At 41.1% G+C, this 144,179-nt stretch overlaps 3 protein-coding genes across 3 annotated transcripts; 1 reads left to right on the top strand and 2 right to left on the bottom strand.

The window, feature by feature from the left end:
- Nucleotides 1–5,352: 5,352 nt before the first annotated feature.
- LOC124268791 (GDH/6PGL endoplasmic bifunctional protein-like) lies at nt 5,353–10,763 on the top strand (the record flags this gene model as incomplete). Its single annotated transcript, XM_046703814.1, has 5 exons — nt 5,353–5,975; nt 8,079–8,167; nt 9,001–9,895; nt 10,060–10,211; nt 10,318–10,763. Coding segments are annotated over 5 exons (2,205 nt in total), but the record flags the coding sequence as incomplete, so codon positions are not given.
- Nucleotides 10,764–36,638: 25,875 nt separating this feature from the next.
- Nucleotides 36,639–44,564, bottom strand: LOC124268790 (neurogenic locus notch homolog protein 4-like). The gene is made up of 6 exons (XM_046703813.1): nt 44,444–44,564; nt 44,057–44,197; nt 43,191–43,313; nt 42,419–42,536; nt 37,133–37,272; nt 36,639–36,673 (listed from the first exon to the last, which is right to left on the bottom strand). Exons 1-6 carry the CDS (start codon nt 44,562–44,564, stop codon nt 36,639–36,641), a joined length of 678 nt encoding a protein of 225 aa, XP_046559769.1.
- Nucleotides 44,565–72,078: 27,514 nt separating this feature from the next.
- LOC124268789 lies at nt 72,079–137,183 on the bottom strand. The gene is given in 51 exon segments (XM_046703811.1): nt 72,079–74,000; nt 75,857–75,937; nt 76,152–76,386; nt 76,987–77,150; nt 77,625–77,735; nt 78,660–79,902; nt 80,838–80,977; nt 82,340–82,432; nt 82,757–83,006; nt 89,426–89,442; nt 89,593–89,754; nt 90,041–90,152; nt 90,799–90,861; nt 91,169–91,241; nt 92,321–92,375; nt 96,531–96,652; nt 97,754–98,455; nt 98,691–99,233; nt 101,692–101,753; nt 102,591–102,653; nt 102,961–103,033; nt 104,149–104,203; nt 105,690–105,791; nt 107,918–108,110; nt 108,573–108,686; nt 111,299–111,472; nt 111,704–111,763; nt 111,765–111,826; nt 114,786–114,872; nt 116,573–116,712; nt 117,406–117,496; nt 117,842–117,912; nt 118,308–118,438; nt 118,999–119,078; nt 119,953–119,998; nt 120,630–120,707; nt 121,647–121,800; nt 122,323–122,405; nt 123,033–123,115; nt 124,556–124,689; nt 126,666–128,652; nt 129,394–129,460; nt 130,911–131,011; nt 131,800–131,848; nt 132,232–132,361; nt 132,812–132,890; nt 134,436–134,537; nt 134,696–134,833; nt 135,833–135,946; nt 136,556–136,642; nt 137,019–137,183. Coding segments are annotated over 51 exon segments (9,552 nt in total). The 5' UTR covers nt 137,022–137,183; the 3' UTR covers nt 72,079–73,607.
- Nucleotides 137,184–144,179: the final 6,996 nt, after the last annotated feature.

Below are 144,179 nucleotides of genomic sequence, written 5' to 3'. Positions count from 1 at the left end.
CTGGAACTGGCCAATCTTCAACAACCTGACACTTTTCCTGATCACAACTTATCCCATCTTTAGAGACCATATGACCAAGAAAGGACACCTGAGTTTGGAAGAGCACACATTTCTTAGGCTTTAGCTTTAGGTTTGCCACTCGAAATTGTGCCAAGACCAACCTACGATTCTAAAAAGCACTTGCAAAATCTGACCCAAACACTATGACATCATCCAAGTAACAAAGACACCTCTTCCATTTCAAAGTCCCAAATATCGTATTCATTAACCTTTCAAAGGTCACCGTAGCATTTGTTAAACCAAAGGGCATCACGTTGAAGTGAAACAGACCTAGGTGAGTCGAGAAAGCAGTTTTACTTTTATCCCTAGGGTCCATCTTTACTTGCCAATAGCCACTAGCAAGATCCAGAGTACTGAACCATTTAGCTCCACCCACAGTCTCGAGCATATCATCCATCCGGGATATTGGGAACGCATCGCTCAGGGTAACCGAGTTAAGCTTTCTATAATCTATACAAAACCTAACAGACCCGTCCTTCTTAGTGACCAGACAGACTGGCGCAGACCAAGGACTGTCACTTGGCTCAATAATACCCCGATCTAACATCTTGTTGATCTCTTCCTCTACAACTGTCTTACGAGCTAAGGGTACCCTACGAGGTGGTAACTTTATCGGAGTGGCATCTCCCATATTGATCTTATGAGTAATTAGGCTAGTCTGACCAAAAGTACCATCCTTATCAACAAACACATCCTGATACTCAGCTACAAGATCTGATAAAGCCTGTTTCTCATCAACAGACAACTCCAGGGAACTATTGTCAACCAAGGGTACAAGATGGGGTGGAAGATCTAACTTGGCTTGAGAGTGACCTGACTCCCCAACCTCTACACACTTGTCTACAGACTCCACTGTACCCATGACCGATGATGGTCCCACACTGACGTCCCTATTGGTGATGTTAAGCACTGAAATAGCCACCTTATGCTGATCCATATCAACTAAACTTCTAGCAACAAGCAATCCCTGACCTTGCCAATGCTTGTTGGGCTCTATCACACTCAGACACTTGGGTACCAGACCCTCAGTCTCACAAAAAAATATCTGCTCTGATTGTGCAGGTATTCTAACCTTATCAACAATCCTTATCCTAGCACAGCTTTTGGTTGTCCTTTTGTACAACTTCACCCTACCCTTCTTTGTCTTGAGAGTACGTTTTGTTACGAGGACATCACACCCAAAGGTTTCAAAGAAATCCATGCCGAAAATTCCAGATAAACCATCAAGATCAGCTATGACGAAATTGTGTCCAAAACACAAACCATCAACCTTAAATTCGACCATAGACTGACCTTGTACCTCCAACTGTCTACCATCAACAGTAACTAGGTCGACATCCACCCGAGCCAGTTTCTCGGTGTCAAGACCTAACCTGGAAAATTCTTCAATAGACAACAATGAAATTGGTGACCTCGTATCAATAAGCATCTCACTCCGATGATCATCGACCTGGATATTTGTGAAGAGACAACTACTAACACCCTGGATATTACGTACACGATAGGTGACTTTGGCACAACTGGAAGTTCCTCCCTCCAAATGAGTACCCGAGTCATCTTCGCTATCCAAACTAGATTTACCTAGCTCTGGCCCTACAGGATGCTCCACCTGACAACTCAGTCACAGCCCGATCTAGTTTTCCGAGTCATTAGCATGATGTTTTGACAAGGAGAGTTCCTGCAACTCTGCTAGCTTTGGACACTCCCTAACCATATGTCCCTGTCCCTTGCAGAAGTAACAATTCAATCCTTCTATCATTACCCTTCCTTTGCCTAGTGAAAGACTGCTGAAACTGTTGCAACTTCCTATCAATCAACTGAGAGATTGATTCAAGAGTCAACGAACTGTCAACCTTCTCCGAGCCTACAACCTCAGTAACAGCAGCACAAACCTTGCTACTACCTTCACTGGGTTTACGACACCTACTCCCTTCGACAGCTTCGTACTCTATTGCAAAAGAAATAGCCTGTTCTAAAGTCTGGGGATGACTAAATGTAACCCTCTTTCTCATCTCAAAGTCACTCAAACCAGTAACATACTGATCAATGATCTGCATCTCTAGAGAGCTACAAGGAATGTCAGGGTATGCCAACAAAGCCAAACTTCTGAGCCGATAACCATAATCTGCAGCAGATTCGTCCTTGTTCTGACGTCTATTCCTGAACTCACAACGATGAGCTATACTCCATTCCCGTGGACTAAACCTCTGAGACAACACATTCCTCAATGCAGTATAACTGCTAAGCTGGCCATAAGTGAGGTTACTAAGCAAAGTCTGAGCTGTACCACGTAAGTTCATACTCAGCTGCTGAGCCTTCTCCAAATCATTCCAACCATTCCATGCTGCAACCTGTTCAAAATGAACTATGTAATCTTGCCAATTTGTAGATCTACCATCAAATGTATCAGGCTGAACCTCTCTACGAGACGACGTAACAGACCTATAACTTTGACCTACATCCCGAGGTATTGATGACCTTGGAGGAATGTCTAAACCAGAAAATTCCCTGCCGCCCCTCACTGGATAGGAAATATTGTGTCTACCAGAGAGATAATCCGGAAACTCCAAACGTGTAGTATTTGATAATGAAGGTTCAAACCTAACAGAACGATCTTGACTCTGACCTTGACCTGATCTAAGGTCATGTCGACCCACACGAGTTCGTGAAACACTTTCGGTTCTAACACTGGGGGAATTGATGTGTAAACCACCCACATACCCCTGACCTAACCCAAGGTCATGCCGACCCGCACCAGCTAATGGAACACTCTCAGTTCTAACACTGGGGGAATTGATGTGTAAACCACCCACATAACCCTGGCCTAACCCAAGGTCATGCCGACCCGCACCAGCTAATGGAACACTCTCAGTTCCAGCACTGGGGGAATTGATGTGTGAACAACCCACATACCCCTGGCCTAACCCAAGGTCATGCCGACCCACACCAGTTAATGGAACACTCCCAGTTCTAAAACTTGGGGAATTGATGTTTGAACGACCCACATTCTCCTGGCCCAACCTAAGGTCATGCCGACCCACACCAGCTGATGGAACACTCTCAGTTCCAGCACTGGGGAAAGTGGGATGAGAACGACTAACATTCTCCTGACCTACATCTACCCGAAGTAACCGGGAGGCGACACTATGTGGTGGAACGTACGGAGTTGACATACCATAATTCTCATCACCTGTAGGAGACGCACAAAAAGCCTCATTTTGAAAAATATATGGGGACAAACCAAACATCTCATAGTCCAAATCCATATTGAAATATGCCGATTACCTAAAGAAAGTTTTACCAATAAATTGAGAAACTCCAAAACAAACTAACTTTAAGCAAAGTATCCAACAATACAACAGCTACATAAAACCAAAATATAACTGTTAAACTTCAAATCTGCATCATTTCACAACAAGTATATGAATAATACAGAACTAGAAATGTCCATGATTAATCACAAATAAACTGCATCCTGGTCTCGGCACCAAAATGTAACAGGCGTGGTTTGCTCTGTCTTGTGGAAACTACATGTTCAATGTGTGATTATACTTTGCGTTGTGTTTTTCCCTTTCAACTGGCATGTTTACCACAAGAGGGTATGCTCCAGGTATAAATCCGTAAATCCGTGAGCAGAATTCTCCTCCACGCTGTTTCCCAGTTACGAGATGCAGCCTTGCGATTCAGGACATAAGACAAAATTTATATCACCATTTTATTTTCCCCAAAACACAAACTCCAAACATAACAAAATATAGTTCTGGGAAGTTTCAACAAAAATCTACATTAAATTAACAAACACGATCCCCACCTAATCCCGACCTAAGATAAATCTAGCATACTACAGCTGTCTTTAACAGCGGTAGTTAGTTTATAAAACCACCCGTCCTTCCCACTTCCTAACCATTACCCTGTATATCTATATAAATATATCCCTAAAAACTAAATACCTTTATTCCCCCCCACCCACCTATACCTATACCCACCTATACCTATGGCTACCCTCCTAAGTGCTTCGCCGTGAGAGGGGGGGTCAACTGTTTCGTCTCGAAACAAGGACTGGTCCGTCACGGAGCAAATTCTACTTTATCGCAAAGCAACTGGGAAGCTGTTTCGTCTCGAAACAAGGGCTCACCTATCCTCGGGTGTCTCCAACTCCAAACACCTGTCGCGCGCTCCTTATATACGCAATAGCGGGCCTGTCCCACTAAGCGAGGAGCACACCCCTACCCTTGGAATGGAACCTTCCAGTGCGTGCAACCAATCGCTGTGCCGAAACGGCAAGCTAAACCAAACAACCTGCGACAGCCGTAACCCGCATGTCCCCGCAAACACCGGTAAGAAAAATCCGTTTCATATCCCCAAAAATGTATGATTTATACCCCCAGCTAAATTACTAATGCCAGCCCAACCCTTCCTAATATCCATAGCAACTATTAAACTTATCCCCCGTTACAGGATATTGCTCCGTGACCACGACCGGCATCTCCAGCGTGTTGGCAGCGTTCAGCATTCTGTTTGCTACATTGATAATTTGTGGGAAGTACTGAATAGTAGGCCAGAACTTTTCCTGCATGTCACACAGAAATAATGCCGAGTTTTCTAAGGCAATCTTTCCCAGTCTTCTTGAGGCCATGGTTTCTTTTATTTTACGGTCAGCGGAGGTCAAGGACGAAAGATACCGCGAAAACGGAAAATGATCTTCGGAAGTGAAATAGTACAAAGTTATCCTTCTTCAATGCATGAATAAATATGAGTATTGTAACGGACATACTAATATCTATGCACACAAGATAGTTGGTATTTGTTTATTTCCTTCTGTTATAGACTTTAGAAGGATATAAGTACGTGTTTCGTTTTTGGATTTGAACACCGCTGTCTGTCATTCAATACAACTCATTCGCTTATTAAGTTATATAAATAAGTCTTATTTATTTTTCCACGGTTTAGAGAACAAACAAATCTTATTTTAATTAAGAGAGGCGGGTCATATTTAAGACACATAAATTTAACAGTAAAAATAAAATTTCTGAACTATTATTTCTCTTCTTTCTCCTATATAATACTAGCTGTCTTCTATATAGCGTTTCAACATAGCGTCCCCCATGTAACAAGAAAACTTGCACCTTACTCAAATTCATTCCATGGGTTCTTGGTTCCAAGCTCAAATTATCCGACTACTACGAAATTGAACAATACTGTTGCTATATTGCCTTGTATTTTCGAACTATTTTCATTAAAATGTCAAGTTGCGCGGTGCAAATCATCGTCTTTCTAATAGTGTGATTCGTGTGTCGGTTCAGTTTGGGCACTGAAGTGAAATACTCAAAACATAGACACACCGATATCGTCATCATTGGCGGTATGGGTGATTTGTCCAAGAGATATCTCATGCAAGGATTTTATAGTCTCGTAACAAAATATACAACTGAGCACAATTCATTCACCTTCTACCCGACTGGGCGAACAGACCCAGAAAGTACAGAACCAATATTATCCAAAGTACTCGATGAACGACTTACTTGTGAAAAGACTGATGGACCTGCGAGTAAAAAATCCAAAGAGGACTTCATCAATTCAGTCAAATATTCTCAACTGAAAACAGATGAACATTACAAAACCTTTTGTGATGGTATGAAAATAAAATGGGAAAATCTTATGAACGGAAAATTGAATGCTGACATAGAGGTTATATTTTACTTGTCAATTCCATCAAGTGGATACTTATCAGCTGCAAAATATATAAACAAATACTGCCGAACGAAAAAAGTTGTTTTGGAAAAGCCTTTTGGCCTTGATCGCCAGTCTGCTAAAGCAATGGGACTTGAGCTGTCTAATTCATTTAATGAAGAGGAGACTTACAGGGTTGACCATTACCTTGGAAAAACAGTTGTTAGAGAAATCCTAAATTTCAGGTATATCAATCACGTCAAGTATTTATTGCATGTGGATAAAAAGTTTGCAGTCTGCGCTGTTTTCCAGCTCTATTGTGGCATCTATTATGTAAATAATTAAATCTACAACAGACAATCTGTTGTTTGACATCGCAAGAATTAATCTATTGGGATACAATGACTTGCATTAAGCAAATCAACAAGCCTGAACATGTGATCCCATTAGTTGCCTCATAAGACAACCCAGCGTTACTGAAGGCCAATTATAACTAGCCTTATGGGTCCATTATATGAAGTAGTTAGTCCAAAGTCAGTATTGAAAGTATTGAAACTGAGTAAGACGAATGTGTCTAACTATTATACAAGCAGTATGAAAGTAAATATTGGTTTACTAAGGGCGGCAATGATTCCACTATGAGGCGAATATAATACACATCACAAATATTGAGCAACGAATATGTGGTGGCGTGTGGTCCTGTGCACAGAGCGCAGGTCACGAATCAGTGGAATGTTAAGCAATGTTGAACTCGGGTGACCGTGTTTGACAACTTGACTCCTGAGTGTCCTGCCCCACAACGAAGCACATGTGATACATGTGGTCTCCCCGATAGGCAAGTGAGTTTGTTCAAAACTGCCTCTGTCCACCCAGCAGAAAATGGGTACCCGGCTGGATAAAGTCATGTGACTATAACCTTCTAGCACCTAACAGGCAGCATGGGTTATCCGGGGTAATAATAATCAGGATGTTAGCCCTTTGAGCATGCTTTGTTGCGTGGAGATTAGCGCATTATAAGACTTCTCATTATAATTATTTATATTGGGTAACGAATACAAAAACAAATCAGCAGGTATTATATTCAATGAAGCAAAAACAAAATACATTCTTTGCTGTGTTTTGACCATGAGGACAGTGTCTATTCATCATGACAATAACCAGTGACCATTTACTGTCAAATTAAACATGTAAGACTGTTGACCACTATCCTGCCTGGATTGGATATGTTAGAGCGTTCGTTTGTGACGCCTAAGACCCAGGTTCGATTTCCCACATGGGTATAATATGAGAAGCCCATTCCCAGTGTCCGCCACCGTGATACTGCTGGAATATTGCTAAAAGCGGCGTAAAAGTAAACTTTGGTTTGTTTTCTTTTTTGCCATCTGATTATATTTTCTTAGGTTGGGAATGCTGTTTGATTTAAGACCTGTGTATAAGTTCACACAATATCATGTGGACATTCTTCCTACAAAAAGCTACAGGGCCATGACTATACTTTTTAAGGTCACCCTCGATCACTAAGTTTTAAAATTAGAAAATTTCCCCAGCAACCTACCAGTATGCTGTATGTAACTTTTAAGAGGCAACCCAATGTGATGAGGTTTGTCATTTCAACCCAATTGCATAGATAATAAATAATAATAATGATGTTATTCATTTGTATAGCGCTATTTATAATGTAGCACTGCTCAGAAGCGCTGAGTTATTACCCCAGATAATCCAAACTGCCTGTGAGATGCTAGAAGGTTAATAGTCACATGACTTATTCCACTGCGTACCCATTTTTTGCTGGGAGAACAAAGGCAATTTTGAAGAAACTCACTTGCCTAATGGGAGACCACATGTACCACGTGCTTCGTTGTGGGGCAGGACTGAAGTCCTAGAATCTGTCAAGATAGATAGATAGATGCTTGTGATGTCGATCACTGGATTGTGTTGTCTGGACTCAATCACTATTATCATAAAGTTGGTCATGCTTGGTGATTTGCTTGAGAACATGTTTTCGTACCCTGACTTCATGGACGGGGGCGGTGGGGTAGCTGAGGGGTTAGAGCATCTGCTCATCACGCCGAAGACCTGGGTTTGATTCCCCACTGGGGTACAATATGTGAAGCCTATTTCTGGTGTCCTGCATCGTAATATTGCTGGAATATTGCTGGAATATTGCTAAAAGCGGTGTAGAACCATAGTCACTCACTGCATGGGTCATTGGATTGTCTAATCCAAATTTCACTATGTACAGACCGCTGTCATACAGCCAGATCCTGTGATATGCAGAAAAAACAACACTAATTGTATTATTTTCTTGAATATATATATTTTATCTTTTTATGTATTTCTTTCCTTAGGAAACAAAACGACCACATGAAAGCTTTGCTAAACAAGGACCATGTTGAGCAGGTAGAAATATTTATGAAGGAAACGATTGGAGTTCAAGGTAATTGTCTGGACACTACAGAGGTCATGGATCCATTACGTCATTTATTGCTTCTATTTTTGTCTTACTGCTAGAGACCTATGAAGGTCTGTGTTAGAATATTGATCTTCAGTAACCCATGCTTGTCGTAAGAGGCGACTAACAGGATCGGGAGGGCAGGCTCGCTGACGTGGTTGACACATCATCGGTTCCCAATTGGCGCAGGTCGATGCTCATGCTGTTGATCACTGGATTGTCTGGTCCAGACTAGATTACTTACAGACCGCCACCATTTAGCTGAAATATTGCTGAATGCGGCATAAAACTACACTCACTCGCTCACTCACTTACTGCTAGATATTCATACAGGTGATGAGCTGTTTTCACAAGTGGGAGCTGAGACAAATATCATGTGAACTCATTTCTACTTCTAGTGTCCCCCCATCACGATATTGCTGGAACATTTCTAAAAGCGGCATAAAACTAAACTTACTCTATTTTGCAGAATGTTTGCAATTTATCGAAAAGATGCCAGAGCTCTCCTCATATGAGAGATATCTTTTAATATGTTTTGTTGATCACTTCAGGTTAACATATTTCATCATATTCCAATTGAGCAGATTGATGCTCATGCTGTTGATCAATAGATTGTCTGGTCCAGACTCGTTCATTTACAGACCGTCATATAGCTGCTAATATAATACTGCTGAGTGCGGCGTAAAACAACAAACCAACCAGCCGCTTCAGGTTATCTAAGTCAATGACACTTGTCTTGAGTCATATAAACTCACTCACTCACTCACTCACTTTCTGTCAGTCTTACCAGATTTTTATGATTCTTGTTACAATTCCAGGCAGGATTGACTTCTATGATCAGACTGGCGTCATGCGAGATGTCTTCCAGAACCACCTCACAGAACTTCTCACAATCCTTGCCATGGAGATTCCCCAAAATTCATCATCATCCGTCGACATCAAAGTCAACAAACTGAGACTTCTCAAACAGATAGAGCCAGCCAAAATGTCTTCCACTCTTCTTGGTCAGTTCTCCGATTATCTCAAAGATGCCGAAAAGGAACAGGCCGATCTTGAAAAGTCTAAATTTACACCCACATTTGCAGCGGTGATGTTAAAGGTACATTCACCGAGATGGGACGGTGTGCCATTTATTCTTGCTGGTGGAAAGAAGCTTGATGAACGATCTGGTTATGTCAGAGTTGTTTTCAAGAGAAATACTGTCTGTGTTAATAATTGCAGGGACAAGAATTTACAACAACTGATCTTTTACATAGGACATGGTGAGTTGAAGACACCTGCGATCTTACTGTCCAAGTCTATTGGTCAGCCTGTTTGGCCACAAGGGGTCTCTGACCAGTCCTCTGTAACAGTGCCGTCTGAATTATTTGGGCAGAAAAGTGAGGATTTGTTTATTGGAATCCCTCATAGAGACCCTGCTGCCTATACTGTTTTGATAGAAGATTTGTATCTTGGTATTAAGGACAGTTTTATTGGGACAAATCATTTGCTGTCGCTTTGGGATATTTGGACTGATGTGAGTTCATTGTCTTCTATACATCCCCCAAAGATTTACAATGCAGGTGACAAAGATGGAAAATTGTCCATTAGAGTGACAAATAACAAACTGGAATATACTGAAAATATTTCTGATTCGGCTACCATGGTAAATGGAGAAGCACCAATACAAAATGAAACGTTTGGACAGACTCCTTCGTCGTTTCTTGGTAACAAGTTAATCACTACTGATCGGCAGCGGCTTGCTTTCCTCTTAGCTGAAGACATAGCTCACTCGATCCAAAAAACACTAAAGATTTGAAACCCTGGGCCGATATTCCTTGGCGGTATGTACATATTGTTCTAAACTCTGTCAAAAAGAAACCATATTGCATTTTCAGGGGTAAAAGTCCAATTATTCTATTTGAAACCCTGGCACAACACTTTGCCGATATTCCTTGGCGGTATGTACATATTTGGCAAGTAGATGAAAGATGTGTTCCTGCCACGGATAAAGATTCCAATTTTGGTACAATTGAAGAATATCTTTTGAAATATATTGCCTCACCTTCTCCCGATTATTGACCAACAGACACAGATTTTTCAACCAGACAACGCCCGGCCTCATACTGCACGTGCAACAATGAACTTTTCTGCAGAATTCCTACCCTATTTCACTATTCATCCAATGCCAGTAGAAATAACAGGCAAGTTGTGCAGTGCCAATGATAATGGTTTACAGCTGTATCAAGACTTGATCAAAGATCAAATTAGTGATAAAAGATTTGACTACATTGTTTTAGGCCTCGGAGCTGATGGTCACACAGCGTCTCTTTTCCCAAATGACCTGAGCCTGAGTGCGATAAGGCAGTTTACGGCTTATGCATATGGGCCGGAAGATTCTTTTGAAACTCAGAGGATGACTCTAACATTACCAGTCATCAACAAGGCTAAACAGATATCGGTATTTGTGACTGGGAAAGGGAAGCGGCAAATTTTGAAACAGTTAGAGGATGCCGAAGGTTCCAAGGTTGAGTATCCCATCCTTGGAGTGAAACCAGATGTTACGTGGTTTATTGATTCAGAGGCACTGATCGATGGATAGAAATCAGTAGCTAAAGTACTGTCGGAAATAGAAAAAAAACTGTTTTTAGGCTGTTAAGCTATATCCCTAAAATTTACACAACTGCAAATAGCATATGTCGAAATAACCCACTTTGGCCTAACTTGGCATGCAGTGAGATGTGTAATAGGATATCCAGAAAAGCATTTTTACTCGTAAAATCGGGCAAAACTTAGAAAAAGTACGAATAGCTGTTGAAAACAATAGATCAGACTATAGATGGCAGTTAGGTTGCTCAGCCAGGTGTGACTAAGGACCGTCGACTCACCTGGCATGAAATGCATGTGCTGCATACAGGCACAAGGAGTCATCTCAAAGATATTTTATGCTTTTTCATGTGTGTTGACTATGCCTCATCTATTGATTAACATCTTACGTGTCTTTCTTTCATGAAGTTATATGTGAGATATGTAAAAGAGTATGAAACCTGATAACCATAGAAACGCATCGTATTAAATGTCTCAAAATATATAGGTGACATGACCACCCAATCGTGAAGATCGACAGGACTGGATATTATTTGTAAATTGTTATGACATACCGTGTACTTCCTCAGTATAATTGCCCTAAAGGATTATCTTTTCTTAGCTGGTATCTCTATCCCCCAGCCCGACCCCAACGATCATCTGCGACACCCGTCCAGGTTTTGCTTTTGAGACGAACCGTCCTATCTGTTTCTTTTCATAGTGACAGTGAGACTCCATGGTAGCTACATCCTTGACAGTTACAGCATGAAAGTTATTATATTTTATGCCAGCTATCGTTTATAATGCAGCTACGTCTAATTTCAAATTGGGCATTTAAAAAGTGTCATTTGTAATACAATATCGTCACACACTAATTTGCATAAAGCCATGGTCTGTTCCAAATAAATCGTTTTGGACATAGAAGAAAAATCCGCATTGCTCATTTCTGCACTAACCTATCCTCAGTAAAGTCCTTTTTCTACGTTTCCTATGTCCCTACCACTGACATTGTAGTTAGGCTGAACTTAGTTTAACAGATATTTCACACATGCACATATCAACTACATATATTGTAGAGGTAAATGAGAAAATACAGTTTTTTCGATTTCCGACAGTACTTTAGTATTAGAAGAATGCATTTGGGTTTCCCATAGAGTTGTCTCCCTTTGATTGTGTTTGCGAAATGGGTTGTGGCTTTGGGAAAAGCAACTTTGAGATGCTTTTCAATTTCAATTTTTCTCTGGTACCATCCTGCTGATAAATTATATGTTTTGCCTTTGATGTACACATGAAGTGAATCTTGTAGGCCTGTTATTGTTGGTTTCTTACTTTGTTATTAATCATCATGGGATTTTTCTAATTCCTTATGAGCTTGTTGATTTATATCTCTTGTGATTTGGTACATTTCATGTTTAATAGAAATGTATATATTTTCATTATGGTGACTTTATTGTATTCTTTACATGTCAACAAGGCAGTTTTGTCTTTGAAATCCAGGTTAATTGTTAAGCTCAAAAGGTAGAACTGGCTGTCGTTATTGATCATAGAGAGTAATAATTGTTCACTAAATATGGATCGATTATCAATAAACATCGGAGAAGTAACAAAAATGCCCCAAAAAGTCTGAAAGAAATTAATATATTTTACATCACTGGTAAGCAGAGCTCCAGATAAGGTTTAGCTTATGTGGGTACTGTACCCACTGTATTGTTTTGGAGTGGGTCTTATGAATGTTGAGTGGGTATTTCATTTTCCGTTACCCACTGCTTTCAAATGTGTGGGTATTTCAGTCATTTTACTCACCTAAGTATTATGTCATTGAGTAAGTTTACTAAGCAGGTATGTTCTGCCTTATGTCATACCTAATCAAAGCCAACTTAAATATAATGAAAATGATTTCATAAAAATCACTCATATTATACTGACAGTACAACACTTGTCCTATACTAACAGTACAACTTGATAGCAATCGATGTCTTTTTCATTACGCAAGCGATTTTTATAAATATATTCTGTACGCATTTGTTTTAAACATTTTGCGTATCTAACATTTTAAATGCATAATTGGTACGCAACAATTATTTTTTCAATGCGTAATTGGCAATTTTTTATGCGTATTTTACCCGGATACGCAGCTTATCTGGGCCTCTGGGTGAGTGGTGACATGTTTATGCATGGATTACTAACAAAACAGCATCCTGAACATAATCTAGAAGCAGCGCATGAATAAAGACCGAACTTTGTATTTTGTGCGACTAAATTAAAACTTTTTCCAGCACAAAAGTTACTGTATTATATTATCGATAACACAATTTTCATATTGATCATCATTAATGATTTTTCCTGTCGACGATATTTATGATTATCGATCATTTTAGCCTACTTTATCAAAGGCAGTTAAGTACTTGAGATACTATGGTATCTGTAGCCTCAAGTTCAAGGACTCCACTTTAAAGGTGTTGTTCATGAGAACTCAAAACCATTACATGTTTGTCTGTCAGTTTAGTTCTCTATGATCTAGTGGTCTAATAGAATAGACTGCTCATAGATGGTTGATTGTTCAAAACGAAGGCTGGAGACAAATGGGTTTTGGACATTTTCATGTTATGTCAGTTTTTGAAATGGCATTCCGTTATATCATCACTATATTTGGACCCTTGAAGATCCGGGTTAGAATTCCCAATTGCATAGATTTATGCACATGCTGTTGATCACTGGATTGTCTGGTCCAGACTTGATTATTTACAGACTGCCGCCATATAACTGGAATATTGCTGAGTGTGACGTAAAACTAAACTCACTCACTCGCACTCATTTGATATTTTGGATGTCAACCTATGTGTGACTATTGAAAATGCAGAAAAGCAACCAATCTGAAAACATTGCTTCGAACTTGCCTCCTGTATTAAACCGACATACTTAGACACAGAACCAACTGTTCAATGAGCTATCGTGACATTCATTGAGATCGTATTGTGTGATACAGATGCTGTCATACCTATGTGTTCAGTTGTATTCATTGTACTAGTACAATACCTGTGTTTCTGTGTATGTCCTGAGAGTGGTCACATCAAAAGACTTGATGACATTGGTCAGTGCTCATGTTTGCATAATTAAGATTCAGCATCTGGTATTACAGTGTTTAACCAAGAGTAATGTTTTTATAGGGTAAAAATGTGATATTCTTGAAATGTCCACAACAAAGATGCATAATAACTTCTTGTAAATTTCTTGGAACACAGTTTTAGGTTTACAATCACAAAGAGCAATACAATTTGTAAAGTGAATGGCAGCCGCTGTAAGTAACAGGCCCTGTAATATATGTCAGTGCACTCGCAAGTTTCCAGAATTTTGGCACTTTTGGATGTCAGATACTTTTGCTCTGGAATCAGAAGTGTTTGGAACTTTCAGGAGTCTGGTGTTTTCAAACAGGTATCCCATCAGTGCTACACAAGTAAATAAAATGTTGTAGGCGGTCTACTAAGTGGTACATGTGGAAACTTCTTGAATGATCAAATATTGGTATGGTTGTTTACAACAAAGGGAGGTAACCTAAGCGCAGTCTTCCAGTGCAGATGGATCATGACAAGTTTGATAAGTTACAAGTGGTTGAATTTTCTGCTGCCATTCCAATTACCAGGAATATATTTATCACTACATGACAATGCAAGTAGACCATTGCTGACATGTGCGTTAAACAGCATTAACACCTAATCTGTTTCATAGATGAAAAGATGTGGTATTGTCAAATTTGTTTGTGTAGCTCATGAATATTGGCATTAGAACTGATCTTCAGCAAAAGTCTTTGATTGTGATGTCGTTCACTGGATTGTCTAGTCCATATTTGATTATTTATGGACTGACATCACTGAGCTGGAAAATTGCTCATGATGGTTTTAAACAACAGACAAATATTGTTTTATTGTATTTTTCTTGAAAATGTTTAACGGTGTGATCTCATCATATTTGAGTGTCTAATAATCAGTGATTTGTGCATATCGATTGTGAGTTGATTGTGATTCATGTTTTAAGAGACCATATTAACTGTATATCTTTTGAAGTATTGACAATGATAACATCCCTGATTACCCGTGAAGGTCCGGGTTAGAATATTGATCTTCAGTAACCCATGCTTGTCATAAGAGGCGACTAACGGGATTGGGTGGTCAGGCTCGCTGACTTGGTTGACACATGTCATCGGTTCCCAATTGCGCAGATCGATGCTCATGCTGTTGATCACTGGATTGTCTGGTCCAGACTCGATTATTTACAGACCGCCGCCATACAGCTGGAATATTGCTGAGTGCGGCGTAAACTGAACTCACACTCACATCCCTGATATTTTATCAACTATGTATCCAAACTTCCTTGTATTTATCATCTATTTATCCCTCAATACTTACCAGCATGAATGACTTTCCTAATGTTGTTGCTTGTTAGGCTCCAGGTCGTAAAATATACCCGTCAACTTAATGTTGCTTTGCCATTGTTACCATGGTTACAACAATGTAATCACTAATTATATCTTCCTCTTTGAAACAAGTAAGTATTATGTTGAGTCTTACAAAGAAAATATACCACATATCCCTATTAAAGACGATGCACTTGATCTGTCCAAATCTTAAAAAGCTATAATAGAGAGGGTTGAATCTCCAAATAAAGGGGCGGTGGGGTAGCCTTATGGTTAAAGCGTTGGCTCGTCACGCCGAAGATCCGGGTTCGAATACCCACATGGGCACAATGTGTGAAGCCCATTTCTTGTGTCCCCCGCCGCGATGTTGCTGGAATATTGCTAAAAGCGGCGTAAAACCAAACTCAGTCAGTCAGTCCAAATAAAGTTAATGAGCCTTATCACATAAACTTAAGGATTACTCCCTTCATGTAAAAATGACATGTTTCCTGCAAATATACCCTTTGTATAACTGTCCAGTTGTGTAAGGAAGTAACAATCAATAATTAAACATTGGGTATTGAAAATATTTGACCCCCGGGTGTGTGATAGAGGAAATATGGCATAAGACATCAGATTTATTATTTTCATTGATTGGCTGACAAAAGTACTAGCTGCAGTTTGATGCTTACATTCTGGTTCAAGCTCCAAATTGATACTTCTTATCTGATTCAAATGAACAATTTGATACTTGCTTCCTGATTCAAATGAGCAGTTTAATACTTGCTACCTGATTCAAATGAACAGTTTAATACTTGCTACCTGTTTTACATGAACAGTTTGATACCTGCAGTTGCTACCTGATTCAAATGAACAATTTGATACTTGCTTCCTGATTCAAATGAGCAGTTTAATACTTGGTACCTGATTCAAATGAACAGTTTAATACTTGCTACCTGTTTTAAATGAACAGTTTGATACCTGCAGTTGCTACCTGATTTAAATGAACAGTTTGATACTTGCTTCCTGATTCAAATGAACAGTTTGATACTTGCTACCTGATTCAGATGAACAGTTTGATACCTTTTTCTGATTCAAAGCTACAGTTTCATATTTGCTGTAACATTCAAATATACAGTTAGACACTTGATTGATTGATACCCAACTTGTAACTGAAGATTTATTGTGAAACCTTTATTTCCGTGACATGTATCATAATAATATGATATATTTGTCAAGTATGTAAACATTAGAATGAGTTAGGGATCATGAATATTTTTTGGATATTTTTATAAAGTTATGTCTTCAGTCTACAAAAGTATATTCTTCAAATATTCATGACCCCCAACATGTTTGTTTTCAGCATGTGAACCCATATTATGAATGGGTATTAAATTTATTTTGCCATATGAAATGGATACATTCCAATAAGGGCTGCCAGTTTCATAGAAAATGCTCAATATTGTAAGCAATAAAATCTTTTTATTATGATCACATTTATTGATTTCTTTATTCCATTTGAATGTAAAGAATTTTCTGCTAGCCAGGGCACAACTATCTATTTAAATGCTATGCACGTGTTTGTACTTTATGATGTGATGTTTTAATCTGCTTGATAAATGGATCTTGTCACCATTGAGTCATGATCGCAGTCTTGTTAGAGTTGCTTCCCTTTAATTGGCTGCAACACACCTTGCCCCTATGTTCTGTCCGATGCTTCGAGTTAACCAGGGAGACTCTATAAGGGGCCTGTTGTAGAGTATCCCTGATTTAACTGACTATATGGGTGACTCTGCGATGTCGTGACCGTAGTCGTGACGCTGTTCAAGGTTACAATGGTTCGCCTGTCTACCGGTGTATTTTATAGGTCGTCGTGATATCGCTGGAATATTTCTGAATGCGGCACAGACAAATGTTCTCAATTATTACAGAACGTCTCATACATATTCAGCTAGTGACGGGATATTCCTCCCAAGGCGCACTGTGGACGCATACTTATTTCACACACAAATATTCCACACATATTTCACACCTAAAGTTTGATCGTATAAGCTTGACAAAGACAGCACCAATAAATCTATTTCTGTACAGCAACCCAGCAACACCGCGTCAACACCTTTTTTCGTGGGAGATGTTTTATTGTTTATGGACCGTGCATAATTTATGGCTTCGGGATTTGTGATGATTATGAACGGTCCCTTATTACATACTCTGATGAATGCAAGGTAAACTAGTGTGCATGAACTTTTAACATACTGGTTAAGGTCCTGTTTACGTAAGGCAGATAGATTATCGATCTGAGACTCTCGAAGACAGGCTGATGAAGTCAAATTATATTTCTTGAACAATATGTTTGAAATATTCATCAGCTCATCTCATTTTTCAGTATGTGGTTACTGCATTTTGCTACATTAGTCAAGTCGAATATATACATTGATAACGCTGACAGCCAACAGCGCTTTTGAAATATAGAGCAGTTTTAAAAGAAACGCTTCATTTGAATCAACTAGAATTTGCATTTCATTTTATCACTGCTGTCTGCTGCATTATTTCCCATTACCAGTCGCCATATTTATGTTTCAACTTTTGCATTCATTTCTTGTGATTTCTGCCTATATTCCAGCGTCCGAGTCTGTTGTCTGCGAGGTGTCTTTAAAGAAAACGTGTTACACAGAGAAGTTAATTTGCGAGCGAAACAAATATTTTTCTTATCGACGATGACAGTGAATAAGATGATGATACCATGATGCATGACAATACCTAGATGCTTGATTGGCATTTTAGAAGATGCTATTTGATGAATATAGAGACTTTTCTGGGTTACATCTTCTTTCTATTCTTGAGTACAGCGTTTTCAGTTTTACCTGATGATGGGGCCAGAACAAGCCCTGAAACGTTGTACTCAAGAATAAAAAGAAGATGTAACCCAGAAAAGTCTCTATGTTCATGACAATACCTATTCCTGGTAACGATTCTGAAGGCAACGCCAGATTATCTGTTCTGCTTAAATTCTTGCGGCAGTCATTTTCACCTGAGTGAGTGAGTTTAGTTTTAAGCCGCACTCAGCAATATTCCAGCTATGTGGCGGCTGTCTGTAAATAATCGAGTCTGGACCAGACAATCCAGTGATCAACATCATGAGCATCGATCTGCGCAATTGGTAACCGATGGCATGTGTCAACCAAGTCAGCGAGCCTGACCACCCGATCCCGTTAGTCGCCTTCTCACGACAAGCATGGGTTACTGAAGGCTCATTCTAACCCGGACCGTCACGGGTCGAATGAAACTAGAGATATCATCAATAGCATTTTCAGAATCTTGAACTGAATTGAAGATATCTTGAACTGAATTGAAGATATCTTGAACTGAACTGAAGATATCTTGAAATAAATTAAAGACACCTCGAATAGAGATAATTATGGGTATCGTCAATGAAATGCATGATATCGCAAAATGAATTAATGATATGATGAATCATATGAATGATATCCTGAACAGAATTGTTGATATCTTAAATTGAATTGGAGATATCTTGACATGAATTAAAGATGTGTCAAATAGAGATAGTATACTGAAAAATGTCTCATATATTAATTGTTTTAAAGATATCTTGAATTGAAGATAATTTGAAATGAATAAAAGAAATCCTTGATATCGTGAAAAGAATTAACGATATGATGAAGCATATTGACGATATCTTGAAAAGAATTGCTGATATCTTGAATTGATTTGGCGATAATGTGACATGAATTAAAGAGATAGTATACTGACACATTACTGATATCTTAAGTGTTTTACATATATCTTGAATTCAATTAAAAATATCTTGAAATAAATTAACGACATCTCGAATAGAGATAATTATAGATATCTGCAATGAAATTCATGATATTGCGAAATGAAATGAATATAAAGATATGATGAAGCATACTAATGACATCTTGAAAAGAATTGCTCATATCTTGAATTGAATGGGATATATCTTGACATGAATTAAAGATATCATAAGATAATTTTGCCGTTCTTTCCTGTTACTTGTATTATAGATATCAATAATTGATTTATAGATATCTTCAAAATTATTACTGATATGAATAATGTGATTGTAGATATTTGTAACGGACAGAATAGATATATCTCAAAATGAGTTAAAGATATTATTTAATGCGTTTGTGGATATGTATAAATTATTTCAAGATATCTTGAATACAATGAGAGTGAAATTAGTGTTAGGCTGCTTTCAGTAAACTTCTAGCAATATCACAGGTCACCGGATTTCTGCTGTGTGGACTGTGCCGGACGTGGACGCGGTAACATCGTGCTGTGAAAGATACAAGCTCATTGATCTGATTTTAATGTGAGATTGTGATAAACACGTCTGAAGTATATACATGGCTATTATAAACCTCACTGGACATTGGTTTAGACATTGTGTACAAGGCTGTTTCCACAGCCATGGCTAATGGTATATTCAAGCAATCATACGGATGTCCTAGACCATTTAATACTAGGTACATCTGGATACATTGTCCAGTGGAGGCTCTAGGTCCATGACATCCATGCCATCGTGATTCCCCGAAGGAGACAACCCTGGTGACTGGCGATCTATTGCCCCAGACACATCCAAGACATGAGGGACTGCAGACAAAGCCTGACCCATTCTATAGCTTCCATTCCTACATGTAATTGTGACTCATGAGGAGACGTGTATTTTTTGTCCGCAGATTCGCTTCTCACTTCCTGTGTCAGTTAAACTATATTCTGTGTTCTTCTACGATAGTACTTTGGTATTGCTGAAAGCAACATACATGTAAATGTTTGCAGGCAGAAACATTTCTCAGTGGGAATACAAATTAAAAGAAAGCTGCCTATCTGTTGACTTAGACGACCTTGTGACGTTTGTTTCGTTTTCGATGGTCAGCAATTGAGCAATTGATTATGTTGATGTCACAATGCAACGAAAATACTCGTAACATAATCTTAGATGCATTACATTTGTAAACGTTACTTTCATGATGATGCTCTCTAGTTTGGGACACATCCATCTCTCATTACGTCGGACATTGCCCAGTGTCAAACCAGGCAGACCACAGTGTCTAAATAAGCCTCCGGAAGAGACTGTGCAGAATAACATCCAGAAACACCCGCAACAAGATTCAAGGGTCCCTGCTCCACATCATAGATTGGTCTTGATAATCAACCTTTATCTCCTCATGATGTGATCCTAAAACAGTATATCGAACTACATGTATGTGGAAAAGGGAAATTCAACAGGGACAACCCGTGGAGTTTGAAATGAAAGCAGGGCATTGATATCTGAAGGTGACGTGTGGACGTTCGTCACCGTCAAGATGCTAAAGGTCATGACTCCGTGCACGTACTTACAGCCTCAGCTTCAGACAAGTGCCCTGAAACTTCCAGCGTTTTGTCAAGCAACGGATGAAACGTGAACGAGATTAGAAGTGGCACCCTATTACAGCGTTTAAAATTCCCGCCTGTCCGACTGTCCGAAACGGTTTGTTTTCATCTCGGACGGTCAAATTTCAAAAGTAGCCTGTCTGGTGGTCTGGTAGATATGTTTACCCCTAATACCGTCACCCCTAACAGTAAATATTTTAAATTATCAGGGAGGTTCTCTTGTCACCAGTTTGAGGTGTTTAAGATAATTATGTTAAACTACAGATTGGACAGTTCATGTTACGATAACCAATCACAACACGTGTACTTTCAGTATACTTAAACTCGGTGCATTACCTGTTAGTGTTATGTAGTTCATTGCGATGCCTACAAACAGTGAATGGAGCTAGCGTGAGTTGGAGATGGTTAATGGTACTCGTTATCGTGAGGCCACACGATGTTACGGAAATTTGTCGGGCTTTCTTCAGTAAAGTATTCAGAAACCTTTAAAGTTACCAGTCCGGTTGTCTGGTTTGGAAGTTTGCCCTATTATCCAAGTGTGTCTTTCATCGGATTCGAAGGCTGCAATATATACATATTAACATTAATCAAGCACCACCCACTACAAAACGAATAAACTATAAATGTATGTTGTATATGCCTTGCAAACCAATTTTCCCGTATTAAAATGGTAACTGTAATATTTGACAAATATTAAAACAAAAACAAATCTGATCAGAAACGTTCCCTCAGATCAGCAGCAAACAGCCTCGTTGTTATGGCACTTGTAGAATGTATGTGATGTAAATATGTGAGCCATATCTTTTTAGATTTTGTGTGGATTACATGCTTCAGCTTGGTTCCCTAAGGTTGGCTGCGCCTCCTGTACTCTGTTGTTGCACAAGCGCAGCCAATGCAGGAAACCAGAGTGTAAATGAGTGCGTGATGAAACGATTCAGTTTCATGTCGGAATTGTGGAATTAATGTCATTTGGACAAAGAAACTGTCCGTGTGCGCACATATTCATGTATCGTGGCACCGCAGCCTCGAAATGGAAATAAAAACGACCAGCAAAACATTTATCAGTGAAGTTAAAAGAAAAGGTTTTCATGCCTTGGGGGTGCCCGCCTCCATGATCAACCTGACTATCGAAACGGAAAAAGCCTGATTATTTATGTCATATACATTTAATGGTATAGAAACGGCACACTATTTGGTTATTCTTTTATTGATGTACTTTGAGCAGGTGCGGGGACACTGAAAGATACCGTTCCTGAGGAATTCTACGTAAAAACTAGTTGAGATAAAAAACAGATGTGATTAATTTGTTACTTTGAGCGTTTCGAATATTGGAGATGTGCCAAAGATAAAAGATTGCAGAAACTAAGTGTTTTTCTTTAACGTAGCGTTTTTGCCTTGAACCTTTACCAAATGTTGGCGTTGAAATAAGGCTGTGTTTAGTTGGACTCGTAATATCTGTGTGTCTTGTCTCTTGAAACAGCAAAGCAGCTTCAAAGGTATCATGCGTGCCATGTACTGTTTGATGGTTTGGTGTTCTTCTTCAGCACGTGGATATATAGCAACCATATCCTGGCTGCCTGGTGGAGTAAGTAATCGCGTCTGAATCAGAAATAACATTGATTGTTTGTTCTTTAATGCCGTTGTAAGTAACTGAGTCTAGGCCAGATAATCCAGTGATGCGATTAAACATCAATCTGGGATAACAAAATACAACTTGGATACCATGATATGTGTTAACTGAGGCACCGATCTGACGATCTCATCAGTTTGCTTTCTTCTTTTGCATGAGTTTAGGATTACCTGACATATGTGTAGAACCTTCTCCATTTAGATCAGTGTGAACACAAGTGGATGGCAGATATGCCGAGTTCGCTACCTTATCTGGACCGTAAAACCCTTCTTTATCTTTACAAAAACGATTACCTCTCTCACATTCAGAACTTCTATTAATAATCTGCAAATATGAATAACTTCATACCACCCGTGAAGGTGCGAGGCTCTCAAGCCAAAATATTTTCATTATATTCCAATTATATATTAGAGGTGGCCGAGTATTTCTACATTCACCAGACCGATGACTCCATCAGCATTAAAACATCTCTTTAAAATACGGTGTGGTCACCTGTTGTTTTAAGAGATTAGCATGGTCCAGTGACCTGGAATCTTTAAACAATACCTGCTGGCAAACTGGGGACACCCAGTCCTCACATTAGCCACTCAGCTTGAAAAAATACAAAGGTACAGACGTTCTCACACTGCTAATTACCTCCGAATTAGCAAGTGCTGAGATTACCAGTAACAGGATGTTAGTTGTCAGCTGGCCAATGACGGGTTGATTGGCTATTGTAGTCCAATATGGGTACAGGATGTCGGATTGTACAGATTAATAGTGTCATTGAGACCAGAAAATGGTGTCGGAATTCGGAATGTACAGATGTCGGATAATTCAATGTTTAAATGATGATAATAAAGAAGAACGCTGCCGGGACCAAAAAATATGTCGAAATTCACAGATTGTCGGATAATTCAGATGTCGGATTATACAGAGTCCACTGTATACTGAACATCATTGAAAACGCACCAGTCTAAAATTGTCCATATTTTCATCAAAATGGATTTCAGCATGGCAATGAACAGTGAATATAACTAACATGAAGTCGAAGGGCATGTCCAGTTGAAAAAATGCTTTAGAAACCACAGTATGACTCTTAATTCCAAAATGCATCAACATGCAGCCATGCCATGAAAAAAGCGCGAATTTCATTCCGAAATCATACTGACTGTGATTTTAAAAGCAGGTGTATGAGAACCGATTGTCATTGCTTCACTAACGATTGTGAAACGAAGACAGAGATGCTGAGGTTATCACCTCACGAAAGAGAACGTGCACTAGGCATGATTCAGGTTGGCACCAGCAGCAGGGATATTGCTCGACAACTTGGACTTGGCCACTTCACCATCGTTAGGCTTCATAGACGACATCAGTAGACAGGCAGCACCCGTGACCTTCAATGACCTTGGCAACAACGTGTTACGATGCTCCATCAGGATCGCCATATTGACCATGTCCATATCAGTGATTGAACACTGCCGACTGCCAGGACTGCTGCACTAGTTCAAGGTTGACGTGGGGGTCATCAGCGCTGACTCCATGCGACGCCGTCTACACGCTACAGAGCTCCATGCTCGACGTCCTTACGTTGGACCACTTCTGACTGGCAGACACCGTAATGAGCGTATACAATGGGCTAGCAGGCATTTTCAGTAAAGGTTACAACAATGGCATGGTGTGGTAGTCACTGACGAGTCACGTCTTCATGTACGTAATGCTGACGGCCGATTACGTGTTTGGCGTGGACGTGGTGAACATTATGCTGATGAGTGTGTGGTTCAGACAGACTTTTGGGTGATGGGAGTGTCATGGTCTGGGATGGAATAAATTACAATCACAGGACTGCTTTCATGTCTGTCAAGGGAGAGTTAATGCCCTTTATTACCGTGAGCAGATTCTTCAGAATCACATCGTATCTGTCTTCAATCACCACCAACATGGACAACGCACGGGCACACACAACATGACTTTCCATGCAGTATCTGGCCAAGCAACACATCCAGGTTATTCATTGGCCAGCACAGTCGCCAGATGTATCCCCCATGGAGCACTTGTTGGACGAAACTGGTCAAAGTCTTTCGCGGCGACAACAGATGCGAAACATCCGGGAACTTGAGGCTGCACTACTGCAGAAGTTGAATGCCGTCCTCAAGAACTCATTTCGGACATTTATTGACTCAATGGGGAGACGTTGAACTGCATGTGTCAATGCAAATGGCGGTCACACACGATATTGACTTTTCGATTTGACCCCACGTGTGTTTGATCCTTTCTGACTGTGGAACATTTCAATGAATGGGCGTCTTTTCTGTGTTGTTGTTTTTGTCAGTCGTCCATCTGTTATTATACACTCAAAAAAATATCAATTCCTTACACGTGCTTTTCATAATCTGAACTTTTATAAGTGGTGCGTTTTCAATGATGTTCAGCATATATAGCATGAATGGTCAAATACTTCAACATTCTACAGGCCGACGTCCACATTAAATGATCCACACTGAAACATCTGTCAGGGTTTTTAATAACCTTCAAAATGTATTTCTTGGCAGTACTTAACGATCTTGCCTGTATAAACAAACATGTCTTGTGTTATTAATATATGTTTTATGACACAGTATACTGTCATTATGAGCCGTTTTGTATGTTTTGCCTGTGAACTGTATTGAAATTTAGGCTTAATAACACCGACGGTGGTTGCGTTTTAGAAGAATCCGAATCCACCAAACACACATGTGTGGGTTTCACCAAATACTTGCCAAAGAAAGCTCAGTCAGCTATAAACAATATAACCACCACATAGCTTGGAAAACGATTACAAAGATTAAAAAGCTAACTTCACTGGAATCATTGACAAACTGGATCCTATAAACGTGTTGATGACTGTCCTTTCAAAACCGCCTCACAATCTTAGCTCTAATCAGGTTTACAAGCAGTTCTACTGTAATGAGAAACATTCAGGTATTGCATTCGAGTTTGTTAATATTGTTAGGTCCTTTTACCCATGTATTATCGCAGTGCTCATCCTTGTAGTGGGTAATATAACACTCTTATTGTCTTCTTATAAACTTACCGATATACTAGAATATTATGTGATTGACCTTGGTTCGTTGGGAAGGGTTAGCCAAGTCTTAAAATGCGCTATGATTAGTCAAGTGTTGTGTCCCTTTGGTACGCTAGGGGCTTAAATATTTGGGTTTGAATCGCTGGTTATGTTTAGTCAGCACCATACTCCCGCCTACATCGAAGTGGTAAACGCTTGAGACTACCATCCAGAAGATTTTAACACAGTAATTTCAAAGCGGACCAGGACACTGACGTGAATATATGAGTCATTCTCAAAATTCTTGCATATTTCACGTTGGCAAAAATTGTAAATTTTATTGCTTAAAGGGGCCAACAAGCTAAGTAATTTATTTCTTTTCTGATTTGCAAATATAAAGTAATATGTCGCACAAAATTCATGAATATGAATTATATCATGCTTACTTGAAGCTCTACTACCAAACATACTTGCACTACAAATTCCAAACATAAACAGATAAATCAGTTATAATTGAGTAAGGAAAATGATAATGTTATGGCGTGGACATTGGCATTAATTGTTACGGTAGTGACATTTTTATTAATAGCCAGTTTTGTATGTTTACTTTAAAAGATAATTTGATTAAATTTGTCAGTCAGATATTTCAGAATGTTTGAAGAATATGTAATAGGCAAAAGATTTACTTATGGATGTCACTGTCATGTAAAAAGCAGGTAAAGACTGCATTGTGATATGGTATATAACGTCACTACAGTAACGGCCATGTCTAAGCCGTGTTCTTCTTTGTCATAGCCGTTACACTAGGAACCTTGTCCTTACCGTAACAACAAAATCATACTTATATGCATAGTGATTTTATTCATTTGATACAAAAGTTTTATGTTAAATAAGATTCCAAAACATTTGATATCTTTGAATGAAATTTTAGATACAAACAACACTAAATTAGAAAAAATGTCACTGCCGTCACAAAATCTGTCCTTACCGAAACAAGACCAATGATAACGGCAGTGACCGTAACGGTAGTGACAGCCACTAACAATATCAGTTTTAAAACAATAACTGGTCCCCAAAGTTGACAGTCCACCGTAACGGTTAGGACATGCAGAAATCTCAGATATCATTTTGTACACATTTTGAACTTCAGAAAAATGAATTAGAAGACAGTACAGGGAGTAATCATTATTGCATTGGGGGGCTGTTACGGTAGTGACATCAAACTTTGTGACAAAGTTTGACCTTTTTCTACAAAATAATTTTCCATACATAAAAGACCAAACGACGCCAAGCATGTAGCTGTAACACCATTGATTATGATTTACTAAATAATATCTTTTGAAAAACATGAAAATGACAAAAAGGTCAAATTGCACATCGGCCACTGGAGTTGTGACACATGTAAATTGAGTAAAATTGGGTGGTTTTGGAGGTTTAAAATAAATATAAAATATTTTTTATCCCAACTTTTTACTGTAAAGTGTAGAATAAACTGAGATAGATTGGTTACCTTAAAAAAATACTGATTTTGACTTAGGTTTGTCGGTTACAAACATATAACATAAATTTGCACGAATTTTGAGAATGACTCATATACACCATTAAATATCACCGTCAAAGCAGGTTCACTTGGTAAGTTTGATGATCGTAGCTGGAAAATCCAACGTCCTTCAACCATCTGCTTAAACAGAAAGCAATCACATCACCACCAGCCTCACTTCCACTGTGTTTAACAGATACAAATATATTTGCTACAAAAGTTATTTTTGACTTATAAGATTCCTTGGACTAGTGAGTATTATCTTTGAAGATTAAACAAACGGAAATTACATAAAACATAAAAAGTGGACGTTTTCATGAACACTATTGATTCTTCAGCGACCTGTCTTTGGCAGAAGACATTTCAGAACGTGCGAGCACGATGAAGTCACGAAATGAACATCTCTGTTAATCATCGTCTTAATGTTTCGCTTGTAAATACACCCTAACCTTTGAAATACACGCCTGAAACACGTTTTAATAACCATATGATATTTCAGCCAGGTTGGAAATCCTTTAAATGTTTGAGAAATCACTCTGGCGACGTATTTCTATAATGTTGCCTTTTCAAACCATCCACTGTCAGACCCGGCGCCTCGGGGGATTCCCAAATAGCAGTGGCATTATAAAAGTAAGTAACGTCATTATTAACGTAAATAATGTCATTATCGATGAAAGTAATACTCACCAGTGTATTTACGAGTACATTTATTTATCATTAACGGAAATTAAACATTCAAACACCCCATCAGTGTCAGACAAACTATCTTTAAAGAGTAATGATAGAAGGAGAAATCTCATAATCTTGAAGTAGTGTTTCAGTCAGCGGCTTTTTGTACTAAACATGCGCCTTCAAAACGTCGCAAGACTCAATTATCAGAGGGTTCGTCAGATGAGCGTCTGCACATTGCAATAACAGGATGCAACTCTTTTGCCGAGAGGTTTGTTTTTGACGCCACGTAGCCGGAAAACTGGGTATAATCTTGTTGAAGATTCCCTGCCAGATCCTTCTGTATGCTTGACTGATTCTTAGATTTGTATTTTTTATTCAAGTGAGCAGATTTTCTCTTGACGAAACTATATATAGGTGAAAGATCCGACCTCTACACGGAAAAACTCTTCCAGGTACATAGACAGGCTTGCATCTGCAGAAGCGCCCGCAATTGATGTGAGAACAAGTTTTTTAGGTGTGATGGGAATACATTCAGACTCGCAGACAGGAGTCGATGTAGTAGCGCTGTTGTATAGATTTTATAGTTGTAGTAACATTGACATTTTTGAAGTAGTGGTCGCAAAAGAAATAGAAGTAGTAGTAGTAGTTAAAGGAGTAGTAGTATGTCTAGTAGTGGAATTTGTAGCACTTGAAGTAACTTCAGTAGGAGTAGTAGTAGTAGTAGTAGTAGTAGTAGTAGTAGTAGTAGTAGTAGTAGTAGTAGCCTTGATATAACTGTAATATCACTCATTCACTCCCTCATTCTCTCATTCATGCACTCTCGTCATAATATAAAAGGAATCCCGAACAAACCGTCATTAAAACCAGTCCATCCTTCAGTGCTGAAAGAGGTATTCAACACTGATTTTCGAATGGCGCTCCAAGAGAAGGCTAATTTATCACTCGTGTGACCTGTAACGGTATTATTGGTGATACATAAAGGTCTTGTGTGGAGAGCAAACCATTTCCATAATCTTCATTCGATGTCAATACAAAGACCAGAGTCACAGCCAAGGGCGTCTGTAGCTGGCTTGAGAAACAGCTCTTAAGTTCCTTAACCTCTTGAAGAAGCCGATTTCAAAACAACAAAACATCCCTGACTGGAAACACTATTTCCCTCAGATTAGAATAAAGATTACAACTCAAAAACTGTGAAGACGTGAAAGGTCATTCTGTGGGATGAACTCAGATACCGACAAGCAGAAGGTTTCTTACAAGAAAAATCTTTTACTACGTGAGTATTATGACTTAAAATAGACTCCACGGAGAGCCTGCTAGCTCAGATGCATTGGGAGGATTAGCGGGAGGGCACTAGAATTATTGACCGCTGCCTATGCTGACTGTTTGTCCATTCGTCCGTGAAATTCTCTCACCATGTGTCCTGCCGGCAAGGTTTCTGAGGTCAAATCGCTGGAGGTTAGATGGCATAATTTGTCTTGATATGATAGAGACGATAACTCAATTAGAGATGGTGTCGGCAGCTCCTGGTGTTCTTCAGGTCTTGAGTAACCTTGATTATAGATCAATAATTATTGATATGGGCATATTTGTTTTGGTCGTATCCGTAATTGAAAAATAATTGAAAACTATCATTTGCAACATGGTTAAGATAAATGCATGATCCTGATGTGTAATGAAGAAATAAGATCAATGATCACTGCAGCATTGTTTCTTGTTCGTAAAGAATCGCCATTAGTAAACTGACCAGCTTTTCTACCTAACCGTAGGATCACGTCAATCACAAAAATGAAGCATTTTTCGTGTAATCTGAATAATCTGATATTCTGAACACCTACAGGTTTCATTTCCACTCATTTGTATCTTGTGCTTCTCAAATATTACTTCAATACTCCTCTTTTATATCCCCTTCAGATGCCATTCAACAGTGACGTCACATCTGTCCAAGATCTCCAGGGAATAATCTGTAATGAAGGACGGCCATGTGGTTTATTGAAGGTAGGTAAAAGAGGGTAGGTTGGTGGTTCGTTTCCCTGCACTGTCATACCAACATCATTATGTTAAAAGATGATACTTGTTGTTTCTCTGCCTTGCGCCCCTCATTAGTGGATACAAGAGGGTCTATTCGTCTCCGAGTCAGTACCGTGTGCCCGTATGTTAAACCGGTGAATGGTATCTCTGGGCTAGCACTGGTAAAATCCGGGATGGAAGGGTAGCCCAATCGTTGAAATGTTTGCTCGTCAAGCCCAAGATTCGGGATCGATTCCCCATTTGGGTACACTGGGTGAAGCCCATTTTCTGGTGTTCTACGCCGTGTTATTGCTGGAATATTGCAAACAGCAACTCACCCACTCATTCATTATGAATCCACAGAATTCAAACTGGTTGTTGTCTTCCAAAGGTGAAGAGTCAAATCACCAGCGTGAGACTTGTAATAGCTCTCAAACAAGCTTGGACAAGCTGCGAGTTATACACAGTTGATATATCAGAGGTCGACTGGATGAGATCGTGATGGTAAGCAATAAAATCTTTCGGATCTTCATTGCTGCCCATTGCCAAAGATCCTAACTCTGATATTCTATCCCATGTTGACCATATACTCAGAAGGCCTGCTCATGAACACATTTCCATCTGAGAATGTCTTACAGAGATTAAATGAATGTGTTGTAATTATATGACATCTGTGTATGTACACCTTTATTGGACCTGAAGAAACTGATCCAATGCTATGGGGTGTAAGGACTCGTGTTTCGGTCAAACGTCCAATCTCTGCAAAGAAACAAAACAATGTTGAAAGTGACATACAATTTTTCTCAGTCGGAATACAAATCAAAAGAATGACTTTCTGTTAATTAAGACAAGCTTGTGGCATTTTTGTATTTTTTCCGACCGTCAACAATTGAGCAATTGATAAAATGTTTATGTCAAAATGTAACGAAGGTTTATTTCCATGATATTTGTTCCTATATGTTGCTTGTCATGATGATGCTCGCTAATTTTGGAAAGATCCGCCTCTCAGTACGTCGAATATTGCTCAGTGTCAAACCAGAGACACCATCAGGTCTAATTAAGGCGCCGGAACAGGCTGTGCAGAATTATATCCCGAAACATCCACCACAAGATGGAAGGGTCGCTGCTCCGCATCCTAGATTCGCCTCAATAATCAACCTTTGTCTCCTCATGATGTGATCCTAAAAAAACATATCGAGACGACCCGTAGAGTTGGAAATAGAAGCAGGGCATTGATATCTGAAGGTGACGCGTGAACAATCGTCACAGCCAAGACGCTAAAGGTTAGGACTCAGTGCACGTACTTACCATCTGTGACAAGTGAAGTGAAACTTCAAGTGTTTAGTTAAGTGACAGATGAAACGTGAACACGATTGCAAGTGGCACCCCATGTAAATTACACAAACGTTGTGTCTATTTCATCCGGTTCGAAGGCTGCAATATATACACATTAACATTAATCAAGCACCACCCACTATAAAACGAGAAACACTACGTGTTGTATATGCTTTGAAAACCAGTTTCCGCGTATTAAGATGGTGACTGTGATATCTAACACCTATTAAAATAAAAACAAAACTGATCAGCTGATGTTCCCTGAGATCAGTCTTGTGGTGGCACTGCAGCCTCGAAAGAGGAAATAAAAAAGAATTGCAAAACATTTATCAATGAAGTTAAAAGACTCGGTTTTCATGCCTTCAGGGTGCCCGCTTCCATGATCAACCTGACTATCGAAACGGAAAAGCCTGATTATTTATATCATATGCATTTAATGGTATAGAAACAGCACTCTATTTGGTTATTCTTTTATTTCTGTACTTTGAGCAGATGCAGAGGCACGGAAAGGTACCCTTTCTGTGGAATGCTACGTAAAAACTAGTTGAGATAAAAAACAGATGTGATGAATTTGTTACTTTGAGCGTTTCAGACATTGGAGATGTGCCAAAGATAAAAGATTGCAGAAACTAAGTGTTTTTCTTTAACGTAGCGTTTTTGCCTTGAACCTTTTACCAAATTTTGGCGTTGAAATAATGCTGTGTTTAGTTCGACTCGTAATATCTGTGTGTCTTGTCTCTTGAAACAGCAAAGCAGCTTCAGTGGTATCATGCGTGTCATGTACTGTTTGAAGGTTTGGTGTTCTTCTTCAGCACGGTGGATATATAGCAAACATTATCTTGGCTGCCTGGTGGAAAGAAGTAATCGCGTCTAAATCAGAAAATAACATTGATTGTTTGTTCTTTAATGCCGTTGTAAGTAACTGAGTCTAGGCCAGATAATCCAGTGATGCGATTAAACATCAATCTGGGATAACAAAATACAACTTGGATACCATGATATGTGATAACTGAGGCACCGATCTGACGATCTCATCAGTTTGCTTTCTTCTTTTGCATGAGTTTAGGATTATCTGAAATATTTCTAGAACCTTCTCCATTTAGATCAGTTTGAACACAAGTGGATGTCAGATATATCCAGTTCGCTACCTTATCTGGACCGTAAAACCAAATACTTGAATAAACGTCTTTATCTTTACAAAAACGTTTACCTCTCTTACATTCAGAACTTCTATTAATAATCTGCAAATATGAATAACTTCATACCACCCGTGAAGGTGTGAGGCTCTAAAGCCAAGAGATCTTCATTATATTCCAATTATATGTTAGAGGTGGCCGAGTATTTCTACATTCTCCAGACCGATGACTCCATCAGCATTAAAACATCTCTTCAAAATACGGTGTGATCACCTGTTGTTTTAAGAGATTAGCATGTCCAGTGACCTGGAACCTTTAAACAATACCGGCGAAACATTATTATCGCTGGATGAAGGGAAGTAACTCTGAGCAGATGCAGAGGCACGGAAAGGTACCCTTTGTGCCTTTTCGTAGCTCACCTGACCGGTTCTGGAATACCATACTGTCTAAACACCCAAAACATTGCACGCAGATCATATTCTCCGAAAACCCGAAAATTACACGTGGATCATACTCGGCGAACACCTGAAACATTGCACGTGACACATACTCTCAGAAACACGAAACATTGCACGTGGATCTTACTGACCAAACACCTGAAATAGTGCACGTGGATCGCACTCTCCAAAAACCCGAAACACTGCACGTGGCTTATACTCTCCGAAACACTGCACGTGGTTTATACTCTACAAACACCTGAAACATTGCACGTGGATCATACTCTCCGAAACCCGAAACACTGCACGTGGATCATACTCTACAAACACCTGAAACATTGCACGTGGATCATACTCTCCGAAACACTGCACGTGGTTTATACTCTCCGAAACCCGACACATTGCACGTGGATCATAATCTCCAAACATCTGAAACATTGCACGTGGATCATGCTCCCCGAACACCTGAAACAATGCACGTGGATCATACTCTCCGAAACCCGAAACATAACACGTGCACCACACACTCCAAACACCGGAAATATTGCACGTGGCTCATATTATCCGAAAACCCGAAAATTGCACATGCATCATACTCGGCGAACACCTGAAACAATGCGTGGATCATACTCTACAAACACCTGAAACATCGCACGTGGACCATGCTCCCCGAACACCTGAAACAATGCACGTGGATCATACTCTCCGAAAACCTGAAACATTGCACTTGGTTCAGACTCTCCAAACACCCGAAACTCTGCACGTGGATCATACTCTCCGAAACCCGAAACATAACACGTGCACCACACACTCCAAACACCGGAAATATTGCACGTGGCTCATATTATCCGAAAACCCGAAAATTGCACGTGGATCATACTCGGCGAACACCTGAAACATTGCACGTGGCTCATACTCTCCGAACACCTGAATTCTTGCACGTGGATCATACTCTCTGGACACCTTAAACATTGTACGTGTATCACACTCTGCAAACACCCGAAACATAACACGTGGATCATACTCTCCAAAAACCTGAAACATTGCACGTGGATCGTGTTCTCCAAAAAACTGAAACATTGCACGTGGACCCTACTCTACAGTAACGTAAAACGAGGATCGTACTATCCCAAAAAAAACACCTTATTGTGTGTGTGTGTGTGTGCGCGCGCGCGCGTGTGTTTGTGGTTGGTTACATTGTGTTATCATTGCATATCCCCTGGCGTGCTTTCTTCCGTGTGAAGTTTAAAGTGTCTGTAGTAATGCACTTACACGCACTGACAACATTGTATTGGTGTGTGGCAAACCTCAACAGTGACGCGCAGACAAACATACAACACCAGGGGGAGGATAAGGGTTGAGTCTGTAGTATTTAGATACGGGGGTATGTGTACATTTGTGACAAACAAGACCATTAGAGTTATTGATTGACAGAAAATAGACTTGCATGTATTGAGTGTTTGAGCAAGACATGTCGCTACATGGTTGTGTGATACCTGCAGGTGTCGGGGGAGACGTTACCTGGACTGTAAGTATTAATTTTACTTTTGGTTCAGTGCAGCAGAGGCGGGCCATACAGTAACACCTTTGATGGAAAGGTCTTACACTTATCAATCTGAGTGAAGTCAATTTGTGAATAACACTGTTATAAAGACAATCATGAGGTACTTGAGAGATATACAAATGACTCATCAACAATGTATCTCTTCATTATGTCGGCTTTCATAATGTTAGTCAGTATCCCGGTATCAGGGGTTTTCGACGATGTAAGACAAAAACGTAATTTTTATCTGTAATATCATTTGAAGTTTTAATTTTACTAACCTTGGGTGATAAAGGATATATTCATCTATTTCACACAAAAATATCAAGTGTTTCCTACAAAAATAAGGTTGATGACATCGCATCGGCGAAACTGTTGCTGTTCGCCACATCCGTGGATTTTGTATGGGTTTTCGACGATGAGCCATACTTTTCGCTCCGCACTGCGAGGGAGTGTTGTGATAAAGTGGCTTTCTATTTATATATTGCCTGTCACCTGCAGACGAATGATCTTACTGAATTTTCGCTTGCTATTTTTTGTTATAAAGGCAATTGATTTTGCATCTGAAGTGGTATCAACGATCTCGGGTAAATAATATTGATGTTTGTTTGCTTTTTAAATAACTTAACTTCCGGTTTTCAATTGTCAATACAACTTCTCACGACAGTGACTGGGCATCCGCCCTGCCGATGAAACTACTTGTGCTCACCGATCGCGCACGTACTCCCCCGATATAGCGCCAGCAACGCTTTGGGATACAACATTCCAGATTACAAATGTTGTTCCCAGGTATGAGATCTGCAGCATATGGGGAGCTTATTCTTGTCATACTGGCGAGGATGTATTACGTGTGGGTAAGCTGTGAAGTGCACATGGTATTATCAAATTTGAGAAACGCGATCTTTCTTGCACTTCTATAAGTCCTGATATTACTGCATTGTAATGCAAACAGCTTTGGCGTTAATCGTACACAGGTTATGAAAGGATACCGGCTTATTGGCTGCAGGGGAAAATGCGTACTTCTATAGGCTGCACGGACAGCCCGGCAAAGACACATTTGAGAAAAAGAACAGGCTGAACTTCGTGTGGCGTTCCCGGCAAAGGACACGGATGAACAACGGGGGAATGTGGCTTTGGCGGCAATGCTATCACGACATTGTAAGCCCCGGAATAGGGTACCGTATTTAACATAGAACAGCAAAGATATAGATCATTTATTTTCAGTTTTATTCACTGGAGGATTCACAATCATAACAAACATAGTATAGTAACACTCACATAACTCATATTTAATTCACACCATCATCAATTCTCATAATTAATTCTCAGCATCAATCACAAGCATACACATAGTATGGCCTGGTATAGTTCATTCTAAATGGAGCGGGTCGGCGACGTGGTCACAGGCTCTGAGTGTCTTTGCGAGGATTAAAGATTTTATAAAATATATACCAACATTTGAGATGATTTCGACTCGAAATGCTTCACACTATATGATGTATTGTACTGTGAAACATTTCGAGTCGGGGATCATCTCAAAAACAATATATTTTTAATCATTAATCCTCGCAAAAACACGAGAGCCTGTGACCACGTCGCCGACCCGCTCCATTTAGAATGAACTATACAAGGCTATACTATGTGTATGCTTGTGGTCTGCATACTCTACATCAGTCAAATGTTGATTTGCCAACTGCGTCTTCAGCGACCTTAGTCGGCTGACAATATTTCTATATTTCTTGCGTCTTGAAGCGGCTCATGACTTCAACTTCCATAACTGATTGTTCGCGTTTGAACAGTTTGACAATCTCAAAAAATGTTGGGGTGGCACTTTCGGGCTAACTGGTTGCTCTTGTGATGCCAACCCTCAAGGTTGTTATTAGTCCGATGGCCATCATTCCCAGAGTGGTTCCACATGTCCATGGTGAAACATCATTTGAGATCTTCTTAAACCGACCTATATATCAGGGGCGTTTTTTAACTAGTCGGTAACTCTCTACTTGGTTTGCGTATTGAAAATATGGCTTTGCCGGCAATTCCCCTTCAAAATGAAATGTGGCTTTGCCGGCAAAATGATTTTTTGAAATGTGGCTTTCCTGGGCGGACAGCCTCAAATTACGTTTGTATGTAAAATAACATTCAAAGCTATCCAAAACAGTAATACAGTAAACTACGTTAATGACGAACACGCTCATAACAAACTGACAGATTTAACGAACTTTGTTCTGTGTGCCGGATATTTATTCATGTACAATTCATGGATATAACGGACAAACTTATAACGGGTAAAGCGGACTCACTTTGTGTTCCCATGTGCCATCTTTCAACGAAACGGGCGGTGGGGTAGTCTAGTGGTTAAAGCGTTCGTTCGTCATGCCGAAGACCCGGGTTCGATTCCCCACATGGCTACAATGTGTGAAGCCCATTACTGGTGTGAAATCTGTGTGGTTGAATAACATGCACACATTTGTACCATCGTCCCTAGCTTTTTCTTGTGCCACGCGTTCGTGGATGTTAAACATACTTCTAACAGGCAACGGCCCTATTACAACCGCCCATATATGAACTCAACGACAGTGAGATACGTGCAGGTAATATTTATTCGGAAGACTTACCAATGTTGCAAGCACACATTACTATACATCCGCAGACTTTCATGTGATTGTGAGTGTCACTATAGATAAGAAGTAGATGACATTTACTCTGTGTCAGTGGTCACTGGGGGACAGGTCCACGTCATCAGTAACATGTCATCAATGGCCTAAAGGTAACCAGGGGAGAATTTAGTCTTCTTACCTACAGTGAGGTAATAACATTGTCATGAAGCAGACTAGGATCAGAATCACTGGCTGACAGGCCCGAGATATGTTTCGAGAAATGTACATGGATCTTTCAAATTGTTTATTGGGATGGTTGTTAAATGTCATCAGAAAAAGAAAATCCACTTAAAAGCTCCTGTATAGCAAACTGACTGATAGTACTGTAACCTCTAGTCTCTTAAACACATCTAATCAATCAATGATAAACGCAACATGTACCTTATGCTAAGAAGGGGAGATTTGACCTTTTATATGATAACAAGAATCAAACGGTATAGCTCTACCATAATAACACACACAAAGGCAACACTGCAAACTGATACAGATTTTGATTCGAACAAAGGGTATACAAAAACAACCAAATAACAAAACAAATTACTTGTATGGTAAATATCTGTGAACTCAAGTCATTTTAAAGATTTACAATTTAGTATACTTTGATTTGCTGTAAACATGGCAGAACGCAGTTTCAAACTGGGTGTGTCGGTCAGCGTGGAATGGTCGTTTACTGGATGACGAAAAACGTGACAACAGTCAGAGAGAGCAGGTATGCTGAAATTGTCGCCGTACCTCCAGCTGAAACAGAGAAGTGAACCGATTATCGTTCATGTATGAAACAGATGTATATTATGTGAAATATATCTGTATCTACCATCGGTAACAACTTTTCCACTTTCATCTTCCCCAGTTCCAGGAGAACAAGTTCAAATGATTGTGGAAGTTGTTTCCTTTGCATAACTCAAAGGCCTTATCAAACTTTTAAAATACATAAATCCAGATATAAACAGGTACATGTATACTTCTAGAATTTAAAAAATGAAATTGCTTTCTTAACATAACAGAAAAAATAACATTACGTTCAAGTGAACGAAGAGGATAACACAACAACTACTGGTGTTTTTACATGTACCTTTTCTCAGTTGTTACTTTATATTTTTGGAAATGTTTATCGATTATTAATATTGTCAATTCGGTTGAAACAGAAGACTGATGTGTATATGATAATAACCTTTCTTATGAGTGATCGCACTCTCCCGCTATTTAAGTGTTAAAGGTACAGCCAGACAACAGTATACACATAAACATTGATTAGAACAAGTAACCGGAAGCTCTTTTTCAGTGCTTGAATCACGGATATCAGTGGTGAGGGGTATTCAAGATTGTTACATGTAACTCGTCAACAAGTTTCGTTAAAACTCTTTAATATCTATAAACACTATGACGTTTAAACTTCGACTTATTCTATTCGGGTTGGATAACATATATTTAATCTACGAAAGTATTCCATAATTATAGTACACCAAAGGAAGAGGACAACCAGTCTCTATTATTGCAGAAAGAAACATTGTACGATTCCAGCTCTAATCACGTGCCACTATTAAATAACGATCATACCTGGTGTTCGCAAAAACGTTTGAGTATCCTACACAATCGATTACGGCAGTCACAAACACACGCAAGTGCAAGTCAATTGTTCACAATTAGAACATGGAAATTGCATCGGACACCATTTTGGTACTAAACCATTACTAGAATCTTCCTCACTATTTCTACACTAAGAATTGTTTGAGAACGTTAGGAAGGTTGTGGATCAAACCCTGATCAAATAACTTTGACGTTGTTTGAAGATTTCATAGATTTAATCCTTTCACAAATGTTTCCTCACCATTTTGACAGGTGGCTCCTTTGTAACCGCTTGCACAAGTACACGTGGTGGAGTCTTGCTTGTTTCGCATTTTCCTCCATTGAGGCATTTCTTTCCCATCCTTAGAACACACTCCCTCTGGAAAATGAGGAAACATAATTGTTGGACTGAAAATTAAATTCGAAATTCGAAACAGTGAAAAAATATATACTTGTAACACGAGGTTCGGTATGTTTGTGGATGAACAAAACGGACAATATGACATCATATTTATCAGACATATATTGGTCATTCCTTTCCATATCTCATTAAGAGATACCACGACACATTTGTTATTCTATAGCTTTTCCACTACCTCCACCTCCGCCACAGCGGTTACCACTGCTGCAACCATTATTGCTGCTGCTACCATTGCCATTGCTGCCGCTATTACTACATTTGCTGCTATTACTACCACTGCTAGCTGGTATTACTTCTGCTACTACTACTTACACTGCCACTGCTGATTCTATCATTACTACTGCTACTACCATTACGATGTTACTGCTGCTGCTATTACTACTCAATTGATTCTCCTGCTATTACTACCACTATTACTATTGCTACTGCTGCAGTTAATATCTCCGCCCATACAAATAATACTGCAGATGCTACTAATCCTACAACTAATGTCACACATCACATGCAATTATACCAATATTAATCAGACTAACTGCACCTAAATATTTTTATGATTATCAAAAACAATACGTACATGTTGATATCAAATCGGAGTAACCACGTGTTAGTCTCGTCTATTTTTACCTGTGCAAGTGTTTCCATCTCCAGCATAGCCAGGCTTGCATGTACAGTTGTAGGATCCAGGTAGGATCCGAAAGTTTATTATTACAGATTTGATTTGGGGGAGAATGGAATCAACAAAAACAAATTGTTTAAGCATCCTTGGTATTGCAACTGAGAGATAGGTAAAAAATTCCTACCTCAGAAGAAGTGATTAGAGTGAAGGCAAAGACACCATTATACGTCACAACGAATGCAAAGGCCATCTTGGAGGTTTGATGATGCCGTAGCGCCGTCTGGACCTGAGAAAATGCTGTTTAAAATATGCTAAAAGTTTGATAAATACTAATAATTAATAGTTAGGTGTACACATCGTTAAATTGTTATACAGAATTCACACCTTTCCTATGGAATTAGACACAGTTTCTTTGTCTCAACTTTAAACTCTCTTGTGAATGTTTGACAAATCCTTCAGCGATTTAGAACACATTCAATTCTAACTACTGGTGTTTTTACATGTACCTTATCTCAGTTGTTACTTTATATTTTTGGAAATGTTTATCGATTATTAATATTGTCAATTCGGTTGAAACAGAAGACTGATGTGTATATGATAATAACCTTTCTTATAAGTGATCTCACTCTCCCGCTATTTAAGTGTTAAAGGTAGAGTCAGACAACAGTATACACATAAACATTGATTAGAACAAGTAACCGGAAGCTCTTTTTCAGTGCTTGAATCACGGATATCAGTGGTGAGGGGTATTCAAGATTGTTACATGTAACTCGTCAACAAGTTTTCATTAAAACTCTTTAATATCTATAAACACTATGACGTTTAAACTTCGACTTATTCTATTCGGGTTGGATAACATATATTTAATCTACGAAATTATAGTACACCAAAGGAAGAGGACAACCAGTCTCTATTATTGCAGAAAGAAACATTGTACGATTCCAGCTCTAATCACGTGCCACTATTTAATAACGATCATACCTATTGTTCGCAAAAACGTTTGAGTATCCTACACAATCGATTACGGCAGTCACAAACACACGCAAGTGCAAGTCAATTGTTCACAATTAGAACATGGAAATTGCATCGGACACCATTTTAGTACTAAACCATTACTAGAATCTTCCTCACTATTTCTACACTAAGAATTTTTGAGAACGTTAGGAAGGTTGTGGATCAAACCCTGATCAAATAACTTTGACGTTGTTTGAAGATTTCATAGATTTAATGCTCTTCCCAAATGTTTCCTCACCATTTTGACAGGTGGCTCCTTTGTAACCGCTTGCACAAGTACACGTGGTGGGAGTCTTGCTTGTTTCGCATTTTCCTCCATTGAGGCATTCTTTCCCATACTTAGAACACACTCCCTCTGGAAAATGAGGAAACTTAATTGTTGGACTGAAAATTAAATTCGAAATTCGAAACAGTGGAAATATATACTTGTAACACGAGGTTCGGTATGTTTGTGGATGAACAAAAACGGACAATATGACATCATATTTATCGGACATATATTGGTCATTCCTTTCGATATCTCATTAAGAGATACCACGACACATTTGTTATTCTATAGCTTTTCCACTACCTCCACCTCCGCCACAGCCGTTACCACTGCTGCAACCATTATTGCTGCTGCTACCATTGCCATTGCTGCCGCTATTACTACATTTGCTGCTATTACTACCACTGCTAGCTGGTATTACTTCTGCCACTACTACTTGCACTGCCACTGCTGATTCTATCATTACTACTGCTACTACCATTACGATGTTACTGCTGCTGCTATTACTAATCAAGTGATTCTCCTGCTATTACTACCACTATTACTATTACTACTGCTGCAGTTAATATCTCCGCCCTTACAAATAATACTGCAGATGCTACTAATCCTACAACTAATGTCACACATCACATGCAGTTATACAAATATTAATCAGATTAACTGCACCTAAATATTTTTATGATTATCAAAAAACAGTAAGTAGATATTGATATCAAATCGGAGTAACCACGTGTTAGTCTCGTCTATTTTTACCTGTACAAGTGTTTCCATCTCCAGCATAGCCAGGCTTGCATGTGCAGTTGTAGGATCCAGGTAGGATCCGAAAGTTTATTATTACAGATTTGATTTGGGGGAGAATGGAATCAACAAAAACAAATTGTTTAAGCATCCTTGGTATTGCAACTGAGAGATAGGTAAAAAATTCCTACCTCAGAAGAAGTGATTAGAGTGAAGGCAAACACACCATTATACGTCACAACGAATGCAAAGGCCATCTTGGTGGTTTGATGATGCAGTAGCGCCTTTTCGGACCTGAGAAAATGCTGTTTAAAATATGCTAAAAGTTTGATAAATACTAATAATTCATAGTTAGGTGAACACATCGTTAAATTGTTATACAGAATTCACACCTTTCCTATGGAATTAGAAACAGTTTCTTTGTCTCAACGTTAAACTCTCTTGTGAATGTTTGACAAATCCTTCAGCGATTTAGAACACATTCAATTCTAACTACTGGTGTTTTTACATGTACCTTATCTCAGTTGTTACTTTATATTTTTGGAAATGTTTATCGATTATTAATATTGTCAATTCGGTTGAAACAGAAGACTGATGTGTATATGATAATAACCTTTCTTATGAGTGATCTCACTCTCCCGCTATTTAAGTGTTAAAGGTACAGCCAGACAACAGTATACACATAAACATTGATTAGAACAAGTAACCGGAAGCTCTTTTTCAGTGCTTGAATCACGGATATCAGTGGTGAGGGGTATTCAAGATTGTTACATGTAACTCGTCAACAAGTTTTCATTAAAACTCTTTAATATCTATAAACACTATGACGTTTAAACTTCGACTTATTCTATTCGGGTTGGATAACATATATTTAATCTACGAAATTATAGTACACCAAAGGAAGAGGACAACCAGTCTCTATTATTGCAGAAAGAAACATTGTACGATTCCAGCTCTAATCACGTGCCAATATTAAATAACGATCATACCTGGTGTTCGCAAAAACGTTTGAGTATCCTACACAATCGATTACGGCAGTCACAAACACACGCAAGTGCAAGTCAATTGTTCACAATTAGAACATGGAAATTGCATCGGACACCATTTTGGTACTAAACCATTACTAGAATCTTCCTCACTATTTCTACACTAAGAATTGTTTGAGAACGTTAGGAAGGTTGTGGATCAAACCCTGATCAAATAACTTTGACGTTGTTTGAAGATTTCATAGATTTAATGCTCTTTACAAATGTTTCCTCACCATTTTGACAGATTGGCTCCTTTGTAACCGCTTGCACAAGTACACGTGGTGGGAGTCTTGCTTGTTTCGCATTTTCCTCCATTGAGGCATTCTTTCCCATCCTTAGAACACACTCCCTCTGGAAAATGAGGAAACATAATTGTTGGACTGAAAATTAATTCGAAATTCGAAACAGTGAAAATATACTACTTGTAACTACGAGGTTACGATGTTTGTGGATGAACAAACACGGACAATATGACATCATATTTATCGGACATATATTGGTCATTCCTTTCGATATCTCATTAAGAGATACCACGACACATTTGTTATTCTATAGCTTTTCACTACCTCCACCTCCGCCACAGCCGTTACCACTGCTGAAACCATTATTGCTGCTGCTACCATTGCCATTGCTGCCGCTATTACTACATTTGCTGCTATTAATACCACTGCTAGCTGGTATTATGCTACTACTACTTACACTGCCACTGCTGATTCTATCATTACTACTGCTACTACCATTACGATGTCACTGCTGCTGCTATTACTACTCAAGTGATTCTCCTGCAATTACTACCACTATTACAATTACTACTGCTGCAGTTAATATCTCCGCCCATACAAATAATACTGCAGATGCTACTAATCCTACAATAATTCACACATTACATGCAATTATACCAATATTAATCAGACTAATACCTAAATATTTTTATGATTATCAAAACAATACGTAGATATTGATATCAAATCGGAGTAACCACGTGTTGGTCTCGTCTATTTTTACCTGTGCAAGTGTTTCCATCTCCAGCATAGCCAGGCTTGCATGTACAGTTGTAGGATCCAGGTGTATTTGTACAGTCAGCGTGTTCATCACAGGGAGCATGGGAGGTTTTACATTCATTTGTCTCTGTTGTAGTGAATACGTCGACACAAATGTACTTTGATGTAATGAAACTTGTATAATAGAACATTTACACACACACTGATTCACTCTCTCCCTAGAACCCCCAGGGGACATAAAGGTATCTCTCTTTAACAATGCACTCGTCTCCATTAATACTGATGAATACTTAGAAAAGAACGTGCACACAGAGCTTTCATATAATACAATGTGCAAATATTACGAGTGTGCATGGTTGAAATAATAAACAAGAAGTGTTGGAAATGCAATTTTACATGATTTTAACTTAATATGATCCTGGTATCGTCACACATTTGTGGCAGAAATTGTGTACGAGGACACAAACTCGAAAGTTTATTATTACAGATTTGATTTGGGGGAGAATGGAATCAACAAAATCAAATTGTTTAAGCATCCTTGGTATTGCAAATGAGAGATAGTTAAAAAATTCCTACCTCAGAATAAGTGATTAGAGTGAAGGCAAACACACCATTATACGTCACAACGAATACAAAGGCCATCTTGGTGGTTTGATGATGCAGTAGCGATTCAAAACACATTCAACTCTAACTATTGATTTATTTAATTGACTTCGATTCACTTCTTGCATCACTCATACTAAGACGTAGATTCGACATACTAACCGCACGGTGTCCTGTTTAAATCCCATAGCTACATTTCCAGCTAAATGTAACGGATTAGTTTAAATAAATTTGTTGAAATGTGTTGACATATTTCTACTCATTAACCATCGTCACAGGTTTCCCCTGTATATCCAGTACCGATACAGTTACATGTTTTTGTAGCCGTTATGCATTTTCCTGAATGATGGCAATCATCCGGAACCGTACATCCATAGACGCCATCAAGTACTGCCCAGCATGACAAAACTGAGAAAAGGGAAAAAATTGTGACATTTCCAGCATTATTGTTTTATTTGCATATTTCCATAAAGTGTTACATAAATACAACATTGTTACTAATTTTATGTAAGAGTACGTAATAATCATTCCACAATTAACATTTCTATCAGTGCATAATTTTATCGTAAATGTACATTACTCAATCGTTTCTTGTACCCTACAGTTATCATTAAAGAATGGAAAGGAAATAACTTTTCATGATGACTAACTTACCCAGTAAAGGTAAGGAAATAGGAACTCTGAAAAGCTGCATGTTCTTCGCCTTCTTGTCAACTCTCGAATGTCCCATGCCCATATATACCATGATGTTGTCATAGTGACCAATGTCATGCATGTGTATTGGCGATGGGCGAGGGTGGAGATATACAAATAAGAACTGGGGCACATACTAGGCTGTTTAGGGCTTTCTGTTTTCACGATTTCGTACTGTATTGCTGCTTTAATATTTTATCTGTGCCCGACATGTAGCTGAACTGTTTGTTTTTTTCTCAAGCCAGACATAGCTTTACCTCGATCCGCAAAACTTTAACGTTTCTTAAAGTCTGTCATATGCTGAGGCATAACTGCTACTGTCTGTCAGCAAGGAGATGATATGCAATATATTAAGCCTGAATAAATTTGGTGAGGGAAAACGTTCAAATTACTGCGGGAGAATCGATTGCATAGAATTATTAGCCTGATGTGCAGTTATCGTAATTTACAATACAGTGTAATTTCGAGTAATGTAAAAGGCTCTGTGTCTTTGAATACCTCGAAAAGATAAAGATGTGGGTGGTGGCACATATTCATACTCACATATGATTTGTCAGGGTTTTCAAATCTGAATAAGAAGAAATTAAACATGAATATAAATCGAACATATCACTATTAAACTAACAAATACGTCAACTCCCCAGTCCTTGCTGTAATTTGGTCACCTGGAATATCTGGAGCCAACTATGGGTGTGAAGGTGAAGTGTTGTGATTACATATTATTGAAATACAAGTAATATTTATTCCCGAAATACCATTAGTGATATCACTAGCAGTGGTCCCATTGCAGGTACAGCATAACAGAGTGTGCTTTCACAATTCGTGGACAAAGTATTCTTTGTGAGATTTGTGGTAGATGCAAGGCTTATTTTATTAGTTATGTGTGTGGTTTCAACAAATACATGTATCAATGATAAAATGATCTATAAACATATTATTGGGACAAAGCGGTAATCGTATAGGGACTCTCATCAAAGAACAGTCAGTCTCGACTAGAGTTCTTGAGTTCTTAACTTTGACCTTTCCCCCGCAATCTCTATTAGGTTAGAGGCCACATGTTGCTGATATGAAATTTGCTAACAAGGGAATTGGTACCTTAAATTTAAGAACCATTCTCAGACAAAAATCAGCACCCTCAAATATCTGACAATGTTTCAAATTTCAGGTACCACAAACAGCATCACTGTACCCAACGTGTCTCCGGACATGGATCACATGGTGTAAAGTCAGTTAATTGTGTTCTGCCAAAATGCAGCATCCAGCCATGGACCTTTTGGTCACACACAATGAATGGTGACTTGATGCTGTCGTCAGTTATTCAGATATGGATTTTATGTTTATTTTGAAACATCTTGTAGGCTTTATGAGTCAATGAAATATAGCGAAAATGCACTCGGGGAATGCAGACTTATCCGTCTTTGGCGCCAACTTGAGGAAAGTCAGTTTGAGTGTCACATGGAGACGTGTGGTGGCGCTGAAGTCAATACCTCGTGTGACCACCGTGGGCATCCAGAACTGCATGGCATCGCCTCGGCAACGAACGAATAAGTCTCAGAATCTCGTGTTGCCCAATCGCAGCCCACTCTGCCTGTAGTGCCTGTGCGATTTGCTGAAGTGTCTGGGGCTGAGGGTTACGGCGTCGCATCCGTCTGTCCAGGGCATCCCACAGATGTTCAATCGGGTTTAAGTCCGGTATCTTGAGGGCCAGGGGAGCACATTGATGTTGTGGTTCTGGAGGAAGTCTCTAGTGTGACGTGTTGTGTGGGGTCTGGCACTGTTCTGTTGAAACAACTCCCTCTGGCGATCAATGATTGGAAGGAGGTGTGGGCGTAGGATTTCGTCACAGTACCGTTGAGCTGTCAGGTTGCCCTGGATCATCACCAAATCACTTCTCCTACGGCAGGTGATCGCTCCCTGTGATCATCACTGAACCAGATTCTACGCCAATTCGGTAGGTTCCAGGCCTGAACGTTGGTGCACCATTGAACTCGACGATGTTTTTGTGGAAGAACAGGGCCAAAATAAGGTGTTCTGGCACATAAACCAGCCTCTCTCAACCTGTTCCTGGCGGTCTGTGCAGAAAGCCTCCTCAATCCGGGTATTTGTCGAGCGGTACTGGTCGCCGTAGCTGTTCGATGACGCAGGTGATGTTCCCGGATGTAGCGATCCTGCGCTGCAGTGGTCGCTCGAGGTCGCCCACTACGAGGGCATCTGCTACCGAATTCTGCCGGCGATATCTCCCAGAGCCGTGAAATGGTGCTTTGGTGAACATTCATGCGTCGGGCAACTGCACGTTGAGACTGGCCAGCTTCAAGCAAATTAATGGCGATATGACGATTGGCTTCACTTAGACGTGGCATTTTGCGTTCGTCAACAATATTCCAAATACAGACAGACAGAGATCAACCGTTTATTCCCATCATTGAGACTATCTGATCCCCAACTTGCATGTGAATTGTGTATGCTGTGACACTACATGCCGAAATTGAAAATCATGCTGTTAAATACGGGTATTTTACGGATGGTGCGTTTTGTTGTGATGTTTCCAAACATAAACACCATAGGACTCATAAACAGAGCAAAACCTTTTGTAAAATGAATCACGTTATAATTCATTGCTACATGAAATTGCTATTTTCATTATGCGTTTCTTTTGGGAGAGAATATATATATATATATATATATATATATATATATATATATATATATATATATATATATATATATATATATATATATATATATATGTATATATATTGGTGTAGATATTACAATATTTGTTCGTAGAGAAAAGATGTGTGTGCACAGCTAAGTGAGGACGTATCTAGACATACTGGTCCTGTCATTAAATCACCGATTTTTGCAAGTGAGGATGAACTCACGAGGTAAGATCGACGTACATTTACCATGCTCATGGTGCTCTAGCTCTGATATGCGATTGGTATCCAAAGGCATATCTCATTGATAAGAAAGTGTCAATCTTCTTGATTAACAGCATCGACAAGACTTAATGGCAGAAAAAGATATAGCTACGCAAATCTTGATGTAAGAATATATATCTTTGGTCCCCACGAAACAGCAATGTAACAGAAAGCGACCAAGTTCAAGTAATCAATACCTTCCCTGTTAAAGAAACATGTTGAGACCAGTGACAAGATTATGAAAGTACCGGTACTTCAGACAGGATTAAAGGAGAATACAAGAACACGTCTAGATGAATTCTCACCACGCTAAAATTATTTTATCCATCATTGTTTCGTCCTACATTTTCCAAGTTGAATATTGTGTGGAATATTGAAACATGATGAAAGGGATATCTGCATCCTAATGAAACTTTGCATGTAACTTAGAATTATACTTCTGTTTTGAGTGACCTTGAAAAGTTGACGGTCTAGATGCGTTATATATTAGACGTTATTCATAGTTAAGATGCATGCAAAGACAACCAATAACGTCCTCGTTAATCAACCACCAGCCCATGTCACATCACTTAATACCTTCACCAAGGAGTTTCAGGTTATTTTTTTTGAATATCTACACATACCAAACACTGTATTTTCTGAAAAGCAAATTTACTTTGCCTGAATTATTGTCTTTTAGCATAGAAAAGATTTAGAACATTGAGTACAATGCAGGAAGTCACGAATTGAAGTGTGTCCATAGTCTGTGAAAGTGTCACGAATTGAGGTAAGAAGGAGGCATCCTCATATAATGTGAATGTATTCAAAGGCTGTCAATGGCGACCAATAATAACCAACCTAAAACATCCCCATAACCCTGTCAAGCAAAGTACAGGAACTTCGATGAACTAATATACTTCAACAAATTGTATTAAATAATGCTATTGTACATATGTTCCCAATTAATTTGAAAAGAAATCCCCATTACGAGTAGTACATGTTCAGAAAGACTATCCCTCAAGCCCCAAAGTCCGATCTGGCGGAAATTGTCTTCCATTAACTTCACTGCCCATTGCTGATCAAATAGTCCAACTGACTTTGGAACCGAACTGATGTTTTCCTGGAAAGACGCTATTATGAAGCTGAACACTGAGAGACTCATTTGTGTAATACAACGGTGAGTACCATGCCGGTTGTAGGTTGAACATACCTGTAGATAACGTCCCAATCCACCAAAACGATAGTTTTTGCTGTGACCGTGTATAGTATGATGATTTACGCTTGCTAAAGTATACTAAGCAGCAACAGAAACGTCAGTTTTTGAATTTTCCTTAGCAGAAACGGATAAATGTTAACTCATTTAATGCTTTGATTGTATATTTTTGACAACATCTCCGACTTTACTTGAGCATAGACATTTCTTCCCTAATGGAACCCAGGAAATCGTTTCATAAACGCAACCTGATCTCGGAGATGGTACGGTGTTCTCCATGTTTTTCATGCAACTCATGCTGCACGTGCTGTTCACAAGGACCAGCCCTATAAAATGCACCCCCAAACCTGGTTGAAACATTCACATCACAAGGATGGATGTCGCGACTCACGACAGCTCGAGAGGAACCAGGCGCTAGGAAGACTTGAAGCTGGCCACACTGCACAAGCCGTTGCCAATCACTTCCAGGTCAACGTTCGGACCATTTACAGGCTGCAGCAACGTTTCCGGGCCACCAACACCACAAATGCTCGTCCCCGTACTGGCAGACCAAGGGTGACCACAAGACGACAAGACCGCCATGTTGTGCGACAGCATGTACATAATCCCTTCATGCAGGCATCCGAAACAGCACGCCAGACAGTGGGAACACACGGAAGACCAATCAGTACTGATACAGTACGCCGACGTCTTAACAGAGGGAACCTCCATCGCCGTAGACCTTACCGTGGACCTATCCTCACCCCTCGTCATTGGCGTGAACGTCTACAGTTTGCCCTACAACACCAAAACTGGCGATACAGGCAATGGAGAACTGTTCTATTCACAGATGAGAGTCGGTACTGCGTATCAACTGCAGATGGCAGAACAAGAATATGGCGATGACGTGGCCAGCGTTACTCAGACCAATATGATATGGAAAGAGACTCATGGGGAGGTGGAAGCATCATGGTATGGGGTGGAATAGGCCTGAACCAGAGTGGGTCCTGTGGTGTTCCAGAACCTTGGTCCAGGGAGAGGAGATGGCATCACAGCGGTGCGCTACATCGACCGAGCTCTCAGACCCCATGTCATACCACATTTCGCACGTCACTGGAACAATATATTCCAGCATGATAACGCCCGGGCCCACACTGCCAGAGCTACACGAGACTTCCTACAGCAGAACAGTGTCAACATTATGCAGTGGCCGGCCCTTCGTCCTGATTTAAACCCAATTGAACATCTTTGGGATGAAATTCAGAGGAGACAGAATAATGTCATACCAAGGCCGAACACAGCCGATTTATTGTGCCAGGCCTTTTCTCAGAGTGTGGTTCAAGGTGCCAATGGCCTTCATCAATCGACTGGTGCACTTCATGCATAAACGCTGTGCTGCAGTTATTGCCGCTCGTGGTGGTCACACTAGATACTGAAGTCAAGGGTCTGAATGGACTGCAAACGTTCACGTCATGTCTTGAAATTATTCATTGATGTATTCCCCACGTAGGTACAATGTCTGAAGCCCATTTCTGGTGTCCCCCGCCGTGATATAGCTGGAATATGGTTAAAAGCGGCGTAAAACTGAACTAACTCACTCACTATTCATTGATGTGTCCAAATATTGTACACAAAAAAATGTTTTTGATCTGCTTATTATGTCCGTTTCTGTAATGATTTGATTACAGTGCCTATCTAATATTGAATTCGTATGACGTTTTTTATGCTGCTGAGTATATCTTGAATGTACGTAATGATCACACGCAGTCTGTAAAATATACTACAGAAAGAAATTTCACACTTGGAGAAATGAATTATATTGAAAATGGGTAGTACAAGGTAATTAATATGGGCGAATACCGTAATGCCCATGTCTAAACAAACGTATCCTCCCACTGTGGTGAACCACGCAAGGTGCATGCAGCATGCCTTTTGTGAAAACGCGACCTTGCATGTGTGACGGATCAGGTGACCTCAATTCCATGTGCCTAACCACCAACACGTGGAATGAATTGTTGGTGATTCGAAAAAACACACGTCAACAATCCTTGAAAGATAAACAGTTCTCATACCGTGCCTTACAAATGTTGAACGTGAACGTAAAATTGGCAAGCCCAACACTGGCCAGTCCACTGTGTCTGTTGCACGTGTCATGAGGTGCAGTAGACGGACAAGTCAAAACCTGAGGACACGTGTATCAAACGGGTACGACATCTGAACGCATCTGGTCAGGACGACCACATGTGACGTCACATGCCGAGGACAATCAAAATCGGCTACGTCATTTGCACAATTGTTTCACGACCGTTACGCCAACCAGTAAGACGCAGTTTCGGTTTCGCGTAACTGCCCCGACCAAATAACTCATGGACTGCACTAAATAAATAACGACTTTTGACTTTGATGACACATATTATATAGACAGAAACAGAAGTGTAATGACACCAGCAAGGCAATTCAACTTGAAAATTAATAAAATCACAAATTATGAATACGGTATGATTTAGCGACAATTATAAGAAAGTGAACGGAACTGAGTCAGATTGACAACTGAGGTCACCTATGAATACAAATGTTATGATTGCCATAATATCAATTATGGTGTCAATTCCAAGCCAAAACAATATCTGATCGAAATTCGTGGAAAATGTTTGCGTGATATTTATGAAACGTAATTTCCTGGTATTTAAACACAAGGTGTACTTGATTGACCATGGTGTAATTTTCCACAACATGAAGATAAAATGATAAAAACACAAAACCATTCAAATCTTTGTATCATCAGTTGTTGATAGTGATTCAGAAACACTTTAACAAAGCTGGAATAAAAAATGGACTCTTATGAAAGAACTCACAGTGTCAACTGGAGAGTAAAGATCTTGACATTGCTTTGAAATATTTGGCCAAGCCAGATTAATTCATAAAATCAGACAAAGGCAACATGGACAATGTATGAAATCTCCTGACAAGGGAACTGATGTTTTAAGTGATACATTAAGTTTCAGCGAACATATGGATTTTATTAATGTTTGCAAATTAATTATTTTTCAGCCACAGACTGTTGTGTTAAACACTGTAAATAATGACGATCTGTCTGTATGGGGCATATTAATAATATTCATAAATATCACATATACTGCCATTACTACCACAATACAGTGTAGTTTTTAACTAGATATTTCGATAAAAGGAGCATATATCCATGCAATATACCTGCTACAGGCAAATACAGATTCGAAAACTAAAGTGAGATAAGGGATCAGTTGGCGCACACACGGCTTATAGAATCAAGTCTTAAGTCAGAAAGGCATAAAGGTGCACTTCAAATGAATTATTCCCTAAAACCTCAGTGCATCGATTCGAGATTTATAGTCGTAGAACAAAGGTTACAGGCCTTAGCTTCATAATACCAGGGGATTATCCGTGCACGTGGTAATCCACAAACGGTAATAAAACATTCCAGTCCGACACCTCTAATCTACCGATACTCTTCAAAACAGAAGTTTTCTGTCAAGCGTTGTAGCCTGTAAGATATGGCTTTACTGTAAGCCCTTTTTGTTAAGCATGGGGAAGGTTAGTTGCGTAGAGGAATATTTTTATACTTTGATTTTGACTGGCAACTTCGCAATTGGGCACGCTATCTGTGGTGTTTTGTCTGTGCCTTATATATCACTGTAAAAACTCTTTTCAAAACATTTACATCGCTTTTTTGGAAAGTAATCCAAAAGCACCAGGTGTGTACTTTCTTTTGTACGTCAGTTTATTTAAAAAACATAATATGGTGATCTCTCAACACTCTAAAATCACATGACGTCTCAACAATGCTACGTGGAAAGGCAGTTTCGACTCTTTGAATAACAACGATATACTTTTACATGATGTTACAAAATGTTGGGGCGTTTTTCTAGAGGGAAATATATCCATTCTTTAATGAGACTAGAACTTCTAAGTAGCCAATTTCTGTCTGTGTCTTCCAATGTTCTCAGGACCACGATTAAATCTGCTTTGTGATAAACATGTTAGTATGTGGTGCATTCTTTATCGTGGGAAATGACCCCCTAATGAGACGTAACTTAATAGAATACAAAAAGCTGTTTTCCACAGGACAAACAATTCACAGGGTCACAGTTGCTGAATATGTTGTGCTGTGCCCAGATGTGATTTGTGGTCGGTTCCCAGCCAAACATTTCAACATGAATGAAATGATCATGTGAATAAGGTTTGGAAACTAAGGATTGACCAAGAGGTAGAGAAAGGCAGGCGATAATGCTACCCGGAACCCTGATTTAAGGAGAACGTATTTGTCACTATTGTGGGGTGTAAGCCTGCAAACAGCAACAGAGAATATGTTTGTCCCCCTTTAAGCATGACAAACATATCCCACGTTAAAGGACTTGATACCTTCCTAGTTACTGAAGACATGTTGAGGCCCGTGACAAGGTTATGAAAGTACATGTATTTAAGACAGGATTATGACAAAAAAGACATAGACGGTTGTGACTTCAAATTAGGCAATTGATAAATCAATTCGTTTAACGCTTTCACATCACCAAAGATCATTTATCATAAAAGCACATAGATCGAAACTATTACGATTTCAATGGATATTCAACAGACAATTGGCTCATGTGCGCCAGTTGTCTAAAATTAAGTATTGACGTGAAAGTGAAACTAAGTAACTTTGTGTTACATTAATTCATTCACAAACATTCATATTTTATCAATGGTCTGGGTATCATCTAGTGATTTAGCTCAACACACAAAAGTAAAGTAAACAGTTAATATTCTCTCCTGCCACTGAGGAACGATTGTGGTCAAAATGACAAGTACTTGAAAATTATTGCATTGGAACGCATAGAAAATATATCAAATTGCTGATTTTAAAGATGATTATCTTAACCTTAATTACTATAGATGTGTATATGCATAGTGTACAATACGAAAATATATGAACGAATATTATAGAACATATAGAAATAGAATTACAAAGACAGCAACATTCATATACCTAAAGAATGAAACAAACATAACATTTAGGACATTCTTCTTCCTGATTTCAACAACATCTACAAAATGAAAGTAATATTTAGGCCATAATGATATATATCAGCTGAATTCATCAGTACCAATTATTCACGCGTGTACGGGTCTCAGTGTATCAGACGCATTTATTTATGAATCACGATAAGTTCTTAATGAAATCAAGGGTTCGACATAACGTGAACGTATTCTGCCCCTCTAGGTGCACAGTCTACTTGAATTATAAGCTGGAATTAACTTATAGTGCACAAGAGGCTAACCCTCACTATTTTTTATCAATAAAGTAAATGTTGCCATAAAAGCAAAATTAAGTTTCAGCAAAAGGACACATCTTTGTGAATTTAGAATGTAAATTATCAAACATATCACACATCATTTCTTCCCTCAAATACCAAACAAACCAAACACATCCAGAGAAATTTTACTACGACATCCTAATCACGTTTGTATAGTGGTTTAAACATATTTTTATTCCGTCAATGCAGAAACCTGGATAGGCGAACAAGCCTAGTGGCTTATATAAACGCCGCTCCAGTACACGGTTCCAATATAGCTGGATACATAATTGAAATAGTCCGACAAGAAAAGAATAATACTGAGACAAAATTACACTAAAAAAAATGATTGAATAATAAATATTTGGTTATGGTGTTGGTTGTGCCTAGCAACGACAAGAGCTGCCGCAGAAAATCAAGTTATATAAATCTTGTCTTGCATTGAATATACATGTATATGTAGAGGTGATAATCACTGGAAGCGCTTACTTTTAGAAATGAACTGGTGTAATGAGTTGAGAATGTCACAAGTTATCCAATGCACGGTTACCGTATAAGGTAGTTTTCACATCGTATCCTTGAATATGAAAATACACCGTTGTTCTTAACTTTGATAGTTCCGACATGTAAAAAGGTAGTGAATGACGTCTTCGTTATAATGACCACATGAACACTTAGCTGTTTCTGATAATACCTTTGTGCCAAACTTTGTCAAAGGCTTTACTTACATCACAGAATACCGCTCTGATTTCCTTTCCTTGGTCTACGGCACTTGCGATAAAATTATAAAGATAAGTTAGTTGATTTACTGTAGAATCACCAGGCATAAATCCAGATTGTAAGTTTGATAAAATATTGTTATCCCTGAGGAAGTTGAAGACGTATTTAAAAGTGCATTTTTCAAAAACTTTAGCGACACAGCTTGTTAACGCTACAGGTCTATAGTTTGAGCAATCGTGTTCATCACCTTTCTTATGAAGCGGAATCACCGAGGCTAGTTTCCAAGAAGTAGGATACGTTTTATTACGAAAAGAGATGTTGAACAACTAAGCTAACAACGGGCTTAAAGAGGTTGCAGTTAGTTTCAGTATGATGTTTCCAATGCCATCAGGCCCCATGGCTTTCGATGTATCTAGACTCAGAAGAATATCGCGAACATCTCCATTACTTATTGTGATAGATGACAGAGGATGATCGATTTCACGCGGTTCGAAATCAGGCAGATCGGCGTTAGGATCAGCAACTTGGGATTGTTCTGAGAAAAATGAGTTGAGTACATCAGCAATATCTTGTTCATTGTCATAAACTATGTTATTGCTGACAATTGATGGAAAGGACGATTTTATCGAATTTGTTTTTACATAATTCTTAACTAATCGCCACCACATTTTAGTACCATGAGTGTTATTTATAGATTCATCAACTCGTGCATCAAAAGCACATTTTGCATTTCTAACTGTTGCCCTTCCTTTGTTCCGAAGTGTTCTGAACTTAGTCCAATCATCAGGAAAGTTACTGTTTTTTGCAATCTTATGAACACGATTTCGTTTTCTTATTAAGGATCGGATTTCGTTATTCATCCACGCGGGATCTTTGGTTCTAATTATTACAGTTTTATTTGGAATATATTCATTCATGATATTCAATAACAAGGATGTAAGGTTTTCAGTGATATTATCTACGTTCCCCGAAGAGAAAAATATATCGGAGTTTATCTCTTTGATAGTTTCATTCATACCATTAACATCCATTGAAGAATAATCATAGATTTTCCTTTTGAATGAATTCTTGTGCTGCATCATTTCTGCTATGTTAACAAATACGGGGCAGTGATCGATGCATATGGGATCTAATACACCAGAATCTTTAACAACGTCGACGCGAGAAACAAATATCAAATCGATCAAAGTTTTACTACTTGCGGTTATTCTAGTAGCATCCGTGATTATTTGTCGAAGGCCGTAGTAACTTTGTATATAGTCTATCTTTTGATTATTGCCATGAAGAACGTCAATATTGAAACCATCGGTAATAATTGTCTGCATATTAAGATCAACTGCGTTACCTATTGATTCATCGATCAAATTCCAATATTCGGAGCTCTTGTCGGCGCGATAAAAAGTTCCAATCAGGTAGTTTCTTGTTTTACATTTAGTCTGTATCCATATCTCCTCAAGTCCGACTATGTCTAAATCAGACATCAACAACGCACAAATAGTATCTTTTACATAGACTGCTACACCGCCACCGCGAGTTTGTCTGTCTTTACGGAAAGGTAGATGGAAGCCAGGAATTTTTATATCAATGTTATTTGTATCGGAAGTTAACCAAGTTTCGGTTAGACATATCACATCATAAAATCCAAGTTCAACTCTTAAAATATCTAATTTCTACTTAAGACTATGTACATTTAGATGGACTATTCTAAAAGCAAAATCCCAAAAGTGACATCATTATGGAAACACAACTGCCATACAGACAACGAAATTTGAATAGATGTTGATAAAGAGCAAATTTACCTGAGTGTTTAGAATGAAGTGCTGCAGCAAATGTACCCACTGCCTGTCTATATTGTGATATTTCAACCGACATCGAAAATTAGAAACTGGTGACAAAAATAGTAGACAGTGGGTCTTGAGGATGCAAAACTGCATAGGAACACACAAACATCATAACTTAATGATATAATGCGTAAACAAAACAAGGACATTCTTTTATTGTCACATTCATAACAGAAATTATCAAACAAACAGAAGAGGAAAGGGGTAAAACAGGAAATACAAAGACAAAAACATTTGTCTATTTAGTGAAAGGAAAATTCGAGAAATTTCATATATATAATGTTTTCAAATTGCCTATAAATGAAAGTCATATTAATTGCCCAAAATATCTACATCAAAACATAGTTAACAGTAGTGAGAAGATTTGTATCCGTGTCGACGCATGTGCATGTGCGACAGAACACGATGTGGGCGCTTAGCACGAGAATGTGTGTGTGTGTTAGGGATGCATGTTCAGGGCACGACCAAGACGGACTGGATACCTGTGCGATTAGATGCATGGTGTTGTGAAACAACGTGAGTACTGTTGTTTGTTACATATCCTATTCTATATAGACATATTCAATGCTTTACCATAGACGGAAATCAAAAGGTTAATGTAAAAAATGTATAATAATGATTTGTATAGTACAGTAGTTAAGTCAAGTGTTAATTGACACAAATAGCTTATTGTGCACATTGTATGAATGCAAAATACTATAAATATATTGAACGTAGCACGATCACTCATGAGTATGTTATTCAGATCATGGTGACCTCTTATGTCATAATTATCAGATCAAAACATAGCGTCCATGCGCTTTAAAAATGAAGCCGTAAACGTGTCAATTTCAAGTAAACGATTGTTTAACGGGTTGCGATTTAAACACACACACACACACACATATATATATATATATATATATATATATACATATACCTATACATACATATATATACATATATACACACACACACATATGCACCCGTGACCATACACATACATACATATATACATGCATACACATAAACATACATACATATACATACACATACACATACACATACACATACACATATATACACATACACACATACATACATATATATACATAGAGAGAGAGAGTTAACCTTTAACATATTCATTTCAATTGCCCAAAATATCTATATCATATCATAGTTAACGGTAATGAGTTTGTGTCCGTGTCGACGCATGTCCATTGCGAGATACCACGATGTGGGCGCTTAGCACGAGAATGTGTGTGTTAAGGTTGCATGTTCGGGGCACGACCAAAACGGACTGGATACCTGTGCTATTAGATGCATTGTGTTGTGAAACAACGTGAGTACTGTTGTACTGTTGTTTGTTACATATCCTATCCTATATAGACATATTCAATGCTTTACCATAGACGGAAATCAAAAGGTTAATGTAAAAAATGTATAATAATGATTTGTATAGTACAGTAGTTCAGTCAAGTGTTAATTGACACAAATAGCTTATTGTGCACATTGTATGAATGCAAAATACTATAAATATATTGAACGTAGCACGATCACTCATGAGTATGTTATTCGACAACGCTGATACACATGTATTCTTAAAACACCCGTGACCATCAGATCATGGTGACCTCTCGTGACATAATTATCAAATAAAAAAAAAAAATGTAGCGTCTTTAAAATGGAATCATAATACTGCTAATTTCATTTAGGCGAATATTTAACGGGTTATGACCTCAAAAGAGTCTACAATAACCAGTAATCGTAATCAAACCATACCGTCCATGAGTAACACACACACACACACACACACACACACACACACACACACACACACACACACACACACACACACACACACACACACACACACACACACACACACACACACACACACACACACACACACAATAAAATAAAAATAAATAAACTAAAGCATCACCTGATTGTAGCCCAACATTTACCAGGCTAAGAACCCAAAGAGAACACAACACATGATTGTGACACGTTTGTATAGTGAAGAACAGTTTTAACGTTGTAATAAATACGTTGAATGAGTAAGTGAGTGAGCATAGTTTTCGCCGCCTTTAGCAATATTCCAGCAATATTACGACAGGGGACATCAGAAATGGGCTTCACACATTGTACTTATGTGGGGAATCGAACTCGGGTTCTCGGCTTGACGAGCGAACGCTTAACCACTAGGCTACCTCATTGCCCCTAATGATACGTTGAGAAGAACTAAGCAAACACAACAGTATTCAACCTATTCATCAGCAACAGTATTCACGATGTAAATTATGTAACTTGAAAACATAACGACTGATGGACACAATATTGCACTTTAGAAAACCCCAGTTTGATCTATTCCCAAAGGTTTTCAAAGTGATTTTGTGACTAAGCAGTAGCTGCGCCACTAATATCCATATATAAATAAAATAGACTCTTCCAAAAACATCATAGAAAGAATGGGGTTACAACGGATATTAAATCTACTTTAAACGATACTCGGAATGTGGAAACAATAGTGCAGTCAACTAAAAGAATATGAAACCAAGAACGCAGATTACTTACGGTCTGGGTGACGCCTCCTTCACAAACACCATGCATGCCATACTCATGTACAGACTTGTCTTGTTGACATGTTCAATGCATGTCTGTTTTCTGTCATTAATTCCAGCGTACTGTTTATTACCTTGCAACTTATATAAGTTTAAACATATCCGCCGCATCTAAGAACTTCAGGCTCAACCCTTATCCTCACCCTAGTGTTTTATGTTTGTCTTCGCGTCCCTGTTGCGGTTTGCCACACGACCACAAATTGCCCTGCACTAACAGGAAGTGTATTTGCACGTTTAACACTTGCCCTGCTGAGAAGAAGTGTACAGCCACAATGTTGTAAATTCTGAATTTTGTAACCACCGAATTGAAGTAATCACGCCATGAGGGCAAATAACACGAATGGATTACTCAATGTAATAACGATTAATTGTTGGAGGGGACACCACGAACAACGTTGTGGTGTTCTTTATGCTGACGTATCTACAAACGGAACTAACCGAGGGTGAAACAGTACTTTGAGATGTAATTTGCAGTCAAATGTATAGTAGGTAAAAATATAATTTAATGATTAGAAAAATAGAAAAGAAATATTTACTTGTCGTAGCTCCTACCTTATATATATTACCTTTTTCAGAAGAACTAATACAATTACCTGGTTGTAACGTCATTTCGTATGGGAAAGGTCGGCTTAGCAAATCAGCTGCTTTGTTCATAGTTATGTGGGGTTACCGAGTGTGTTTCCGTATCAATAATATCACATAATGGGAATAAAAATTGTATTATAAGAGCCTTTGTTAATAATCTCTTCATCATATAATGTCATTCTTAAAATTATTCTTAAATAAAGAAGCAAATCATACGTGAATTTATATGAAAAGAAACGAGCATTCTGCGTAAGAATACTTAGCGGTACACCAAGGTGAAGGTCGTTCATGACGGTAGCATATGGTTGTGACTAGTCGCTAATACAGTGCAAACATAACTGACGCTTAAAATAAGATCTTTCTGTCTAAAAAGAAGAAACAAATCGGGCAGGGCTTTCCTGGCAGTGTTTCTATTTCCATTGCGGGTAATCACCTCATTAATATCAGTTTCTGATACCTCACGGAATCGATTCGTCGTCTGTATTGTGATCGATGGATCGAAATCCTTGGTTGGTACCTTTCTTTGACGATTGCCTTTTAGTCGTGCCTCACAATCCGTACCTTCAGTTTGAACGAAATACTCCGTTTCATATTTTCCAAAGTCAATTACTGCAGTAACGACTCCAGAACCTCTGTCATCATTTCTTACAGAATCACCAATTTTGAAAATGGGGGCAGCCACGTTTGTTAACAAACAATGTAATCTCTCGACGACGTCATCAATGAAATGTTAACGTTTTAGTATTCGCATGGTGTGTATGGACTTTGTGAAAGTAGTTCGTGGATTGACGTAATTTGCATAGTTATCAGATTTGGATACCAAGTTTATCTGATTTCTTTATTGCACTTATAACACCCTCCATTAGATGATAAGATCAATTACTTTATTGTCTTATCCAGATTCGATCATTTACAACCACTGTCATATTGCTGAATGCGGTTATAAACAATAAACGGGGCGGTGGGGTAGTCTAGTGGTTAAAGCGTTGGCTCGTCACGCCGAAGACCCGGGTTCGAATCCCCACATGGGTACAATGTGTGAAGCCCATTTCTGGTGTCCCCCGCCGTGATGTTGCTGGAATATTGCTAAAAGCGGCGTAAAACCAAACTCAGTCAGTATAAACAATAAACAAGTCCTGCTGTTTTCTTCACGATGTCATTTCTTAATTGATTGAAGCGTCGTAAAATTACATTGCTAACCCTTGGTGCTTGTCAAGCTAGACATATAAGTCAGCTGTTACTACTAACATTGTACAGTAAGTACAACATGATAATGTATGTTTATGGTATGCTTCTGCTGTACCACACATGACACCAAAGTACGTTAGGAACAATTTTATATTTATATTCCGAAGGTGCTGAAGCGTCACTAAAAGTGCCACAGACATATTCTATCACTGTGGCCGGCAATAGCTGAGCTTCACATTGTTCTTGACAGCGACAGTCGGTGTCAGTGCGTGGAATGTGTGCTGCCTTGAATAATATTCCACTCATATTATGTATGGTGCGTCAGCTTAATGGGAACCCAAAGTGGCGTAGATCTAAAAATGGTAAAATAAATATTCACCGGTGGCAAAAGAAACCTCGAAAATTCGAAGGCGTCATGGCTTCCAAAGATTGAAATATGGATTTCTTGCTCAGCGCAAAAACAGATTTTGTATGCTTAAACGGCAAACATGAAATATATTTCCATGCGTGTAATATCGAATGATCCTGTTTAAAGAGATGGACATGTGTATGAGTTACGTGATCTTAATGACGGCTTTCTGTACAACGAACGGACTCAAAGGCACTACAACTTAGTTCGGAATATATAGATATATATCAAGTCACAGGTAGAAAAACAGCCCACCGTTTTTCGCGCGTTAGTCACAAACATAGCTTACTGTATTTGTTTTTGCTTGCGATTTCTGTGCGTGCGTGCGTGCGTTTGTATGTCATATGTTACACAATTAATACCACTCAGTAATAGAGTAAATTTATATACCAACGGAAAAAAGTAATTGCTCCATATAAGGTTCAATGGTGTATTGTATGGTGTATGCCACCGGGACGAATTGGGTTCCTATTCCTCCATTTGCGCTAATGAAGGGTCGTCACGTCAGCATCATAATGCCCGCCTTAATATTGCACGTCTTGCAACAGCATTTTAAGTGAGCACTACCATGACCGGCTATTTGTCAAGACCTCTCTAAAATGGATACCCGTGAAGATCCGGATTAGAATTGGTCTTCAGCAACCCATGTTTGTCGTAAGAGGCGACTAACGGGATCGGGTGGTCAGGCTCGCTGACTTGGTTGACACATGTCATCGGTTCCCAATTGCGTAGATCAATGCTCATGATGTTGATCACTGGATTGTCTGGTCCAGACTCGATTATTTACAGACCGCCGCAATATATCAGGAATATTACCCATTGCCGCATTAAACAACAACCCATACATACAAGGGAGGTGTTCAGCCGACGAGTAGACTGGCTAAAGTGTCGTAAAAGTTCAATGCAAACATCAAATGCTCGTCAACCCCTTAAAATGGTGTAACAATTTATTGATCATATCCTAGATGTCAGTAACTTACCACGGAATATACTCCCATTCTCATACAAACGACAACAAAGAACGTTGGGGCTAAATTGAAATATATGTGCTAAAGAAATGAAGCGTCCGTAAAAGTACCGTTGACACACCATTCCTCTGACAGGGAGTAGGTACATTGGACAGGATTGCCGAGTTGTGAGCGTTGGTGACGAGCAGGTTTGAAGAGTAGTTCAGCTTGTATCACCAGTGTAAGCTGACTGTGGGAGACAATCCCGATGTTCAATTTTCAGAAGTTGGACGAAAACCCGAGAGGTGACGGTTCTGACAACCTTTGATTCACTTACGATGAGAAGAATGAAAAGTTGTTAGTTGAACATATTTGGCTAAAATACTAGCCTACCGATGCTGCTTATTTCTAAATGTTCAACAATTATGTATGCAGAGGTTGTTAATATGGTGGAAATGTTTCTAAGGGACGAAATATGAATGCCTGGATCGCAAATATTTGAGGATTTTGTAAAATATATTATCAGGCAGCAAACTTGAAATTCATTTTTCACCCGTTTCAGTTATCTTAGGATAACTGATTTCTCTGAAATTCTGTAAACTTGTGCACATGCATGCACAGTATGGCATTAATTGCAGTTTACAAAGTGTTCTACATGTTTTGATGTACAATGTCGCACCGTCGGGATTTTGAGATGGTCCCCAGCCTCCTATGCTTAATGGTCAGATTCGTAGACGTGGTCTATCTATATCGTGTCATCTTCATACGTTGCTCATGTCACGCCGAATACCCGGGTTCCATTCCCCACATGGGTACAGTGTGTGAAGCTCATTTCTGATGTCCCTTGCCGTGATATTGCTGGAATATTGCTAAAAGCGGCGTAGAACCAAACTCACTCGCTCACTCGTGGTCATGATATCAATTGCTGGTCTAATACACCAGATATTGCTGGAATAATGCTGGTGTGAATACTATAAGTTGTTTACTGGTCTCGAGGGGGGATGTTACGACGTAAATTGTAATAACGCGGTAAAATGTAATAAACTGCGGCTAATTGTAATAACACCGCGGTAAATTGTAATACCGCGGTAAATTGTAATAAAAAACGCGGTAAATTGTAATAACTGAACCGCGGTAAATTGTAATAAAAACTGCGGCAAATTGTAATAACTTAAACTGCGGCAAATTGTAATAACCCCTGCGGTAAAATGTAATAAAATACATTTCATTGCCTATTATGCAAGGAAACATTCTTGATGTTAAAATGAGAGACTAAGCTTTATAAAAATCCCAACCCGGACCTTGAAACATCGGCATCTCTGATTCCTTCTACTTTCCAAAGAAGGTCGAATTCCAGCTTTATAAAAATCAAAATCCGGACTTTGAAAACATCGGCATTAATCGAAAACGGTAACAAACTGCGGCAAATTGTAATAACAAGCGCGGTAAATTGTAATAAACTGCGGCAAATTGTAATAACTGGTGCGGTAAATTGTAATAACATCTCTGAATCCTTCTAATTTCCAAAGAAAGTCGAATTCCAGTGTTTGTTTGGCTTCATTATGGTCAGATCCCATCACTGGGATGTTAAATGAATGAAAAAAGGAAAATAATTTGGATTATTTCTATCATTCAAACTGAGAGGCTTGAGCCGTAAATTCTAACAAACTGCGGCAAATTGTGATAACAAGCGCGGTAAATTGTAATAACATCTCTGAATCCTTCTAATTTCCAAAGAAAGTCGAATTTCAGAGTTAGTTCGACTTAAGCATGGTCACATTCCACCACTGGCTTGTTAAAAGAACGAAAAAAGGCAATATTTTGGATTATTTCTATCAGTCGAACTGAGAGCCATGTGCTGTAAATTCTAACAAACTGCGGCAAATTGTAATAACAAGCGCGGTAAATTGTAATAAACTGCGGCAAATTGTAATAACTGGCGCGGTAAAATGTAATAACATCTCTGATTCCTTCTAATTTCCAAAGAAAGTCGAATTCCAATGTTAGTTTGGCCTCCGGTGTTATTACAATTTGCCGCAGTTTATTACATTTTACCGCGTTATTACAATTTACGTCGTAACACGGTTCTAAAGCCAAATTCTCAAAAGAATGTATGCTTTGTAATAAGAACTGCTATGACCGAGATGCCCACATCATTTTACATTGTGAATCTGCAATGAGCCAAAGACATAATTTTTATATGACACTACTTGACCTACTGGACGTAGAATTATATGTATTTATTGAAATGCTTGATGATGAAGATGCCCTTGTACTGTTTTGTGGTGCAAAACTTCACATCCCTGGCCTTCATGAAACAGCATGGCAAACCATCATACTTCATTTTTCGAACTATACCTATTCTTTAAAAGATTCCTTTATGTATACTTTCTGAACTATCATTGTTGTAAATAACCGTGCTTTTATACATATCATATGTACATATATGTAACTGACTGATGTTTGTTTATGTAATCTTCGAATATCCTTTTGGAGGAAATAATTCATTCATTCATTCATTCATTGAAAAACTGATCATGCCATTTGCCATTACCGAGTAATACTGGCATGAAAAATGAGTGTATCTGAGAACGTACCACTCTCTGAAGTAGGTACTATAGTCCAGTTCGTGGTTAGTTTCGTTAACAAAAGTTTGATAAGCACAACAGCCATCGTGCCTTTGGTGTATTGTAGGTATCCTATATATAGATATTATACCATGTGATTACACATCTGCTCATGAACCAATATTTGTGATTATAATCCCGCAGTTGAATCAGTTGTGGATTTCTTCATGCTGTGTTGAATTTAGTGGGGCTTTACGTCACATTGACATTATTCCAGTCATATAGTGAAGAGATCAAATCTGCATTCATAAACATTTTAAATACTAAGTCCAAATGTGTCTTTTTTTTAAAAAAAACACCATATATAAAACAAGCAAGTCGTCATGCACATTACATAGTTACAGTTTATAATACAGGTCAACTTCCCTCCGGAAGTTAACAATAAGATGCCCGCTCACGTGGGAAAACAAGTCTTGCATTTGAAAAGTCCGCACAGTAAAGCAGAATATGCTTCATGGTGAACACTTCGTCGCAAGAGACACACAAGGGAGGTCCATCTCCATCTGTTTTCAGCAGATAGTCATGAGTAAACCGACTGTGGCCAATACGACATCGTCGTGAAATTACCTCATAACATCTCGACTGACAACCCAAGTAGGTATAACCAATTGTTGGCTTCAATTCATGAAGTCTATTTAATCCTACTTGGGTGTCCCACCTGTTTTGCATGAGGTCCGATATCTTCATGTATGTACTACTGTAGACTACAAAAAGGCGAGCGTCTCAAGCCATACCGGTGGCATCCATTACAAACGTATGTAAAAGACAATTGTTCACCTGAAAAGTTTCGGGAACCCAAGGTACAAGTCAAACTAAGGAATTGCATCTGACGACATTTTTGTCCCTAGAACATCAGAATGTGAAATGTCCACATGACTACCATACAACCAATGTTGCAACCCTGATCGAACTTCTGGGCAAGTGTCTTATCACGATCTTTTAAATCTTAATAAAGGAGCATGCTCGTTTATACCCCCAAAGTAGTGATATTTAAACATCAAACATCTAAAATCGTTTTGGTGGTTATTTTGAAAGTCTTCATCAAAATGCCCTATTTTGATCGCATCTGAGGTTTAAAGAACCTCCTCGTTTCTCATTACCTAATATTTACAATGTCTGAATTTTGACGCAAAAATCATTTGGATAGGCTAGAACTGCAAGAGAGACCATGCAAAGGTTAGAGTACATATGGTCGGGGTATAGACAGAAAAACGCCTGGTCTTAAATACAGTGGATACAGGAAGAGACGGTTCACAGCCTGCGGAACGGTACCAGGTGAACGGCCGCAGCATTTACCGTCACCCGCAGCACATTTGTGCCTTCTGCAACTTCAGGGTTGAGTACTGATCCTCTTCATCCTCATTTCACTCTGTGTTTATTCCGGACATATTTTACAAATAAAATGAGTTCACGAGGCTTTGGTTCCTAATGATAATGACAGTGACATATTTATCAAATAAAATGTGTTCACGAGGCTTTGGTTCCTAATGTAATGGTAATAACAGTGTGAAATGTACCATTATCACAAACTAAATGACGACTTTCGATTGCGTTTCGGAATTTTTATTCGCATATGATTTCTTACCATGAAGTAAGTGCATTAACAATGCCTATTGTCTACTACAATCAAACATAGATGTACTATTTCCATGACAGATTTCACAGATGGGTATGATAACAACACAAATGCATACATGTTTCTACATGTAATGAAAACATGTGTTTGTTAGGAGGCAAACGTCAGCGTCTGACAAAACTGAATCAAATACACAAATACTGTAAAACATTTACAAAATAGTAAAAGCCCATAGTGCGATACTACACTTGACCATAAGCATGAATACATGATTGCTGTGATGTTAATGTGTTTTTACAGGTGAACTATTGACATTTGCATGTGTTTGTGACGATACAGTCAGTGGGGGAGAATATGCTTACTTCTTCGCGAACACCTGGCATCATCACTATTTATGAGTGGTTCACATCGGAATTATACAATTAGCGGTGTTTTCCTATTGCTTTACTGATTTTTGCATCACAAGGGATAAATATTTCAGTGTTAAAAGTGTTAAGGATCTTTTCAATAATGGTAATTATCATTTTATCAAAAGAAATAGAACTGATTGATAAATATTGATGCATATGTTTTGGACATACATGTATTTTAATGATTGGTAGTTTAGATTAGTAACTGAGATTGTGAGTGGCTGTATTCTCAAAGGGGCTTTAAGTATTGTAAGATTTTTGTCCTCCTGAGAGCATACATCACAAAACATTCAAAGTTAATTTTAACCTACCACATTTTTTAATCGTAGTATTATTGTCATTTTAATTTGTGGCTAATTCTAAGCACAATCGCCAATGGCTGATGGGGTGGTGTAAATCCAGCTAGGGTCCATGCAGGAAACAAAAGTACAGGAAGTCCCCATGGACCCTAGCATGGTGATCTACCTTCAGTTGTTGGCGATCTATAGCCTGTTTTTATATTATGTATTGTCCAAGTAGTGCAATTAATTTTAACTTTACATGCTAGTTTTAATTCTAACTGTGATAGTCTAGTTGTTTTACTATCTTTTGACGACAGGTTTTATAATATACGCATATTCTTTATCAACGTCGAATTTGTTCTCGTCACGAGATGGCTGAAACATTGCCGATGTGACGGTAAATATTAACTCACTCACTTCTATTGCTGTATTAAAGGTTTGATCATTATTATTATTATTATTATTATTATTATTATTATTTTTGTGTATCCCTTCCAAATAGTGATAATAGCAGTTGTAAAAGGTGTACATGCTTTTGACTCGCCATTTCTTCGCAGGCAAGCTATAAATAGATATATTTATTTACTTTCTAATATCTTGTACAAATTACTAATGAAATGTGCATGTCGTTTCTTCTGAGACTGAAGGCTTTTGAAGGTTAATGCAACATTTTCTTTGAAGGAATGCCTCTCAGAGAAGGAAAATGTTCTTCGTTTTGATTTTTGATAATGGCCCCACTTAGCTATATTCCAGTTTTGTATAAGAAGGCAGTCTGTAGGTAATCGCGTCTGCATCAGACAATCCAGTGATAGACATCGCGAACATTGCGACATAACGATGTGCGTAACCCAAGTCAGCCATCCCGATCACCTCTTGCGACACGATAGTCGCAACTGGAAACACTGGCTGAAATACGCATGTGGTATCATATATGATAATACGTAGCATATATTTAAAGTATGTTATAGCAACCACTTATTCAGATCATGATTGAAATAGACGCAGAGTATATCTAGAATACACATGGACTAAAGATTATCTTGTCAGAAGATAGTGACACCGATAGAATTTGCTTCACGGAAGGGCACACTTGCACAAAGCCATCTTAACCCTACGAGTATATTTTGAAATTAGTTTCCGTTAATATATCGGAGGTAAAATAATCGTAGCGTTCATATCGATTTGTGCAGGTGGGCCCAGACCTATAATTCATTTCAAGAACTAGAATTGAGGGCAGATTACCCCTGTGCAGTACCAACAACCATGGTCGTCTGCCTCTATCCGTCCATGTCGATAGTCAGTGCATGTTCATCAGTGTCATCATCAGAGAGAAACTCATACAGATTAGGGTCATATGCTCCCAACGATAGTTGTCCAGGAGTCACAGACGGCACGATGTCTTCCATCGGGATGCTTGAATCACCAAATGAGAGGTCTGGAGGTATACCGCAGTGACCAGTGGCTGGAGGTATACCGCAGTGGCCACCGGTTACACTTTGATCTCTCGCCTGACTGTCAGTCACGTTACCTTGAGTAGTTTCACTTACCAGACCTTTATCTCCATCAACTTCAGAACTGTCTTTTCTACACACAATATCATCAATCCCTCGTGGCATCTCACAATCAGTTGGATCAACTTTACAATATTGGCTTGTGTCTGCCTTGTATTCTAGTTGAGAAGTAGGGTCAACTGTTTCTCCACCTCTGCATCCACCACTATCAACAACTAAAAGAGGAGATTCACCTTCGTCAGCAACGCTATCAAAAGTTATATTGCTGGTCAAGGAGACTTGGTCACGGATCTTCGTGTCCTTAAGCTGAGTCCTGGTTGCGTCACTTTCTATTGTTACAGAAGGTGTGTTTTCTTCCTTTCCGTCTGCTGTTTGGGTGCTGTCAGATCGTGGTGCGCGTATTTGTAAAGTGGGAATCATCGTCTCAAGATCGACAGCTTCGTACTGCGGCACTGTGGATAAGTGACTGGCCTTTGCATCTTTGTCCTTCACAGAGGTATTAGTTTGCACAGAATTAGGCGATGTACTGTCTGTTTTGGGGGATGCAACGCCTGTTCTTGCAACTGGTCCTTCTTTCAGCATGTGGACATACAGGCCGTCTTTATCTGTTTGTCGTATTTGTTTGTGTTCAGAAATCGGGGCTGTGCTGGCAAATGGCAGCAACTCAGTCGTCATCGTATGACTTTTTTGAAAGAACTCTGCTTTTCCTCCATTGTCAACATCTCTCGATGATGTAGTATCTGCGAAAACATTCCTTCCTGTAGAATTTGGTTCTACTTTCAAAATCCGTTTGGTGACATCATAGTCCGTTTCATGAACCTTTTGGTTTAAAAGGGAGACCAGTTTCTGCTTTTTCTTAGCTGGTTGTTCACATGAGACATCAGCTTCAACCATGGACGGAATTAATGGATGGTGGGTTTCCTCTGATTCTCCGAATAGCAGACTCTTTATGCTTAAATCATTTGACGTAGCTTGGATGCTTCTCGGGACCTCCAATGTCTTTGGCCAAGTGTCCTTTTCAGACGGAGCAACATTTACTTGCTTTGCACTTGAAACAGTAGCTGGTTTAGGATTTAACAGCCGAGGACTTGCTAAAAGTGCAGTTTTCAATTTCATTTTCATCCCATCAGCAATAGTTTTCAAATTAACAGACGATGCTATTGGTGGCTTTGAAGTGGTACACGATACTGGTTTCCTTGGTCTTGTTAAGTTAACTGGTTCTAGATTAGGACGTGTTGAGTCAGGAATGTTATAGAGGAAACCTGCGCTACGATCCAGAGTTTCGGGGTTTACTAGAGCTCCAGCTGTATGCAAGAAGGATGGTATGTTATAGGGTCTGTGGAACAGTGGGTGGATGAAGTCATGCATGGATGCCGATGGGCTGGCTGGATAGGGAAACCTGTAGGGATCAATGCTACCCCCGCTGAACATGCCGAGTGGAGGAAGGCGTGTGTCCACGTCCAACAGCTTGGACTGAAGTCAAGAATTTGAAACAAAATATACTTTAAAGTTGACCACAACGTTGAGAAAGATTCGTGCAGCATCACATGTATACAGCAAAATAGCACTCATAAAATGGTGAAAAACTAGGGTAAATGATGTTTATCATGTAGCAATACCTCGTATCCTACACTTCAAGTCTTTCATAGCTGTGATGCATCCACATTAACAACATTTCACGTTCTTTTTTCTCTGATATAGTGATAAACAAACCTTAAGTCCCCCACCATATTGATTACTATTAACGATCCAGTAGATGTTCTACAGTCAGGAATTAAAATATATCAAGCATTGTCTAAACGCACGCCACCTAAATCTGTCACCAACTTCAAAAATTGTCTGACAACTACATAAGTTGGTTTCCTGAACTTAACTGAACTTCAGTTCATTTACATTCAGGCTGCTAATCATGGCATTAGTGATACAACATTTACATCATTATGTGCATCTAAACACACAAGTATAGGATATGCAACAGCAACGAGCAGTGAGTGCAGATAATAGAGTACAACATTCAACTGTTTGTGTTAGTAACACAATGGTTTCACACATTTTGGATAATTGTGTTGAGTTCCTAGTTTTTAAAGAAATAATCCATTTCAAAGAAGTTTGTTTTATTGCAAAATGTGTGTGAATTAGGTGTTTTTCTCATTTTCCAGAGTAAACAGATAAACAAGTAATGAAATTCATCATCTGAATCAGTTGTTTTACAAAGTGGACAATTTCTTTCAGTTTTTTCTATTTTCCAGTTTCAATGGACAGAGATCTAATTGGAGGTTCTGTATTTTACACCCAACGCATTTTCCGGGGAATTTAGGCATTTAGACACTGTACATGATTGGAAGACGTATCTACCGTAGTTCTCCAAAAATATAATCTGATATGACTGATATCATTTTTTTAGGTATTTTTTTTAGGTTGTGACTTTGAAAACTTTGCCAAATGTAACAAAGTCAAAGACCATCGAAAACGTCCTATTGTTGTTGTACAGAAACTTGTGGGTGAGGAGAGATAATTTTGATCTTTTCCAGGCAGTAATTTTGTTGTACAGAATAGACTTAGTCGAAAATAAACCATGCAATTATGAGTATTGACCGATCGATTGGGTTTAGTTTTAGCAATACTCCAGCAATATCATGGCAATAACAGAAATGGGCTTCATATATTGAAATTAAGAGTACTTTTGAGTGAGGTTGGAAATTTTAGAAAACGCAGATGAATATGTTCAATGCTCTATAAAGGTTCTAAACAACAAATCTCTCAACCGTACAAACGTATCCTGTGACCAAACTGTCAAATTGGCGCAGTTGACAACCAAGAAAGAGACTGATTAAATTTACGTCCTTTGCTCAAAACATAACACACAGCTTTGTTTCCTGTTGTACTAGATTTTGTTTTCTGAAGGTAAATTTTGAATGCTTTGCATGGTGATAGCGAGGCATTTATAAGAATTGATTTTCCAAAGTGGCTTGATCTATTTATAAATAATTTATGTATCTAATCACGTTTGGATCCTCCAAATTTCATCACCTTAATTTCAGAAAGAGTTCTCACAAAATATGTTGACTGAGTCTAAAATAATTTGCAAATGCTGATTATTTGTAGCTAAGATTACTGCATCATATACATACAACAACAAAAATACACACGTATAAATCAGTTACACACGTGCCTGCATTGTGCCCAGTGTTGAAAATGCCAGAGAAAAATGATCTGCAGGAAGGGAGATTATACTCTACATTAACTTGGAATTTCAACTCTGAGAATCTGCAACATTGAAACTATGGAAACGCAAAGGCACGATCATAAATGGTAAAACAGGCTCACACCAAAAGCTTGCCTTTATCCTTCCACCTTAAACTAAAACGTGTAGCACCATAGAAACTTTGTGCACCACGGTAAATACATTCACGACAGCGTCTTCCTCCTACACAAGACACAAGACTGTTCTGCCAGATGACACAGAGAAAGATAGGAGACAACACAGAAAAAAGACTGCAAGGATTTAATCATGATTTTCTTCAATACATTGAGACTTCAATTGCAAAAGAAACAACAGAATTACCTTCAGCTTTGTGAGTTTCTCTTATCGTTCGTCTACAATCATTTGTGTCAGTTTTAACAATGAAAAGCAATATATTGACAACTGGACTTCAATTTGAAATTCATCATGAAAATATGTTTGAGATCATTGGTTTCGTGCTTAATAACAAATGTTTGTGCAAAGTAACAAATCTAATAGATACACTAAAGAGCGATGGAGCAGATCAAAGGGATACTTCAACATGGTGGAAGATCAGAGACAGAGCTTCACACATCAAGCAACTGTAGCTTCACCTGCTCTAACATTCTACAAGGAGAATTTTACCTTTCCTATTCTCATACATCACAGATGCACACACGTTGTAGTGAATACAGTTAATCTTAATCAGAATCATCTTTCCTTAAACTATTAGCGCTTTATATCCATGTGCTATGATTGAAGAGTGCAAATGATCCAGTTTGAGCAATGATCAACACCACCATCCGCTCTGACCACATATTCGCCTCATATTAGCAGCACAAGTTCCTGAAGGCCTATTCCATCCTAGAATCCACACAGGGATATTCTTACACCACACCCCTGTATACAAGTTCATACAACACAATCTCCTTGTATCTGGTACTCACATGAACCTGTGGTAGATTGACATTTCTGAAAGTATTCCTTATCAAATACATCCCTGGTGAATACTTGATAACAGTTAATAGCAAACACAGTCAAAAAGCATCAGAGACACAATAGCTTGATAAAAGGGAGTGAGTCAGTGTGGTTTTACGTCGTTTTTCAAAATATTCCAGTAAAAATACAGCAGGAGATATCAGGAATGGGCTTCACACATTGTACTCCGGTGGAAATCAAACCTAGACCTTTCATGTAATGAGTGAATCCTTTCCCCACTAGGCTACCCAACTGCCCCAACTGAAAAGAAAGGTGTTTCTTCAGATTCTGTTTCTCAAGCTTATCGTTGGAAATCCATCTCACGTTCAATAACGTTATACCGCTTGAAATTTGGCAATCCGTAAATTGTCTAGCCCATTTTGGCTCTTTCGATGAAGAGCTCATCTCATTTTGTATTATGTGTAAGACAAATGATAATAAACAGTTTTGCAGGTAATCCTCCTTGGAAGGTTACAGGAACGTTCTGTATCACTGTGATCTGTTCTGTAACACACTACCTCAGTCAACATGCCACATAAAGCAGCATACAGTTAGCAGCACGTGTAACAGATTAAACAAGCTACAACTTGTCAAATAACATCTACTGCATATACATGGTAGTCAATCAGCATTCAGATGCGTAAGGAACAAAGATGAAAATAAACAAAGACAACAATGATCTGCACAAAAAAGCGGCTTCCAAAAATATTTATTTGTCATCAGAAAGTGCAACAACTTAGATGGAACTTTCGCTAAGCTGTGGGCAAAACAAAGTACGGACATATGCACCATGCCGCCATACCGAGATATACACCATCATTAATAAGGACCATGCGGAAGGTGTACCTGTACCGCTGAAGTCAGTTTCCCTGGCGACGGAGACACCAGTGCATCATCCCCATCTGATTGGCTGGTAGCTCCAGTGGAACTGCCATCTGATTGGCTTGTGGACACCTTGCTGCCATCTGATTGGCTGCTTTGAATTTTGCTGCCATCTGGATGGACAGGCAGTTTAGATGGGTTGGTGGGTGATGAAAATGGAGACAGAATGTTCTTTTTGGGTGAAGGTGAGAAAGGGCCTGTATGTTTGGGGGAGAGAAAGGCTGGATCCCCAGGTGAGCTGTGGTCGGACGTCTGGGATGGAGCTTTGTTAGGGGGAGGAGACAGGAATCCAACTGTGCTCAAGTTTGCCGACTTGTTCGCATCAGATGACTGAAAGAGTGAGAGTGGAATGGGTTTAGGACCACACTGAACAGCATTTTAGCCCCATTACAGTCCGTTTGAGACAAAATGATACCGATGAATTGCAATCTAACAGCCCCAAAAATAGACATAAAAGAATCAAACCAATGCGGACTGCAATAAAAACAACAGACCAACTCTAGAAAAAAATTGAAGAAGTTTTGTCACAAAAATAAAAAAGTGTTTAAGAAACTGTCATCATTAATTTGTGCGTTTTCCAAGTTGGTTACAAGGGCGCGGTGGCAACTAAAGGAACAGCGTGAAAAGCGAGATGCACATGCATTAGTGACGTCAGAGACATGTGATTACTGCTGATTGACGAAGTGAGAGCACATGAAAGTCTATAATTTACAAAGTCTATGATTTCTTCAAGGATGAAAATGACAGAGGGTGACCCAAGTATGGAATTACTCAGTACATACAGCACACTGCCTGTGCAGCTGGGGTACGTGTCATCTCGCCAGCTCAAAAAATTGTTGCGGACCCGTTAATGCACGTGCATCTCGCTTTTCGCGCTGTTCCTTTACGTGCTAATGCGCCCTTGTAACAAAGTGGGAAAACGCACAAATAAATGATGACAACTTTTTTATGTTTGTAACCCAAATTATGCAATTTTTTTCTAGAGTTGGTATGTTGTTTTTATTGCAGTCCGCGTTGGTTTGATTGTTTTACGTCTATTTGTGTTTGTGTTAGATTGCAATTCATCGGTATCATTTTGTCTCAAACGGACTGTACATTACATCAGCCCTTCAGCTGACAAACTAGGCATCATATCTTGTTGAATTCATGCCATTGATCTATCAATCCTGGCACATGTAAGGGACACAACTCTGAATGGGCCTCAGAATTCTTTCTCAGTTCTTTGCCCATTTATATTCAACACTGAAACAAACACTATTTTTTGAGAATGAAATATTTACCAAAGTTCCCTTCAAATAATTCCCTGGTAGATAATCATAAACACTGATGTCGAGACATCACAAGCAAGTGTCCGACCCACTGATCTAAGCTCCATAGTGTGCCATGGAATTGAAGGAGCTGTAATAACAAGTGAAGAAGTGAGCACAGCTCACATACCCCCGCTTCCCACTTTGGGACATGGAAATGATATTGATATATATAATGTGACAAGGATCAGCAGCTCACAAGACTTTCTCCTTGACTCTACTAAACTTTATATACATGTTAGATAATAGTTTTGCCATGTACCGATTACAGTAATAATTTATGGAAACATTATGTTTTTGTGTTTTCCGTGGAAACCTGACATACAATTGAACTTGTTGCACACAATGAAGTGGACGTAGATGAAGATTGTTTTTTAGCACATGGCATATCAGTGGGTCATGATTAACTTGTGTATTAAGTTTGGTGAACCTAGCATGTATAGTTTCGATGATATGCTGTGGCCAGGTAACCATCAAACACATTTTGCACCAAGTCATGTTTCCATGGAAACAACAACAAAACAAATTCTGAAAAAAATTAAAATAACAAAAGGCACATCAATGGGTAATGATTAACATGTGTGTGAAGTTTGGTGAACCTAGCATGTAAAGTTTAAGAGATATGCTCCGGACAAAACCATCAAACACATTTGGCACTAAGTCGTGTTTCCATGGAAACAGCAATAAAACAAAATTCAGAAAAAAAAAATTAAAATAGCAAAAGGCACATCAATGGGTAATGATTAACGTGTGTGAAGTTTGGTGAACCTAGCATGTAAACTTTTAGGGATATGCTCCGGACAAAGTTTCGGGACGGACGGAATGAACGCTATATACCCCGTTACTTCGTAGCGGGGGGTATAATAAACTGTAACCTACCTGAGATGAGGGTCTGTTCATTGCTATTCTTTGTTGACAGAATTTGATTGCTTGCTCTAAGACAGACTGGCTGCTATCAATCTGCAAACAGAAATGTTCAAAGTTTCCTCTTACAGATTTCAGAGAATACTTTTTATTTCTTTTACATGACACAATGGCAACAAAGTGTTATTAATATGTTTCAGAGATGTGTGTTATTTGATTTACCGGTATGTTCCCATACTGCAATCCTGCAACATCACACAATCCTTCTGAGCTAGTTTAAGAGTTTACACTACAACCATGAAATACTCACATAATCCTTCTGTACAAGTTTGTACGTCTTGACAAACAGGTCCGCACCATCTACAAAAGCATTCAGCTTGTGAGAAGAGTGGTGCCACACTCGGTACACCGTCATCAAGTAGTCCAGCTGCTTGTCTCGTGGCTTCTTCCGGTCCCACTGTCTCAGCTCCTCTCCGATGGCCTCCAGGATTGCCTTGAAGGACGACTTGGCAAAACAGTTCCTCTCCTGGTCCCTGAGATACTTCCTAAAACATACCATGTACATATATGCAAATCACTACAGCTAAAACATCTTAACCAGGTATATGACAGAAGTCTGTAAATAATCGAGTCTGGACTAGACAATCAAGTGATTGATGTAATGAGCATCATTCCAGGCAATCTGGAAACAATTAGCCAGTCAATGAATCTGCATACCTGACAACACTTACATGCTTTGCTGAAGACTTAACCTACACAGAGTGAGTGAGTCATTTTTACGCCACTTTTGGTATATTGCAATATCATGGCAGGGGACACCAGAAATGGGCTTCACACATTGTACTTAAGTGGGGAATCGAACCCGGGTCTTCAGCGTGACTAGTGAACGCTTTAACCACTAGACTACCCCACTGTCCTGCAGACCTGCATGGGGAGTATTTTTAGTACTGATAACTTCGGCTTAACATATATACCTGTAAGAAATAACTACAGAAAATGAATCTGAAATTAATCCCACTTCTAAAGTAAAACTAGTTGTAGGTGAGACAGAGTTAGTGGACTTCCACAACCAATCAGCCTATTGGAAATTTGACTACTGGTTGTCACGGGATTGTGATTGTTCCTACTGACAACTGTCCACTCACTTTCCAGTGTCCAGTGATCTGTTGAGCTGTATGTGGATGTGGTACAGCATCATGATGTCCTTCTGTTCGGTGAGGATGTCTACCAACAGACGGACACTACGGTGGATGTGAGATGCAAAACTCCCAGATCTATCGATCTCTTCGATGGGAATCTTCCATATACCCTTGAGGAAGATATGGTATAAATCAGTGGCGGACATAAAGAAACAGGAAGAAATAATAGAAAAAACATCTTCCAGTAAACCTCAATTCTTTTAAAATCACAACCTCAGGCAGTAAGTATTGAAAAAGTCATTCATGTTGGGTTCGGCTTCAGGTAGGTTAGTTATAGAATATGCTAAAGCAGGTGAAATTAAAATTAAGGGTTGTTGGAGGAAACATTTCCAAAGTATGTTTATTCCTATTTAATTGTTGCATACTGACATCTTCTTTCAAAACATTATCACTTTATTTTATGGGCACCCACCTGTGTAAAGCAAAACTTCCAAGATCAATTATGGATGGGTCTGAATAACAGATTCACTCTGATACTAATACTTGAGTCTAGTTGCACCATTACGATACGAAAATGTCTGCAACCTTTATCAATGTGGGCTTGCTCACTTACTGCCACAACATAGATAACTGAAACACTGTACCTGGAAGAAGTTAGCTGTCCGTCTTTCTGCAAACAGACCTGGTCCAGGCATGTGAGATAGGTTCTGCCAGTTGTTGTTGCCTAGCAACAAGTCCCTGGCATACTCCAGGTTCTGGAACAATGTTTCAAAAGGAATTTTAAGACTCGTCTCAGTCTGAAACTAGGAAATTACTGTCGAAATCTAGCAATTAGTGAGGTAATACTCAAAATAAAGTCCACAAGGTACCACTAACTGACGTTTTCTGACCTCAAGACATATTTGGACTATCAAGGATCATCGGCAAAGAATCTGGACCAAACAATCCAGTGACTGATGTCTTGTGCATCAATCTACTCAACTGGGTTACAATGACCAACATCAGACAAGTGTGCAAGACTGACATCCTAATTCCATTATTAGACAAGAACTGTCACAAAGACCTACTCTAACCCATTCTCTTCCCACAGAGGTTACTTGTCATTTCTCCCTACGAACCTCTGTTCTAATACGGTCATATTTCCTGGTTCTCGTAAAATCCCCTAGCGGCAAAAAATCGCAACACGAATTATCTCCCTTCTTTCTGTCCAATCAGAACACGCGTTACATCAACTTGACTAATACAAGCAAATGTTGGGTCACAAATATCCCTGCTCTGCCAGGAACTTGTGTTGATGTGACATACAAGACATTTAATGGCTAGCTTGTCCGTTGACAACGAGGGCGATGGAGACGCCATTGATCCGCCATTTACATGACTGAGTTCTGTCTATAAGAAACGTTTGCACATCGCGCAGGGAAAGAGCTTCTAGTTTTCACAAAGCATACAGAAATAACCGAGGCCTTGCGAATGATCATTTTTGAAACAACGTCGCTGATTGCACAACTAAATCTGATTGCAACCAATCACGAATCCTGAACACTCGCACCATGAAAGGGCCGTATTAGAACAGAGGTTCATAGGAAGATATGACAAGTAACCTCTGTGGGAAGAGAATGACTCTAACCTAGATCTTCGGGTTGTTTTGCTATAAACATGGCATGAGATCTCTGTCTTACCTTGTGGTATGGTGATGTCATATACACGTGAGCCAGTCTGTACAAGGACTTGTAGTGAGTCGGGAAGCGCTGCACACACAGATGAAGTGCGTCAATACACTTATCGATCAGCTCCGTGTGGAGGATCTCTGTGTCCAAGGAGTCCTGTTGATATGAATCAGACTCATCTGAGTTGTCCGACAACCGTGATGATTCATCATGCAGTGATTCATCATCTGGTTTAGATTTATCAGTATTCTTAGTTGCAGGTTTTGGAGAGTTAGAACTAGAGCCTTTCTCCTTAATCTTTCCAAAAAGCTCCTTTTTAGCTTCAGGTCCAGCTTTAGTTTCAGAATCTTTAAAAGAGTCAGACGTCTTCTTCACTGATGAGGATTTGGTAGATTCAGCAGGATTTGAAGATTCATCATCACTTATCTCAATAACATCTAAGTCTTGGACAGGAGGGACTTTCCCCAAGATTGGAGTACTTGCAGAAGGTTTGGGATCCTTTACAGAATCCTCGGCAGTCTTGGCCTTAGACTTGTCCCCACCAGCTGAATCTTCCATATTTGGCACATCATCAACCACCATGTCATCTTCAGTCATTGGAACCATGAGGCCAGTGGCAGGATCCAACACCAACACACTATCATTCAACTTGTCCTTCTGTTCAGCTTCATTTGCATCTTTCCCTTTGTCTGCTGGCACTTTATCATCACTAGATGTCACCTTATCATCACCTGGCATCACTTTATCACTATCAGGCATCACTACACCACTTTCAGACTTAGCACTGTCTGCCTTGATGTCCTGTAAATCATTCTTCTGTCCTTTTTCTTCAGGAACTGATTCCAATTCCTTACCAACACCTTTCTGTTCAGCAGTTCCTGTAGGATCTCCATCTTTTGGTGTAAATCCTGTACTCACATGCCTCTGCATCTTCATCGCATCTCCATCTTTTGACACCTCCATTGCTTCAGGTTTGCTTCCTCCTTCTTTTTCAGCAGTTCCAGATTTATCCTCTGACTTCTGTACCTCCTTAGCAGCTACAGCTGCAGGTTTGGAGTGTGAGCTGTCGCTACCTTGAACGTCCTTGGCCACGTCACATGATGTGTCTGACCCGTCCACGGAGCTCTTCTGCTTTGAGTAGGTGTGGTCCTGGGGGGTCATGTGGTATACTGGGCGGGCCTTCAGCTGGCTGTAGGCTGGGGGAGTGAGGTTAGAGGAGGAGCTCTCATCCATGGAGCCTGAGTGGGACTCTCGCCTGCATTATACAAATACATCATTACACAGTAATCCCACTGAAGGAACGTTTCATATGCCAAAATTTCAATTAGAATTATAGCTGTTTTATATAATATGGTAACCAGTAAACTATCTTAACCTCACCTGGGTGTTGATAGAACAAGCAAAGATTGAAATAAACGAGGCAACATCATATGAAACCTGTCTAAACAGGCATCCCACGTGACTGAAATAAAATGCCTGTTTAGACAGGGGGGCCAGATTAGACAGTGACGATAATTTTCCAACATGGCTGCCATTTACACACGTCAATCTCTCAATCTAGCGTGCCGAGAGGAGTGTATTGGATTAAGGGACCCTGATTGGACTGCTTAGAGCAGCTGATTCACCTCGCAATCACTACTTCCTGATTATCTGTCGTGCCAAGAGGATTAATTAGTGTATTGGATTCTAGGGCCTTGATCGGACTGCTCATACCCATGCCAGTTAGGAAAGTGTTAATTACAGTTAAAATTGCTTGTTTGGACAGAAAAGTCGTGCCGGAATACGGAATAGACAGGTGCCAGATTAGACAATGTTTAATGATGATAATATCATCGTAAAATGGCAGGACCAAAATTTTATGCCAGTTTTGATAGTGTGCCAGGTTAGACAGGTGCCGGTGTTGGCAGGTTTAACTGTACAATTAACCAGGCCACATATTGCAACCACTCAATCACTATCAAGCTCAACCTTGTATTTTAGACCATGATTGCCATATCATGGCACACAAAAGGATGCATCTCTGCAGATTGCATTAGAACACTTGGTGGCCTGTATCTGTTTCAGAATGATGGACCATCTGATCACATGAAAATACATCTATCATGTATCAAGAACGTCGAATTCAGCTCGTGTTGGGATATGTGAGGAATCCAGGTGGTGTACATCAAACAGCCCAAGTACAAAACTCACCTTTCATGCCTTTTCTCCTTTCCCTTTGCGAAGGGACTCTCTGCAGCCTCTGTGAGGTAGTGCTGGAACAGCTCGTAGTCCACCATCCCGTCCTTCTTCAACAGCTGCTTCAGGATGGCCACATGCAGGCGGTAGAACACCTGAAACATCGCCATAACATCACATATTCGCCACAGGTAGAACACCTGAAACATCGCCATAACATCACATATGCACCACAGGTAGAACACCTGAAACATTGCCATAACATCACATATGCGCCACAGGTAGAACACCTGAAACACCATGAAACATCGCCATAACATAACATCACATATGCACCACAGGCCATCACACAGGTAGAACATCATCAGCCATAACATAACATCACCTGAAACATCGCCATAACATCACATATCGCCACAGGTAGAACACCTGAAACATCACGCCACAGGTAGAACACCTGAAACATCGCCATAACATCACATATGCACCACAGGTAGAACACCTGAAACATCATCTTAACATCACATATGCGCCACAGGTAGAACACCTGAAACATCGCCATAACATCACATATGCGCCACAGGTAGAACACCTGAAACATCGCCATAACATCACATATGCGCCACAGGTAGAACACCTGAAACATCCTGAAACATCGTCGCATAACATCACATATGCACCACAGGTAGAACACCTGAAACATCATCTATAACATCACATATGCCACAGGTAGAACACCTGAAACATCGCCATAACATCACATATGCGCCACAGGTAGAACACCTGAAACATCGCCATAACATCACATATGCGCCACAGGTAGAACACCTGAAACATCGCCATAACATCACATATGCACCACAGGTAGAACACCTGAAACATCATCTTAACATCACATATGCGCCACAGGTAGAACACCTGAAACATCGCCATAACATCACATATGCGCCACAGGTAGAACACCTGAAACATAGCCACAGGTCTTAACATCACATATAGGTAGAACACCTGCCCACAGGTAGAACACCTGAAACATCGCCATAACATCACATATGCCATAACATACAGGTAGAACACCTGAAACATCATCTTAACATGACTTGTGCTCAATTGGTACAACACCTGTAAACGATGTGTATGTTCTATGAGTAGAACAAAAGCAACATCATCCAAACATCATCTACACTTTATAGATAAAACATCATCTTCACATCACTCAAGCAAATTAATTTCATCAATGTTCTGTTGGTTAAACACCCAAAACCACACCAATGTTTCATAGTTAAAACACCTAACAACACCATCTTAACATCAACTGTGACACCTCGGGACATCTTTTAAAACATCATCTACACTACGAGATGTACAAGTTAAATGTGAAGCTGGACTTCTATTCCAACTAGTGACATGTAGCTGTGAGTGCTGAAACAACCACACCAATGAACCAGGTCCCACACTGTAACCCCCTCTGCCTCCTCAGACAGGCCAGGACTACACAGGAGCTGAGTTGCTGTTACCTCAAGTGCTTCCAGAGCCAGTTTTGGTGGGCTGTTGGCATATGTAATCTTCTTGGGGTAGAAGGCCTCATCCTCATGGAGGTAGATTGCTGCCTGGAATGAAATGAAGTTAGTGAATATCTTGCTGAACATCATGCTGCATGTGTGGAATATTTACCAAAATTTGCATTATATGTCAGACAATTAAGTGGTTCTGTAAGGTTCCAAGCATAGCTCACCTGTCCAGGAATATCTCACCTGCTTTCAGTGATCAAGCATACCTCTCCTGTCCACAGTGCTCATACATATCCAAACTATACTCACCTGTCTGTAATGCTCCATGCATAACTCACCTATCTAGTGCTCCATACATAACTCACCTGTCCGTAATGCTCCATGCATAACTCACCTGTCTGTAATGCTCAACACATAACTCACCTGTCTGTAGTGCTCCAGGTACTCACCTGTCTGTAATTTAGGGTGACACCTCTTCTTCTCCTTCACCTTGCCTATCATGTAGTGGTGCAGCCACTCCTCTCCTAACTCACCTGTCTGCAATGCTCCATGCCTCACTCGCTGGCCTTCCAGTAACAGTTCTGGGCGATCTGCAGCATCTCCTGCTTTGTGTCTCCGCCTCACACTGCTCCCAGTAACAGCAGCTCTGTCATCACAGGGGGAACCAGTCTCTCTGTGAGGACATAGAGATTAAGACTGAGTCATCCATATTGATGCCCCAAACCCCACCCCCTCTCCTCTCACTGTACAGGAGGAACCAGTCTCTCTGTGAGGATATAGAGATTTGAGACTGAGTTATCCATATTGACCCCCAAACCCCACCCCCTATTACTGTGTGTAACGGGGAACCAGTCTCTCTGTGAGGACATGGAGATTTGAGATCGAGTCATTCATATTGACCCCCTACCTCCCCCTCACTGTACAGGAGGAACAAGTCTTTCTGTGAGGACATAGAGATTTGAGTCATCCATATTGACTCCTCAAACACACATTCCCCCCTCTCCCCCCTCTCACTGTACAGGGGGGACTAGTCGCTGTGTGGGGGTACAGAAATATGAGACTGAGTCATCCATATTGACCCTCCATCCCTGAGGGGAAACCACCAGTCTATCTGTGAGGAAACACAGATATAAAACAAAGTTACCCATATTGACCCTCTGTCCAGCAAGGCTAGCCAGCCTCTCCATGTAATTGGAAATTTTAATATAAATTGTATGTTTATATATAAATATACAATTAGGTGCAAGTCGTGAGATAGGATAAGTATATATACTTATCCTATCTCACGACTTGTACCTCTCTCTCTTGCTTCAACTTTTAGTGGAACGACTGTAAACTTTTTTCCATAGGCCTCCTTGTCCATTCGCCCGTGCACTCCATGCTGCTCTCCTTAATTAGCTTCCTAGTTCCTAATAAAGCTTGCAGCATGCTCCACTAATTGCCCACTACCTTGAATGATCATTCTCATCTTGGAGCCAACGTTGTAATCTGAGTAGTGGGGAGGCTGGGCATCCATATTAAGTGATAAAGGACAGTATATAAATTTACAATTTATATTAAAATTATCCATAGAACCCTTCTGTTTAACAGCTGGTCTTATCCTGATGCGTGATAGTAGATGTTCAAGGGAACCCCTTGGCTTACTGAACTCATATGCTTGTAGTGGGACTCGAACCCCTTGGCTTACTGGCACAACGACTCCCAGGGAGATGGTTGCTCCCAAGCGGTGTTCGGCCGCAACCTTGTACAAGACAAGGGACGCAACTCGGCAAGTAAGCCTCGCCTCGCCACGATTTACAAGGTACCCCCGTAATTAAAGTCTTGCGACTAGAATCGGGCCAGCCCCTGCTTCAAGAAGGCCCCCAGACACCGACCGAGGCAGGTGAAAGAGAAACACAACTCGGCGTCTCCAAGGTTTAACGTTCAGTCCGGGCAGCATCAAATTGACCCTCACTCTTTTTCCTAAGCTTAGTCAAAGGGTGTAACTTTGGAGTCAGAACGCACCGAAATCCACTGGAATTCGGGAGTGTCACACTTCACTGACGTAATTGCTCCTTGGAGTAGAGGTCAGTAAGGGTGAATGTCGAACACCTCTGCATCGTCATACTGATTGTGCCTCAGATCCGTAGGGCCACGCTAGGTGGCCGTATTCCGATGCCTTGGTATGGAGGCCAAGTGAAGTAGTTCTTAAACCCATATAATGAGAACAAAAGGTTGCGATCCAGTTCAAGTTTTACTCAGTATATACAAGGAAGCAGTAACGCGAACGCGGAACCGTCCCTCATCTGTGTTGTTGGGCCTTCAATGATAGCGGTCAAGGAGCAGTTGCTATGGAGGGCCATCGTCGAGGCTAGTGCACGAGTCTCATGAGGATTGGAAGCGGCTGGAGGAGGCAACACAGGATCGTGGCACGACCTGAGCCGTGGTGGAAGTGGAAGATGCAATTCCCCTAAGCTTGCAATAGTCTTCAAACTTCTTCCACTTGTTGTCATTCAAGGAACGGGTTGAAGTACAATGCGATGAAGTGATAGCTGTGGCTCTGAAGATGCACCAAACGTGTAGATTGAGGGTCTCAGGTGACCCGTGGCGCATTTCCGAGAGAGGGTGAAGAAGCAGGTCATCCCGGTTGGGAAGCGGTACTGGGTTTTGCCCTGCCAGGCTTCTTGGGTTGACGAACCAACTTCTTGCTGGTTAGAAGGGTGCGACCAAAGCAGTAGTTTGTTGCTGGTCGCCAATAGTTTCTGTATTACTTTTGGTAGCAGAGCTGGAGGGGAGAACGCAAGGGCATTGAGACCCTCCCACGATATTGCCAACGCGTCGAGGTCCCACGCCAAGGAATCTGGGATTGGTGATACGAACTTTGGAAGTTGGTTGTTGAACCTTGTGGCGAACAGATCTATTTGAGGCCGTGATAAAGGGTAGATCATCGACTGAAAGATCTGGGGTAGTAACTTCCACTCTGTCGGGGACGGTCGGTTAGATCAGGACAAGGCATCGGCGATCACATTTTTTCCCCCGGAATGTGTCTGGATCTGGCTAGATGGAGATGAGATGGAAGAACCTGATCGCCCATTGTAGCAGATTCGCCGAGCCTGTCGAGCTGTCTGATTGGATCAACAGACTGGTTGATTGAAGCTCTGCTGCCCAATGTGAGAAGGCTGGAATTCCAGCTCGTTTATATGAAGTACCTGTTCGTCGGATGACCACAGCCCGGCCACTTGGTGGTCGAGGAAGTGGGCTCCCCAACCCATGAGGGATGCATCGACGAATAGGTGATGAGTCGGTGCAAAGGGCATCATAGAGACTACGGCGCAAACATTCAATTCGTCGAGCCACCATTGAAGGACTAGATGAAGTGGTTCTGGAAGGCAAATTAGTTCCTTGGGGTTGTCGGCCTGAAGGTACGGGCATAGAAATCGCTGTATCGGCCGAAGTTGGAGCTGGCCTCTGTACGTTAAGGCTTGAGCTGACGTCAGAAGGCCCAGTAGCTCCTGCCACTGTCATAAGGTTCCTGCCTGAGACAGTGCTGGAGGAATGCATCGCTGAATCTCTATCCACCTGTCGTGAGGTACGAACATCATCCCCTGACGAGTGTCAAACAGTGCTCCGATGAATTGGAGTTTCTGAGTCAGTATTCGTTCTGATTTCGCGATGTTCAACAGCCACCCTAACTATCTGAGCAGCGTGGTGGTGAACTGTAGCTGGCGAAGCAATACGATCGGATCCTGTTGTGCCAGGATGCAATCGTCTATGTAGCTTTCGAAGGTGATCCCTTGAAAGTGGAGGAAGCTTGTTATGGGCTTGGTAATTCAGGTAAAAAGCCACGGGGCTGTGGAAATTCCAAATGATAGGACTTTCCGTTGGTAGTGATTCCCGCTGAACACGGTCGAAGGTACTTCCGGTACTGGACGTATCGGAACGTGAAGATAAGCATCCTGAAGATCTAGGCTGATGAGGAAGTCTCCCTTCTTCAAGATGGTGCGTAAAAGGTTGATCGACACCATCCTGAAGTGAGGCGGTGGACGCAGGAATCGGGCATTGAACAACTTCATATTGAAGATGAGCCGGAGTTTGTTGGAATTTTTCTTTGGAACCAAGAAGATGGGGGAGTAGAATCCTGCAGTGACGGGCGATGGACCTAGGAGCTCTATTGTGAGTTTGTCTCATAGCGTACCTATTGTGGATTGCAGAGTCTGAAGCTGTTCCACAGGATATGAGCGACGTCAGAGGTGGACTGCCAATAACGGGTAGCTGATAGCCGTGAAGTAGCAGGTTGCTGACGTAGGGATCTTTGAGGATGGTCCAATTTGGGGCCAAGATCTGCAATCTCCCGCCTACCGGAGTGTTGTAAATTGGAACGACTGGCGACAGGAGGAAGCACCACGGTCAGATCTGTTTCCTCTGCCACGGCCTTGAGTGGATGCGCTTTGAAAAAAGATTGAGTAAATCTGGATTGTTAGGGGTGAACTGTGCAGTTCGACGCTGTTTTAATGAGTCCTGGAGCTGTGACTTCTGCATCTTTAACAGTTCAATCGAGACTTGAAAGTGGGTTTCTTTATCAACTTTATTAGATACTTCTTGGATGCTACCATTGAAGAGGGAGTCAGTAAACCAAGGCTGGGGAAACAGTTCTGTTTTAAATCACTCCTCCCATGAAGAGATGTTAAGGGGTCCACGTCAGCAAACAGCAAGAGTGTAGCCCAAAAAATGAGACAACTGATCCAAGATAATTTGGAACTGGTCCAGTGCTAAAGTCATTCATCCTCGGATGTAAGCATCTTGATCAGAGTAAGTATGCTCCAGAGCAGTGTTAACAGCGTCGACTGCTGCAATCACGCAACTAAAAGATGGCAACGTTTTTCTCACGGCTGAATCCATGTAAGCCAACTCTCGGTCCTCAATAAGGTAGGGCGAAGCAGCTCGTTTTATACACAGGGTTCCAATATCCTCATCAACTGTTGGAGCCGTAGAGATTTTTGTTCGGCCGTGGACATGAGAGGTAGAAGGATTATATCTGGAAGCAGAGAATCGTCCTTAATTCGTTTCAGGCTTTTGAAACCATCATTTAGTGTACTGGATAATTTCAGAATACAAGGTCGAGGTAGTAGGGTGATGGTAGACCAATCCCTGTTCCTAAGAGTATAAGAGTGATCCAGGTCATCTGCTGAAGTACTCAAGGGAAGTTGGAGCTTCTCAACAATCCAAAGGAGTACCTGAGGTGTCTCAACTGCTGCAAAGCTACCCCCAGGGGTAGATAACTCAGAGTGAGCGGGGGATGCAGGCATGGCTGTTTGGACTGGATCAATCTCAGGAGGTGGACCAGATGAAGAGCCAGGAGCTACTGAAGCCGGATGGGCTGGAGTAGACGGCTGTATTTGGTTCCAGGCTGAGGCTATGGCCCTGATCATCATATTTAGATCCGGAGTCGCTGTAGGAGTTGAATTGTTATCATGTTCCCATGACTCAGCGATGATCCTAGAGTGAGTCGAAGGATTCTCAGAGCATGTAGACAGAACATCGTAAGAGACTGTAGGCCTATTAGTGGTATCAGAGCAATGATCACCCGAACGTTGGTCAGAGGAACTGTATTGAGATCTCGACGTGGTAAGAACCGAAGTAGGTTGGCAAGCCGGTGATCTGGATTCCCAAGTATGGCTAGGTGATCCGGTATGATATGAAGAACTAGTCCGGGTCGCTGTAGTTCTAGTTGGTGATCTGGTTCTGATTGGAGCTCTGGTTCAACCATCTGAATAGGATCGGCCATGAGATGTGGATCTGTACTGTGATCCCATTTGGTCAATGGCTCTGTAAGGTGATCTGGATCGAACAGGTGATCTGGTTTGCAGTTGCGATCTGGCTTGATTTGGTGATCTGGATTGGTTAGGTGATCTACTTTGATGTTGTGATCTGGATCGGTTTGGTGATCTGGATCTGTACGGTGATCTGATTCGAAGTTGTGATCTGGACCCGTTTGGTGATCTGGATCGGTTAGGTGATGTGGATCGTAGTTGTGCTCTGGATCAATTCGGTGATCTTGATCGGCACGGTGATCTAGATCGGGCTTGTGATGGTGATCTGGATCGTGAAGGTGATCTAGATCGTTGTGGTGATCTAGAATGATGTGGCGATCTAGATCGGCGATTAGGTGACGAAACCTGAAGAGTTGATTCATGATGAACGTCCCCCGGCGACGCTGTTGTAGCCAGCTCCGTCCGGTTCAATGGACTGTGGGGAGACAGTTGGCTGGTTGAACGCGGTTGGCCAGGCTCCAAACAAACTGAGACAGTCGAGGGGATATGTACCAATGATCTGGATGATGATAGTGTCGATCTAAGGTCCCCTGGTAGTGTAGATGGGACAGGCAACGAAGAATTGTCGATCACAACCACCCGCGAGTGATCTGACGCTATTGAAGGAGGTGATTGATGCGTACGTAATAGGGGCCGAACGTCCTCAGATAAGTAAGAATCTGATGAAGCGTCCATAAAATCCTCTTGAACAACAGACGTCGCTCTCTTGCGTGAAGGTACGATTTTCTGTCGCTGTAACTTGATACGCTTGGCGGGAGTGGGATCAGATTCTGTTGATTTCCTGTCCCTATCGGCGATTCTCCGGGAGCAAACACGGAAGGTAGGCCTTAAAATTCTCATCTTTTAGTGAATTACACTTGCCACATCGTTTGTTCCAGTTACATTGTCCAATACAGTCACTGCAAGACGAGTGAGGGTCGAGGGATGAATAATTCGTCTTGCATTGAGCACAAACTTTCCTTTTCCTTGACTGATTATCAGTTTTCCCCATGATGTTAGGGTGAAATAATGTCCCTAATATACAGCACGTCCACACAGTCGTGCCACAAGAAAGAGAATGATCATTCAAGGTAGTCATGTAGGCAATTAGTGGAGCATGCTGCAAGCTTTATTAGGAACTAGGAAGCTAATTAAGGAGAGCAGCATGGAGTGCACGGGCGAGTGCAAAAGTTTACAGTGGTTCCACTAAAAACCGAAGCAAGAGAGAGAGGTGCAAGTCGTGAGATAGGATAAGTTAAAATATTTATATCACATCAACCAACTATATCATCCACCATCCTACCGTGGGAACCAGTCTCTCTTGTTGTCCCTAACAATCCAATTGTTGTCAATCACTGGATCGTCTGATCCAGAATTGTCAACATACAATATGTTGTCATAGAGCATGGATCTTGCGTGAGTGCACATAAACAACAAACAAACAAATCCTAATTTGGAATGGTCACGTACCATCTTGAATTGCCGTGAAGCATGTGAGTGTAGCTGGAAAGCCAGGGAGCCGTACTCTATCCAGAGGTTCCTCTGTGTCTCATCTATCTCCACCGCTCGCCTGAAACAGCGCAGTGCTGCTATGGACTTCTTGTGTATTGAGATGTCCATGCGGAGCTCCATCTGAAATGTGTTACTTTATCATATGGGCCATCAGGTGGAAACAAGGGTGCATGACCACTGCTTTGATACAACCATTTTAATCCTTTCAGAAAATCTACATGTATATATTAATTTTCCCCATACTAAAAATTTACAAAAAAAGTTAAAAGGAGTGTATTCATGAAGTATTTTCTATGGAGTTACTTGTTCAAAACAGTTATAGTGCACAGAATTCATGTCTTTCAAGATAAAAGTTATCATTGGTTAGTCAATCTACAAAGAAATATGACAGGAAATCATTTCTTACTGAACTGAGCTTCTGTTCCAACTGGCTCATCCGTGCCAGTGCCAGCCCTGCCCACGAGTCCAGTCTGTTGGGGTTGCTGCCGAGATCGTACATGTAGAACTTGATGGCCTTCCTGAAACAGAACAGTGATGTGTAGAACTGTATGTCTAAATATTCCATGTCATCTTAACTCCTCTCAAAAGGTCCAGAAGAAGCTGAAAGTTATGGGTCTCAACAATCCCTTAAATTAACTTTCTGCATCTAGCTGCAACAAACCAGATGTCATGTGAAGTGATGCAGGAGGTGAGGTGAAATTGGGTTTAACATCGTGCTTGAGAATATTTCGCTCATATGACGACGTGCATACGTGTGTATGTGTAAGTACGGCTGCTTGTACTAGCCCAGACTGAAGCTGGTTTTATAGTGCTAGCCCACAGAGATACCAAGCCTCAGTTAAGCATGAATACCCCACTCAGACACATTATACTGACTCCGAGCCGACCAGTCCTTGTTGTACCCATTAATGCCGAGCGCCAGGCAGGGACCAACAAGTACCATATTTTAACGAATTTTGGTATGACGCGGTCGGGGATCGAACCCGCAACCTTCTGCTCTCCGGGCGGACGCTCTAACCACTACACCACGGAGGCAGTCAACTCCTCTCAAAAGGTCCAGAAGAAGCTGAAAGTTATGGGTCTCAACAATCCCTTAAATTAACTTTCTGCATCTAGCTGCAACAAACCAGATGTCATGTGAAGTGATGCTGAGTGTCTACTTACGGTGTTTCCTTATTCTTGAAGTAGTAGTCGCCCAGGAGATAGTAGAGGCCCTTCAGGATGGAGCTGGACAACAGGCAACACAAGATCATTCAGTGTCAGTAGCATCTTACTGTCAGACATTCATGATAATTTCCAGAATCACTGTAGTGTTAAATAGAGACAACCAGCAGATTGTGGAATTTCCAGTTTTGCAGTGACATGAAAAAGCAGTGTTAAAACGGACATAATTAGGCATGAAATATATACATGCTAATGTACTACAGTTTACAATTGGAAAATACAAAACTGAAAGTAAAAACATTTCATCATTACACTAGGAAACACAAGACAGTCTAACACTACTAAAAATAACGAGTGATTCCTGACTGACCTGTCTGTCTGTGACGATGGTGCAGAGTTGGTGTTGCCTTCGATGTAGTTCTGAACTGTCTCATGATGTTTGGCTGAAGATTAGAATTAAAGCATAATACAAGGACAACTTGTATCTAAATATGACAACCAAAGTCTAAGGTACAAAAGGGTATCATGGTACCGAAGTTCACCTCAGGCTACATGCTATCATATTTACTTTACCCATGTGAACATCTGGACTGGAGTGAGTGAGTGAGTTTAGTTTTACGCCGCTTTTAGCAATATTCCAGCAATATCACGGCGGGGGACACCAGAAATGGGCTTAACACATCGTACCTACGTGGGGAATCGAACCCGGGTCTTCGGCGTGACGAGCGAACGCTTTAGCCACTAGGCTACCCCACCGCCCCTCTGGACTGGAACTGGCTTTTAGTAACCCTAGCTTGTCCTAAGACCATAACATGATTGGTTGGTCAAGCTCGCTGTCTTGTAGATGCATGCTATTGTACCCAATTGCATAGATTGATGCTCATGGCATCAGTCACTGGATTGTCTGATCCAAGTCAAGTATTTACAGACAATCCATCACAATATTGCTGAGGGGTGATAAACAACAAAACCCAGTCACTTTAGTTACAATTTTGTCTTGGTGGAACAGAACCCCCATTTTCGTTACTACTATACAGACACACACAGGTAATAATCTCTTTATGCTCTAATATCACTACAAAAATAATAAATGTCTCACTTAGTGGAGTAGGTTCAGAAGACAGTGTTTGAGTGAACTGTACCATGTTACATATAGTGACAAATTACTTAGAACAATAAATTTAACACTGACTGCCTATCACGAGTATACTCGTAGTATCAATGTCTGGCCGAATTTCCCACTACGAGTTATCTCCTAGTGGCAATATGATATTTTGAAAGTTTCACATGTTGGCAAAATAGGCACAAGAAACAATCGTCTCCTGGTGTTCTTTGTTACCGCCAGCAAACAATTGCTTCTTGTGCCTGTTTTGCGAAGGTGTGAAACCTGTCTATAATATCATTGATGCAGCTACGAGATAAGTCGTAGTGGCAAATTCGGCCACACACTGATACTATGAGTATACTCGGGTGACAGTCAACATGCTAATGGTTGGAGTCACTACAAACTACAGCTTCTCACCTGCACCAACATCACTTGGAACCAGGGCAAATAACCGACGCAGCAGATTCTCGAACTGAAATAATGGACATTGGTTAGCTCTCTTTGAGGTATGATGGCTTGTTAGCAGTGAGTGGAAATAAACGATTGTGCTGAGCAATGCAATGTAACTGAAAACCTAATCAACTAAACTTTTGAACTAACCTTCAGCCTAAACAAGGAACTAAACGTGACAACTATTATCAGTGAGAAAACTATGGATTATTTACAAGGAACTAAACGTGATTCTCTTTAAGTGATTCTAAATGAAGAAATGAAGTTGGATTGAAACTACTAAATAAAGCTATTTAAAGGTCACATGCAACGAAAACACAACTTTGCAGATTCTGATACCTTCGCATGGACATACCCCAAACAAATGTCAAAATGCAAATTCAACTTATAAAGTTGAAAAATAACGAGATGAAAAAAACCGCGAAATCGAGTTCAAACGTTTTCACTAATTTTCCCCAGACTTTTCTGGGGAAAACGGGTTTCAATAGCTGGGCTGGCGCCATAGCATGTGCGCAGTGAAATAGGTTCGCGCAGCTTGGAAGCCGGTTGTCGGGTGAATACTCGTGAAGGCTTTGGTGTGAGCTATTTTTCTAATGTTTTGTTGATATCTCACAGGCGCGCAGCTTTTATATGTTATGACAGTAAATTAACTGTTTATATAATTTCATTTGTCTATTTCACCACACGCTCTTCTTACCGAGACACTTTCTCAGTTCGATACTTAAAAGCAATGTCATTATTTAGCGCTGACACAATTTCTAACTGTGATATAGATATGTCGTTGTCACAGACAAAACTCAATGTCTTGTTTTATTGACACCTGTGTGTCTGCCTGCCTGTCTGCTAATGACAATATTCAATACACAACTGCGATCACTGACCACATGCAATTTGAACTTAACACCAATCAGGCTATACACCATAAACAAAACGCATTGATTTATGGCCCGAAGTTCGGTCTCTGTCACATTATGTAATTACACAGACAGGCAGGTGTGATACTTGAACACATGACATGTTATGATGTCTGTTGATTGCAAAATGTTATACACAAAAAAATGAGCATGTATTTACAAAACCCAACATCTCTATATATACACACACAATGAGCCGTGAAGGCAGCATCTGCTAATGAACCAGCCGTTACACTTGAGTGCACACCCACCCGCCTTCTGACTGGGTTCGTATCCCGCTGCTTCGTTTCGAGGGAGGTAAACCCAAGTACAAAATATTGCACTTTTGATTTTCGCGATTATACGCTTATAATTTTGTTTATTTGTTTTTTCATAATCAGCAATGCATATTATATGTCATGAAGAAGTGATAATTGTGTTTTAATTATGTTTGATTTTTGGTTGCATGTGACCTTTAAGATTGTACCCATGTCGGGAATAGAACCTGAGTATTCAGCGTGACACGCGAACGCTTTAACCACTAGGCTATGCGACTGCCCCTCACATTTAATAGACGTTATTGCACTTGTGCTTTGAGTAACAATTATTGTGATATAATGTGAGCCAAATGATATATAGATTGACACCCCTATTGCATACAGATCCTATTTACTTCATACTTAAGTAAATATGGTGAGTCATCACCATTTGAAGTCATTCCTCGTTCCCACCATTTTGTCAATCAGTTTCAAGGGAAATATCATTTGTGGGTGTTTCCTGGGGGATTGTAATCATAGTGATATGAATAAGGAAAATAAGAAATATATATTGGCATATGGGAAAACAATATTGCTATAACTATAATTTGAAGAGTATTGCATTATAGCAATAATACCACACAATCCCTTATATCACCTATATACTAATATACCAATGAAGATCCGGGTTAGAATTGTTCTTCAGTAACCCATGTTTGTCCTAAAAGGCGACTAACAGGATCAGACGGCCAGGCTCGCAGACTTGGTTGACACGTCATCGGTTCCCAATTGTGCAGATCGATGCTCATGCTGTTGATCACTGGATTGTCTAGTCCAGACTCGATTATTTGCAGACCGCCATATAGCTGGAATATTGCTGAGTGCAGCGTAGAACTAAACTCACTCACTCACTATATACTAATTACTTTGTAGTGGCCTGAGACATCATGATGATGATGGTGGTGGCGAAAATGGGTTTATGTTGCGTTCAGTTCATTATTGAAATTTACAGGCTTCAATGAGTGAGTGAGTTTAGTTTTACGCCGCACTCAGGAATATTCCAGCTATGTGGCGGCGGTCTGTAAATAATCAAGTCTGGACCAGACAATCCAGTGATCAACAGCATGAGCATTGATCTGCGTAATTGGGAACCGATGACATGTGTCAACCAAGTCAGCGAGCCTGACCACCCGATCCTGTTAGTCGCCTCTTACGACAAGCATAGTCACCTCTTGTGGCAAGCATATGTTGGTGAAGACCTCTTCTACAAGGATGTTGTGGACAGAAAATCCTGCATCCCATAACCTAACAATTCAAATCTGACATGACCAAAAGAAGAAAAGTGCTACCACACGGATGCCTACATATTCAGGAATGACTGTTGCTATTTTATAATTTGGTTTCATTTTAAATGGTTAAACATAGAATAATTTCAACGATCAAACTCTGAGAATGAGATATTTTACTTGTGGTAAGGGGTACTGTATTTGATGTTTTGAAATATGTTTGGGTCTGTCATTTTGTTGGAAGGATTACCATGTTGTTTTAAAGTCCTCTAACATGGAATTGCTCATATGTATGGCAGAGACAAGCCACCGAAATGGTTTGCTTGGTCGCCGGAAGACCAGCCTGAACCCCCGCCATAACAACAAAACAATTGGTTACCCCTTACGGGTACCCTTTGTTCGCTTGATATAAGCCTTAAGCGTCTTTACTTGACATCTAAGACGCGAGCACGTCGTAGAGAGGTACCGGACAGGAAGGCTGAGTGAAAGCTGGGAGCTCAATAGGCTTCATCACATGGAAGGGACTATCCTTCTTAGGACGGTAAGTATCAGGCAGCCGTGATAACTCTGTTCTTTGTGAAAACAGGACGCGGATCGGGCCGATGATTGCATGAATATCGCCAACCCGCTTCGCCTGAAGTCACCGCCACAAGAAACGCTTTCGCCTTTCCACGCCAACAGCTGGAGTGAAAGAGCCGACAGATTGTGAAACAGTGGACCGGACAGCCAATCAAGAACGCATTGACAAGTCCCACGGGACTAATCCGCCGGACAACCGGACGCGATTCTGGCTGTCCACGCCGCTAAAAGCGCTGTACCAGAGGGTGCTGCCCCAAGAGAGCACCGCCAACAGGTATATGAAACGAGAAATAGCTGTAGAATATCCTCGAATCGCTGAAGCCGCTAGACCCGGCCCAACCCGAGACTGAGGAATTCTAAACACAGACTAAATCTGTAGAAAAGGGATCAAGAATCCCCCTGTTGACACACACACCAGCTGCGAATAACAGGCCCATCTATCCTCATATTGAACGCTTGTCGAATAACTCCTCGCTGGCCAGAATTGTGTCTCGGGCAACTGGTGCAGGAATTCGGCTTTGCACGGAGGCGCATCCCGCCAGCGGCCCGGCTACCCACTGAATCCTGGGATTCGGTAATGCCCGCTTCTGGGATAGGAGGTCCGGTCGGTATAGTAATAGAACAGGAGGCTGAGCCAGAAACCTGAGAATTACCGAAACCGTAGCAGTCAATTAAAGGGTGCCAGAAGCACAACAGCCGAGCTATTAAAGCGGTCAGCTGTGACAGGACCCTGGAAATCAGCGGTATCGGGGAACGCTTCACAGTATCCCTGTCCTCATCCAATCGAAGCTGAAAGGGCGTGCCGTTAGTTAACGCCTCCGATCCGAACTCGAGCAAACACAGGAATCTGGTTCACACCCCAGACGCTAAACAGATCCACCTGGAACGCATCTCTAACAACTGGGAGATAATCCCGAATATCTCCCGTCGAAAGATCCACTCGTAGGCTAGTATACTCGCGGAGAGTGCATCTGCACGGACGCTGTCTACCCCCTCGAGATAAACAGGCAAACCCTAATGTTGAACTTCGATCGCACCACATTAGAAACTGCCACGCCTCCTGAAGGAGCCACGGAGACACTAAAAGTCAGCTTGCTTGAGAATGTAAGACATGGCCGCTTGATTGTCCATTTCTAGATGAACCACATGGCCCTGCACCAACACTGGAAGCACTCAACACCCCGGCGGACAAGCTCTCAGATTCTAACACATTGATGTGTAGGCTGACTTCCCCGGCCCCACCAGAGGCCAGAGGCTGCGTGATCAGCCCCAGGACCCCCCAACCTGTGAGGGAGGCAGCCCCGTTCGAACTGAGAGGAAGGTGTCGGGTGTTGAGGGGATCCCCTGACAAATTCCCCGACTTCCTCGCCCACCATCGCGAAGTGAGGAAATTAACCACTGGGTCGCCAGGAGAATAATCAGAGGCTCTGCAGTGGGACTACAGATGCGCTTAACGCTGCGCTGAACTGGTCGTAGATCCTCAGACGCCGCGACTGTCCACCGCCCACTGTCGCGCCGCCTATGTTGCTCTTCCAGCAACCGGCCATGTTCGCTGACGATTAATGCACTGGAGAAACGTGGTAGAAACAGTAATTTGGACTTTGACGATGCGTCCGGGCAAGTGGGAAACAATTCCTAGTTCGTTGTTGAATTTTTGCCCCAAGAAATCATCAGATCCCTGCGGCCGGAACGAGGTCTGATTTCTTTGAGGTTCATAATCCAGCCCAGTGACACCCAGAGTATCCATCACGCACAGTGTGGAGGCTCTGCTTAACTGAGGACCTGAAGGCCCTGAGAAGCCAATCGCTTCAGGCACGGGTGACAACACCTGCCCTGAGACCTGGCTAACTGAGCTGGGATTAGCATAAGTTTGGTGAACACCCTGGCTACCGCGGGAGATGCCGAAGGGGAGCACGCGAAACTGGTAGCACGCCCCGTCCGTGGAAGGAGAACCGGAGGTACTTCTTGAACTCGCGCATTGGAACATGGAGGTATCGCGTTTTGAGATCGATTGACGTAAAGTTAACTTCTGTCTCGACGGAGGAGATCACTGACCTGAGTGTCTCCATCCTGAAAGACGGCACCTCCAGTAACTGGTTCAACCCTCTGAGATTCAGAATGGGTCTGAACCCTCCGGCCTTTTTGGTCACTAGGAAGCAGGTGGAATAAAACCCCTCTCCTTGTTGACCCACAGGAACCACTCGATGGCTGCCTTGTTCAGTAAGGACTGAACTGCGCACGAGCTGGCCCGCTTTGTCGGCATGGAGGTCGGCATTGTAGGCGCAACCCGAACCCGGAGAAGGACGGAGGATCTCACCTCCACTGTGGCAAATGGCCATCCCTGAGCGTGACAGGACCCAGGGATTTGAGGTGGCTGCCTCCCACCCCGGAGGAATAGGGACAGACCGGCCGACAGGGACGCAGTGGCAGGAGGCAGTGCACACCCCACAGTCGGCAAGTCTCCGCTATGCGGAGTGGGGGGCAACAAGGGCTCTGGGGAAGGAATCAGCCGGAAGCCGGGCTGGCTTCCCCTTTCCTCGTGCTGCCAAGGCGCTTTGAGCAGATTTGCCCTGGCTTTCGGCCAGCCCGCTTTGGACTGCAAAGGCAGTCCAGCAACATCCTTCGCCGGGCAGAAGGATAAGAGGACGAAAGCGGGAAGGCCGCCGCTGGCGAAGGAGCCGGAGGGCTGCTCCAACAAAGGCTTTAGTCTTTGAAGGTAGAGACTGCCTCCTGCGGGTTCTCCCCGCACTACCTGCAATGCCCCAGGAACAGGGAAGATCCCATGGTATAGGGCAATGACAGGAGCCGCTTGTTGTGTGGTCGGCGAATACCGCGCCACAGACAAACTACAGGCGGCGCGAAGTTCATGATGACGGCATTCATCATCTGGCTGGCATTGCGCAATCAATGCCATCCCTAGCCAGATGCGCGAGTATCGCCCGGTGGAGCTGGAAAGCTGAAAGCACCCACTATGAGTCGGCGCTACAAGCGCTGTGAGCCAGCTGTCCTCGCAGTGCAGACAGGTAGGCCGAGTGGACTGGTTACTTTGAGGTGCTGGGCCGCGCACGGGTAACATTCCTCGAATGACTGGTACGCAGACTTCAGCGCAGTGAATTAGCAGGAAAAGGGGGAGGCGCCTGCCCTGCCCGGTCGAGGCCAGGGAAGACGCAGGACTCCACCCCTAACGCGGACTGAGGCAAAGACGACTCGCCCACCACTGGTGGTTCGGACAGCGCCTCCCCAACTGGTACCTCCTGCCAACGCGGCGGCAGATCAAATCTCGAATGCAGAACCAGTTAAGAGAGGATTTACCCTCACCTACCAGTGATGGTAGGATGCATAGGCGCTACCGGCTTAATCTTTGGTAGGGCGTTAAAAGCCTCCCCGGAGCCAAACTCCGCTGGGTCGAAGCGCCTGTGTGGGAACGCCACCTGGGGCAGGGGGTTCGCAATTTTTCCCCGCGCACCCGCCTCAGAGACGAGCCAAAGGAGTGCACTCCGCCTCCCGGCCTCGCTCCTCCTCGCCCATCTAGTCTCTCCATGTCCACCTTCGGCATAATTCGCCGGCAGCCGCATCTTCATACTCCTGAGAGACGCGCCGAGGATATACCAGAGGTTGAACCCGAAAAGACCATGGGAAGCGTCAAGAGGCTTCAGAAGCAACGAAGTCAGCCCAGCCGGGCAGAACTCGCCTAAGTCGCCGAGGCGCCAGGAGGAACCTGCCGCGACAGGCCTCCCGGCAACCCAGACTGGCTGCCAGGGCTTGAGGTGTCCTCGAGCTGGGCAGTGCCGGCGACCGCCAGTCAGGGCACCAGGCGGCCAGGGCAACCCTGCATCGCCGGGCGCCAGCTTACTCTGTGACGGACCTAACCGAAGCGTAGGTCGCTCTTAGGTGTCGAGGGCGACTATCTCCATCGCCTAAAGCGGGATCAAAGTTGCCCAGGGCGCTGCCCGAAGCCTAAGCTCGGGCCGCAGCCAACCCCCACAGATGCGCCAGATCCACTCCCACGCATCGGGCGCTGTGAAGTTCTTTACGAACCCATCCAACGCCCGATCAATGAGAGATTTCACTGACGCCATGTGTTCCTGGAATAAAGCGGTTAGTGATTCAACGGGCACAACTGGTGCCGCATACAACAGGGGAAGAGACAGGAGCAAGTAGAGGTTTGGTATTAGATGCCTCCTTGGAACCTTTAGCTCTTTTGGGAGCCGGCTCCGTATGGGAAGCGGCTCCGTGAGACCCCTTTTTGTGTGAACGCTGGACGGGGATCCTGTGCCCAGATATCACCCCCTCACCGACTCAGATTGCTGTAGAACAGCAGATCCGCTTCGTCAGGTGTTTCTAATCGCTTGAGGTGTAAAAGTGGCACATGCCACACACCCCTCTTCCTCATGGTCAGTTTGGGTGAGGCAACATAAGCAGACCTCGCATTTGTGTCCTTGACGGAATGGCCGCAAGGCACTTAAGTACAGGATTTAAACTGCAACAAGTAAACAACCTGTGCAGCAATCAACCCCATACACACACATACATATATGAAAAACACGATGGTATGCATAATAACCAATGCGACAACGTGAGCATACAGTTGACAATAACCATAATACGCACTGACATAACTACGACTTTTATATCGTGAAGATAGAAAATGCAAGCAGTGGAAACGCCTCTACATGTAACCACACATATACGTAAAAATTACTAACCCCACCTGTAACATTGAAAACCACCGGAAACCAATGAACAGTGATATGCGAAGCGAAGGTACCTGGTCATACATCTTTGGCACGCACTCGCGAAGCCGACCGACGCGACAGGTACCAAGTTACAACTAAAAATTATGAATGAAAAAGTTCAGAACAAGTCTTCAAATCGCCCATGCAGGGCAAAAAAAGAGAACCATACATACAATTGCTGTTTCTGACCCACTCATAATTCTCGCCGGGAAAAGAAAACTTTCTTGTAATGGACCCACGTCTAGGTCGGGAAACGACAGCATGGAAACTGAGGTGCGAGGTTACGGTCTAGAGTTACCTGCTCTTGGCTGTAGGGGGCCAGAGGGCCCTGTAAGGGTGGTCTCACAAGACAAAACGTAGTTTTTGTTTTGTAAATATTTTATTCAAATATTGTTACAACTGTCGTAGGGATTTTAAATGGACATTTAAATGCTTATAAGTACCCCAAGGAGGAATATATAAAAAAGAATCTCATCTTTTAGTGAATTACACTTGCCACATCGTTTGTTCCAGTTACATTGTCCAATACAGTCACTGCAAGACGAGTGAGGGTCGAGGGATGAATAATTCGTCTTGCATTGAGCACAAACTTTCCTTTTCCTTGACTGATTATCAGTTTTCCCCATGATGTTAGGGTGAAATAATGTCCCTAATATACAGCACGTCCACACAGTCGTGCCACAAGAAAGAGAATGATCATTCAAGGTAGTCATGTAGGCAATTAGTGGAGCATGCTGCAAGCTTTATTAGGAACTAGGAAGCTAATTAAGGAGAGCAGCATGGAGTGCACGGGCGAGTGCAAAAGTTTACAGTGGTTCCACTAAAAGCCGAGGCAAGAGAGAGAGGTGCAAGTCGTGAGATAGGATAAGTTTAAAAATATTTATATCACATCAACCAACTATATCATCCACCATCCTACGGTGGGAACCAGTCTCTCTTGTTGTCCCTAACAATCCAATTGTTGTCAATCACTGGATCATCTGATCCAGAATTGTCAACATACAATATGTTGTCATAGAGCATGTATCTTGCGTGAGTGCACATAAACAACAAACAAACAAATCCCTAATTTGGAATGGTCAATGCACCATCTTAAATTGCCGTGAAGCATGTGAGTGTAGCTGGAAAGCCAGGGAGCCGGCACTCTATCCAGAGGTTCCTCTGTGTCTCATCTATCTCCACCGCCGCCTGAAACAGCAGTGCTGCTATGGACTTCTTGTGTATTGAGATGTTCATGCGGAGCTCCATCTGAAATGTGTTACTTTATCATATGGGCCATCAGGTGGAAACAAGGGTGCATGACCACTGCTTTGATACAACCATTTTAATCCTTTCAGAAAATCTACATGTATATATTAATTTTCCCATAATAAAAATTTTACAAAAAAAGTTAAAAGGAGTGTATTAATGAAGTATTTTCTATGGAGTTACTTGTTCAAACAGTTATAGTGCACAGAATTCATGTCTTTCAAGATAAAAGCTATCATTGGTTAGTCAATCTACAAAGAAATATGACAGGAAATCATTTCTACTGAACTGAGCTTCTGTTCCAACTGGCTCATCCGTGCCAGTGCCAGCCCTGCCCACGCAGTCCAGTCTGTTGGGGTTGCTGCCGAGATCGCATGTATATGTAGAACTTGATGGCCTTCCTGAAACAGAACAGTGATGTGTGTAGAACTGTATGTCTAAATATTCCATGTCATTTTAACTCCTCTCAAAAGGTCCAGAAGAAGCTGAAAGTTATGGGTCTCAACAATCCCTTAAATTAACTTTGTGCATCTAGCTGCAACAAACCAGATGTCATGTGAAGTGATGCAGGAGGTGAGGTGAAATTGGGTTTAACATCGTGCTTGAGAATATTTCGCTCATATGACACATGCATACGTGTGTATGTGTAAGTACGGCTGCTTGTACTAGCCCACACTTAAGCTGGTTTTATAGTGCTAGCCCACTGAGATACCAAGCCACAGTTAAGCATGAATACCCCACTCAGACACATTATACTGACTCCGAGCCGACCAGTCCTTGTTGTACCCATTAATGCCGAGCGCCAGGCAGGGACCAACAAGTATCATATTTTAACGAATTTTGGTATGACTGACTGACTGACTGAGTTTAGTTTTACGCCGCTTTTAGCAATATTCCAGCAATATCACGGAGGGGACACCAGAAATGGGCTTAACATTACAGCCCATGTGGGGAATCGAACTCGGCCTTCGGGCGCTGACGAGCCAACGCTTTAACCACTAGGCTACCCCACTGCCCCAATTTTTTTTTTTTGGTATGACGCGGTCGGGGATCGAACCCGCAACCTTCTGCTCTCCGGGCGGACGCTCTAACCACTACACCACGGAGGCGGTCAACTCCTCTCAAAAGGTCCAGAAGAAGCTGAAAGTTATGGGTCTCAACAATCCCTTAAATTAACTTTGTGCATCTAGCTGCAACAAACCAGATGTCATGTGAAGTGATGCTGAGTGTCTACTTACGGTGTTTCCTTATTCTTGAAGTAGTAGTCGCCCAGGAGATAGTAGAGGCCCTTCAGGATGGAGCTGGACAACAGGCAACACAAGATCATTCAGTGTCAGTAGCATCTTACTGTCAGACATTCATGATAATTTCCGGAAACACTGTATTGTTAAATAGAGACAACCAGCAGATTGTGGAATTTCCAGTTTTGCAGTGACATGAAAAGGCAGTGTTAAAACGGACATAATTAGATATGAAATATATACATGCTAATTTACTACAGTTTACAATTGGAAATTACAAAACTGAAAGTAAAACCATTTCATCATTACACTAGGAAACACAAGACAGTCTAACACTACTAAGAATAACGAGTGATTCCTGACTGACCTGTCTGTCTGTGACGATGGTGCAGAGTTGGTGTTGCCTTCGATGTAGTTCTGAACTGTCTCATGATGTTTGGCTGAAGATTACAATTAAAGCATAATACAAGGACAACTTGTATCTAAATATGACAACCAAAAGAAACTATTCTGTATCCATCACAAAATCAAAGTCTAAGGTACAAAAGGGTATCATGGTACCGAAGTTCACCTCAGGCTACATGCTATCATATTTACTTGACCCACGTGAACATCTGGACTGGAGCGAGTGAGTGAGTTTAGTTTTACGCCGCTTTTAGCAATATTCCAGCAATATCACGGCGGGGGACACCAGAAATGGGCTTAACACATCGTACCCACGTGGGGAATCGAACCCGGGTCTTCGGCGTGACGAGCGAACGCTTTAACCACTAGGCTACCCCACCGCCCCTCTGGACTGGAACTGGCTTTCAGTAACCCTAGCTGGTCCTAAGACCATAACATGATTGGTTGGTCAAGCTTGCTGTATTGTAGATGCATGTTATTGTACCCAATAGCATAGATTGATGCTCATGGCGTCAATCACTGGATTGTCTGATCCAAGTCAAGTATTTACAGACAATCCATCACAATATTGCTGAGGGGTGATAAACAACAAAACCCTTTCACTTTAGTTACAATTTTGTCTTGGTGGAACAGAACCCCCATTTTCGTTACTACTATACAGAAACACACACAGGTAATAATCTCTTTATGCTCTAATATCACTACAAAAATAATAAATGTCACTTAGTGGAGTAGGTTCAGAAGACAGTGTTTGAGTGAACTGTACCATGTTACATATAGTGACAAATTACTTAGAACCATAAACTTGACACACTGACTGCCTATCACGAGTATACTCGTAGTATCAATGTCTTGCCGAATTTGGCACTACGAGTTATCTCCTAGTGGCAAAATGGTATTTTGAAAGTTTCACATGTTGGCAAAAATAGGCACAAGAAACAATCGTCTCCTGGCTTTCTTTGTTACCGCCAGCAAACAATTGCTTCTTGTGCCTGTTTTGTGAACGTGTGAAACCTGTCTATAATATCATTGATGCAGCTACGAGATAAGTCGTAGTGGCAAATTCGGGCCACACACTGATACTATGAGTATACTCGGGTGACAGTCAACATGCTAATGGTTGGAGTCACTACAAACTACAGCTTCTCACCTGCACCAACATCACTTGGAACCAGGGCAAATAACCGACGCAGCAGATTCTCGAACTGAAATAATGGACATTGGTTAGCTCTTTGAGGTATGATGGCTTGTTGCGCAGTGGAAATAAACGATTGTGCTGAGCAATGCAATGTAACTGAAAACCTAATCAACTAAACTTTTGAACTAACCTTCAGCCTAAACAAGGAACTAAACGTGACAACTATTATCAGTGAGAAAACTATGGATTATTTACAAGGAACTAAACGTGATTCTCTTAAGTGATTCTAAATGAAGAAAATGAAGTTGGATTGAAACTACTAAATAAAGCTAATTGTCTACCTCTAGACACTACTATTCTAACAATAATGTAACGCTCAAAAGCTACATGACGCCACAAGAGCAAATGAACCCACAAGTCTAACAATGCCTAAAACCGAATGGCATGAACGCAAGAATGGGGAAATAGCAACGAATGGTAGAAAGGAGCGAATGGGCCGGTGTATCCTTGACCACCGTCTTATATATGTAAACCTACTTCGGATTTCACGTGCACTCATCCCCGGGTGTATTCAGGCGATACGAGCAGTTTGCACTGGGTGTGATTGAGCGAGCAGTTTGAAATGAAAAACCTAAATGTCTTCAGAACATGGCTCACATTTAAAGGTCACATGCAACGTAAAACACAACTTTGCAGATTCTGATACCTTTCGGTATGGACATACCGAAACAAATTGTCAAAAATGCAAATTCAACTTATAAAGTTGAAAAATAACGAGATGAAAAAAAACGGGCGAAATCGGTCGGGTTCAAGCGTTTCACTAATTTTCCCCAGACTTTTCTACTGGAAAGCGGAGTTTCAACAGCTGGGCTGCGCTCATAGCATGTGCGCAGTGAAATAGGTTCATGGAGCTTGGAAGCCGGGTTGTCGGGTGAATACCGGTGAAGGCTTTGGTGTGAGCTATTTTTCTAATGTTTTGTTGATATCTCACAGGCTGAGCTTTATATGTTATGACAGTAAATTAACTGTTTATATAATTTCATTTGTCTATTTCACCACACGTTCTTCTTACCGAGACACTTTCTCAGTTCGATGCTTAAAAGCAATGTCATTATTTAGCGTTGACACAATTTCCAACTGTGATATAGATATATCGTTGTCACAGACAAAACTCAATGTCTTGTTTTATTGACACCTGTGTGTCTGCCTGCCTGTCTGCTAATGACAATATTCAATACACAACTGCGATCACTGACCACATGCAATTTGAACTTAACACCAATCAGGCTATACACCATAAACAAAAGCGCATTGATTTATGGCCCGAGAGTTGAAGTCTCTGTCACATCAGGGTTTGACACTCACTGATTTCTCCCACTTGCCAAGAGGGCAAGTAGAAAAGTTAAACTACTTGCCCATCCACAGATACTACTTGCCCCATGTTACTTATGGTATAGAAAGAACTAGACATTTTGTTGGAAGGATTACCATGTTGTTTTAAAGTCTCTAACATGGAATTTGAGCCCCCAAGACACCCAAAACATAAAAACTACCTCTGCTGACACTGTGTTAGCCTTGTAGCTGTCGTACTCTGGGAACGTTGCTGGTTTGAAGTAGTCAAACACTATCCCAGCCTTATCCCAGACAAACGATATCTGAAACACAAGTAACAATCATTGCCAAATTCCATAGCGGAACAAGCAGAATCATCAATATTTTACAACATGAACTAATGAACAAACAAATGAAAAAACAACAACAAAACAAACAAGTGCAGAAGTGAGCAAAGCTCACATACCCCCGCTTCCCACTTTGGGACATGGAAATGACTGATATTGATATATATAATGTGACAAGGATCAGCAGCTCACAAGACTTTCTCTTTGACTCTACTAAACTTTATATAAATGTTCGATAATAGTTTTGGCATGTACTGATTACGGTAATAATTTATGGAAACTAGATTTTTTTGTGTTTTCCGTGGAAACCTGACACGTAATTGAACTTGAGTGTGTCATGTTGCACACAATGGACGTAGATGAAGATTGCTATTTTTTAGCACATGGCATATCTGTGGGTCATGATTAACTTGTGTATTAAGTTTGGTGAACCTAGCATGTATAGTTGCGATGATATGCCGTGGTCAGGTCACCATCAAATACATTTTGCATGTACCTAGCATGAACCTAGCATGTAAACTTTAAGAGATATGCTCTGGACAAAATAATCAAACACATTTGGCACTAAGTCATGTTTCCATGGAAACAGCAAAAAATACAATTCATATCTGGATGTAAACCCCAAAAGGCACATCTAGGGATCATGCTTGATATGTGTACCAAGTTTGATGAAGCTAGCATGTATAGTTTGGAAGATCTGCTCCGGACAAGATGACATCCTCATAGTCACAGCCTAAGTCGTGTTTCCATGGAAACAGCAAAAAAACTAAATTCTGAAAAAACTTTAAAATAGCAAAAGGCACATCAATGGGTAATGATTAACATGTGTGTGAAGTTTGGTGAACCTAGCATGTAAACTTTAAGAGATATGCTCTGGACAAAATAATCAAACACATTTGGCACTAAGTCGTGTTTCCATGGAAACAGCAAAAAATACTATTCATATCTGGATGTAAACCCCAAAAGGCACATCTAGGGATCATGCTTGATATGTGTACCAAGTTTGATGAAGCTAGCATGTATAGTTTGGAAGATCTGCTCCGGACAAGATGACATCCTCATAGTCACAGCCTAAATCATGTTTCCATGGAAACAGCAAAAAAACTAAATTCTGAAAAAACTTTAAAATAGCAAAAGGCACATAAATGGGTAATGATTACTATGTGTGTGAAGTTTGGTGAACCTAGCATGTAAACTTTAAGAGATATGCTCCGGACAAAGTTTCGGGACGGACGGACGGACGGACAGACAGAATGAACGCTATATACCCCCGTTACTTCGTAGCGGGGGTATAATAAACAATCCACTCTAAAATCTTTTGTTATGTCAAAGGACACTGATATGTGGTGGCGCGTGTTTCAGTGCGCAGAGCTCAGGTCACGAATCAGTTGAAGTTAAGCAAAGTCGAGCTCGGACAATCCCTGGATGGGTAGCCGTGTTTGGCAGCTTGACTCCTGAGAGTTTCTAGGACTTCAGTCCTGTCCCACAACGAAGCACATGTGATACATGTGGTCTCACCTTAGGCAAGTGAGTTTGTTCAAATTGCCTCTGTTTTACCCAGCAGAAAATGGGTACCCGGTTGGATAAAGTCATGCGACTATAACCTTCTAGCGTCTAACAGGCAGCTTGGGTTATCTGGGGTAATAAGAATCAGATTCTGGTTAAGCGCCGCGAGCAATCACTTGGTGTTTGGAGACTGTGCGCTATAGAAGATGACTTATTATATGGCATTCAGAGGCTGTAGTACGTGTGAAGACAGGATATTCCTGTAAATAATCACATGGGTGACTGTATGAAAACACTGAACAACTATTAGAAATCACCACGTCTTATTTCATGGATTTGTTTACTTATATTTTTTCAGAAACCAGGTCAAATCTAGGCTTACTCCCCTTCGCATCTGATCTACATACATATTTTCATCACTCATACACATTCACAAACTCATCTGAAAAAATGACCAATGAAAAATGAAATCAATTCTTCTCTGACTTCAACGTTTCCATTAACCAAGAAAACACAAATAGCATCAACATTTATACAGAGGTTTTGTTACATGAGAACAGTGTGATGTGCAGTAAAAATGATGCAGGGTGACTGACCGATGGTGCATTGTGGTCCTGAAGGTGCTTGGCCTTGCCCCGCTTGTGTGGGTGTCCATACAGACAGAAGATACACTGCTCTAGGGCCATGTCCAGCCCTTCCCTGATGAAGTGGGGTTTCTTCATCTCCTGTTCCAGCTCATTGAGGAAATACAGCAGCAGAGCACCGTCTGACTTGGTGCACCACGAGTGTCTGAATCAGCATATCATTGCAGTGTCTGAGTGCAAAACTAACTCTAAATTTTATTTATTTTATACAATTTTCAGGATTGTTGACTTGTTGCTTTTGTCTACAGAATACACTAGAGTCAGTTTGGTTTAATGCTTCTTTGGATAGTTTTACAGTGTTATGACTTTCAGTGCAAAACGTTTGGAAAGACTGAAGTGAGATATCGTAAGGTTAGCAAGCTGTGTCTATGGACTGTGTACATGTTATATGAACATCAAACTGTGGAAAGTGATGATTTTGAGTGAATAAACGGTAGCAATGGCTCACAGCAGTCTATTGATTATCATGCCGAGGAAAAATTGAAATATTCAATCATAATTTTGTTATGAAAAAGATGACCTTAAAACATTTGTCACTAAAAAAGATTCTGTTTAAAAAAGCTTTACGGAAGTATGTTTAATACGTTTCCTTAAGCTGATAACTCACCTGCCGAGATACTCATGTGCCACGTTGAGCAGCATGAGGGAGCTGCTGATGGCACCATCCATGTTGGTCCCTTCCTCCCCCGGGGCCAACATGGACCTCAACTTGGCCTCCTCACTACACATACAGACACACAGACATGAAGACACACAGCTTGGTTCAAGATCTAAAGCAATAACTGACATTAACTAAAATCAATGTTGTAAATACACAACATCCCACACTGAAGCACATGTGGTATCTCCAGTGACTTTGTTTGTAAATATCCTCTATAGCTCAAAAGCGGACCGATGAATTGCAATCTAACTCAAAAAACCAATAAACATATAATACTCAATGAAACGCTGATCATAATCAAAATATCAGACCAACTCTGTGATTTGTTTCCAGAATTTATATCCTAAAATTAAAAAAGTTGTTTAACAAACTATCATTAAAATATTGACACAGTTCACTATTTGTTACGAGGGAGGAGTGCAGAGAAAGGGACAGCCAGGTGTTAGAGAAGCACGTGCACAAGTGCCGACAAAGTTATTGATTCATTAACCTGTGCTGTGCCATCTCCATCCTTTTATCCTTTTATCGCAAACAACTTTTTTATTTTTAGGACATAAATTCTGCAAACACCTCTCAGAGTTGGTCTGACGTTTTTATTATGATCAGTGTTTCATTGCGTATTTTATGTTTATAAGTTTTCGAGTTACATTGCAATTCATCGGTCCGCTTTTGAGCCAAACGGACTATACTCACCCTGCAGTAAATGGGTACCCTGTAGGTTGAGATCTTAATGTGAATTTCAAGGTAGAAGGGAATGTAAGTGTAAACTGTGTCCTAACAATGAAAGACAACTTTCATTTATTACTTGTATTTATATGATTCGTTGTGACAACAGAATAGTATATACCTTTCACATATTAAAAATATTGTAGTCTACATGACTTTATCTTGTTGATGGCTTTTAAAAAAGCCATATGTAATGAACAACCTAGTCTTGTGTACTGAATTCCAGAAGAAGCACAAATATTTTGAAATTACATGACGAAAATACATCAAGGCAAGGTGGTGTGTAGGACTGCAACGAATACACTATGTGGCGAATATGATATGTATCATGAATATTGGGTAACGAATACGAATAATTATTCATGAATACAATATTGTAGTTGAGTGATTGATGTACAATATGGAACGCCCATGTTGACAGTTCGATTTCTCACAGCAATACGAGTGATCTCATGACATTCAAATTTGGTATGTAATAGTTATAGATGACAGTACCATGTGCGACCTTGGCAAACTAACGTGACTTGCACTACTGCTATAATAGTACATGTTCCATTCTTGCATATCTCACTTTGGAAAAGGACATAAGGGTTCAAGTAAAACATGCTGCCTTAAAAAAATCATAAATATTTGTTAATACTCGGTTCTGGTGACCACGAATAACGAATTGAATTCATGAAGGGCTACGGTTCGATTCACCGAATATGCGAGTGAATTGTTACAGCCTTAGTGGTGTGTGTTCTATGCTCAAAGAGTCATACTTGTTAGTTGTGTGTTCTGATGACACTGATCACAGTGCAGTGTGGCGTCATTTCCCATGACGCTTAAATGACATTACCAAATGGCACGGACCGCCTCTGTGGTGTAGTGGTTAGAGCGTCCACCCGGAGAGCGGAAGGTTGCGGGTTCGATCCCCGACCGCGTCATACCAAAAGACGTTAAAATATGGTACTTGTTGGTCCCTGCCTGGAGCTCGGCATTAATGGGTACAACAAGGACTAGTCGGCTCGGAGTCAGTATAATGTGTCTGAGTGGGGTATTCATGCTTCACTGCGGCATGGTATCTCAGTGGGCTAGCACTATAAAACCAGCTTCAGTCTGGGCTAGTACAAGCAGCCGCACATACACATACACACGCATGCACGTCGTCATATGAGCGAAATATTCTCAACCACGACGTTAAACCCCATTTCACCTCACCCAACCAAATGGCACAATCTCACAATGCCTTATTAACATATCACAGAACACGTCTAGTTATGAATAAAGATCATTTATGAGTGCGCTTTAAGGACATGTTTTCTTTGCATGTTTTCATTAGCAAACATCAATGTCGTTATTCACCACTGTATGACAGATTCAAGATTCTTCTGTAACTGAGTATATACCCACCCTGCATCTTACAATACAACTGCAGTGCTAAAATATATGTATGAAGAGACTGTAAAATACTTGAAGTTTGAAGCGCACATAAAAGGTCAACTACTGTTATATGCTGTGTCCTTTGAATGAATTTGTATGGCATGTATCTTTTCATCAGTAAACTTATTACAATGAAGTTAAAGAAGGTTTCATATTGTATGGGTCTTGATTGCCATTCAGGGTTTACTCAGGTCGATTACTGTAATAGTTTGGGGTCTGTGCCATGAACATATCGGTACCTGACAGCAACACACAACCTCACCTACAGATAACAGACTGAAGAAATTCTTACACAAGATCCCTCATCTTTGAGTGAATTTCTGTCAAAAGTAAATCTTTCTGTAACATTTAATCTTCAATTTTGATACTATTTCAATAACATTCCGAACTTGTGTGAGTACAGCTTGTTTGATGAAACCATAGTTAGATATGTTGATATAAATTTACTTATACTGCCCACTTATTGAGCCTAAGCATTTAAGAAAATATTCAAGTTTAGTGACTTGTAACTCATGAATGCTGACCTCTTAATGAGCCTGGACAGCAGTATCCATGACAACACAACTGTGTTTGGCACCTCAGGGGAGGTGTCGGAGGAGTCCATCGTCAGCTCAATCATACGGATGAGGTTCTGAGTGTGCCGGACTGTGTTGCTGGATGGGAGACTCTTCAGTATATCCTCATCAATGTCCAGGACTCTGTGTGGAGATGTAGCATGTGAGTCAGTGAATCAGTCATGTACAGGTAATGCTATTCTCACAGACTTTCAGGCATGCCACAGCATTGCTTATTGTGGGATTATTTTAAGGGTGGAAACAAGCTAAAATGATGTAATTCTCTCACTGGAAATGTCACAAAGTTGTGATGACTCTTCACACAAAAAAATTCCACTTCTGAAAACAAATTGTCTAAAATAGGTTTTGGCTTACTTATTGATGTGTTCAAAGATCCTTCTGATTGTAGTCAGCCATTCATCCCGTGCCTGTCCACGACGCCCGGCGGTAACACTGCAGAGCTTCATTGAAGGACACCTCCCCCCACAGCAGGCATTTCTGGAATCATTACATATATGTAGATGTGCCCTACACATGGATCAGGGATGAGGTCCCCTACACATAGTGCTTAGATGAGGACCCGTTCACATGAACCTTAGATGAGGACCCGTTCACATGGAGCTTAGATGGGGCCCCCACACATGGACATTAAATTAGGTCCCCCACACATGGACCTTAGAGGAGGTCCCCCACACATGGACCTTAGAGCAGGTCCCCTACACATGGACCTTAGAGGAGGTCCCCTACACATGGACCTTATAGGAGGTCCCCTACACATGGACCTTAGAGGAGGTCCCCTACACATGGACCTTAGAGGAAGTCCCCTACACATGGACCTTAGAGGAGGTCCCCTACACATGGACCTTAGATGAGGTCCCCTACACATGGACCTTAGATGAGGTCCCCTACACATGGACCTTAGATGAGGGTCCCCACACATGGACCTTAGATGGGGTCCCCTTACATGGACATGGACCTTAGATGGACCTTAGATGAGGTCCCCTACACATGGTCTTTAGATGAGGTCCCCTACACATGGACCTTAGATGAGGTCCCCTACACATGGTCCTTAGATGAGGTCCCCACATGGTCCAGATGAGGTCCCCCACACATGGACCTTAGAGGAGGTCCCCACACATGAACCTTAGAGGAGGTCCCCACACATGGTCCTTAGATGAGGTCCCTACACATGGACCTTAGATGAGGTCCCTTACACATGGACCTTAGATGAGGTCCCTTACACATGGTCCTTAGATGAGGTCCACTACACATGGACCTTAGATGAGGTCCCTACACATGGACCTTAGATGAGGTCCCCTACACATGGACCTTAGATGAGGTCCCCTACACATGGACCTTAGATGAGGTCCATACAAATGGTCCTTAGAACAGGTGCCCTACACATGGTCTTCAGATGAGGTCCCAACACATGGACCTTAGATGAGTTCCCCTACACATGGACTTTAGATGAGGTCCCTTTCTCATGTACCTTAGATGAGGTCCCCTACACATGGTCTTTAGATGGGAGTCCCCTACACTTGGACCTTAGATGAGGTCCCCTATACATGGTCCTTAGATGAGGTCCGTTCACATGGACCTTAGAGGAGGTCCCTACACATGGACCTTAGAGGAGGTCCCCACACATGAACCTTAGGGAGGTCCCCACACATGGACCTTAGATGAGAGTCCTTACACATGGACCTTAGATGAGGTCCCTTACATGGACCTTAGATGAGGTCCCCTACACATGGTCCTTAGATGAGGTCCCCTACACATGGACCTTAGATGAGGTCCCCTACACATGGACCTTAGATGAGGTCCCAACACATGGACCTTAGATGAGGTCCCCTACACATGGACCTTAGATGAGGTCCCTACACATGGTCTTGGTGCCCTACACATGGTCTTAGATGAGGTGGACCTTAGATGAGGTCCCCTATACATGGTCCATAGATGAGGTCCCCTTCACATGGACCTTAGAGGAGGTCCCCCACACATGGACCTTAGAGGAGGTCCCCCACACATGGACCTTAGAGGATGTCCCCCACACATGGTCCTTAGATGAGGTCCCCTACACATGGACCTTAGATGAGGTCCCCTACACATGGACCTTAGATGAGGTCCCTTACACATGGTCCTTAGATGAGGTCCACTACACATGGACCTTAGATGAGGGTCCCTACACATGGACCTTAGATGAGGTCCCCTACACATGAACCTTAGATGAGGTCCACTACACATGGACCTTAGATGAGGTCCCAACACATGGACCTTAGATGAGGTCCCCTACACATGGTGCTTAGATGAGGTCCCCTACACATGGTCCTTAGATGAGGTCCATACAAATGGTCCTTAGAACAGGTGCCCTACACATGGTCCTCAGATGAGGTCCCCTACACATGGACCTTAGATGAGGTCCCCTACACATGGACCTTAGATGAGGTCCCCTACACGTGGTCCTTAGATGAGGTCCCCTACACATGGTCCTTAGATGAGGTCCCCTACACATGGACCTTAGATGAGGTCCCCTACACATGGACCTTAGATGAGGTCCACTACACATTGTCCTTAGAGGAGGTCCCTACACATGTTCTGTAGAGGAGGTCCCCTACACATGGTCTTTAGATGAGGTCCCCTACACATGGTCCTCAGGACACATGTACCTTGAGGTCCCCTACACATGGTGTTTAGATGAGGTCCCCTCAGATGGTCCCTACCATGGTAGAGATGAGATGTCCCTACACATGGTCCTTAGAACAGGTGCCCTACACATGGTCCTATCATGAGGTCCCCTACACATGGTCCTTACAGGAGGTCCCCTACACATGGTCCTTAGAGGAGGTCCCCTACACATGGTCTTAGATGAGGTTCCCTAGACATGGTCTTTAGATAAGGTTCCATACACATGGTCCTTAGATGAGGTCCCCTACACATGGTGTTAAGATGATGTCCCCTACACATGGACATTAGATTAGGTTCCCTACACATGGGGCTTAAATGAGGTCCCCTACACATGGTCCTTAGATTCAGTCCCCTACATATGGTGCTTAGATGAGGTACCCTACACATGGTGCTTAGAGAAGAACCCAACACATGATGCGAGATTAGGTCCATTACACACGGACCTTAAGATGAGTTCCTTTGAACAGAGTCCTCCACATAGTCCTTATCAGATTACAGTAACCTTTTTTCAAATCTTTTTCATAAACTGTTATCTGTAAACCCATCTGCATGATTCAGGGAGATGCTCTCTGACTTCAACATTATTAAAACAATGTCTGTGGTGTAATGAGAAAGTTGAGTTTTTTAGTGCAAATTTGATTTCAGCATGAACACAAAGGGTTTTGTTAGTAAAATGATTATTAGAGAGTGTTCACAGTGGAAAAAGTGAATCATAATTAGACAAATAAACTTGGCATTTATCTGTTATGTGAGATACTCGACATTAAACACCAACCTTGTAGTCCTTGAGCTTGAACAGTGAGTCCTGCAGCAGCATCAGCTGACGGTGCCGCTCGGGGAGAGAACTGCGGGCCTCTGATATCTGCAATAGCCATCATCTTCATCATCATCATCATCATCATCATCATCAACATCATCATCATCTCACAGACAGTAGAATCTCATGCTGATAATATTCTGTTAATATCACAGCAAGAGACACGATGAACAGGCTTCACTTTCTTGTTTAAGAGAAAGTGCAGGCCTGAGTAAAAGTGGAGTATAACTCACCTTCTTGACTGTGTGTGGCTGAGAGGTGGAGTATAGCTCACCTTCTTGGCTGTGTGGGGATGAGAGAAGGTGGAGTATAGCTCACCTTCTTGGCTGTGTGGGGATGAGAGAAGGTGGAGTATAGCTCACCTTCTTGGCTGTGCGTGGCTGAGAGAAGGTGGAATATAGGTCACCTTCTTAGCTGTGTGGGGCTGAGAGAAGGTGGAATATAGCTCACCTTCTTTGCTGTGTGGGGATGAGAGAAGGTGGAGTATAGCTCACCTTCTTTGCTGTGTGGGGATGAGAGAAGGTGGAGTATAGCTCACCTTCTTTGCTGTGTGTGGCTGAGAGAAGGTGGAGTATAGCTCACCTTCTTTGCTGTGTGGGGATGAGAGAAGGTGGAGTATAGCTCACCTTCTTGGCTGTGTGGTGAGAAGGTGGAGTATAGCTCACCTTCTTTGCTGTGTGGGGCTGAGAGAAGGTGGAGTATAGCTCACCTTCTTGGCTGTGTGGGGCTGAGAGAAGGTGGAGTATAGCTCACCTTCTTGGCTGTGTGGGGATGGGTGGAGTACAGCTCACCTTCTTGGCTGTGTGTGGCTGGAGGTGGAGTATAGCTCACCTTCTTAGCTGCGTGGCTGAGAGAAGGTGCAGTATAGCTCACCTTCTTTGCTGTGTGGGGATGAGAAGGTGGAGTATAGCTCACCTTCTTGGCTGTGTGTGGCTGAGAGAAGGTGGAGTATAGCTCACCTTCTTGGCTGTGTGTGGCTGAGAGAAGGTGGAGTATAGCTCACCTTCTTAGCTGTGTGTGGCTGAGAGAAGGTGGAGTATAGCTCACCTTCTTTGCTGTGTGAGAGAGAGGTGGAGTATAGCTCACCTTCTTGGCTGTGCTCATGGCTGAGAGAAGGTGGAGTATAGCTCACCTTCTTGGCTGTGAAGGTGGAATATAAGCTCACCTTCTTTGCTGGATGGCTGAGAGAAGGTGGAGTATAGCTCACCTTCTTGTTTTGAGAGAGAAGGTGGAATATAGTGGCTGAGAGAAGGTGGAGTATAGCTCACCTTCTTGGCTGTGTGTGGCTGAGAGAAGGTGGAGTATAGCTCACCTTCTTGGCTGTGTGTGGCTGAGAGAAGGTGGAGTATAGCTCACCTTCTTGGCTGTGCGTGGCTGAGAGAAGGTGGAGTATAGCTCACCTTCTTAGCTGTGTGTGGCTGAGAGAAGGTGGAGTATAGCTCACCTTCTTGGCTGTGCGTGGCTGAGAGAAGGTGGAGTATAGCTCACCTTCTTGGCTGTGTGTGGCTGAGAGAAGGTGGAGTATAGCTCACCTTCTTGGCTGTGTGTGGCTGAGAGAAGGTGGAGTATAGCTCACCTTCTTGGCTGTGTGTGGCTGAGAGGTGGAGTATAGCTCACCTTCTTGGCTGTGTGTGGCTGAGAGAAGGTGGAGTATAGCTCACCTTCTTGGCTGTGTGTGGCTGAGAGAAGGTGGAGTATGGCTCAGTATAGGTGGAGTAGTATAGCTCACCTTCTTAGGCTGTCACCTTCTTGGCTGTGCGTGGCTGAGAGAAGGTCTGCAGCAGGAACTCCACCACCTTGTCATAGCTCCCAGCTTCATACAGCTTCTGGGTCTCTTCCAAGGACTGGCTGCGCTGGAGGGACTCCTGCTGCTTGTCTACCTGGTCTACAAAACAGGGATAGATTAGACAACTTGGTACCAGAGTGACAGATATATAAACCTGAAGTGTGCCTCTCACTATATATTAAGCATCTCTTGTTTTCCCAGAATAACCTCATTTGAGGATTTTGTTTGCTCTCAGGTTTTACTTGTTGTAAGTAAGACATCTTCCCAGGTTTTACTTGTTGTACCTCTATATGAACATCAACATTCAAATGATATATGAGTGTTTGAAATCAACTGAAAAATATCGTCCAAGATCAATATCAAAGTGCAAATGTTTTCTCAAGCAAGATTGGAACCACATCTTTCAGGTTATTGAGCGGACGCTCTACCTCACGGCCACCAAGCCGACGTAGACGTTGGGGTTGAATTATTTATTTATAGTTACTGTCATTAAATTGAATTTACTTGCGCTTCAGTTATTGTTATGTAGCTTCATTAAATGATCATCTACATCATAATTATCCATCATTGACGGTTTATATGTTAGGGAAAACACTTCCCCTCGGTTTTGGTAGAGAATGTAAAAGCTTGGTAGGAGGGAAATCCCTCCTCCCTAGGTTTTACATTCTCTACCAAAACCTCGACAGTCAGGCTGTGTCATAAACAATTTAGCAAAATCACAAAGAAAGTTAACATTGATCTGGTTAATGAAAATGAAACAGAAAAATGATGTGATGCAAAGCAAGTCATTACCTTTTGATATTACGTCATCCACCTTGCAGTTCTGTAACTTGAAGTATGTGATGTCCTTCTCCTCCTTGGCACAGTCCATTACATAGGAGAGCTGAATCAGATCATACACGCTGATAAGAGGATACAGTCCATCACATTGTGAGTGAATGTAAGGAAAAGAGTGTGCTTTTTCTTGTTTGTACAACGCCCCAATCATTAATATTCCTCCTAAATGGCGGTCTGGACCAGGCAATCCAGTGGTCAACAGCATGAGCATCGGTCTGAGCATGAGCATTGGATACGATGACATGTGTCAACCAAGTCAGTGAGCCTGACCACCCAATCCCGTTAGTCACCTCTTACAACAATCATGGGTTACTGAAGGTTGATTCAGTCCTATGAAAGAGAGAATACAAGTATGTACTTCAACTGAAAACAGTGTTTAGGACTAATTTACCTTGTCGAAGCAAAAGTCAGCTTCATCTTTGTCATTCTGAATCATGGAGAACCTTGCCTTGAGCCAGTACACTGGAAACGAACACGATCACCACTGTCATACAATATTACTTCCCAGATCCAAATTCTTAATTCACACTTTTTTTATTTTATGTAAATATCCATTCAATTTCTGAACAGTAGCAGAAGCTGGTCTCACACTCTCTTACTTTCCTCTAAAAAGTCAAAAAGGGACTAGATGGCATCGAAACTGTGAAGATGGCAACGTCAGAAATGTTGTCCTCCACTCACCTCTGGGGCGGTGGGGTAGCCTAGTGGTTAAAGCGTTGGCTCCTCACGCCGAAGACCCGGGTTCGAATCCCCACATGGGTACAATGTGTGAAGCCCATTTCTGGCGTCCCTCGCCGTGATGTTGCTGGAATATTGCTAAAAGCGTAAAACCAAACTCAGTCAGTCAGTCCACTCACCTCTAGCAGCGTACTCTATCCACACCTCCTTCATCCGACATCTGCTGCCTGCCAGGGTGGTGATATACCACAGGTCTTCTCTGTAGAACTCCTCCATGGCAGCTGGCTCTCCTAAAATTGACTGGATCCCCCTGCAAGATGGAAGATGGCAACTAAAATTATGAGGACTCACATCAAAGGCGAAATAACGAAAAATGCCCATAGCTGCAAATGCTACTACCACGAACAAGTGTCAAAACCTCAATATTTCACCTTTTTCATTAATTAATAACTGAATATAATGGTCAAAGATAAGTCATGAACTATAGTTCACCGTTAAACACTGTTGTGTAAAAGTTGACCGAAATGAATACTTCGCGTTATCCAAGGTGCAGCAAAACCGAAAACGATAAATATATAAGGAATACACAGACTGAACTTTCTCCTAAAAATAATCAAAAGCACTACTCATCAAAGTTTGACTGCACTCTGGAACTTTTCATTTTGTGCGCTTTGAGCATGTCACAGACATGGATATATGCGCTATATAAATAGCCTTTTATTATTATTATTACAAACCCTAGGAACAATCTGGAAAACTATGATTTGATGCATCTCAGATAATGAGTTTAGATATTGCACATTTCAAGACATATCCATTAAAACTGGCCGAATATGATAAGACAGAGGACTGCATCAATAAGGTACCCACCCTCTTGGAGATGTGCCGGAAGTGTTGGAATGTATCGACAGCCAATGGTCCAACTTCAGCTCAGCCCACATCAGACAAATCTACAAACATCAGATGATAGTCCAGTTGTTATACGTATAGATAAAGAGCATGTATACAGTTTTATGTAAGCTTGATACGGCCAACAAAGAAATCTGTTCCTGCAAACTTAGTGTGATGATGATTTAAATGGAGAAGCATGTATAATGTGAATGACCACACCCCTAAAATTTATGTACAATGTATGTCACCAATGACACCCCCCAACCCTTCCCATAATTTTAAAGATGATTTTTTAAATATTTTTATGCACAAAATTGCTGACCCCACCCCTAGTACATGTGTACTGACTGACTAACTGAGTTTGGTTTTACGACGCTTTTAGAAATATTCCAGCAACATCATGGCGGGGGACACCAGAAATGGGCTTCACACATTGTGCCCATGTGGGGATTCGAACCCGGGTCTTCGGCGTGAGGAGCCAACGCTTTAACCATTAGGCTACCCCACCGGCCCTAGTACATGTGTACAAAATTGATGACCCCCTTACCTCCCTGGAACAAAATGGGTGACCCCACCTTAAAATTATCACCACATCCCCTAGCCATAAATTATGAACGGTCCCTTACATCACATAACAGTAAACACAAAGTGCAGACAAAGAATCCATGGTTACTGCCAGTCTATCTCGAGTCTATTTTGTACATTTAACTACTGAAAAAAAAATTCACAGAAGAGCAAAAGGAAAGTAATGCTTCGACTTGTCAACCCTATAAGATTATTTTCTTTTACCCTGGGTATGTATGTTATGTTTTGTTAAACCTGACAATAGTTGATGTTATTTCAATTTCTACTACGAATCCTCTTGAACTAGAACATAACACATCTGAAGTTATCAACTGTTCACTTCTACTTGTATGACATCATGTTACTTACTCGTCCGTACTCGCAGATGTCCTCATCTTTCACATCATCTGCACTCCTGGAAAGAAAAACACAAACTCGGCTCAAATATCACAAATACAGTGAAACAACTCTTTCCACAACCATAAGACTCCTCTGCAAATAGTAGAGTCAATTGTACAACTCTTACTGTGTCATAAGCATGTGTTTACAATCACTATCAAAAAAGTGATGATTCCAGGTGTTTGCAAAGGTAATCATATCCTCCAACATGGGTGCACCCATCATAAACACATGCAAAGGCTAGACAACTATTCACCTGATAAGATCCAGGAACAAAGCTTATTGATATTATTACAATGTTGATCTAAATATAGCCAAAGACCCGGGTTCGAATCCCCACATGGGTACAATGTGTGAAGCCCATTTCTGGTGTCCCCCGCCGTGATGTTGCTGGAATATTGCTAAAAGCGGCGTAAAACCAAACTCAGTCAGTGATCTAAATATAGAAGTGAGGTGAAAAGGAATGAAATGTTGAGTTAAGATTATATTGCACTACTGCACACTAATATATCAAAGTGTATATTAGTGTGTGTGCGTGTCTCTAAATGCATCTACACACTTGACTACTAATATTCATGGTTTTAAGATGTGAACATCTACAATTTGAACATTCCTCCCCCAAAACTGGAGCTTGAGAGTTCACTCACCCAAACACACATGGAAATGTTAGGTGCTGGCGAAGCTTGTCGTACACCTGCACAAACACCTCCCCTAAACCTTCGGGCCTGCAACACAGAGTCAACAGTTATACAGAAGAACAGTGCCACATATAAACACATATCACATGAATTCAGACCAAAGTTTCATAAAATATAAGAGGCAAAAAAAGAAATGTCATAACCTCTGCCTCATCAACACCTTAAGATTATCTGCAAAGAAGAAACTGTGGTTTCAATACAGCAAAACACATTAGGAAGTCATCATGATCAACATTATATGCAATGACCTCCTTCCCATACTGAACAAAAAAAGTTAAGGATCCCGATTATTTTAGGGGTATATTTTTGTTGTCAAGACCAAGTTGACTTAATGTGTACAGTATATCACTGGATTGTTTGGTTAAGACTCGATTAATTACAGACAGACGCCATATAAGATCCGTTGGTATATGACCAGATGGTGGCCACATGAATACGTGCAGACACCTAGTTGCGGGTACCGCAATGTACAGTGAACTTGGACAAAGTACTGTGACTATGTGTCCCAGTCCACCCAACTGTGAATGGGTACCTCGTTAGGATGAGAAAGCAACAATAACTCGGTGCGCCTAGTGGCAGCAAGAGTTGTATACTCCCCAGGGAGTTGAGATTGATAATACGATGTGTTGTTGAGATTGACATCCAAAAATACCAGCGCCATGAGCATGCACCAGTTGCGTGGATATGTACGCTATATAAATATACTAGAATAATAAAAAAAGAAAAAAAATGAATAGAATATAGCTTGAATATAGCTGAGTGTGGCGTAAAACTAAACTCACTCACTCATGATCCCCAAACTGCCAAAAGTCAACATGATATATATGAAATGCTGTTCTTAGCAGCTGTAAGACAGCCAGTAATCACCAAATGTTTGGGCAGTAATCACCAAATGCTTGGGCAGTAATCACCAAATGCTTGGGCCCCACAGCATTAAACCCCCTATGGACTTGCTACTGTACGTACCACTTCATGGTGTGTTTGTCGGTGAGGGTGGTGAGGAAGCGGAACAGGAGATCAATGATGCCGTAGTTCTTGATGGCTTTCTGGATGAACTGTTTCACCTCCTTCTCCTCCGTCGACTCCAGCGGTGCTCCATCAGAGGGGCGTCGTGCTGCTCCTGCATCAAGGCATGGTGTTAATATACAATAGACAATGTAGTAATCCTTTAAACGAAATACGTGGCGAGGTGAAATGGGGTTTAAGGTCGTACTTAAGAATATTTTGCTCATATGACGAGGTGCATGCGTGTGTATGTGTGGCTGCTTGTACAAGCCCAGACTTAAGCTGGTTTTATAGTGCTAGCCCACTGAGATACCATGCCGCAGTTAAGCATGAATACCCAACTCAGACACATTATACTGACTCCAAGCCGATTAGTCCCTGTTTTACCCATTAATGACGAGCACCAGGCAAGGACCAATAAGTACCATATTTTAATCTCTTTTGGTATGACACGGCCAGGGATCGAACCCGCGGCCTTCCGCTCTCCGAGCGGACGTTCTGACCACTACACCACGGAGGTGGTAAATGAAATATGTATGTAAAATCAACTGTTATATGACATTTCATCATCACATTAGTGACCTGCATGTCTGACATCTGGCTCATCAGTCTCACTCAGTATCTAATATGTGAGTACCTCTACTGCTTGGACTGTCCACTGCCATGACACTCAAGTCTGTCTCCTCCATCGTCAACTCCTCCTCATCATCACTCGCCTGCCTGAAAACGTACACATATTACAGTCCATTTGAGTCAGAAACGGGCCGATGAATTGCAAATTTGATCATTGTACAAAATTGCCACATATATATAAATAGTACACATGTTTATCATTTACTAATACCCAACAGCTTTCTTATATTTGAAAATTGTCCGGACTCCACCAAAAAAGTTCTTTAAGAAACTATCATTAAAATTTTTCACTATTTGTTACGAGGGAGGAGTGCAGAGAAAGGGACAGCCAGGTGTGCGACAAAGGATGGAGACAGCACAGCACAGGCTAATGAATCAATAACTTAGTCGGCACTTGTGCACATGCTTCTCTAACACCTGGCTGTCCCTTTCTCTGCACTCCTCCCTCGTAACAAATTGTGAACTGTGTCAAAATTGTAATGATAGTTTCTTAAAGTGGGCATGAATACCCCACTCAGACACATTATACTGACTCCGAGCTGACCAGTCCTTGCGCCAGGCAGGGACCAACAATGAATACAACAAAGAACAGAAATGAGATGGTAGCAATGTGAGTAAACATCACTTTTTTGCAAAAACAATCAAAGATCTGAGAGCTTGCTACTGATACACAAGGACCTGAGGACATTACATAAGAGGTTACATCAGACTCACAGGAGGGACGACGGCAGGAACTTGTACAGCAGCTCCTGCATGTTGATGCTGTCTTCCTGCTTCTTCCGTGATGTGTTGCGAACCTGAGGGTAAAGAGGTCCTGCTGAGGTGGTCTAGCATGAATCATAAAAACATGATCTTCAAGCAAGTGCTTTTGGTATTGTGGATGGTTGGCACTATATGAACAGTTGGTCTGTTTGACTGGACAGCCATGTTGCAAATATTATGAGCATTTCATTATGAGCTAATGTTTCAAGGAGACACTGCATGTGCTCCTTGTGCAGGACCAAAGAGCAAAAACTCCCATAGTCATGCAGCCAAATATGATCACCATCCATTTACTACCCTGACCAACATCGCTAAAAGTCACATGACTTTGGACCTGTGGCCTACACATGGGACCACATACCTCATGCACGAGGCCTAATCATCCCCTAATCCTTGATAAGAAGAATCTTGATTCATCTCTCAACCTCTAATCCTTGATAAGTAGAATCTTGATTCATCTCTCACCCTCTAATCCTTGATAAGTAGAATCTTGATTCATCTCTCAACCTCTAATCCTTGATAAGTAGAATCTTGATTCATCTCTCACCCTCTAATCCTTGATAAGTAGAATCTTGATTCCCTCTAATCCTTGATAAGTAGAATCTTGATTCATCTCTCACCCTCTAATCCTTGATAAGTAGAATCTTGATTCATCTCTCACCCTCTAATCCTTGATAAGTAGAATCTCTGATCATCTCTCACCCTCTAATCCTTGATAAGTAGAATCTCTGATCATCTCTCACCCTCTAATCCTTGATAAGAAGAATCTTGATTCATCGCTCACCCTCTAATCCTTGATAAGAAGAATCTTGATTCATCTCTCACCCTCTAATCCTTGATAAGTAGAATCTCTGATCATCTCTCACCCTCTAATCCTTGATAAGAAGAATCTTGATTCATCTCTCAACCTCTAATCCTTGATAAGAAGAATCTTGATTCATCTCTCACCCTCTAATCCTTGATAAGAAGAATCTTGATACATCTCTCACCCTCTAATCCTTGATAAGTAGAATCTCTGATCATCTCTCACTCTAATCCTTGATAAGTAGAATCTCTGATAATCTCTCACCCTCTAATCCTTGATAAGAAGAATATTGATTTATCGCTCAACCTCTAATCCTTGATAAGAAGAATCTTGATTCATCTCTCACCCTCTAATCCTTGATAAGAAGAATCTTGATTCATCTCTCACCCTCTAATCCTTGATAAGAAGAATCTTGATTCATCTCTCACCCTCTAATCCTTGATAAGTAGAATCTTGATTCATCTCTCACCCTCTAATCCTTGATAAGATGAATCTTCATTCATCTCTCACCCTCTTATCCTTGATAAGTAGAATCTCTGATCATCTCTCACCCTCTAATCCTTGATAAGTAGAATCTTGATTCATCTCTCACTCTAACTTGTTAAGTAGAATCTCTGATCATCTCTCACTCTAATCCTTGTTAAGTAGAATATCGAATCATCTCTCTCACCCTTGCAGATCGCCTCTTCATCCCAGCATCCTCAATCGGAATGCTGACCCGCTTCCTCTTGGCGCCGAGCCGCCCTGCTGTCAGACCCCGTCCCAAGTCCCGGGACACGGGGTTGGGGTGATCCTGCAGAGCCACTGGGGACAGAGTGGATTGTTGAAGGAGAGGAGCTACTCACATACATCAGGAAATAATCCAGAAATCATTTATTACGAAAATATTAGGGCAACAAACACTACAGCCACAGCAAGTTAGCTCAATTGTTTATACAGTTCACAATAAAATGTCAACAGATACAGATACACAAGCTGACGAAACTTCTTCCCAATAATGAGCATGACAATAGTACTGATTTCACTCTTTCAATAACGAAGTTCAGTTCTACACTGTCAGCTTAGTCAGTTCTTTGGACAGTGTATGACAGGATGACATAAAAGGTATCCCTCTGGTAATAAAGACGTTAACTGTCAGTCTAGTAAGATCTAATGACAGTGTATGACAGGATGACATTACAGAGATCCCTCTGGTAATAAAGACGTTAACTGTCAGTCTAGTAAGATCTAATGAAAGTGTATGACATGATGACATTACAGAGATCCCTCTGGTAATAAAGACGTTAACTGTCAGCTTAGTAAGATCGAATGACAGTATATGACAGGATGACATTACAGAGATCCCTCTGGTAATAAAGATGTTAACTGTCAGTCTAGTAAGATCTAATGAAAGTGTATGACAGGATGACATTACAGATATCCTCTGAAAGTGTATGACAGGATGAATAAAGATGTTAACTGTCAGTCTAGTAAGTGATCTAATGAAAGTGTATGAGTCTAGGATGACATTATGAGAGATGACATTACCTCTGGTAATAAAGATGTTAACTGTCAGTCTAGTAAGATCTAATGAAAGTGTATGACAGGATGACATTACAGATATCCTCTGGTAATAAAGACGTTAACTGCCAGTCTAGTAAGATCTAATGAAAGTGTATGATAGGATGACATTAGAGATATCCTCTGGTAATAAAGACGTTAACTGTCAGTCTAGTAAGATCTAATGAAAGTGTATGACAGGATGACATTACAGATATCCTCTGTTAATAAAGACATTAACTGTCAGTCTAGTAAGATCTAATGAAAGTGTATGACAGGATGACATTACAGATATCCTCTGGTAATAAAGATGTTAACTGTCAGTCTAGTAAGATCTAATGAAAGTGTATGACAGGATGACATTACAGAGATCCCTCTGGTAATAAAGATGTTAACTGTCAGTCTAGTAAGATCTAATGAAAGTGTATGACATGATGACATTACAGAGATCCCTCTGGTAATAAAGACGTTAACTGTCAGTCTAGTAAGATCTAATGACAGTGTATGACAGGATGACATTACAGATATCCTCTGGTAATAAAGACGTTAACTGTCAGTCTAGTAAGATCTAATGAAAGTGTATGACAGGATGACATTACAGATATCCTCTGGTAATAAAGACGTTAACTGTCAGTCTAGTAAGATCTAATGACAGTGTATGACAGGATGACATTACAGATATCCTCTGTTAATAAAGACGTTAACTGTCAGTCTAGTAAGATCTAATGACAGTGTATGACAGGATGACATTACAGATATCCTCTGGTAATAAAGACGTTAACTGTCAGTCTAGTAAGATCTAATGACAGTGTATGATAGGGGGTACTGCTCCACATCCAAAGGGGCGATCAATAATGGAAAGATGTCACACACATGTCACAGCAGTCAAATAGAGATGCACACTGGACAATGACACCCAGCTCCAACAGATGGATGAGCCACTGGGTTGACAATTAACACATCACCTGTCTTCACCAGGTCGTTTGATTGTTGTTTAACGCAGCACTCAGCAGTATTCCAGCTGTATGGCAGCAGTCTGTAAATAATCGAGTCTGGACCAAACAATCCAGGGATTGACATCATATGATGACATGTGTCAATCAAGTCAGCAAGCCTGACAATCCGATCCCTTTAGCTGCCTCTTACTGCAAGTATGGGTTTGTAATTGGGATCTTCACAGGTGGTCAGGAAGTAGAGAAAACAACTGGGTTGACACAACAGACTTATAACCTGTAACCTACCTTCAGCAGGTAATGGGAAGGACTGTGTGGACACAACAGACTCCGGTGACTGCTTCATCAACCCTCCTGACATAAAACCGGCAGAAGCTGTGAGCCTCTGGGGAGATAGTTGAGTGGGCATCTGGGCCAGGGCGATGAGGGTGTGAGCTGCAGCCTGCTGTGCCATCATCTGGTTGTCCTCCGGGCTGAGAGTGGTGTGGCCTCCAGCGGATGTTGCCTGTAGAGGAATAGCTGTGGACAGATGTCTGGAGATTGTACTCTGGAGAGGAACTGTCTGGATGGGAGATGTCTCTTTCGTGCTTGAAACATATGTTGAGGTTTGTAGAGGGTATGACACATGGACAGGCGACAAGAGGGTTTTGGATGTTGGAGAAATATGGACAGGTATCTCAGTAGGATGAGCATCACCAGCTGCTAGCATTAGTGGATAATTATATGCATGAGGTTGAGCTGGAGGCTGGGTCAAGGCCAGAGTCAGAAGAGACTGAGATTTAGATGCCGTGGCTTCCAGAGGTCTGGATGGTGGCGACCTTGGGAAAGGGTTCCGTTGGAGGATGTCTGGTGTCACAGGAGCGGAGTGGGATTTAGGGGAAGCCACCAGTTGTACAGGACTGAGGAGTCCAGGTGTCAGAGGAGGTGAACGCATCTTTGGATTAGGAACCTGAATTCGAAGTTCAGGTGGGACGGCGGTGGTAAGCAGCAGGTTGCTCTTGGGGGTGCTAAACAACTGAGTTGCTGATGTTGGGTGCGGCTTGGTGAGGTGGGGGTCATCAACTGCCCCTACAACATGAGGATGACCCAGCATACCTCTCATGATGGGTGTCTTAGCAGCATCTGATGCAGAGGTAGGCAACTTGGACACAGGAACTATTGATGTTGTAACCGTGGCTACTGGAGACTTGGAACCCGGAACTATTGATCCTGGAAGTGTAGATACAGGCGACTTGGACATGGGAACATTTGATGCTGTAACCATGGATACTGGAGACTTATAACCTAGAACTATTGATCCTGGAACTGTTGATACAGGCGATTTGGAGACAGGAACAGTTGGTGCTATATCCATGGATACTGGAGACTTATAACCTAGAACTATTGATCCTGGAACTGTGGATACAGGCGACTTGGACACAGGAACAGCTGGTGCTATATCCATGGATACTGGAGACTTATAACCTAGAACTATTGATCCTGGAACTGTGGATACAGGCGACTTGGACACAGGAACAGTTGGTGCTATACCCATGGATACTGGAGACATGGAAGCTGGAACTATAGTTCCTGGAGCTGTAGATACAGGTGACTTCAACACTGGAACTGTTGAGCCTGAAGCTAAGGCAACTGGTGAGCTGGACACAGTTGCTGTCTGAGAATCCTGCCCCATTGTTGACTTCTGACTCTGACTCGTCACAGTTATAACAATAGCCTCCGAAATTGGCACAGCGAAAGGTAACACAGTGTCTGTCCTCTCAGACACGTCACCCACCTGTGACTGACTCGGTGAAGCGTCCAGTCCATCTGATATGGCATACACATCTCCATCATCATCCATGGCCTCGGCCAACACCCCCTTCACCTCCTCCTTCACCTCAGTCTTTATCTCTGCCACTACAGGTGGAACCTTCACAGGTGTGTCCACAGTTTCCATAGCCAGAGCTGCCACCTCAGTAGTATCCATTGGAACTATTTCAGCTTTAATCTCATCGGGCACAGGTTCCTCTTTCACAACTGGAGCTTGTGTATCTGTTTTAGCTTCAGATTGTTTCTCATGATCATCCTTCTTGTCAGTGTCTGCAGGTGGCCTGATGTCGCCATCAACCACATCAAACAGTCCATCAACATCCATACTCAAATCTGCCTCTTTGCCATTTGCTGCTTCTGGTATCTCAGTAGAGTCCTTGGTGACAGATTTACTTTCATTGTCCTTGTCATTGTCTCCCCTAGCCTCCTCCTTGTACTCAGACATGTCAACTGGCATAGACAGGCTCTGGAACAGAAATGATCAGGAGTTACCTCACCTTTTGGTCAATATATGGAATGTGTTTTTGGTTTTTCATATTTAACACTCAGCAATAATCCATCTGTATGAAGGTCTGTAAATAATCGTGTCTGCACCACACTATCCAGTGATCAACATTATGAGCATTGATCTGTGAAGTCAGCAAGCAAAGGCGGATCCAGGAATTTTCAAAGGAGGGTTTCAGGGGGTTCGAACGCCCTGAACCCCCTCTTCTCTCCGCCAGTGCAAACCATTAACTTCTATGTGGTCTTTAGTCATTTTCAAAAGGGATCCACCAATGGCAAGTCTGACCACATGATCCTGTTAGTCGCCTCTACGACAAGCATGGGCTGCTGAGAACCAATTCCAACCCAGATATTAACCCAGATCTTCTTGGGTCTGATCATGTGTTACCTCCCCTAATGGTCGATAGACTGAATGAATGAAACAAGCTACAAATGTCCACACTAATTTGGACATGTCTCTCAGGACCAGACTGATTGGTCAATAAACCTATTGCAAGCAGCAAATTGTTTTCCCGGGAACAATTTGACCTCTGATAATTGTATTCCAACATGATTACATTTCACACAAAACAATAAGAAAACTTTGTTCTATTTGTAAAATTTGCTGCTGTTATTTTTAACATGAATGGATATATATTAATGAATATTACTAATTAACATAACAGTTGTAATATAACTGGACCCGTGGAGTGATGCTACTCACCAATGGAGGGTCTGCCCGGGTAGCATGGTTGTAGAGAGCTATAAGAGCCTCCCCTACTGACTTCCATCTGTCAGACAAAACCATCACCAGTTAACAAGTTTCTTTCTTTGATATACTGAGGGAAAAAAATTAGGGATCACATGAAAGCACAAGTGTTCCTGTATTTTTTTCCAGGTTTCTTTACAAGCTATGCGATTCAAAGCTTGTACTTTTTCATGATCCCTTTTTTTATTCCCTCAGTATATATGCACATTGTAGGGACAGTGGGGTATCCTTGTGGCTTGTCACGCCAAAGACCTGGGTTAGATTCCCACATGGGTATAATGTGTGAAGCCCATTTCTGGTGTCCCCGTGATATCGCTAACTAAAAGCAGTGTAAAACCCAACTCATTCACTCCACACAGCAAGATACAGATACAGCAAGCTACAATGAAATGTACTGAAGTCTAATCAAGATCTTACTGACACAAATACACCTAAAACATGTGACAGAAAATAAGAGACTGAACATTAATTAAACAGATACATATTACTATAAAAGCAACAGCTTTATTGTTGTAATCAATGAGTGAGTGAGTATAGTTTGATGCCATATTCCAGCAAGATTATGGCAGGGCACTTAAGAAATTGGCATGACAGATTGTACCTAGTGGGGAATCAAACCAGGGTCTTCGGCTTGACATATGAACATTTAAACCACTAGGTTACCCCACCACCCCATGTTGTAAGCAACAAACAGGATTAGACGAGATGCTTCATACATATAAGTATCATAGTTGGTAGGTTGTTGTTTAACACCGCACTCAGCTATATTCCAGCTATTAGTGGTGGTCCGATTAATTGAAATAATCGAAGATTGGTCGTAGTGACTAAACGACCAAGCAATCGATCATAATTTCTCATAATCGAACACAAACAATTCTGGAACACTTGTTTTCATTAACAATATTTTTCACATGGTTGGTTTTGTCTGTTACATTTCGTAAGCACTACAAGCTCGTTTCAAGTCATGATTGAATTTATCTTAAAGATTCCCCTAACATACTAGTCATCCTTTAAAGATGTGAAATTTGGCCAAAAAACCCCAGAAGAACTACATTTGTCCCCCTTTATTTTAATGTGCATTAACAAATTTCATAAATGACGCTAACCAATTATTTGCGATGATTGATCGGTAGTAATGAACCAATCATCAATTATGAGATTTTAACCAATTCCCAACACTACCAGCTATATGGCGGCAGTCTGTAAATAATAGAGTCGGGACCAGACAATCAAGTGATCAATATCATAAGCATCGATCTACACAATTGGGACACAATGAGATGTGTCAACCAACTCAGCGAGCCTGACCACCCGATCCCGTTAGTCGCCTCTTACGACAAGCATGGTTACTGAAGACTAACAAGTATCATATGCATAGAAGGATAATATATAAAAGGATCAGAGTCACCTGAACAGAAATAATTCCCCTTTGTATTCAACTCAAGTTTTATGTAAGTTATCAATATTATTACGTGTTCGATTCAATCCTCTCTGGAAACTTGATGACTGGGGGTGGAGGTTTCTTGGCAAGTTCTCGCTTCTTCCTCCGCATGGCTAGAGCTTCCTCCACATACTGCAAGTGACCATGAGAAGTAGATCTATAAGCAACTGAGCCATTCAACTCCAGATAATAATAGAACACTTCAAGTTTGGATCAACATTTTCATCAAGAGGCTTTAGGATTCATGCTGTTCCTTACAGTATCATATCTCAGTATCAAAGCATTCCAAAGAATGAGTGAATGAGGTGATGACGTCAGGTGATGCCTTCAAGTACTGAGGATAGGTTCTGCCCCAGAATACCAACAAAACAAATGCCTGACTGCTTCAGTTTTATGCTGCACTCAGCAATATTCCAGCTATATGGTGCCTGTCTGTATATAATCTGGACCAGACAATCCAGTGATCAACAACATGAGCATCAATCTACGCAATTGGGATACGATGACATGGTCAACCAAGTCAGCAAGCTTGACCACCCAATTCTGATAGTCGCCTCTTATGACAAGCATGGGTTACTAAAGATCAATTTTAACAAGGATCTTCATGGGTCTTTGACTTCTGAGAGAATAAATCTGCAACACAATATTGAACATCTGCTTGCTATATTTGTTTGTTTGTTGTTGAACACAACTGGTATATGATGGCAGTCTGTAAAGAATTGACTCCACACCAGACAATCCAGTGATTGATATCCTGGGGATTGATCTACGCACTTGGGATACAATAATGTGTGTCTACCAATCCCGTCAATTGCCTCTAAAGGGAATCATGGGTTGCTGAAGATCAGTTCTTCACAGATATCTTAAATATGTGATTAGTGGCAGTGCAAAAGGCAATTTGTAATAACTGTTATCTGTACCTCTTCTGCGTCCTCCTTGTCCAGCTTCATGGTGAAGATGATAGGGTCACTGTTGGGGAAATCACAGAAATATTTAAACGTGTATGCTGGCTCCTCTTGTTATCTATTTCCATAGAATATAGACCAACCATAATGTGCAAATATATATCCCAACCATAATGTGCAAATATATATCCCAACCATAATGTGCAAATATATATCCCAACCATAATGTGCAAAAATATAGACCAACCATAATGTGCAAAAATATAGACCAATGGAAATCTTTACGAGAAAATGGAAATTTAATAAAATAGTAAAAACAAGTAGATCAACAAGGGAAGAGAATTGGGACAACATGGGAATAGATGTGAGAAGGTCAACATGGGAAGATAAATTATAGTTATTGTTTGATGAGACTTTGGCATCCAATTTGCACAGCCTAGAGCTCACCAGTACATGAACATATCCTTGGAGTCTTGTCTGAGGGAAGGTTGTTCTCGGAACATCTCCTCTCTCAGGGCAATCCCCTTCTCATAGTGACAGTCCTTCTCTAGAGCTTTGGCAATGTAGTACAGGCACCCTGTAAAGTCATCATCATCATCATCATCATCATCATCATCATCATCATCATCATGGTAATAGCTCAAGTCAGAATAACAGTAAACCTGTCCACTATGATTTATAGTGAGTGAGTATGATTTTATGCCGTTTTTAAGCAATATTCCAGCAAATATCACACTGGGGGACACCAGACATGGGCTTCACACATTGTACCCATGTGGGGAATTGAACCCAGGCCTTCGGCGAGACCAGCGAACGTTTTAACCACTAGGCCACCCCACCGTCCCTACACTTGATGTGTGAGGAAAGCGACTGGAATAGTGCTGAAAGGTCTCACTCGCTCACACTTCTTGGAAGCCATGCCCAGGGTGGGTTACAATTCTTGCATCAATATTAAAAAAGATTCAACAATACCTTGACCAAGAATACATAGGTATATTTGGTACACACAGTACAGATAAACACTTACGCCAGTAATCATTCAAGGCGTATGACACCGGGATCACGTGATCCAAACATGGCCAGTGATTGGGATTGCATTGTAGGCCCTGCAATAAATACAACAATATTTTCACAGCTGAACTCACACATAAAAACATCGTTTCCATTTAACAAGATCACAAATGGTAAATGTCAAATCTACAATATGGTTTCCATGCCAACAAGATGAACTGAAGTTTGTTTTTAGTTTATGCAACATCCAGCAATAGTCCAGCCATATGATGGCAGCTGGTAAATAACCGAATCCCGTGATAGCTATTGTGATCCTTGATATCAGGATGTCAACCAAGGCACTGAGCCTGACCACACTGCCCATTTGGTCACCTCTCCTGACCAGCATTGGTAGCTGTCAATTCATTCAAACTCACAAGTGAGTGAGTGAGTGAGTGGAGACTTCACGCCAATAGTGAGTTTGGTTTTACAAGTCTGGACCAGACAATATTCCAGCTATTTGGCGGTGGTCTGTAAACAATCAAGTCTGGACCAGACAATGAAGTGATCAACAGAATGAGCATCAATCTTCGCAATTGGGAACCAATGGCATGTATCAACCAAGCCAGCGAGTCTGACCACCCGATCCCGTTATTCGCCTCTTACGACAAGCATGGGTTACTGAAGGTTCATTCTAACCCGGACCTTCGACGGTCACAAGAGAGTGAAACAGATGGTTTTAACACTGTTTGAACAGTATTCCAGCTATATCAAGGTGTTTTAACACTGTTTGAACAGTATTCCAGCTATATCAAGGTGTTTTAACACTGTTTGAACAGTATTCCAGCTATATCAAGGTGTTTTAACACTGTTTGAACAGTATTCCAGCTATATCAAGGTGTTTTAACACTGTTTGAACAGTATTCCAGCTATATCAAGGTGTTTTAACACTGTTTGAACAGTATTCCAGCTATATCAAGGTGTTTTAACACTGTTTGAACAGTATTCCAGCTATATCAAGGTGTTTTAACACTGTTTGAACAGTATTCCAGTTATATCAAGGTGTTTTAACTTCATGCATGAGGAAACCGAAATGTGACCATCACCACTTTGGTGAATCCCATAACTATGGTGTCGACACTACTAGATACATTATGGGGGTGAACCAGGATTCGTACCCAAGATCATAAACTTTTGTCATATCAAAGAGACGAAAATCAGCACTATGAACTGGATTACTGGGCCATCAGTGCTTTCTATTCAGAAATCCTCGCAAGGTTTAACGGTTAAAATCTTTTCATATCATAATGTTATATGTACCTGTTGTTCAGGAGGTTCGGAGGTGAGGGAGGTTTGAGGTGAGGTGAGAGGTGAGGTGAGGTGAGGTGAGGTTGGAGGTTCGGAGGTGAGGTTGAGGTCTAGGAGGTCTCGGAGGGAGGTGAGGTGGGGTGAGGTGAGGTGAGGTGAGGTGGGGAGAGGTGAGGTGAGGTGAGGTGAGGTGAGGTGAGGTGAGGTGAGGTGAGGAGAAATTGGGTTAACGTCGTTCTTGAGAATATTTCGCTCATATGACGACGTGCATGCGTGTGTATGTGTATGTGCGTTTGCTTGTACTAGCCCAGACTGAAGCTGGTTTTATAGTGCTAGCCCACTGAGGTACGTACCTGTTCAAATGCCAGCCTAGAGAGAGAGTAGTCATGTATCTTCAGGCCAATAGTTCCAATCTTGTACCACACAGTCACTTCACTGGAGTCGATCTTCACTGCCTGAAAATACAACCTTGCAATGTATACTTTGTGAACATGTTTAGTGTATGAAAGTACTTTTTCTATGCCATGTTGTGTGGTAACTACGATGAAAAGCAAATTCATACAATTAAGTGGTAAAGGACTTTCCAAGACAAAATGAAACATAATATAGTTACCTCCAGGTAGGACTTCATGGCAGCTTGTAGGTCTCCCCTCTCTGCAGCGATGGCCGCCAAGTTCTTGTGGATGGAGTACAGCAGCTGAAGGCCGGGATGGACCACATTGTCCAGCTCCTCCTCCACGATACGGGCAGCCTAGGGGCATGGACATACGTGGGTCAGTCAGGCTTTACACCACGTGGATCAATGTTTCAGTAATAGCACAGCATGTTGCGACATTACAGCGGGAGGAAACCAGCGAGGCAGGGCGTACATGTTATTACTTTAGAGAAGTCTAAAGCATAGGTATGATGCTGACAAACAAGATCTTGATATAGTGAGGTGTAACTGTGACAAAGGGTGCAACAAGGGGTGCAACTATTGGTTCAGCTGAGGGTGCAACAAGGTGGTCGACAAAGGATTCGACAAAGGGTGCAATTAAGGGTGCAACTCTTGGTTCAGCTGAGGGTGCAACAAGGGGCGACAAAGGGTGCAATTAAGGGTGCAACTCTTGGTTCAGCTGAGGGTGCAACAAGGGGTGCAACTCTTGGTTCAGCTGAGGGTGCAACACAAGGTTCGACAAAGGGTGCAATAAGGGGTGCAACTCTTGGTTCAGCTGAGGGTGCAACACGAGGTTCGACAAAGGGTGCAACTAGGGGTTCTACTGAGAGTGAAACTGGGGGTTCTGCAAGGGCTGCAACAAAGGGAGCAACTGTGAGTGCAACTATCGGTTCAGCTGAGGGTCAACTAGTTGTTTAGGGTCCACTAAAGTTCAGCTGAGGGTCCAGCTAATAGTTCAGCTGAGGTTGTAACACTTAGAATCTAAACAGTCACTTGAGTAAGGTCAATAGATTAAAACACTGAAGTTGAAACCAGTTACAAATGTTTCCTGGTTTTACTCATCTGCATTTTGTTTCAGAAAAGACTGAAAGCATGTGAAAACGATACCCCTTGTAGGAGGACAACATGTGGATAGACCAGGTTAGAATAGGCCCATATCAACCTCTGCTTGTGGTACGCAACCAAAATAATAATCATGATAATAGACCTGATAGTCAGGATCAGTGATTGTGTCTTTGTACCCCATTGTTCATAACATCAGTCAGTGTTTGTCTGGTCCAGACAACATATATGCTATCATCACACATAACATACCTCAATCAGGAAATCATGAGACACAAGATCCTGCAATGTCTGTTCCGCTCCGCTGACATCTCCCTCCTGCTGGAGACTGAGTGCCCGGCTGTACAGGCTGAAGGCTTCAGCTTCCTGTGGTAACACAGTGAATCAGGGCTCGAGAAAATGTTTAGAGAACCATTTTCTAACTAATTATCACTCACTTTGGGTATTGATTCTTTACTTTCTTGGTATTCAATACATATTTACTCACTAGGGTACTTTTACAACAATGACTAAACATGGCATAAATTATATACCTTAGGCTTAAAATACACAATATTTACATTCTGCTACATTTATGATTTTCAAGGTGGCTTCTAAATAGTATTATATATGTCCATGTACTGCACAAAGCATGTAAAACACTGCATACACTCACAACAGTGATATACACTTCTAATTAACCCCTAATAGTCCTTTGTGACAGATATTTCTTAAACTTGATTTAACTGTTCTTGTCCATATGGCTGAAACACTGCCCACGTGATGGCAAAATGAACTCACTCACTCACTTTAATAGTCCTCATAAATTGACTCAATGTTTTCGACACTGCACAATACATATTCGTTCGTAATCTGTAACTTATTCAACCAAAGAAAATGATTACCTTATCATGAAACATGACAGGAATTTAAATATGGTTAGAACTGTCATTTGTTAGTTAAACAAATAAACATGGTGTACTTCTGTCTACAAACCTTGGCCTCTCTTGTGGTGGCGGCATGCTGGGAGTAGGTAGTGTTGTCATCACCACTGTCACTCTCATTCAAGGCAGCAATACGGAACTGAAATAACGGAATGGATTAAACAAGAACTAAAACTTAGACAAGTCAATACTCTTCAGGTCAAATTTCTGCGTTCAATATTTAATGCACAACCGATTTTACAACTTCGAGTTTCTTGCTACACTGGTAATGCAACACGTCAACTGAAACTCCTGTTGACAAACACACGACATAAACAATTCCACGAGATTCAATCTGAGAGTCACGTAGATTTCAGGTAAACAAATTGATAGTTTTTAAGATATTGAAAGCTAAAAAGGTGAACAGTTGCCATAGGAATAAGCCTTGCTTATTTCAAATAGCCAGCAGTCTGCAGACACTCGGTTTAGTTTACTTGAAATGACACCAATAAAATTACAAAAAAATAGCTGCTAACCATTCTTTATTTCGTTGACATTCGGCTTCTCCGCCTGCCATTAACACAAAGAGTTGTCACATTGGAAAACGTTTCATAACGATGAGGAAAATGCATTCATAACAGCACGAAACTACTCCTTTGTTTCGTCGTCGTTCGTCAGTCCCGCGGACAGCGCCATATTGAAAGCGGTGTACACTGAAAGTGTAACTTCCTGTTTGTGAGTTACGGTGTCGGCTATAAATGCTCCCCGTGCGAGAAAGGGCAGCCCGGACGCTTGTCCTATTTACATGTGATTAAACGACCATTCGCATCACTGAGGATGTTTATGTTGGGTTCGAATCATTGGCACATCATGCTCTAATTTAACGTAAACAATATAATAAAAAAAGTTTCAAAATGTTTTGATGTTTATTTTTAAAAATGTCGTGTTTCAAAATGTTCACATTAATATTTCGAAGTAAAGCTAGATCTACCACAATTTCGTTTGGGTTTTTTCAAATGGAAGTTGAATTCTTTTGCGGAATACGCTCTAAAAACTCAGTAACATTGTGCGTAACTATGCATACGCTGAACAAAATGTGATTTGGAAATCGACATATATATAATATGTATTAGGTTCTAAACAATAAGTACCCGTGAAGATCCGGGGTAGAATAGGTCTTCAGCAACCCATTCTAGTCATAAAAGGCGACTATGCTTGTCGTAAAAGGCGACTAACGGGATCGGGTGGTCAGGCTCGTTGACTTGGTTGACACATGTCATCGGTTCCCAATTGAGCAGATCGATGCTCATGCTGTTGATCACTGGATTGTCTGGTCCAGACTCGATTATTTACAGACCGCCGCCATATCGCTGGAATATTGCTGAGAGCGGCGTAAAACTAAACTCACTCACTCACTCCTCTAAACAATAAGAACAGTATTCCACGGCACTTTGATTTCTTTGTATGGCAGGGTACATCAGTTAATAGGAAATTAATGTCAGCCTAAATATATGGAATTTACGAAGGTGAAAGTGTACCATTTAATTTCCCATGTCGGTAATTGCAAGCTAATATCTGTTTTGTGAAATTGCATGTGAGTGAGTGAGTGAGTAAGGTTTTATATTATATACGCCGCTTTCAGCAACATACACCAGAAATGGGCCTAACATGGTAAGAGCGGTGACTGAAAACCTCTCTACCTAACGGGATCGGGCGGTCAGACTCACTGACTTGGTTGACACATGCCATCGTATCCCAAATGCGTAAATGTATGCTCATCACTGGATTGTCTGGTCCAGACTCCATTATTTACAGACCGCCGCCATGTAACAGTGGACTATTCCTGAGTGCGGCGTAAAACTAAACTCACTCACTTGCTGTTTGAAGCTGATAGATCGGTCATAAAACACACTGAAAATTCATCAGTTGCAATTGACGAGCGTTGGTCGTTTCTGACCTCCAATCCAAACATGTCATGCAGAAATACATTTTAAGTCTATACTGACTGAGTTTGGTTTTACGCCGCTTTTAGCAATATTCCAGCAACATCTCGGCGGGGGACACCAGAAATAGGCTTCATACATTGAATCCATGTGGGGACTCGAACCCGGGTTTTCGGCGTGACGAACCAACGCTTTAACCACTAGGCTACCCCACCGCCCTCTGAAGTCTATAACCATACATAGTTTTACCCTTGTTTGCAATTTGTTAGTTTAGCATCGTTTAATGCACTTTGTAAAGGGAAGGTTCACATAACCATATTTGCTGATGAAGCAATGCCTCTGTTTGTTGCTTTACGCCACATTCAGCGATATTCCAGCACTCACAAAGGATTGATGGCGGTTTCGAACAGTCAAACCAGTGATTGATATAATGAACAATAACTCCCGTCACTGAGATATTGAAACATTTAACCCACCTGGAATCCATCATGGTCGGTGTAAGAACAACCCCGTCATGAGGACGGCCCTCTGCGAAAAGTACAATCTCAGAATAGAAAACACATATTGGAAAAGGCTTATTTGACTGTTTATGAACACGATTTACATTTTGCATTACATGTTGCTATATGAAATGAGTCACCACTGTCATCAAATCGTTTTTCACGAAGTACATTCAAAGACGTAACTGGTTTCCTTGAACTAGTACATGTGTACATTTGGTTTCGACGGTATAAGGCGGAAATAATGCTGATGCGATGTAAAATCTTAGCTCACTCACTAACTCACTGAACTAACGCGCCATAACCTGATTTGAATACTGATGACAGATGCATCAAATCCAGCTTACTCGGCATTTTGTAATGAGCAACATTGACCTTTACTCAAGGATTTTATACGAACATTATTATGTTTAATATGGAACACGTTTTTATGGATAACAACTTCTTTATTTCGTGAGTGCGACGTTTCGATACAGATTATTGTACCGTTGTCAAGCAAGAGTGATACATGAAGTGGAGGAGCTGCATATATATACTGTATATAACAATGAAACAACATACATTGTAATTGAGAAAGGAAACAACAATTACAATGTATGTTGTTTCATTGTTATATACAGTATATATATGCAGCTCCTCCACTTCATGTATCACTCTTGCTTGACAACGGTACAATAATCTGTATCGAAACGTCGCACTCACGAAATAAAGAAGTTGTTATCCATAAAAATGTGTTCCATATTGTACGTCTCACCTTCTAAAAATGCCACTCAAACAAATTATTATGTTTATTCTGGAAAGGAGACATACAGCGGGTGGCCATATTATTACGTACAAACATGGCGGACCGATCGTTGACGACAAATTTACGCGGGAGTTCAAAGTGTCATAACTCGTTAAATATAAACAGTCTTACCTCAGTATTTTGTGATATGTCCCTTGTTCCTTATTATTTTCAACATCCGCCTTGGAATCGATGAATAAAGATTTCTGATGACAACAAGGGGAATATTTTCCCAGATGTCCCGCACTTCGCGTTCCAAGTCGGCAGCCGACTGAATGTTTCTTCGGCGTCCCTGCAGTCTATTCTACAGGTAGAGCCAACAGTTCTCAATAAATTTGCGTCTGGACTGTGCAGGCCACAACATTCCAGTAATGTCATTTTGTCGCTTGTAATCCTGAACGACACGGGCCCGATGTACAGGGGCGTTGTCATCTTGGAAGATGTACCGGTTTCCCGGAAAATGTCTTGCTATAACGGGCCAAAGCATATCATCGAGGATTCCTGTGTATTTCTGAACATTTATGTTGCCATTAACAACACAAATGGCACCAACACCATGACAGGTGATACAAGCCCACACCATCACACTGACGCGTGGCTGTCGTCCCGGACAAAGACATTGCGGGAGGTATTCTTTTCCAAACAAAAACACGATTGTTTTCCCCAATGATAATTTTACACTCGTCAGAGAAGATCACTCGATTCCAGTAATGATTCACTGTACGATATCGTTGCCCCCTTACCCAGGCCAAACGATTTCTGACATTATAGTCACGAAATTCGGATTTTCTTTCTAACAACACGTCTATGAAAATTATTTTCATATAATCGTCTCCTTACAGTCCTCACCGATACATCGGCTTGCAGCCCTCCCGCGGACAGCGCCATATTGAAAGCGGTGTACACAGTGTAACTTCCTGTTTGTGAGTTACGGTGTCGGCTATAAATGCCCCCCGTGCGAGAAATGCCCGGACGCTTGTCCTATTTACTGATTAAACGACCATTCGCATCACTGAGGATGTTTATGTTGGGTTCGAATCATTGGTCTATTTAACGTAAACAATATAATAAAAAAAAGTTTCAAAATGTTTTGATGTTTATTTTTCAAAATGTCGTGTGATTACCAAAATTTCGTTTGGGTTTTTCAAATGGAAGTTGAATTCTTTTGCGGAATCGCTCTAAAAAGGTAAATTGTGCGTAACCTATTAAGTCTCCTGACCAACCTCAAAAGTTGTCGATTGTCCTAACGGGAGGAGTCAGTTTTCTCATACGGCCTGTTCTGGGAGCATTCTTGACTGATTGTCGTCCATTAATCCGCTTCACCACCGCCATATCGCGCTGCTCTGAGGCATTCTAAAGAATCTTGCAATGTTAGAACATTTTTCCACGCCACTTTGATTTCTTTTATGGCAGGGTACATCAGTTAATAGGAAATTAATGTCAGCCTAAATATATGGAATTTACTACCATTTAATTTCCCATGTCGGTAATTGCAAGCTAATATCTGTTTTGTGAAATTGCATGTGAGTGAGTGAGTAAGGTTTTATATTATATACGCTGGGCTCTAACATGGTAAGAGCGGTGCTGAAAACCTCTTACCTAACGGGAAGATTCACTCTTGATTGACACATGCCATCGTATCCCATTAAATGTATGCTCATCACTGATTGTCTGGTTCAGACTCCATTACTTACAGGCTGCCGCCATGAAACAATGGACTTCGTAAACATAACAAATCAGCTGATGAAGCAATCCTCTGTTTGTTGCCGCCAAATCAGCGCCAGAATCATGTAGCATTGACGGTTTCGACAGACGACAAATAGATTGATATAAAACAGAGTCACGTGACAGACACATGACATCATGGTCGATCATGTGACACAATCATGACGATACGCGGTGTCGTTTCTGAGTAGCAGTATTTTAAAACGGAACACTATATATTTTGCATTACCGTTACAATTGTATGTAATGATGGTCACCACTGTCATCAAATCGTTTTCACGTAAGTACATTCAATGACGTAACTGGTTTCCTTGAACTAGTATATGTGTAAAATTTGGTTTCGACGGTATAAGGCGGAAATAATGTTGATGCGATGTAAAATCTTAGCTCACTCACTAACTCACTGAACTAACGCGCCATAACCTGATTTGATACTGATGACAGATGCATCAAATCCAGCTTACTCGGCATTTTTTGAGTACCTTTACTCAAGGATTTTATACAACATATGGAACACTATGGATAACAACTTCTTTATTTCAAGTGCGATTTCGATAGATTATTGTACAAGCAAGAGTGATACAATGGAGGAGCTGCATATATATACTGTATATAACAATGAAACAGCATACATTGTAATTGAGAAGTTGTTATCCATAAAAACGTGTTCCATATTGTACGTCTCAACTTCTAAAAATGCCACTCAAACAAATTATTATGTTTATTCTGGAAAGAAGTTTTCAATCCTTCGCTTATCTAAAAACGCTCTTCAAACTGGAAACAAATTGAACAATGAACCTACTTAAAAATGTAAACGCTTATTTAAGATCGGAATCTGAATAAATTTATGTTCAGTATGTATTCTTTCAATTTCTAATAAAAAACGAGTACAGTCAGACTTCTAACCCAGTTCCTTGTTTAAATAAAGACTAAAGTTTTAATGATAACTTCACCGTCTGTATGGTCATTTTGTAGGAAACACCCACAAATGTTATAACAATAAAATAAAGATTTTAATTGTTTTACCGAATGTGCACTGATACTTGTGACGAACACCAAGTCTGTGATAACACGGGCAAAGAGATGGTGATTTTACGTACGCATCGGAGTTAAGCCAGGTGATTCCTGATTTACTGATGGTTACGGTTTGGGACCCAAAAGGCCTATTTTTGTTCCTACAGTTCTGGATATAGTTGATAGTACAAGAGAACGCCAATAGAGACATCGCATATATGTATGAACACCCTTTTCAGGAATTATCTCCATCGTCATTACTGGTGAAAATGGAAATCACTACTTTGATATTTCAAGACCATAGTTTGTTCTGTCATTGAATATAAATCGCCACTGTTCTGTATGGAATCCGAGAAGGGACATTGTCGCGTTGTCGCATTGTCGCCCTCTCAAAAACAAATGAAATGAGGCAAAATAAACCAAAGCGCGACACGCGACATCGCGATAACACGACATTTCGCTCATTTGTGCGACATAGCGACAATTTTCAAGGTCAAAATATGTCGCTATGTCGCGTGTCGCCCTTTGGAGGAATAAAAATGTTTTTATTCAAAACGCGATACGTGACATCGCGACAATGCGAGAAATGGGCGAAATGTCGCGTTGTCGGGATGTCGCGTGTCGCGTTTTGGTTAATTTTGCCTCATTCTGCTTGTGGGGCGGTGGGGTAGCCTAATGGTTAAAGCGTTGGCTCGTCACGCCGAAGACCCGGGTTCGAATCCCCACATGGGTACAATGTGTGCAGCCCATATCTGGTGTCCCCCGCCGTGATGTTGCTGGAATATTGCTAAAAGCGGCGTAAAACCAAACTCAGTCAGTCAGTCAGTCATTCTGCTTGTATTTGAGAGGGCGACGACCCGACAATGCGACAATGCGACAATGTCCCTTCCAGGATTCCATAGTTCTGTAATGACAGTGTAATTCATTTGAAGGAATTTTTGTGATATGTAAACTTAATTATTTTCTGAATACTTTTGTTAATTATTGTATACCATTTCTAGCTAAGTCATTGTTTCAACATTCCTGGTGTCCCCCGCCCTGATATTGCTGTATTATTGCTAAGAGCGGCGTAAAACCATACTCACTTACTCACTCACTCACCCACTCATTGTTTCAGCTTAAGTGGGTCAAGGGTATGGGAATGGCAGATGGTACACTGGACACTGGATACGGGATACTCGAGGGTGATCTGGAATGAGTATGACTCTATTGTCCACTCTAAGATATGGTGTCTCCCGTGTACACTGTAAACATACTTGCTAACAATGCAAACATAAAAAGACACGTTAAGAGCCAAACGTGTAGGAATGTGTGGACATCGGAATACAGATTTGATGTCGGAACACGTTTAGGGTCGAAACAAATGCCATGACCTAATGTCTCACAGCCTCAACTCTACACATACACAACGTCCCCCAAACATAAACATGTACGCTCTGTACACTATCCATGTTGGAATGGGGCATATCATTTGAAAGTTACAGGAATCTTAGCCGGTCAGCCTCGATGCCTTGGTTCACAGCGTGTCATCTGGACAAAGGCTTGGTCTATGAATGTATATATTTGATCGAACAAAATCCTTTTAAATTGAAATGGAGCCCCGGTGAGAACCGAGATGAACCTGAGCAAATCTAGACTTGCTTCACTTAGGGCTAGGCAGAAGGTGAAATAATACGGTTGAGGAACTGTGAGGTGAGGTGAGGTGAGGTGAGGTGAGGTGAAATTGGGTTT

Source organism: Haliotis rubra, unplaced genomic scaffold, assembly GCF_003918875.1.
Source record: "Haliotis rubra isolate DU_JTF1 unplaced genomic scaffold, ASM391887v1 Scf14, whole genome shotgun sequence".
Classification (NCBI taxonomy): domain Eukaryota; kingdom Metazoa; phylum Mollusca; class Gastropoda; order Lepetellida; family Haliotidae; genus Haliotis; species Haliotis rubra.
The sequence above is the reverse complement of the archived record's forward strand: the minus strand, read 5'-3'. Positions and strand labels throughout refer to the sequence as shown.

Coding starts and splice junctions, on each gene's coding strand:
- LOC124268790 (XM_046703813.1), bottom strand. CDS start 44,564: ATGCATGACATTGGTCACTATGACAACATCATGGTATATATGGGCATG. Junction 37,273..42,418: donor GGAGCCAATCTGTCAAAATG/GTGAGGAAACAT, acceptor TCTCTGTTTCAG/CTGGAGGTACGGCGACAATT. Junction 36,674..37,132: donor CATGTTTACAGCAAATCAAA/GTATACTAAATT, acceptor ACCTCACTGTAG/GTAAGAAGACTAAATTCTCC.